The sequence below is a fragment of the Cibotium barometz genome, chromosome 40 (genome assembly GCF_041138505.1).
Source record: "Cibotium barometz isolate CiBa-2024 chromosome 40, ASM4113850v1, whole genome shotgun sequence".
NCBI lineage: Eukaryota > Viridiplantae > Streptophyta > Polypodiopsida > Cyatheales > Cibotiaceae > Cibotium > Cibotium barometz.
This window is the reverse complement of record NC_141085.1, coordinates 20,823,007-20,936,800: the sequence shown is the minus strand read 5'-3', so window position 1 is coordinate 20,936,800 and position 113,794 is coordinate 20,823,007. Positions and strand designations below refer to the sequence as shown.

General features: G+C 41.3%; 1 protein-coding gene across 1 annotated transcript; it reads left to right on the top strand.

The window, feature by feature from the left end:
* The first annotated feature begins 38,159 nt into the window (after nucleotides 1-38,159).
* On the top strand, nucleotides 38,160-80,072 carry LOC147615298 (GMP synthase (glutamine-hydrolyzing), putative / glutamine amidotransferase). The gene is made up of 6 exons (XM_086779375.1): nucleotides 38,160-38,845; nucleotides 39,068-39,318; nucleotides 62,005-62,380; nucleotides 62,473-62,604; nucleotides 79,178-79,353; nucleotides 79,681-80,072. Exons 1-6 carry the CDS (start codon nucleotides 38,294-38,296, stop codon nucleotides 79,802-79,804), a joined length of 1,611 nt encoding a protein of 536 aa, XP_086635501.1. The 5' UTR covers nucleotides 38,160-38,293; the 3' UTR covers nucleotides 79,805-80,072.
* The last annotated feature ends 33,722 nt before the right edge of the window (nucleotides 80,073-113,794 follow it).

Genomic DNA, 113,794 nt, shown 5'->3' with positions numbered 1-113,794 from the left:
TACTCATGTGTTCATGGTTTACTTACTTCAACCTTTCTTTTATGGATTACAATTCCCAAATTATCACTTATAAATACCAAAATCATCATGAATTGAAAAATGCCAAAAACTACAATATTCAATGTCTATAGAACAAAGTCTCCATACAAGTTATAACATGGCATGTTAAAAGAAGTTGAACCACCTTGGATTTTATGGACTGAGCTAAAGCTAAAGTTTTTCATTCAAGACACTTAGTATGAAGAAGTTCATGAATTGTAATTGCAAGGTAATAAAGGTATCCAAAATGCTAGTAGATGCATATTTTCTTTTACATAAAACACATTGAGTATCAAAAAGAAGTGGAAAGATTTAGTATTAAATAATAAGACAATAAAAAGCATTTCATATCTAAAATAACGTACTATTGTAGAGTAGTGTTTGGTGATGCTAACCATATTTTGAGATTTAACTTTAGCCCATGAATCCAACCTTCTTCATGATGGGTTTAAATAATTCAATCATTCATTATTGATAATTGGAGTACATTTTGTCAATTAATATTTTTGTGTTCAGGTCAATATTATTTTGTGTTCAAGGACTTGTTCAATTCTAAATTTTCATGTATTATTTTTACAACAATGGATACAGCAAATGATCAAGTTTGATGGTAGAGCTCTTAAGCATACTTGTTGTTGATGTGGAATTGAACCTTATCTCTACAAGGTCATTTATTGTTGTCACATAAAGCTTCTTGCTAATAGGTGTCGAAGGATGCTTAAAATTCTCTTTATGGTAAACAACACACTTTTCAATGATGTCTCATCAATGAGCAATAGCAGGTAAAATTCAAATGAGTTTGAGAATTCACTTAAGCCTTGTGGATAAAGAGCTATGCACGCTTTTCCTAAAAGTTAGTTTGGTGTGAAATAGAGTATTGTTGAAATGTGTTTAGGAAAGGATCTCATGCTATTGCGATTACTGATGTGCTATCAAGGGCTAGTCATACATGTAATTGAGAGTATCTAGGAGTTATTAGGTAGAGATTTTCAAGGAGATTCAAAATGTACAATCCATGAATTCAGATACTCATTTAATAAGTGAGAATATTAAATAGCTTAAATTTCTACCCAAAACCCAAATTATTAATGTCTTATTACACGTTTATGCACCACATTAATAACTGCACATGTCGTGAGTTGGTAAAATCTATATAGAGGCCTCATCATCTATGAGTGTTTTCCTTTGTTTATATCATCCTTGTTGCACCTCTTCATCCACTATCTCCCAATTATGAGCTTGCTTTTTAGCATAGGAAGGAAAAATGTTGAAAAAGAAACAACAAAGAAGTCATTTGCAAAACCTATCCCTCTACAAAAACAACAAAGAAGGGAACATAATTACTCCCTACATGCATATTTCCATGGGTGTTTTCCTTTGTTCATACCATCCTTGTTGCGCCTCTTCATCTACTTTCTCCTAATTATGAGCTTGCTTTTTAGCATAGGAAGGAAAATGTTGAAAAAGAAACAACAAAGAAGTCATTTGCAAAACCAATCCCTACAAAAGGAATGAAGGGAACATAATTACTCCATACACACTCAAAATTAAGAAAAATGGATCCACAAAAAAAAATGCTAAACTAGTGAACAAATGGTACCTCACTACTTGTCATCATCTTTTGGAGGGAACACACTAGTTGTCATCATATTTGAGAAAGCATATCCTTTCTAGTAGCTCCCCATCCTCCTTTTCAATTGAGCTTTCACTTGAGCAACCACATGTTCTTCCATTTGACATTCTAACCCATTCTTCCATAATCTCTTCACTCTAGTTCATGTGTTTAACTAAGCAACCACCTTTGCATCCATGTCCATGCCAAAGGTGCATCACCCCAACTTCAACGCTCCCTCAACCATGCTTTATTAGATCTAGCACACTACTAGAGAGAGGGGGCATGGTGCATACAAGAGGAGCCCCCATGAACAAATCACTATTTTGAACACTTCCTATATATGTACATAAAGAAAAAAAGGCGTTTTAAACGACCCCTGATAAACAATTATCAAGCTTTATGTATTAAAAAATAGACACAGCATGACATATTATGCCATAATTGTAGAAATGTCTAGAAGATGATGGCAAAAAATGTTGAAGACCATCCCTCGCTAGTTCTACGGACACCCACTCGAATTTGCACTAGATATGTTAAATACCATCCTTGCCAAGTCTAGAAGATAATATTATCACACCAACCTATTAGAGAGTACATGCTATTTGAATCCATCAAATGACCACCATGACAACCTTTAAAGAGTACATGTTGTTTGAATCCATCAATGTCCTCCATGACAACATGATCCATGGCCTAACTTTTAGCATTCTAGACTGTAGTAGTGACCAACTGTAGTAGTGACCAACTCACCCATATATAAGGAATGCTTTATGTCCAATAAATAATTCATATTCTATCAACTATGTTTCAAAGCATGATTGTGTTCAAAATTTAATATATTGCCTAAAAACCACCTCCATTATTGAATTATGAACCTCAATTGCCTATCTCCTTGGTTTACATATCAAGCTTAAATGGCTTTAAAAATCTCTGTCATTCTATCCAAGAGAAAAGTCTAAAATTTCCTACGTACATGTGCCTACAACTCTTGGTTTATTATATATAGACAAAAAAATCCGCTCTAGCTTCCTCTCCTCTTACAAAGCATTCATCCATACATATGTTTGCAACCATGGTGCTTTAAATGCTTTATCTCCATTACAAATACCATGCATGTTTCTCGTAGACACTCGTATTTGTTATGTTATATGAAGACACTTAAATGCATATATGTTACATGTCGTGCTAATTCCACATAGCCATCCCTATTGAAAGAAAATCCCACTTTCATAATTTCCCCTCAACAATCTAAACTTGGGATTAAACTTTATTTACAAAGTGATACAAGTGGTGGTGAATTAGTTTGATGTATTTTCATTTTGTTTAAAATAACCTACAAGATCTCTTTATTGAAAGAGATCCTAACAATATCCTCCTCTTCCTCTTTTCCTTGAAACTTTTAAGTGGCTCTTTTCCTTTCTCATGAAATGTGTCTACGTCATCAGATGGTGTTGCTCCTTTTTTATCACTGAATTAGTTTCTTATTTAGAGCCTAATATCTCTTGGCTCCCCATATTAGTTTAGAGCATATTACCTCTTGTTTAGAACCCACTACTATTAGTTTCTTGTTTAAAGCCTACTAACTCTTGGCTTCTGATATTAGTTTCTTGTTTAGAGCCTACTACCTCTTGGCTTCCCATATTACATCCTTGCTTTACTCAATGTGTATTTCTTGCAATCTCCATGTGTCTTATTGACATGTGCACTTGATAACCTCAATGTGGGGATCTAAAAGCCCTAGTACAAGCATAGAATCTCCTTGTGTAGAAGGCCTTTTCAATATTACTACATAATGTACAAGTGTTTAGCAACTCACAAGCATAAAAATAACCCGCAATATAAAGATGTGGTATGCTCGCTTAGAAAAATTTCACACATAGAAAAAAATATAATGTAAAAAAAATAGTGAAAGTCACACCCAAACAACAAGCATTCTTAAATCTTTGTAAAAATCAACCAGCCTAAATAAGAAGGCAAGGACTATAAATGACAAAGTATTAGAAAAGGAGATATTAATCCTCCAATACATATCTACAACCATAGCTTGAATAATTGACATAAATGAATTATACAACCCAAGACAAAGCATGAAAAAAAGTATAAGATGAAAGCATTAGGTGTAATCCCCCCGGGGCACGAGAGGCTCCTTTTTCTCACGTGGGTATCTCTTTCTTGTATTACAAAAATTATCCCAAGGAGCCAATATAGCTTTCTTTATCAAAATTGGGTTTCCGTTTACCAAAATAACCAAATGTCCATACATATAAGGTTTTTGCATAAAATAAATGACTAAACCATGTAAGCTTATAAATCACTGCCCCAACCATACAAAATGGCAGATTAATAAGAAATTTAAAAATTAGCAAAATAATACTCTATATGATATTGTAGTGGGTGTTTAATTGTAATTCACATAATAAATCTAAACATGACTGCTTGTCATACTTATTGGAATATAGCATCAAAATCTTATATAAAATCATCAGTTTGTTGTTGGGATTCTATAAGAAAGTGTATAGTCAGAATGTGTAAGCCTTCCCATAAATAATCTCAAATGGTGTGCTTGCCCAATAGCTGGAGTGAGGTGTGTTGTAGGTAAATTGTAGAAGGTGAATATTTGAATCCCAAAGTTTTGGTTAGTCGGGAAACATAGGCTTTAAATCGAAAATGGTGCTATTAAACACTTCTATTTTCCCATTGGATTCTGGATGAAATACAATCGGGAGATCTAACTTTTTGCCTAAGTTCTCAAATAATATTGTCCAAAAATGGCTACAAAGCTTTGAGTATTTGTCAGATACAATAACTTAGATAAGCCATGACACACAAAGATTTGCTTGATGAATGAGTGTGTAGCTTGCTGAGATGTCAATGTCTTCTTATAAGGTATAAAATAGGATTATTTACTAAAGTGATCCACTATCATCCAATCCATATCATTTTACGACTTGCTATAGTAGGGAAGCCTATGATGAAGTCTAATGAGATATGTTCCCATGATTCATTAGTTAGGCAATGATATCAATAAAATGTTGGCAATGGCACCAATAAAACTTGTTACTTAACTTTAGATCTTGAGTTTTTGACATATCATGCACTTTGGTAACACAGGTAGCTACATCCTTTTTATAGTTCCACAAAAGTTTTGAGCCAAAAATTACAAAGTAAAGGACACGGCCCTATGTCCCATGTAATTGTCTATCTAAAAGGTTGTGTGATGTATAATCTTTTCTGAAAGAAAAGATAACCCTCATGGTATGAATAGTTATTACCACGAATCTAATTATTATCTTACAGCTGGATCCAAATGTCAAATTAATCTTAGTCTTGCTCATATGATTCTTTCATAGCCTCAAAAGGTGTGCTCTCTATGGTTGAGATGTGATTGATTTTTATGTCTTTTTCTTAGAGCATCAGCGACTACATTTTCTTTTACAAGGTTGATATTGAATCATAGGTTGAAAATTATGAATAAAAGATGCCTACTTGAAATCAATGGGCCGAGACAAGAAGTGCTTAATGCTATGCTGATCAGACTTTATCATAATTATGATCCTATATGATAATGCTTCCATGTTTGCAAAGCATGTACCCTAACAGTTAACTCTTTGTCATAAGTACTACAATTTCTCTCTATTAGTTTTAACTTGTGCCTCTCATAGGCTAGGGTCTTACACAAGAATTTATCCAATCCTATAACCAATAGAAACAATTATGAAGATGAAAAATGGCCTACAAAGTCAATAGTTATAATAATGGGCCATGAGTAAGAGCTTCTTTCAAAGCTTCAAAGGATCTAGCTTGTCTTTTAGTCCAATGAAAATGCTTAACTTTCTTTTAAGAACTTATATTAATGGATATACAATGTAAGAAAATTATTGACAAACTTACTATAATAGACACATAACTCGAGAATGATCGTAACTACTAATGTAAATCATGTGGTCTAGGCCAAGTGATAATGCTCTCGATCTTCTTTGGATCAACTTCTATACTCTTGGCTGAAACAATGTGGCTCAAGTAATCTTATCTTAGAAGAAGCTACTCTTTTAGAGGTTGAGATAACGTTAGTTTTCCTTCAAGAAATTACTCAATCTTGTCTTGGAAGAAACTACTCTTCTCAGGGTTATGATAGAGTTGTTTTTCATTCAAGAGTGAAAATACTAGCTCTAGATGCTTTTCATGTTCTTGAGTGTTTTGATTAAAGGTTGATATATCATTAAAAAATTATACTACAAAGTATATCATTAAAGAATACTACTACTAATATATCATTAAAGAATAATACAAACTTATTGACACTTAAGGAATATTTGATTCATCATACGACTAAAAGTCACAGGAGCATTGGTTAGTTTGAATGGGCATAACCATAAACTTATAATAATGACCAGAATGGGTCTAGAGTGTAGTCTTGTAAATATCCTCTTCATTCACACTCAATGGTATCTAGACTTAAGGTCTTGCTAAATACCTTAGCCCCTCTCAAATAAATCATTAACTCTGAGGGTTGGGTATCTATACTTTACCGTAATGTTGTTTAAGGCTCTATATGAAACACATATATGGTTAGTGTCATTCTTCTTCTTGACCAAAGTATGGCGGCTCCATAAGGTGAGCTACTAGGTTGGATCAATCCCCTCTTTAAAAATCTATATGTGGATCTGTTTTTGCTATATCATGTTGGTGTTAAAGTGGAGACCAACGTGGCAACACACACAGAAAGATGTAGCAAGTAAGGAGAGAGACTGAGAAGCATAACACTTAAAGTGGATTGATGAGAATGAGTGAAGTACAAGTGAAGTGACATGATAAGGTCACTTACACACTCACTTATAAGAGTGTGTACACAAGCTTGAGGGAAAAAAACCCCTTGAGAAGGGAAAAAGTACCTTGCCCATTATTAGCCTACGTCCACACATCACTGCCATGTAAATGGCTACAAATCCCCCCATGCAGTGATGATGTGAACATGTGGCTAATAAAATGACAATAAGTCCGAAGCTTTGCAAAGAGCTTCAAACTTCTCTCGTGAGGGAAAACAAATCTGTTACATTATCATGTGTAGAGTCATAAGCCAAACTAATCTCTCTTGCAATGAGCCTCTCCTTGACATAATGATATTGTACCTTAATGTGTTTTGTGTGAGACTGGGTTCCTCACAAAATGACCTACGCACCCTAGCTATCAATGAAGATGAAGGTGGGCTATTGATGTACAACACCAATACCTTCCAAAAGGCATCTAAGCCATACACACTCCACAGTCGTTTGTAAAAGATACCATGTACTCAGCTTCACAGCTCGAAGTGGCCCCACCACTATAAGTTACTTCTTATTGAGCTATGATATATATGAATCACCAAGATAAAATCAAAAGCCACTACACTCACCTCTCATAACATCTAGCCTAATCAGAGTCACTAAAAGCATGCAACTGAATATCACCCCCTTAGAATAGAATAGCCCTTGTAAGTATCAAAATACTTGCTTGTTGATAGCCTGCCAATGCTTACTTCTGGGACTGGGAGACCCCAAACTGTATGTATGTCAAAGATATATGAGGCAACTAACAACATACTGTTGATAAATTGATGCATCAAATTGTTCGCTTGCATCTTAGAGACTCGGTCTATCACCTGTCTCTACTAGTGTACATGCTTATAGTCTTCAAGACCAAAGTCTATTTATGTACTTTGACTGCAAACATCACAAAACCATCATCACATTGGCATAAATTATATGCTCAAATAATAATACAACAAGCCCAAATCTATCATCTCAAATGACAAATGTAATTCAGACTTGAAGACTAAAACATTCTCCTCATTAGGACCGGTAATGTGAGTAGCATGTCATCAACATTTAAAATGATGATCAATAAACAATATTTAATCTTTACTCCTCTTTACATAGAGGGTACTCTCAGTTGGACTATTACAAAAACCATTTGCATCCAAGTATGCATTTATCTTCTCATACCATGCTTTGGGATCCTACTTAAGACCATATATAAAGCTTTTTTAACTTGCATACTTTAGACTCTTGTCCCTTATGAACAAAACCATGAGATTTAGATACATAAACCTTCTCATGAAAATCGCCATTCAAGAACGTAGTCTTGAACCATATATAAAGCTTTTTTAACTTGCATACTTTAGACTCTTGTCCCTTATGAACAAAACCATGAGATTTAGATACATAAACCTTCTCATGAAAATCGCCATTCAAGAACGTAGTCTTGATATCCAACTGATGTACATTCCATCTATGATGTGCTGCCAATGTAATAATACAACTGATGTGAGACGTCGAGAGACAAAGGTCTCGTCATTATCTATGCCCTTCTCCTAAGCATAAACCTTTATAAATAAGCCCACGACCTTTTTACCATAAGGCAAAATTTGCCAAATACAAAGTGTTATTCTGTACGATTGAGTCGTCATATTCATCCTACATCCAATGATCATTTTTATGTGCTTCCTTAAAGAAAATAGATTCATCTTCATTACATATACTAACAATGAGAGCATATCCACAAAATAATAAGATGCATGATGAGAACCTACACATGTACTAGGAAAAGGAGTAGCAAATTTTCTATCCCGTAATGTCCATGTCAGCCATTCTTTGCATACTCTTCGAGGCGTGTATATGGATGCCCTTTCCTTATCCACAACAAAGAAGTAGCTAATTTACTATCATGCAATGCCTGCACCAACCATTTTGACATAGTCTTAGATACTTGTATATGGATGCCCTTTCCTCATCCACTGCATCATCCACACTTGCCACATTAATAAGCTGATATGTGGTATGAGATCCCTCTGCCCCCTCCGCGCACTGGACTCCCGGTAGTAGCTGACAGCAGCGGAAGCAGCCCCCTCATGCGCGGGGCAGGGTTTCTCACTCGGGGCCTTGCCCATGAATGTCCGGGCACAAGACTAGGCTGGTGGTCACTCCGAAAACCGAAACTGGGAAAATTTCCCATGCCCAGAAAGCGGGATGATTCCACCTTTTTGAATTTTCTTAACGATTTTTTCTAACGAGATCAATTTTAAACTATCCTTCACCTGAATAAACCAGATAGAAGGAAACTATCACTGATATAATTTGATCATCTGAGTGATTTCAACGCTTTTTTCCTAATCAAGATTAGGCACAGCCGTTGATCCACTCAATTGCGAAATTTATCAGGGAATTAACTAACTACTCGAATCCTAGCGTAAGATTTTTCAGTTTGATTATTAAAACTCCACTGATTCCAACCTAACCCCATCCGGCCCATGGGTTAGCCACCTCCCTCCACTGGAATCGGTAGATCCAAACAAGTACTCACCCACCCATAATTGAAATGCCTTTCTTAACTTTAGCTTTAGAAAACAGATATGCACACACTCCTCTTTAAAACTTTAAGATAAAAATAATGCATTGATAAAATAGATACGATCACAGATTTCATAATTCAAAATTTCCATTCAATCCCTTGTTTCACAAAAACAGTACCACTCTGGACTCTCCATTTAGGACTAGCTGGTCAGCAACGAGATCCAATAACAGATTACAATAATCATTTCGTCAACATACATATATATCTTCCTTGACATACATATGGGTGTCCTAAGCACCGCGAGCCCGTGCATCGCCTGGTCAGAACCCTCCAGGATCATCCCCTTACGTGTCCTGGTACTTCACTCAGGGACTGCTTCGTCGGCCCTCGCCCATCGTACCGAAAGCACACCATTTTCACCATACCCAGGCTGGTCAAGACCTGGGCAGGTTTTTGCCGCGTGAGCTGTCCCTCGAACACTCCCCGCCAACTGTTGCAACCGAACTTCCCTCAGATAAACATATATGCCAAATGCTCCCTCCAGCATTTTGGTGTAAGACAGTCCTTTAAACAAACAGGGTTTCTATGCAAGTTTTCAGCTTTGATTTTGTTTGAAAAACCATGAATAATCTTAAATCCGTATCTCAATACTTCTAGATCCAGGTCTGAATTCCAAACAGAATTCTTCGAATTCTGTTAACTTGATCCTCAGATCAAAATCAAAAGTCTTAACTTAGTTTCAGATTCGGTGGGTGTTTTAAGTGCATTTTTCCTGAACTGAGCACATCGTCATTGACGAAGGAATTAGGTCTTGGTCAATAGTCTGAATCAGAGTTTGGGTCTGGAAAGGTTCTTTCTAAAACTATCTTTCTCTCGAAAGGTACTATTTCAATTTCTATTTTTCTAAATTTTGTTCGATGAATATTTGCTTACAGATTTCTAAAAACATGAATTTCTTATGAGGAATAAAATAATCATTTATCTTGATCTCCGACTTTAATAGTTTAATTGAATTTTCTCATTACCATCTTAGTGAATATGAAACGGTAGCATTTCTTCTCATAGATTATCTACTTATTCATTTTTCCAATTTTTACGAAAATTAAACAGAGGATTAAGAGAACCCTTATTTAATTTAAAGATTCTATATGTATCTAATTATGCATAAAATCCAATTCTGATGAAAGTCACACTTTTTTCATCATAAAAATCATTTATGATGAAAATCAATCTTTTAACAAAAAAAAATCTTTTATGCATAAAAATCATTTATGATGAAAATCACACTTTTAATATAAAAAAATATCTTTTATGCACCCATTTATGCATAAAAATCATTTATGATAAAAGTAACACTTTTATAATTAAAAAATATACTTTTATGCATACTTTTATGCATAAAAATCAATATGATGAAAGTAACACTTTTATAATAAAAAAAATTCTTTTATGCATAAAAATCCATAATGGAGAAAGTAACACTTTCATAATAAAAAAATTATCAATAAGTATCTTCAATAGAATTTAATTCTATTGAAAATCATTCTTTTATAAAAATTAATCAATATGCATTTTTCTATGCATGAATGAAAATGACACTTTTAGAATGCTCTAACGATGGGGATTACTCTTTTTGATTAATAAAAGATGAAATTTATTTCACAAAATTTTCAAAAAATTTTGCCATAACCTCCTTTGTATGGCTGACCATTTTTCAATTTTTTACTCACTAAAATTAATTAGAAATTCACCAAGAGTATTTAAATCATTCTAGTGTAAACATTTTCTACTTATTTAAGAGAACATTATGAAAAACTTGATTTCATCCAATAATCAATCATCTAGGATAAAGAATGGTTGGATTTACTTAAGAAGAGAGGGGAATGCCTTTTTTCAATGAGGCATAACATCCATTCAATTTAGAGAAGACAAAATCATAAAAAACCATAAAAGAAATAGAAAAGAGAAGAATCTCCAACTTGCATAGATAATTTGAGAGCTTTCCTTTGGCTTGATGGTTTGAGGGTTCTACTCTTGTTTGAAAACAAGAGTGGCCACCAATCTTTTAGAAGAGGGAAGGTAAAAAACTAATGAATTATGAGTAAAATTCACAGTTTTTGGCACTTAGGAGAAGTAGGGTAGCAGTGCAAAACACTATTGAGTTTCAACAAAGGGGAAGGTTTCTATTTATAGGAAAAAGTGAGCTTCTAACCAAGCCAACTGATTCTAGAATTTTCCAGATCAGTTTGGTTAATTTTTGACCAATTTTGGGTCAATTTTGCTCACTTTTTGGATCTAGTTGAAACAGGAGAGAGGAGAGATAAAAATAACTCATTATTTGGGAGTTTAAAACTCATTCAAGCATGTGAAATAGGCACCTCCTTCATGAGGGGAATTTCCCCATACTGAGGTGTCAAAAATGCATCATTTCATCTAAATATCTCTCTTTTTTAACTATTAACCTTGTCCTTATTCAACTCTTCATCTTATGTGAGTATTTACTCATTTTTGGGAGATTTTCCTTTTATTCTTCTATTTATCTCCTTCCTACATTTGGATGAATCTTATTGGTCCATATGAACCTTAATTTATAAATTTTCAAAAATCTGGATCCCTAGGATAATGCCTCTTGAACAGATTATACTTAATTTCTAATGTACCTTCTAAAAATCTTTTTGAACTTCTGTTTCAGGGGAACTTATTTTAATAAGATGAGATATTTTTCTATCTAAAAATATTTAAAAATTGAATTATCACTCTCTAGAAGATTTTCTCTCTCTAGGCCAAAACTGGTATAGAAACAAGATCTTTTATATTTTTGAAGAGGGATTTGACTACAGGGGAAGATGCATCTTGAGAGGCTGGGGAGGAATCTTACATGTGGACTGAAACTAGAGCTAATTTTTAGCCAGTATGGGCTAATTTGAGCACCTTGTTGTTAAGCCCAAGGAATCACTAGTACGTAGTGAAAAATACAAGGTGATATGGGAAAGAATCCATCACACACATGTCTAGATTTTTAAATTAGGGTTGGGGTAGGTAGATCATGATGTGCATGCAAGCACATATATCTTCTATATTTGCATTGTTGGGTTAGATACAAACTATAACATATTTATACATCAGCCCACTCTAAAAAAGGAGGACCTAATCAGAACGTTAGGCCGAACAATTTGAAGTTAAATAACAGTATTAATGAGAAGATTGTTTTTTAAAATGACACCTGTTTGTGTAGACAAACAAATATATTTATGTTTAATCTTATCTCCATTCATTTAAATGTGAATGTTTGCTTTACATGAGAATGTGTATATAGTGTTGAACTCACATACATATTATAATATGATATTACCAATATATAACGTCCGTGATGTCATGTCACTATCAACTTTCTCTATGAAGGTTTATATAATTTCTCTTTTTTATATCTTTCTAGGACAATAGACATGGTTGTAATGCAATGCTTCAAATGGAAATAACCAAGTACATTTCTTTTTCTATTTATGTTTCAACATTATTATTTTATATACAATTGATGCCATATCACTATCAACTTCCTCTATGAAAGTTTATATACTTTTTGCTTTTTAATATCTTTCTAGGACAATTAACATGGTTGTATTATAATGCTTTAAATGGAAATGACACAAAAAAATGTGTTAATGTCAATGGTTATAATATCATCATTTTATATATTAACATATTTTTTGTTGATGTTGTCATCATCATTTTATATATTATCAATGGTTGGAATACATTGGCACGTTTATTTAAGTATATAATTTATCCATGCAATTACTTTACCTAAATATAGCATTTATCCATGCAATTACTTTAGCTAATTATAGCATTTATCCATGCAATTACTTTAGCTAACTATATCATTTATCCTTGTAATTACTTTAACTAATTATAGCATTTATCCATATAAATCACTCTATGCTTTCAGCATGTTCTATCTATATATATGATCCCTTGACTCTCACTCTCACCCTCACTTCCATCTCTCATTATCTCCCTCTCTCTCACTGGTATTCTCTTCCTCACCATCATACTCTCTCTCTTTATCTTATCCTCATTATCTCCCTCATCTCACCTTAATTCTCTCCCTCTCTTATTCTCCCTCTTTCCTTCCCTCTTTTTGTCTATGAGTCTGTGTAGAGCATCTCCTTTCACACAGTCGCAAAGCCAGACACATTCCACAGTAGCTGTGAATGCTGCCATGTATTCAATTTCATAGATGGATGTGGCTACTGTCGTCTGATCTTGGTATCAAACAACAACCTACTACCACCCTTTACACTGATAATCAGAGCGCATTGGTAGTTCCGCGGAATCTGTATTCCATTGAGGTGCATTAGTGCTATCATCTTTGTAGCTCTTTGAGCTTGTGTGTGTGTTTTGTCTATGAGTCTCTGCAGAGCATCTCCTTTCACATTCAACCTCTCTCTCACCATCATTCTCTACCTCACCCACCCTCATTCTCACCCTCTTTCCTTCCCTCTCATCATCATTCTTACCTCGCCCATCCTCATTCTCTATCTTTCTCTGACTCTCATTTTCCTTACCCTCACTCATCTGCATCCAACAATGCTCCAATATCTATGCTTAAGGATACCCTAAAATCTATGTGTAAGGATTTGTGCAAGAAGTTGGGTAGAGATGTGTGAGAGCATCTCAAAATTACAATAGGGACTTGTAATCTTTGGGAATGGCTTCTAGTAGCAAATGAGCCCATTGAGACTGAGGAGATCTATATATGTGTAACATGAAGATTAGAGCTACCATCGATATGTGGTAGAGTTAGGGCTACATTGGTGAAGATAAGGAGGATTTATGCAAGAAGTCGGGTAGAGATGTGAAAGAGGATCTTAGAATTACAATAGAGGCCCGTAACCTTTGGGACAAGCTTCTAGCGCGATGGATGAGCCCATCAACTAAGAAGATCTATATATGTGGAACATGAAGATTAGAGCTACCATCAGTATGTGGTAGAGTTACTACATTGTTGAAGATAAGGAGGAGCCTCTATATGAGGAGCTGAAGAATAGAGTAGCCCTTAAAAGCACTTAGGTTTAGGGACCCTTAAAAACCCTCTTATGCCAAGCCAACTTACATGTAGTTGTGTAGTCATGTAATGTTGTTTTAGAAAATAGCTTGCGAGATTGGTGTGATACCTTTTTTAGAATAAAAGTAACTTTTACATATAATTTTGTATGTTATTCACCTTGTCAGTTTTACATTTTTTATTGTTTTCAAGAAACAATATGCAAGGCTGATGTAATATATTTTCTAGAATAAAATTATATTTTACTTATAATTTTCTATGTTATTAACTTTGTCAATTTCACATTGTTCATTGTTTTTAGGAAAGTGTATGCAAGGTTGATATATCTTTTATGGAATAAATTTATATTCTACCTTTAATTATGTATATTATTCACCTTGTCAATTGTACATTATTCATCATTTTTAGGAAAGTTGAATCTTTAATGACATGCAAGCATATGCAATGATATGCAAGTGCATACAATGACATACAAGCGCATGCAAGCATATGCAATGATATGCAAGTGCATACAATGACATACAAGCACATGCAATGATATGCAAGTGCATACAAGCGCATGCAAGCATATGCAATGATATGCAAGTGCATACAATGACATACAAGCGCATGCAAACACATACAAAGAGTAAAAAGGATATGCAATTACCTGAAAAGGCATGCAATCACCAGCAGAGCAAGTGCATGTGATCACATGCAATCACATGCAAGTGCATGCAATCACATGCATGTAATCGCATGCAATCACATGCAAGTGCATGCATGTGATTGCATGCAATCACATGCAAGTGCATGCAATCACATGCAATCACATGAAAAGGCATAGAATCACTTGCAAGGGCATGCAATGAGACGACATGCACCAATGTACAAAGGTCATAAAGAGTATTAAATTAGAGTGTGACCTTTTAATCAATATCTCGCAATATTATGTAATCCCAATAGCTTGGAATGAACAAAAAAATGGAGCTAAGCCCTAGGCTAGTCCCCATCGGTGGCGCTAAATATTTTCACATCAAGAACTTAACTTAGCCTTTACCAAATCAAGTGTCATTTGGTCAAGTGTCGTTTGGTCTTACCTTAGAGGAGCTACAACAAATATTACTGCTTGATGTGGGTGTGTAAGCTCATCCGGCATGTCCTCACTCTATTGTCACATTAGAATGCTTCCTTTGGTAAGGGTGTGAAAAACTTAAAAATATTTTATTGGCAGTAGTTCTAGTCTTAAGTAATTGTGTACAAAAAGTTTATCACTTTTTCCATTTTATTATTAAGCTCAGGGTAAGCCATTTATAAAGTCCAGCACCGTCTTACAAAAGAGGGGTTTATGCTATATGCATGTAAGTATATGCAGGTAAGATGGCAAAGTGTCTTTAAGTAGACGTCTTATGGTAGGTCGAGTGCGTGAAACCATGTTATTTTGCATTATAGCTATGCATACGTGTTAACCACTTTATGTTATTTTGCATTATAGCTATGCATACGTGTTAACCACTTTATGGTAGGCATCTTACGATTTATAATAGGTTAGACAGGTGAAACCATGTTAACCTGTAAAGTGGTCAATAACTATGCATGTAGCTCCATGCATAACTATATGTATGGAGCTCTTAGAGCTTCTTGCATAGCTCTGTACATTAGAGCTTATGAGCATTATGCATGGAGCTCCATGAATAGAGATAGCTTCATAAGCTCTATGCATTAGAGCTCTTTGCTCTATGAATAAGCTTTATGGTCTTGTGCATATCTCTATGCTCTTAAACTTGTAATATCTCTCATAAGCTCTATGCATCAGAGCTTATGGGAGTTATACATGGAGCTCCATGAATAGAGATCATGCATAACTCCATAAGCTCCATGAATAGAGATCATGCATAACTCCATAAGCTCTACACATTAGAGTTCTTTACTCCATGTATAAGCTTATGGTCTTGTGCATATCTCAATGAATAAGCTTTATGGTCTTATGCATATCTCTATGGTCTAAAACTTGTAATAGATAGAAATTAAAAACACACAACTATATGCTAGCTCTGTGCTTTTATGCAAAAAAGAGTAATACATAGAGATCTATGCTCTTAAGCTTGTAATAAATAAGACATAAAAATCGTATTAAAAAAACACACAACTCTATGCTTTTATACAAAAGAGCTATACATAGAGCTCTATGCATTTATCAAAAGAGCTATACATAGCTCTTTGCTCTTATGAAAAAGAGCTATACGTAAGCTCTATGCTCTATGCTAGCTCTATGATTTTATGCCATAAAAAAGAGAAATACATAGAGCTCTATGCTCTTAAACTTGTAATAAATAAGACATAAAAAACATATTAAAAATACACAACTCTATGCTTTTATACAAAAGAGCTATACATAGAGGGCTATACTTTTATGGGGAAGAGCTATACATGGAGCTCTTTGCTCTTATGCGAAAGAGCTATATGTAAGCTCTATGATCTCCATGCGTAAGCTCTAAGAACCATGCATCCAACTTTATGCATGGATCTTTGAGCTTATGCATGGAACAAAGAGACTAGAGCTTACATATGGAGTAAAGAGCATAGAGCTTATGCATGGCTCTTTCAGATAAGAGCTTGCATATGGAGCAAAGAGCATAGAGCTTATGTATGGATCTGAGCTTACATATGGAGCAAAGAGCATAGAGCTTATGCATTGCTCTTTCACATAAGAGCGGAGAGCATAGAGCTTATTCATGGCTCTTTCACATAAGAGCAGAGCTAGGAAATTTTGAAATGTGTTTTTCATGTCTATTTATTATAATTTTAAGATCATAGAGCTCTTTCATAAGACCATAGATCTTACCCAGGGTGAACTCTAATGCATAGTGCTTATGGATATATGGATGGAGCTCTATTGCACGACTCTCAAATCCATGCATAAAGCCACGTGCATAGAATTGTCAAGGCCCTCCAATCAAGAAAGAGATCAAGCTACTCCAATGAAGGCCTATGCAAAGAGTCCCTCCTCATAGGTATGAACCAAGGAGGAGGGACTACCACTACAAAGAATTTAGATATATCTAAGGCTACCAGAAACTGACTGATCGCCTAATCTGCTCATGATCCATAGAGCACAATTTGCACGCATAGTCAAGGAGATCCTCTAGTCCTATAACGTGGCATTTTTTGCATGTAGCTCTTTAAGAGGCTATTGAGGTGTACCTCATGAGAATAGTTTTGAAGATACCAACTTGTGTGCTATATCCACGCCAAGCATGTGATTATAATGATTAGGACATGTAGTTACTAGCACATAGGAATGGGATTAGGGAGGGTTGAGATATCGATCTCAACTAGTGTAGATATGGATGACATGCTAGGATGACATCTCTTATCCACTAGCATGGTTGGTGAGTATGCATTAAGCTTAATGCATAAGCCATTGCATTAACCTTATGCATAAAGCTTAATGTTTGTTGAGTACTTTTGCTCATAGTCTGTACTCTTATATTTATGTTATAGTTGTAGAGACGTGAAGAAGATAGAAGAAAACTCGGCTATCCATCTCTCTCTTATGTGCTTATCTACTCTTTATAGAAAAATTAGAGATTTTTGAAGCTTTATTCATTCATTTCCAAGAATTCCTCATGCTCACACACGCGATACAAAGGTAGTTATACCAGTGAATAAGACCCTTCAATTACCTTCCTAACCTTTGACCTTCCACATTCCCACTATGCCTATTGATGTTCTCCTCATGCGCACATGACTAAGAGTGTGTGTACATGTCTAATAGATAAATGGGTTCCCAGAGCAAATCACCACTCCAATAGCAAAGGAAAATCCATGCTATCCTACTGCAACATATAATCCATAAGCACATGCTTGAACATTTATCAATATGAGCATGGAAAGATAAAGAAATCCCATCATGCCAAGAATATGAAGCCATAGCATGGATTTGCAAAGGATCCTCATGCCATCTAGATCATCATCATCATCATCAAGAACTAGAGCATCCATGTGGGAAACATCATCCTATATGAACCGTGAGAGTAGCATCACCATGAAGCATATCACCACGCATCAGTGAAAACTAAACCTTGTGGTGAAATGAACTCCACTTAAAAACCTACGTCTCTTCGTAAGAATATTGGCAAGAGATCCCCCACAAAATCCATGTGATGTCACCTCATCATCATGAGACACATCCTCCCGAATATTAAGAATCATATCATCATTACCACCACGACCAAACTGTATATCATCAAGAGAATCTTGACCATTTGCCATACCATGGGAAACACCTGATGCAAAGATAGGGACATTTGTGAACTCCTCCTCGCACTTATGGCCTTCCTAGTTCTCTCATATTCCCCCCACAATCACCACCATATCCATCCTATCATAATGGCAAGCAAGGTCAATATCATCATTGGTATCATCGCGTGACTCTAACTCACTCTCATTAGTCTCCTTTAGTTCCTCTTACGATTGATTGTAATAAAGATATCCTTGTTTGACTAGAACAACATGACTTGTGTCTACCCCCCTCATGATAGTCATAGGCATCATCTAGAGTGTCTAAAAAAATGTTTCAGCTTATCTTTAGCTTTGTCCAATTTTTTGGATGATGAGGCTCTCTTTAGGGATTTAATCACCATGCAAAAATACTTGCATTTATCCCCCTTTCGTCAAGCTACACACATATAGGAGCATGTAGATGTTTTATGATCCTACTCAAGGCAAAGCACACACCCCCTTCTTCTTTCTGTTCTTCCCCATTACTTTGTCTAGGACACGATGACGAGAAATGTAGGCCCTTGCAGAAAGTGTAGCATGTTAACTCAAGACCAAGCATGCACAACTTGGTGCTATGCCAAGATCCAGGCTATGCACAACACTTGATTGCCTAGACTTCTCAATATTATGATCAAATGATTATGCATTGCACCACACTTTTACTATCAATTATGTCATCCTCCAATTCTTAAAGCAAGGCAAAAATGTCTCTTACTTCTCATCCCATGTAGAAAAGGAATTATGTAAAAGTTTGGGTACCTTGTTCCCTTGTAAATGAGTTACTATATGATATTAGAAAGAGGAAAAATAATATAACCTGAATATCTCTAGTTGTTTGTGAACTTGGCCTAGCTCAAAACTAGGCTCCCAGACTTTGGATTTCTTGGACTCATTACCTTGGTTCAGCTCTCTTTAGATCAGTCTCGACACTCGGAATGTGGCTCGGCTCGGCTTGGATTCTAGTTCAAGATTCGAAGTTGTATTATTCAACTCCAATGAGCTACACGGAGACATAGCCAACATTAAGCTTTGGACAATTTTAAAGATCGGTGGATGTCATTTGAAATATTAGCCTTTAAGATTTTCAAAGACCATTGATAAAGGACTATAGGACTGGTAATTATATAAAACTTAAATAATGGTTTGGAAGTTACTCTATCCTACCATACTCATTTATTTTGGTTGGGGCTATACTTGTCGCGCATGAGATAAGGGTAGGCTACTGTTGTCAAAAACCAATCTCCTCAAGTAGCCGCCTGCCGACGCAACCAAATCACCTCACAAGGAGTCAAACAAGCCGCTCGATACTCTGCCTCCTCAGTTGATGAAAGCACCACCGTAGGCTGCTTTTTACTCATCCATGAAATGGCTATAGATCCAAGAGTAAAGCAATACCCTATAGTGGATCGTTGGGAATCCACATCTCTAGCCCAGTCCACCGTCAGAGTCGCTCTAGCCACGTAAAGTGGCCCCCTCTCCATGGAAAATGCCAAAGTCCTTGGTACCTTTTAAGTATCACAACACGCAGAGTGTTTCTTGCTAATGAGTGTCCAATGGTGCCTGCATGAAAGCATTGAGAGTTCCCACCACAAATGCACAATCAAGCCGTGTGTTGAGCAACCAAATCAAGGAACCAACCAGTTTCCTGTACAGAAGTGTATATGCCAGGATTGGATCCAGAAGAGGAAAGTTTAATGCCGAGGTCCATGGGGGAAGTGATGGGCTTACAATCTGTCATCTTGAAAGCCTCCAGAGCAGCTCTGTAACATACTGCTGTCTTGAGAAATGAATATGCCATCTGAGCATGTAGCACTGAAAAATATCCAATCGAAGAAAGAAGTGAAGCAACCCAAGATTAGTCATCTCAAATTTTTGACTGAGGGTAACATTTGTCTGAGAAATGTGTGCTACATGGCTGCCTATAAATGATCAAGTCATCCACATAGAGAATGATGAGAGTATAAAACCCTTTCTTGGGATAAATGTAGAGATTTGGATCATTCGCCGACTGCTTGAAACTCTTCTATTGAAAGAAAGCATCAATCTTCTCATACCAAGCCCTAGGGACTTGTTTCAAACCATATAAGGCCTTTTTCAGCCTGTAGACCATACCTTTGGAGCCAGGAACCTGAAATTCGGGGGGCTATTCCACATAAATTTCCTACGTTGGCTCCCGTTGAGGAATGTTGACTTGACATCCATCTGAAAGATAGGCCAATGAGAGTGCAGCAAGAGTAGGAACAGTCCAGTATGGTCACCATCCAAGCAGTCGGTCCAAAGGTATCATCAAAATCCATGCCAACTTTCTGAGAATAGTCTTTGGCCACAGGCCTCGCCTTGTGCTTATCTAGAGTCCCATCCAATTTGTACTTGGTCTTATAGAGCCACTTGATACCAATCACCTTTTGCTTTTTACGGGTTTAGGAACCAGCTCCCAAGTCTGATTCCGCTCTCAATAGAGTCAAGCTCCACTTGCAAGTCGGTTTAGAAAGCACCTCCCCAATATTAGTAGTACATTTTGAGTCCTTTTGGATACATGACATTAGTGCATAATTGATGCACAAGTTCTCCTGAGATGATGTCATGGGTGGTATGCAACTGCTCCGATTGATGGGGACCCCTTGCTAGAGGTGAAGGCAATCGTGTTACCCTTGAATCCCTCAAATGTCTGGAACAACCAATTGGGAGTCCGAGATCCCCCCTCAAAAGTCAAACCCTACTCATGAGATGAAGCTTGCTATGGAGCATCCACCAAAATCTCCTCCTCTTGTGATGAATGTCGGATGATTCCTCCACCTGAGGTGCTTGAGGATATGTCGGGTCAAGTTGAGGAAGAGAAACTGGAGGATCTAGTGAGGAACCAAGGAGATTCTGAATCAAATTAGCCCTTGAAGATGAAGAAGCCCCCTCTGAATGGAAGATGAAGTCTCATCAACCACACCACATCTATGTCTTTGAGATTGCAAGATTGTAGGGCTGATAACCTTTAGATTTTGAGCTGTAACCAACCAAAATATGATGCTTGGACTTAGCGTCCAGCCACCATCAGGTAAATGAACAAACACATTAGACCTAAAAACCAAAAAATGAGAAACTATGGGTTTTCTACCAAGGTAGGCCTGAAAGGGGGTCTTTCCTAGAAAAATAGTAGTAGGGGACCGATTAAGAATATAAACAGCAGGAGCAACTATCTTTACCCAAAGCTTTCGAGGAAGACTCCGATGTTCCAACATAGTCTGAGCCATCTCAATCACCATTTGATTCTTCCGCTCCACCATGTTGTTCTTTGAAGGAGTACCTATGTTGGGAGAATGCCATGTAGCTCACAATATTGTTTAAATTGATGAGAAGTAAACTCCACCACACTGTTCTCTGAAGGAGTACCTTTTTGGAAAACTCCCTTTGAATGCCATGTAGCTCACAATATTGGTTAAATTGACAAGAAGTAAACTCACCAACCTTTGTCGGCTCAAAATGTCAAGACAAAGTGTTCCGATTGTTTCTCCACAAAAGTTCTCCATGTTTGGAATTTGTCAAGAGTTTCATCTTTGGACTTGAGAAAATAGGGCCATTTATACCAGCTAAAATCATGAACCAAAAGAAAAACATAATTGGCAGAACCAAGAGACAGAGTGTGCATCGAGCTGCACAAATCCACATGGACTAACTCCAGAGGTGTCGTAGCTTGTCGTGTAGCCTTCTTTGGAAAGGCCTCCCGATTTTGTTTTCCTTTGAGGTAAGAGTGACAAGAGCCCTCACATGTGCCAAAATATGGTAATCTATCCACCAGATGCTCTTGAAAAGCCTTCTGCAATGCCTCCAAATGAAGATGTCCAAATCTAGCATGCCAAAGATTGCTTGCGAGTACCTGTGTGAGAGTAAAGAGCTATGAGTTTGTAGAGGCCATGGTCCTCAATGACTTGCCAAAGGATCTTGTCAGTGAGAGGGTCTCAAATGATCATTGAGTCCTCCATAAATTCCACCTTAGTGCCCAATTTGCAAATCCCATGTACAAAAAGAAGGTGAAATCCTAAATATGGCACATAAAGCACTCTCAAGGTGTACTTCCCTCCATTGCCATCCGGAACGAGGGGCATTGTCCCTTCGCCACATGAATGGGGACAATAGAGTTATCTCCAATGGCAACTCTGCAGTTCATCAAGCCAATCCTTGAGCGACGATAAGTCATGTGCTGTGTGGCACTGCTATCCAAAATCCACTAAGGAGAGTGGGAACAAGAAGGAAGAGCCTGATCAACCACTGGAGGGGAGTCTTATACTCGGGATCAATCAAGGTGACGAAAGTTGACTCCTCTCCATAACTTTTGCGAATGAAATTGCCTGACTTCCCTTCCAAATCTCGCATGTGACTCCAGCATTGTCGCCCCCATAAGTGCCCCTATTTGAAGCAATAATCACAAACCTTTTGGTTGCCAAAAGAATTAGAAGTTGAAGACCCCTTTGGTGGCTTTGCATCCTTGGAGTCCTTAGAATCCTTAGAAGGAGGTGCCCCACCTTTGCCTCTATTAGGCTCTGCCCCCCTCTTTGTCCAATAAAATCCTGGCTACCTTTCTTTGAAGAAAAATTCATGAATTTGCTCTCCTGGTCAAGGACCATAGGCACCAGCTCATCCTAGAGGTAATTGTTTCTATCCTTCCTAAGGTAAGAAGTGAAGAAGAATAGAAACTCTCATATATCAGGGGCAACTAAGCAAGTAGCCGGATGGCCATATCCTTAAAGAAAACCTCCTCCCTGCACCCAAAAATCTCAGATCGCAATGACTCCAGTTTGTTGATGTGATCCCACATAGAAGTAGAATCAGTGGGTGAAAGCTTCAACATTTGAAGCTCCATGGAAACTCTCTTCATGGGTGTTTGTCGATCGTAGATGTCCAAGAGTCTCTTCCAAGTAACATGTGCATGGGTATCCCATTTAATGTGAAGCAATGATTGAGGGTTGAAAGTTCAATAGAATGAATGATTGAGCACATGGGCATTAAGCCGATCCCATAGAGCAGCTTTGTGCATAAGGCCATCCCTTGTATCCTCCTCTGCAGTGTCTAGGTTGGGTTGGAGAGCACTGATCGAGTGTTGAACTCCAAAAGATCATAAGTCTCCAAGACTACTTCCACCATGACTTTCCAAATGTTGTAGTTTGTGCCATCCAATTTGGCATGTGAAGGAATAGTCGAAAGAGTGGGTATCTAAACCACCCGGGGTTGGATGAGAGCTATGATGTACCTCCTCTGAAAAACATAGCCACCAAAATAGCCCAAGATCTGCTCTCTACAATTGTAGGGAGGGTGGTTGGGAAAGAAAGAGAGTGGAGAGGAGAAAAAAATGCAGATCTGCCCCTCCGAAGAAGAAAATGCAGGTATGAACCATTACAAATAGCCACCAAGATTACGTAAAAATGTAGAAAATCAGCTCCAATCAGCAATTCCAACTCTAGACGTCTTTGAGTTCTGATACCATGTCAGAGGGCAGTGGAAAGATGTAGATGAATGACAAAAATGTTGAAGCTCTAAGAGAGAGATGAGAGAAAACAACAAAACGTTGATGCACTAATCTCAAGAAAAGAGTGGATACAACCAACCCGTAGGCGAGGAGTGGACTCTGTAGAGGCAGAGGGCTGAAGGTGCTCACCAAGAATGTCAAGGAATGATGATAAAATGAGGAAGAGGATAGCCCATATATATACACTCATCATGAGCTGGCCGACTGCCTCTTAGTGGCCTACACGACCTGAAAATAGGTGAAATACTCCATAAAATGGGTGGGCAACCCACATCAAAGGCCCATAAAATAGGGAAAAATATGGGGGAAATGGGAAAAAATGTGGGGAATACCTGAGCATAGAAATGCCCCTTATAAACACCAGAAAATCTACCACAACAGGAGATGATGCATGCTAACACGAACGTCTCCACATCAACCCTATAGAACTACATGTCCATCTAGCAGAATTTGATTTTACCTTCAATTTTCCCAATCTCTACCACATCCAACATAGTTGCCTCTTTCAAGCATGTAAGCTACCTTTTCAAAGATTTCATCTTAGCCAAAAAACTATACAGTAGGACAAGAAAGCCCCTTGGGAACTTATCCCTCTTTTTAGACAGGTCTTTTGCCACCCTTGCTAGCTCCAATGCTAAACCTGTCACCCTATCCTTGGTTTGGGTAGCCATGGTCTTCGTGAGTTTGATATACGTAGAGCAAGGTGCCTATCCTACCCCTTTTTATTTCTCTTTTTCCTCATATATGTGCCCCTGACTACCCAAAGCACCCTATAAAGACACTCTTCTCTTAGCTGCTACTTCAACATTACAGGGGCCATTTTCTTTTCTCCAATTGTTCTTCTTCCTCTGAAGGCCTCCTTTGGAGTGCATGCAATTATGCAACACATTTTCCCCAATGTGTGCCCATGCAATCCGGTGCTTGTCCAGATCACTTTGAGCTGCTTTGCATCTCTCATATGCAAAGCAGCATGCAAACTTTATAGTGATTTCACTATTGGGGGGAGTTGCATGGTACACCTTCGGATATAGGAAGTAGCACTCAGACTAAAATTCCTCTCATGGCATGTGGACATAAAGCTTGGAGTTATTTTGGAAGAGCAACTTGAATACTGATACACTCCTCTTCAGGAAGGCCGTAGCCAATGACTGTGATGGTAGCTTCCATTCCAAGTTAAGCCCGTACTCCACCAACACGTCCTCCTTTGTCATACAAAATTATGAGAGCATTGGCATGTCTTTTTTCAAAAATGCTTTTGGACCACTCATTACACACGAAGACCCACATCTTAAACCCATGCACATGCCGCACTAGAAAACACCAATGCATTAACAATAACACCAAAAAAACAATGTAGTGCAGGGTTCACCTTTGAGAGAGCACTTCAACAAGGATTTCGTCGTGGGCAGATCATTCGGAAAAAGCCTCTTTGCAATTTTTTGGAGGCGGGGAGGTGTTTTCATGCATGCACATAAAAAAACACATGAGTATCATGCATATTCACTAAAGAAATGAGTAATGGGCATGTACCATAGAGAGAGAGAGAGAGAGAGAGAGAGAGAGAGAGAGAGAGAGAGAGAGAGAGAGAGAGAGAGATGTAAGTGGGCAAGAGCTACTACGAGAGAGACTTGTGGTACTTGGGTAAGGGCATGAGGTTCTTAAATACACAGAGAGAGAGAGAGAGAGAGAGAGAGAGAGAGAGAGAGAGAGAGAGAGAGAGAGAGAGAGAGAGAGAGAGAGAGAGAGAGAGAGAGAGAGAGAGAGAGTTGTTGTACCTATAGAACTAGGTCAGTGTCCAAAGAGCGCAGGGGTATGGTGTATCATCACCCCTCCAATGAGGTGAAATTTACGAAAATACTTTTTGCACGTTTGGTGAATTTGCACTTAAACATGATTGCACTATTTCCACCACCTTTTAGCCATGCAATTTAAACTTGGAGTTCGTTCCCTCCTATTACAACTAATTCACTCAGAGTAAATCTTTTCCCTCCACAAGAAGTCCACCCACCAAAACCACTTGAGAAAACCCAAAAAAAGGAGAATAGTGGTACCACCAATCCTTGCATTTACTCTTAAGCCCATGGATAAATTGATTATGTTTAAGGAGTAATGGATAGAGCCTAAGACAATGAAAGGAGTCATGGAATTCTTAGGGTTAATAGGATGGTATTGTATTTTTATACCATGGTATACTTAGATAGCCTCTCCGCTACAATAACCGCTTTGCCAAAGAGGAGGACCCTTGTTCAATGGATCCCATGTGTCACAATGCCTTTGACAAGTTGAAAGTTGCTTTGGCAAAAAAGTCCTCAAGTTACTAGATAGGCTCTTCACTACCTGCTCTTCTAAAGAAGAGAATGTAAGAATACATAATAGTAGAGGTAAGATCAACACAATATAAAAAAGCAATGAATTACAGAAAGAAATGGAGAGTAAACAACATTATTGCTTACAAAAACAAATGTACACAATAGTAGTAGAAATAAGATCAACATAATATAAAGCATTGAATTATAGAAAGAAGTGGAGAGTAAACAACATTACTACTTGCAAAACTTGATCACAAAAACTGATGGTGTTCTCCCACCCTCGTGCTCTAGGTAAGGAGATTTGATGGCAATTTAGACAAACTCTGGATGGAGAATGTCTTTGCTTACAAGAGTGCTTGAACATATTGAATTAAATGATCAACTAAGGTTACCAAACTAGTCTATATATAATACCCAAGGTCAACATGGATGTAGGTCGGCCATGTCAGCCAACCTAAATAAAGTCTCATAGGAATAATACGCAGCTCCTTTGGCCATCTGAGATCATTTGGACCCTTAAAACAAGACCTATAACCTAAGAACAATGTGTTCTCCAATTTGTTGACTAGTGCACTCACTAATGTAGTCACATAGCCTGCAAAAGCATGCATCTTAGAAGAGTGCCAAGTTTACATAAGTCATCTTTTAACCATCTAGCCACATGGCCACCATCTAATGTCTAAACTGGGGTGCTCAAGTGCTCACCCCACAGAAACGATTACTCCTCTCATAAGAGGCCCATACAAAATAGAGCACCTCCATCACCCACGCTGCCAGAGAAACAACACGAGGGTGGAGCATTAATCAAATTATTCTCTAGCAGAGAATACACCTTTTCAATGGACCCCTGGGGACATGTCAAAGTGCCTTCGATAACAGCTAAAAGTTACTTTGGTAAAACTAGTTCTATCCTCAAGTTGCTTATATAAACCCTTCATTTATAATGCTCTTTTCAAGAAGAGAATACCCTTTTTTAATGGAGTCACATGTGCCAAAGTGCCTTTGACAAGTTGAAAACTTTTGAAGTGGTCATAACTGTAAATGGTTTTACCATAGGTGGTGTTCTCATGCAGGAAGGTCATTTAGTGGCATATGAGTCCAAAAAAATCAAACCATATAAATGGAATTATGATTTCCATGACTTGGAGCTACTTGTAGCATGTAAGAGAATAATCTGTGGTGTATACAAGTGAACACTCACAAAAAGTAGGACCTTTCACAACACAAAACTTTAAAAACTCAAATTACATAATAATAGCGATAGAGAAGAATACTGCTTTATTGAAGGGAGATAATCCCCACACCCCTATGCTCCTATGAAGCGAGCTTTGATGGCTAATCTTGAATTGCTAAGAGAGAGATTGTATGCTGGTAGAAGCTAGGCAGAAAACTAGTAAAATCTAGGTTGTATGCTTGTAGAAGCTAGGGAGTAAATTTACAATGATGACTAATAAACTATGTGGAGAAGGGGCTAGCCACATATCTATATAGGCCTATATATACGGGGTGGCCCTAACATGACCATGTAGGTCCATGATCATAGTTAGTGCCACCATCTGTGGTGTAGAATCAACCCATAAATATGTACTACATATTTATGGGTCCATGATCATAGGTAGTGCCACCATCTGTGGTGTAGAATCAACCCATAAATATGTACTACATTTGCGTAGCAATTTTCTTACCTCCCATGCCCATCCGGGCTCATCTTGGGCCTTGTTCGGGCCCCATAATGTTAGGATAGGGTATCTAAGTGTAAAGTCTACACACTCCATGTGTAGACCGTTATAATGTTCTAGTGTAGCATGTAGCCTATTTGGTAGTGTGCCAAATCTAATCCAAGAAGCCGTGTGGCCTCATAGGTCACCTTCACATTTGAATATGGGGATGCCCCTTACGCTGCTTAATTATGGCTACTCCTCATGATGGAGCCATATAAACATGAGCTAACCGATGCTTGGACAATACAATATGAGGGTAGGGAATTGATATCCAACACGTGAACTACCTCTGTGGTCCAATGTTGCTTCTTGCAGAAAAGCTCCATCTAATCCTTGCTAGGAGACTTTATGAAGATGTTTAAAGAAAGGCTCCATCTGATCCCTACTAGGACCCTTTGTGAAGATGTCTAAAGAAAGGCTCCATCTTATCCCTGTTATTAAGAGCCTTTATGAGGATATCTCTAGAAAGGCTCCATCTGATCCCTACTAGGAGTCTTTGTGAATGTATAAAGAAAGGCTCCATCTTATCCTTGCTCTAAGAGACTTTGTGAAGATGTCTGCACAATTGTTTGTCATTGGGAAATAGACCATCTTGACCTCCTTGAACATGATGAGCCCACACAAAAAGTGATCATAAATCTCAATGTTTTTGTGTGAGCATGAAATACAGGATTATGAGTAATGGCCATGTAACTCTAGTTATCACATTGCAAAATTGCAGGCTACTTCTATAGAATCCTCCTTAGCTATAATGTCTCACATGATACAAAGCATGTAGCTTTGTACTTAGAGAGTGATTGCAATTGTGGGCTATTTTTTATTAATCCAAGAAATGCATCCAAACTAAGAGAAAAACAATACTCAGTTATTGAGCACTTGGTGTCGGACTCATCCACCCAATTTGAGTCACAAAAGCCACTGAGGGGTCTTGCTCATAGCATAGGTGATGTCGTATTCCTAAGTACCTTGGATGTATCGTAAACAGTGTATATTACTTTCCAATGATTCTCTCGAGGCTTATTGGAGAACTTGCTCAAAACACCAACAATAAAACTAATGTATGGTCTAGAATTACACAAGAAGATAAGACTACCAAACCAATTTCTTATATAAGGTCTCATCCACAAGGTCTAAGGTATCTTCCGATCAACCTCTATTGGGGTACTAACCACCTTACATGTAGTTTCATGCCAAATGCCTTGAGTATCTCACCTGATTATTTTTGATCAGAGATAAAAATGTTATCTAGCTTCTACACCAGACCTCAATCCCCAAACAATAATACATGAGCCCAAGTTTTTTCATCTCAAAATTTGCACTAAGCATTTGTTGTGTTTGTAAGATCGTTTTTTGGTGATCCCCTATCTCAAGATGAGGTCATCTACATAGAGAACAATGACCATATACTTCCCTTCTCACAAAAGACATACAAAATTGCATTTAAAGGGATGCGTAAGAGACTAATACTCACAAAGTAAGCATTAATCCCTTGGTACTGCTCGTGGGGCTTGTTCAACCTAGAGTGCCTTTCGTAACTTGTAAACTTAGCTTTCAAAATTGGGAACCCACAAACCCAGTTGGTTGTTTCACGTATATCTTCTCCTTGTGATTCTCATTGAGGAAATAAAATTTTACATCCATTTGGAGAACAAGCCATCCCCCTTGCCCCTTGCCAATACAAGAATAGTGCGGATTATGGGGTTAATGTGGCTATAGGAGCAAAAGTTTCCTAAAAGTCAAACCTTCAACTTGTGTAAAAACTTTGGTGAGACCACTCATGCCTTGTACTTTTCCAAAGTACCATTAAATCTGTATTTTGTTTTGTAAACCCACTTAGTGCCAATTTCCTTATGCGTTTGAGGATGATGGTCCCAAGTGTGGTTTTTTAGGATGGAGTTAGCTACCATCCACTTCGGATCCCCTTTGTGCTTCAATAAATGTGTCGACTCTTGAATATTTGAGCAAAATTCACAAGATTCTCTCAAGTCTTGTTTTACTCCTCTAGCCTTATCAATCTGTGAATATCTTGAGGTGGATCCTTGATGGCTAGAGGTTTTATTCCATCTAAAAGTTCCTTGTACCACTTAGGGAATGGCTTACCTTTTTGTGACACATCATGCTACTCCATCTTCAAATTCCATGTCTATAGAAAATGGGGCAGTAGGGGCTACCCTCCATCAAAATGTAAGGAATCCTTTGTTGCATGTGGTTATGTTGCTTTGGTGATTTCTTTATTACTACATGATGAAGAAGAAGGAAGCTCTCAATCCGGCGTGGTTGTTCTTGGAATATCATATCATAGCTCACTATGATCTTCTTTGCTTGAGGGTCGTAGACTTGATACCCTTTTCAACTCCATATGATGGTAACCCAAGAAGATGCATTTCTGGCTTTTAGAATCCAATTTGGTTCTTTGAGCATCTGAAACATGTACATAACTTTCACACCTAAAAACCGAGTCATCCCTTTGACGGTCTTTGTTGCACTCCTATTAAGAATGTACATAGTTGTGTTAATTGCCTCAACCCAAAAGGATTTAAGTAGATTCTTGCCATTTACTATACTCTTACCATCTCAATAAAGCACGATTCTTGTGCTCTATAACACCATATGCGGAGTGTTAGTGGTAGTGAGTTGCTACTTTATGCCTCTTTCTTTATAGAAACCCAAGAATTAATCAAACATAAATTTTCCTCCTCTGTTTGTTTTAAACTTATTCAATTTTGTTCATGTCTTAGTTTTAACCAATGCAAGCCATTCCCTAAATTTTCCTAAAGCCTAAGACTATTCCGTAAAAGAATACACCTAAATCTTCCTAATGTAGTCATCTGTCAATGTGAAAAAAATAGGAAGAACCTCCAAGTGCAATTATACGCGTCTTTCCATAGACATCAACACAATGTAGGAGTTGAAGAGGAGACTTGGCCCTAAAATTGGCCTCTTATGGAAAGGGTTTTCTAGTGTTGCTTCCCATCACCCATCATGCAAGATTCACATACATCTAGACTATTAAAAATTGGTGGCAAATATTCAACTAGATTAACTTTCTGCATCTCTAAAAGAGTATGATATTGAGATGCCCCTATCTCTCACACCAAAGTTTGCTGCTACTCAAGTCGGTCTGAAATATAAATGCCAAGCTCATAACGGTTGGTCCTTTGAATGCCCTTTGCTACTATGACCTTAGAATGAATGCACTATTCTTGTCGAAGTGAACCTGCAAGTCATGGTGGGGGGTTCATGATGGCCAAAGACAAAAAGGACGTTTCTCCTCGTATTTAGAGAACACAAAGAACATTTGTACAACCTTCTTTCGACACAAGTAAAATAGCACTGGAAACTTTTATTGGGCACTTTATATCATTGCCCGTGCACCATGATGTCATCTTCTAGAGGCATCAAGGAGGAATACCAATCCTTACTGGTCATTGCCAATGATACAAGAATCATCATATGTTGCAACATTAGCCATCTTACTGCACACTTCTTCAATGGTAATAAATAGCTCTATTTCTATAGCATAACTAGAGTCTTCCTTGGTTTTTAGAGTGCCATTCTTGGCATTTGCTTGCTTTTTCCTACACTCTTTGGCTATTTGCCCTTTCTTGTTACAACATTTAACCTTTTTCTTTTGATTTAAGAGTTAGAATCCTTATTCTTCTTCTTTGTGTCAGCGGAGAATGCATGGTCCCCACATTGTGACTATGCATCCTTATCTCCTCACCTTGAAGTAATGAGCTAAAATCCTTGAATGTGAGAGGAGTAGGCCTTAAACCAACATTCAAAGATGTAACAAAACTATCATACTTAGGTGGCAATACCCTTAGAGACAATGTTGAGCAAGATCCAGAGAGCACACTCATGCTAATTATAGGGCCTACTAAACCTCCCGAGAGAACTCAACACATTCACCAATGGAACAAGCAATAGACAACAACTGTTGTGGGGTACTTACCAAGTTTCGAGCTCACATCCCATGAGGCTCTCCAAGCTCGCTTGAAGCTCCAATCCTCCAATCTCCACCTCCACTCTATCATCGCGGAGTCGCTCACATCACAATGTAAGGCAATCGTCCTCTCACTCTCCCACACTCAAGCATACTCAAGCATAGAAGAAGCACATGTACTAGAGTACTCTCTCTCTCTCTCTCTCTCTCTCTCTCTCTCTCTCTCTCTCTCTCTCTCTCTCTCTCTCTCTCTCTCACACACGCATACACAAGGCAAGACAAGAGCTCTCATAGCACAAAGGGAGATTGTGTGTTTTCATTATGAGAAATTACCTTATATACAACTGGCCCTTATTGAGACTTAGGTGCCCAAAACTTACAAACTAAAGCCTTGGCTGGCCAGCATCTCATAATGTACAACATTTATAGTGCCTTTACATAACACTTATTAATGTCCTCAATGAGAGGAGCATCTATAGTGCCTTTACACAACACTTATTAATGTCCTCAATGAGAGGAGCATCTATAGTGCCTTTACACAACACTTATTAATATCCTCAATGGGAGGAGCATATTTGTTAATCCAAAATGGGATTAACATCCCCCCTTACCTGATGTAGGTTTTGTTCTCAGAACCTCTTACCTAGGTTGAAAGACCTAGTCACCAAAGTCATGTCTGTAGAAGTTACGGTGTGATTGAAGCTTTTTGAGGATTCTTATGAATGCTAAGTGGGATGTCTAGAACCCGGTGTCTACTATGTCTTTAAATGTGACATGCATGTATCCTGGTAGTAGACACCTGAGAGACGACACCTGAGAGGCGACACCTGAGAGGCGGGGGTTATTATTATCTATTTTGATTGTGGTATACCCACCCCTTGTATGCACTAGTAGATGCTGCTTTTGCAACCTACGAAAATAATAACTTATCATAAATGTAACAATTCAGATCTTTAGCAGATCGGCTAAGTGTGGGTTTGCCAACTTGGTGTGTGTGTGGCGCCACATTCTTCCATAAGGTGCCTTCTCCTTCAATTGGTAGTAACTCTTCTAAGTATGACATCGGGGCTTGGAGAGGGTACGGTATAGATGGATGCCACCTTGACCCTATAGTAGAGTAGGCTTCTGGGAGAATTCTCTATGTAGGCTCAAATGGTGTAATCTGCCATTAATACCTTGAACATCAGTTTTGGCTTTAAGAGGGGGTTCCCTGCTCGAATGAGGCCCTCGTATTCGCTGATAAGGACTCCAGGATATTTTCATCAGTGAAAGTTTGTAAATCATCTCGAGGGGGTAGATTACATACCTCATTGAGTTGCCTAGGTGGAGACAGGTGTGTTGCCGTAGTAGCAACTCCTTGGGGTCGAGAGGGTTACTGGGAAATTCAATAGAAGTAATAGCCTTTTTCCTTCTTTAACATTTATATTAGTCATGCATTTTATTGTTGTATAGTAGTAAAAAAACCATGTACAGGGCGCCTACCCCTCTCACTAGTGACAAAGAGACTGCACGTCACAAGAGACCGTCAAGGGTGGTAATTGATATAAATAATCAGGCCACACATTGACGAGAGTACAACACACATGTAAGAGATCGCAAGTATTCTGGGAGGCCACGGAAGATCAATTTCCAAGAACATGATACAAGCAAAACACCAGAAAGAATTGCAGAAATCATAGAGGGCAATGCCATTGAGCACAAGGTGAATGAAGAAATGTGGGCAATCTGAAGGATATGCATTGGCAGCAAGGTCACATGCAGTGGAATGCCTCGTGGGGGTAAGAGGTGTGGGCAACACATAGTCATATGTGCTAAGGGTGTGCCCGCACCTTCCTTTGAAGGCTATCACAAGCACCCTAATGGTCCCATTAGACAACGGATATGGTTCTGACTTGACCACATGCTTCATTGCTATATAGTGGACAATAACATAGACCCAAAGCCCAGTCCACCACCCAAGATATGGCCACTTGCTATAGGAACAAACCGCACAAACGAGGAGGTATATTCATTATGGGAAGGTGGATACCAAGTGGAGTGCAAGAATGCAGAAGGTGTTGTGCCCACCCCATCGCGTAGGAGTGGGGCTTCAAGGTTCTTTACAATTGTAACTTCAAAAGATCCGCCATATGGGTCCACTACTAACATAGAGGTTGGTGGGTCAAGTATGCAAAATGTCATAAGAGTTAAGTACCACACGTCAATATCAGAGGAAGCAGCCAAGAAAATAAAGGCTGCTTTGAAAATGAAAGCTATGGTGGTAGAAGAAGTGCAGAGAGTGGAGCACAAGTATGAAGTTTTCAAGATCGAATCAAACGGGGATAATGCAAACGTGGGAAAATATGATATGCATGTGAAAGACGAACCGTCTTATACATGTCCAGATTTTATAGATAGAGATGCTAAGAAGAAGCCGTACCTTGCATGCAAGCATGTGTACTTCATATATTTATGTGTGCTGACGCCATAGCGAGAATATGTTCATCCACCAACCTATCCTATCTGACCTTGAGCTTTACAATGCCTTGTCTTGTAGGAGAACATATCCTAATTTAGAAATTTGAATGCAAGGATAATCAGTTAAGCTTAACCTTTGTAGATGTCACCTCATTATAGAGGGTTCTATTGTGCAATGTCTATCTCTTTCAAATACATGCTCGCTCTTTCCCAAATAAGTTCAAAATATGTATTTTTTATTATGGTGCTGAAATTCAAGGAAAGAAACCCTTATAAATAACAATAAAAAAACAAATATAGTTTTTTATTTTGAGTGTTGAACCTCTCCTACTACTATAAATATAGGGGTAAGCTCCAAAGCAATTTGTTATACAGCATTGCAACCAAGCCTTGTTAGAAGAGTAAAATAACCGAAACCCTCCTTCTTTTTGTTTGTGATGGCCTCATCAAATGTTAGCATTGAAGTTGTTGCTGCGCGTATCGAGAGGGAGGCCACTGATGTGGAGATCAAGGAGAAGACCATAGATAGTGCACAAGCAGGGAAATGTCTCACATCCTTTCCACTTCTTGAAAATGATGAAAAATTTCTCAAGTTAAGGACAAAGTGGTGGGCTTAATTACAATTTGGCAAGTCCATGGTTTTATTGATGAATCGTCTGAGCGTGTCTTGCTAGAGGAAGTACAGAAGGGTACTAACACCGTTCACTTACTTTGTGCCTACACCCCAGAGAATAAGCGAGTCCCATAGGAGTAAAGATGGTGTACGTGAATGAACTTGGTTTTATTTTCAGTTTGAACCAAAAACCCCAATGTAGAGGATGTGATAATGGTTTTTGCATTTCTATATTTGGAAGGTGTACGTGAATGAACTTGGTTTTATTTTCAGTTTGAACCAATAATCCCAATGTAGAGGATGTGATAATGATTTTCACATTTTTATATTTGGAAGGTGTACGTGAATGAACTTGGTTTTATTTTCAATTTGAACCAATAACCCCAATGTAGAGGATGCGATGTTGACATGTGTTTATATGTTTACTCTTGCCAAAGTAATTATGTCATATTGCTCTCTCTAACTTGCTTCACCCCTCTCCCTATTTTGCTTCGCCAAATTTCAGTAATTGGAAGATGTACATTAAAAAACTAGGTTTTATTCTCATTTCAAACCAATAACCTCATTTGTAGGCCCTCTCTGTCTGGGGGAGGAGGGAATCTTTTTGGAATCCGCTTGCTCGATTCCCAAAAAGCGCTCGCTCGAAAATGCTTACCAAAAAAATGTCCCCATAAATATATACATGTATATACAAAAACGCATACACATAAATATACACGCGCACACACTCACTCACACATGCTTGCATACTCACTCACACATGCTTGCATACACACACAAATGCATAGATGTATACACAAATTCACACTTGCATACATGCATATAAAAAAACGCATACACACAAATATACATGCACACACACTCACTCACATATGCTTGCATACACACACAAATGTATAGATGTATACACACATGCACACTTGCATACACACATACATATGTATGCATATATGCATACAAGCTATGTGCGGCTAAACTATTCGGTATCTATTAAGCAGCAAGGAGAGTAGGGCCCATAGAAAGACTGGGGGAGAGTGCATCCACGTGTAAGCCAAGGAGTGTTTTTTGTGGTGCAGCAATGCTTCACACTAGTTTCCGGCGTATTTTAGTAGAGCTTTACCCATTGTTGGGAGAGATTCGGGAAGTAGGGGGAATAGCTACATTGTTACTTTCAAATGGTCGTATAACACACTCACGTTCCAAAATCCCATTGATTCTCAATGCTTCTAGCACATGTGGTATCAAAGCTAATAGTCCATTGGTCTCGAGGTGTTGAAGCTTACAAAGTTAATCATTTGGGATGAGGCTCCAATGATGCATTGGCACACATATGAAGCATTGGATATGACTTTGAAAGACATTATGCAAAGTAATATAGTGTTTGGTGGGAAAGTTATGCTCTTTGGTGACTTCAGGCAAATCTTACCTGTTGTGGCAAACGGGATCGTGTGAGGATATTGTTGATGCAACATTTTGCTATTCACATATTTGGAGATATGTGAATGTTTTAAAGCTTACCCAAAACATGCGTGTTAGACATAGTGCTTATGATTGTACAAAACTAGAATTTGTCAAATGGACTTTACAAATTGGAGATGGCTCTATAGGCCATCATGACAATCAAGGCATAGTGGTAATTCCATTACGAATGTTGATCCATGGGAACTCCCTTTTGAGTTTGGTAACCCAAAATATGCAGGTTAGACATAGTGCTTATGATTGTACAAAACTAGAATTTGTCAAATAGACTTTACAAATTGGAGATGGCTCTATAGGCCATCATGACAATCAAGGCATAGTAGTAATTATTCCATTACGAATGTTGATCCATGGGAACTCCCTTTCGAGTTTGGTAGAATAGGTATACAAATATCTTCAAAGAGTGGAGGATTATGCATGCTTCTTCAAAGACCATGCTATTCTTACACCACGAAATCTAGAGGTTGATGAGATCAATAAACTAGCCTTGAGTGCATTACTCGGTCTTAAAAGAGAATACCTCAGTGCAGATTCGGTTGTTTCTTTTGAGAATGATAGAATATTGTATCCAATTGATTACTTGAACAATTTGAATTTAGATGGTTGTCACCCTCCTCACTACTTGCTTCTAAAGATTAATGCTCTTATCATGCTGCTCTACAATTTGGACCCTCGACGGGGACTTTGTAACGGTACCATATTGATATGTAAGAAATTTAACTCAAAGGTGATAAAAGCATAAATCATTATAGGTACAAACATTGGAGACATGGTCTTTATTCCCAGGATAACGTTCATACCAACTATGCTTCAATTGCCTTTTGACATAAGAAGGAGATAATTTTCTGTGAGGCTAGCTTTTGGTATGTTAATAAATAAGTCCTAGCAGGGACAAACATTGAGTGTGTTGGGACTTCATTTAGCCACACAAGTATTCACACATGGACAATTGTATGTTGTTATGTCACGTGTTAGATCATCTAATGTAGTGAAAGCATACTGTGGAACATAAAAGCAACATATAAGGTTCAAACGAAGTCTTCACAACCAATGTTGTCTACAAAGAGGTATTGTAAATGGCATGTGGAAGAATGTAAATGTAATCTATGCCTAAAAGGTAGAGAACGAGCTATTGATACAATAGCCTACAAATGCCAGAGACTACATTCATAGATATCTTTGTATCAATGAAGCAAGCATTTGAAAGGAGAATGTTTGTAAAGATGTGACATGTGCAATCTATGTTGTGTTTCAATAAGTGTGCATGCTTTGAAGTTGATTGATGTTCCTTTTAGAATGACAATCATGTGATTGTGATGCAAAGACATGAAGTTAAATAGAAGTTGGATGGAAAATTCCTTCTATTTATCTCTCACATTGATGCTATCCTTGTCGGTAATCTTGAATTGATAATGTATAAATCTACTTTCATTGTGTGGATTATATGAGAGAGGGAGGTTGATCTTAAAGCCTTATGTAAATGATTAGTGTAGTGAGTGTCATATTTGATATCACATGTATATTACTTAGGATAGATGTGGCAAGGAGATCATTTTTATTTATTTATGGTATGATGGATAAGATATTGAAGGTATTTTTCTCAACGGTTGCTATGATATAAGCATCACTGATTTCTATAATCTATTTAATATTCATGGCTCAATTATAGAACCTCCAAGAAAGACAAGAAACAACATATCTAATTATCTAACTATTAAAGGTCCAAAATAGACTTCAAATATAACGCTTATCTCTAAGCAGACCTTTTGCTATTATGTATGCAAGAATACTCTTGTCCATACCACTAGTCACACTAGTTTCCCGCCTATGTGAGCACTGAGGCGAGATTCGGGAAGCGGGGGGTTTAGGGTTAATTATAACCAGCAGAAAGGTGCGCGTCGAGGTTGAGAAGCTACTTTCGAGAGAGAGACGGAGAGAGATGGAGCAGGCGGTGTCGAAGCACAGGGGGAACGTGGTGGTGGTGCTGGACTTCGGTTCTCAGTACACGCACCTCATCACGCGCCGCGTCCGGCAGCTCGCCGTGTGCTCCGTTTGCCTGGCCGGCACCTCCCCGTTGGCCACCATCCAGTCCTACAACCCCTCCCTCCTCATCCTCTCGGGCGGCCCCCACTCCGTCCACGAGGCCGGCTCCCCCTCCCTTCCCGATGGCTTCTTTGACTACACCTGCTCCAACCACATCACCGTCCTGGGCATCTGCTACGGCCTGCAGCTCATCGTTAAGGTCCTGGGCGGACACGTTAAACCCGCTCACAGCCAGGAGTATGGGCGAATGGACATTCTTCCCGAGAAAGGCTCCAGGCTTTTCGGGGATTCTCAGCTTTGCACACGCCAATCGGTCTGGATGAGCCACGGCGACGAAGTGGTTGAGCTGCCGGAAGGCTTTTCTGTGGTTTGTAAGAGTGTCCAGGGAGCCATTGCCGCCATAGAAAACCCCTCCATTGGTGTGTACGGCCTCCAATATCATCCAGAGGCGAGTCTAAGCCATGTTTTGCTAGTTTTTGTCAGAATTTTCTCATTGTTGTGAATGGAATTCTTACCAAATGTGGCACCTTTTGTGTATACGTTAGGCATCATGCACATACGCCTTGTTTTTTCCAAGGAATAGGCTTCTATGAAGTATAAAAGATGGAACTAAGAATCGGATGTCTTGAGTACAGGAGATGACTGCTGATGAGTGATAGCTGTTTTGCAGGTCACACATACAGTACATGGCATTGAAATGTTGAAACGTTTGCTATTTGATGTGAGCGGGGTCCTAGCAGACTGGAAGTTACAGGACGTCCTTAATGAACAAACAGAGCTGATTCATTCAACTATTGGACCCACTGCCCATGCGATTTGTGCTCTGTCAGGGGGTGTTGATTCTACAGTTGCAGCCACAATGGTCCATAGAGCCATTGGGGACAGGCTTCATTGTGTATTTGTGGACAATGGCCTCTTGAGGTATGTGACATGAATCATGCTGGTCCCATTGCCTTTATTTTGTTTCCATTCTAAACCCAAAAGAACTGTATCAACAGGAAGATGTTTAGGCTAAATCTAGAAGTTCATTCCTCCCTTTCTAATAGATCAGAATTGCATGACCTAGCTTGCAACCATATTTTTCAAAGTTGCAGGTGTTATTGATTTGATTTTCCAAACTGTTGTCCCTTGGGTAAGGCTTTCCCTCAATCCAGATCTCCCTACATTTTCAGGCCAACACTTTGGCTTATGATCCAGTCCAGACTTGGCTTCACAAGCATTACAATTTGTTGAGACTAGCCTTTCCCCTATAGTCTCTTTCTTGGAGTGGATACCTGACCTCTTTCAAATGTTTCGAAAAATTAATTAGATTCCTTAGGATACCGAAATTTTATCTTTTTGATGGTTTGACTCACCCCTTTTTCACCACATCAACTCTTTCGTTGCAAGATGCCACGGAGTTGTTGTCTCCCCGGTTATAGAAAAGCGAGCTTGCTTGCACCAGAATGTGCTTATCGAATCAAACAAAAGGATTGAAAGAATGCGATTAAAAAAGTGAACTTAGTCTCAAATTTGATGTTGAAGGTTAGGGCTAGTAACTCTACCAAAGTTTTTGCTGAAGCGTTCCAAAGGATGCTGAGCTCATAAGTAGACTGCATATATATATTGCTTTGTTGCTGCTTTACTGCCCACATGTCTGGTCTTGCCGTGGCTGCTTTATCTTGGTCCAAAGCATATTGGGAAAAAATACGGTGTTGACAAATCTACCAACCTCCCTTTCTCCTATGGACACATTGGAAACATTTACCCTCTTTGACATAATCTTCAAGTTGCTTGCGGGATAGCTTCTTTCGGTAAAGTGGAGGTTGGTAAAGTGGAGGTTTAACATCATTCTTGTGGCTCGTTCCTTGATTGAGATCCTCCTATGAACCTCAATATACGAATTAAATTTCAATGAGACGGCGGAAAAATTATTAATTTATGTTGACACATTCTCGACGGCCTTTTGCTTTACCCCATCCCATTCCTTCCGCACATCTGCTTCAAAGTTTACGGGAAGGAACTTCTTGTTGAACATGGTTTTAAAATTTGTCCATGATGTAGGCTCGGTCCCATTTGTTAGCAGTCATCTCTTGTCTGTATATTTTACACCAGGGCCTTTGTTGTGGGTGTGTCCGCCTGATTTAGGTGTTTTCACATTTTTTCCTATTTTTTTCCCGTTTTATTTTGACGTGGGAGGCTGTCCTGTGGCTCTTGGTTGATCCAGGTGTGGTGGCCGACTACTTTTGCTGCTCCCCGCCTCTCTCTATAGCTAGCCGACTGATGTTGCAGCAGTCGGGTGGCCTACAGAGGGCTGTTGGTTGGTTTTTTACTGGCCGATTGGATCATAGGGGCCATATAAATGGCCCCTAGCCCCCACACACATTGTATTCCAGATTTTGGGATTTCTTGTGTATATAGCAGAGTTTTACGCCTCTCTATTGCTGTGTTTTTCTGTAGTGCACTTGCTCTTGTGTTTTCAAATTTTGTCTTCATCTCCGCTGCATATTCTGACATGGTGTCAGATGTCAAATCCCCACGGATCTCCTCGTGATCGTCCTTGGTTCGAGACTGGAAACCTGCAAACAAACGAACAAACAAACAACAAGGGGGTGCAAGCCTGACTCACCTCCCAACCATGACAGTCGTGGGCAAGCCCATAGTCTTGGTTGTCCCCACCGAGCCACGAGCTCAGCTAACCAGGATGACGTATCGACCAATCTCCTCCTCGCGATGTCCCATACCGCCACGAAGCTGCCCTCGCGAGCCTCGAGATCGTTGCCGGCCTTGGTTGCATAAGGCAGGTGCACGTCTGCACTAGATCCAGACTCCAAGACCATAGAGCTCTCACAAACTCGCGACTCTCTATATCCTAATAACTAACTGTGGCCACTCTTTTATAGGCTCTTGGCCGGTCATCGGGTGTCCACACTTGGGTGCCCGCCCGTCCATACTTGAGTGCCCGCCCGTTAGTATTTCCCTAACTCAGCTTGTCAATCAGCCTGCCTAGTTCCAAGCTTTCCCAAGCCTTGAAACTAGTCTTGCGTGCGTGTAGCACACGGTAGATACACACTGTGCACATGACATACTCCCCTTCCTCTAAGAGCTCACTCTTGAGCTCACTAAAAAGCCAGGGTAATCTCTCTGAAGAGTAGTCAATGTCTCCCATGTAGCGTCCTCAACACGATCCTTCCACTTGATCTTGTATTTCGTGATAAGCGTATTACGCAATCTTCGTTCACGAAATCCAAGAATCTTTTCAGGTTTGTGCGGAACAAATGTCATGTCCTCGACATCTATAATTTCTTGAGGAGTAACTAACTGATTTGCTCCACCCAGTACTTCCTTAAGTCTACTGACATGAAATACAGGATGAACTTTCACATGAGAAGGCAACTCCAGTTCATATGCAACTGAACCAATCCGTCGTGTAATACGAAATGGTCCTCAGTATCTAGGGGATAATTTCGAAGATCTACTTGTTCGTAAAGTCTCGAAATCTTTCGGAACTCGCAAATACACCATCGTTTCTTCAGAGAACTCTCTGGGTGAACGATGTCTATTAGAATAAAACCTGTCTCGGTCTTGAGCCCTCCCTATCACTGACTATGTCATGCGGTAACTCGTACAGTCTAAACAATTGCTCGATAAACTGTCGTGCTAATTGCGTAGCTGTAATAGTCTTTCGGGTCGGTAAAAATCTAGCCATTTTTGTCAAGCGATCTACCACAACCCAAATAGAATCGTGGCCTTGATGTGTTCCTGGCAATCCGGTAATAAAATCCATGGAAATACTTTCCCATTTATTACTTGGGATTTGCAAAGGATGCAACAACCCAGCCTGTCTAAAGCGTTCAACTTTATTTGCCTGACAAATTTGACACTTGAGAACATAATCTTCTATATATCCTTTCATCTTTGGCCAATAAAAAGTGTGTTTCACTAATGATAACGTCTTGTGTACCCCAAGGTGTCCAGCAAAAGGGGCATCGTGACACTCCTTAAGAATCTTGGGCCTAATGTCCGAGATCTGTGGTACACAAATTTTGTCATTACAGAATAGTAAACCATTCCGAATCATCCACTGGCCTCCTGCAGCCTAAATAGTAGACTGCTCAGTCATCGAGTCTTGGTCAATCAATGAGCTCCCGTCTTGGATCTTCTTCCAAAATGGACCAAAATAACTATCAGTCTTGCAAAGCTCTCTCAATGGCTGAAATAAGTCAATAGAAATCTCGGTGAACGACAAAGAATTTACCTCTCTAATCCGACTAAGCGCATCTGCAATACTATTCATGGACCCTTTTCGATAACAGATCTCAAAATCAAAATCTTGCATTAACTCTGCCCAACGAGCTTTCCTTCCTCTCAAATCATCCACATCACACACATACTTGATTGACTGATGATCAGTAAATACCATAAACTTGGAGCCATATAAATAATGTCTCCAAACCTTGAGAGCATGAATCACAGCATAAAGCTTCTTCTCAAGAGGGTTTTACGCTGTGTAAGCACCCAGAGGAGTGCTAGTGATCATCAGTAGATTACTGGGGCACTTTTTACTTCAGTTAGTGGAGGTTTTTTCTCCCAGTTTCACTTATATTCATTTTATAGGTGTTTTGGTCCACCCGGCACATTTTATGGCCGGACATGTGAACACATATCCTTAGGGTCACTATTATGTGGCTATTGTACTTCACTTTTCTTAAGCATAATACTGAAGTCGTGTTCTCTCTCTGTTGGTTTTCCACGCCTGCTTGAAGCTTCTGTAAACCCTAACCCTAACACTTCATTGCCTTCATTTGGTATCAGAGCATTGAAGGCTTGCCTTGTTGTTGCCCGTACAGCTGTGTGCCGTACCCCCTGTGCGCCGTACTGTTGTTGCCCGTACATCTGTGCGCTGTACTGTAGCTTCAGTACCTGCTGCCCGTACACCTGTGCGTCGTACTGCAGCTTTCGTACCTGACAGCGCTACCGTACTGTAGCTTCTGTTCCTGTCAGCGCACGTGTACCAGCCCCGTATACCTATCAGCGCCTTCAGGTATTGTACCTGCCCAGACTGCGCCGCCTTCAGGTACTGTACCTGCCCCGTACACCTATCAGCGCCGACTTCAGTATCTGTCGTGCAGCATTCAGTGTTGCGTACCTTCTGCTGTACCAGTCGACTGTACTTTCTGTACATTCGACTGAAGTTTCAACACTGTACCTGCTTCGACTGTACTTGTTGTGCCCAATACGACTTCCAGACCTGCAGAGTACTTGTTCGCATTGTTCAATACAGTGCTTCGTCGAGTACATCCACTGTACTTCAATTGTACCTGCAGTCTGCTCCGTACAGTAAACTGTACCTGCACAGTACAACAGTCATTCGCATTGAAGTCAACTTGTACATGCTAACATCACACTGTGGTAAGCATTGCAAGTTTTGAATATTGGGCATTTTTATTTTCTTTGTGAAAATCTTCAGGCAAATACAGGCAGACTTTCTAGCAAAGAACTATACAGGTTTTTTGCACAGTTTGGGTGCAGTAAATTTGGGCATTTTTGGGGCATTTTGGCATTGTGTACGCCATTTGCTGCTCTACTCAGACATTGGTGTATTGAGCTGCACATTCAGAGGATTGAGAGTGCAGGCATATTTGGGTGAACTGTATTCAGTGGAGTACAGTTATTTTCAGGGTTTCTGCTATTGGGTTTTTTGATAAACAGGTACAACATTGTGCGTAAGCATAATGGCAAATCAACAGCAAAGTGATGTATTCACATATTTGTCTAAGGAAGACAAATTGGATGGCACGAACTACTCCTTGTGGAGTTTTATGCTGAAAAATGTGCTTGTGGCAAAAGGTCCCAAAGAGAAGGCAAAGGAAGCTAGGATGTCTGTTAATGATGCTTCTAACGCTCCTGCAGAGACTGCTTCTTTTGTTGAGGACATGGATTACTGTTTTTATACATGCAGCTATGATGCCTCTTGGTCTTCACAGGCACTCAGTTTGACAGAGCATGCATGTACTTGGTATTTTGATAGTGGTTCCTCAAAGCATATCACATCTCGCAGGGATTTGTTTAGTCATGTTGGCCCTACCCCTGTTGGCAAAACTGTTCAGTGTGCCAACAATGCTTCATATCCAGTTCGTGGCATTGGGGAGATTCAGCTCACAGCCATTGATGGCTCCATTCTCCGCCTTACAGATGCCGTAGATGTACCAGGGATAAAGAAGAATTTGTTGTCCATTTCTTCTTTAGCACATTGTGGTATGCAAGTCCACTTTGATGATGATAAATGCATGGTCAGAGACAAAGCTAATGCCTTGACCTTGATGCTTACTGGTACATTATGTCATGGACTTTATCAGTTGGATGCATTTCAGCCAGTGGATCAATCTGCTTATCATGCATTCACTCTTACTCCATCTATGGTTGATGCGGAGTTATGGCATGCTCGCATGGGGCATGTAAATTTTGGTAGTCTTATGCTTATGCAACGACATAACATGTTTACAGATCTACCTCTCATGGAGAAGCCTCCAGATCACATTTGTGAAGGATGTATTTTGGGAAAAATGCACAGGTTTTTCTTCCCACGTGATCAGGCTCTAAGAGCAACTGCAAAGTTGCAACTTATACACAGTGATCTTTGTGGTCCCATGCAAACGAAGTCATTAGGTGGTTGCTTCTATTTCGCAACATTTATTGATGACTTCTCTCGTATATGCTGGGTCTATCCTTTGACACAGAAATCACAGGTATATGATGCATTTTTGGCCTTTGTAGCACTTGCTGAGACAGAGTCAGGATGCAAGGTCAAGACTCTCCGTTCTGACCGAGGGGGGGAATATATGTCACATATGCTGAATTCCTTTCTTGGGAGTAGAGGTATAAAACATCAGTATACTACTCCTTACACTCCACAGCAGAATGGGGTTGCAGAAAGGAAGAATCGGTCATGCAGGATGAGCTTGATTCTATTAAAAGGAATCAAACATGGGATTTGGTTGATCTGCCCAAAGGAAAGAAAGCAATTGGTACTAAATGGGTCTATAAGTTGAAAAGACATGCAGATGGATCCATTGACAGGTACAAAGCCCGTCTAGTTGCAAAGGGCTATGCACAGAAGAAGGGCATTGATTATGAGGAGACCTTTGCTCCTACATCCCGTATGTCGACACTTAGGTGTGTCATTGCATTGGCTGCACATCGTGGTTGGGTTGTTCACCAGTTGGACATAAAGACTGCATTCCTACATGGGGACCTCGAGGAGGAAGTTTATGTATTTCAGCCCATGGGATTTGCGGAACATGGTCATGAGGGGAAAGTTTGCAGGCTGAAAAAGGCCTTGTATGGTTTGAAACAAGCTCCACGAGCTTGGTATGCAAAAATAGATGCTTTTCTACTCACTCAGGGATTTGTGAACAGTCCATCAGAAGCCACTCTGTATGTAAAGAAAGAAGAGACAGATCTGCTGGTCATCAGTCTTTATGTGGATGATCTCTTGCTCATGGGATCAAATGATGATAAAATTGCAGCTTTTAAGGAGATACTGCAACAGACATTTGACATGTCTGACTTGGGGCTTGTACATTACTATTTGGGCATACAGTTGTGCAGGATAACAGAGGCATTGGGTTGTTGCAATCACGTTATGTTGCTAAACTTCTGGAGAAGTTTAAATTTCAAGATTGCAAGCCTATTAGTACTCTTATGGAGCCTGGGATGAAACTGTCACTACAAGATGACAGTATTTCCTTTGATGCCACTACATATGCTCAGGCTGTTGGGTGCCTTATTTACTTGTGTAATACAAGGCCAGATATTCAGTATGCAGTCTCTCAGATGAGCAGATTTATGCACAGTCCGCGGTTGTCACATTGGCAAGCTGTGAAGCGTGTATTCCGTTATTTGCAGGGTACCTTGTCTCTTGGATTGCTTTATCCTGAGGGGGGTGACATGCAGTTATACGCTTACAGTGATTCAGATTGGGCTGGTGATTTTGATACCAGACATTCCACTAGTGGAAATTGTTTCTTTCTTGGCTCTTCATGCATTTCTTGGCTAAGCAAGAAACAGACCACAGTGGCCACTTCGTCTTGTGAGGCAGAGTACAGAGCAGCCTACACTACTACTGTTGAGTGTGTTTGGCTGCGTCGTCTCATGACTGATATGGATATTTCAGTGGAGGAGCCTACACCTATCTATACTGATAGTCAGAGTGCCATTGCTGTGGCCAGGAATCCTGTGTTTCATGCTCGCACGGAACACATTGAGATTCACTATCATTTTGTTCGGGAGAGACTCCAGGCAGGAGATATCAGTCTGATCTACTGTCCTACAGATCAGAATGTGGCAGACATCTTCACCAAGGCATTAACACGTCCGAAATTTGAAGCATTCCGCAGTGCTTTGAATTTGTTTCCTTTTGGTGGATGATGTACAGTGATCACATATCACTCCAGGGGGGTTTGTTGGGTTTTACGCTGTGTAAGCACCCAGAGGAGTGCTAGTGATCATCAGTAGATTACTGGGGCACTTTTTACTTCAGTTAGTGGAGGTTTTTTCTCCCAGTTTCACTTATATTCAGTTTATAGGTGTTTTGGTCCACCCGGCACATTTTATGGCCAGACATGTGAACACATATCCTTAGGGTCACTATTATGTGGCTATTGTACTTCACTTTTCTTAAGCATAATACTGAAGTCGTGTTCTCTTTCTGTTGGTTTTCCACGCCTGCTTGAAGCTTCTGTAAACCCTAACCCTAACACTTCATTGCCTTCAAAGGGTTGGCCAACGAGATTGAGTGTCGTCTAGCTTTTTACTTTCAAAAGCAACTGGTCTACCATCTTGAAATAAAGCAGTCCCGATAGCATAGTCACTGGCATTAGTTTCAAGAACATAAGGCCGACTAGGATCAGGTAATGCTAAGATAGGTGCTTCCTTGACTTTATCTTTCAAAAGTCTGAAGGCCATATCCAAATCGTTATTCCAAGTGATAGGTTGATTTGACTTACGTCCACGACCTCTCAATAAGTCGGTCATCGGTAGTGTGAGCTGAGAGTACTCCTGTACAGATTTTCGAAGAAAAACTACAAAACCGAGAAAAGAACGAAGTTGTTTCACTGTTCGCGGTATAGGCCAATCCAGAACCTTTTGAACTCGGTCATAGTCAATGCTCAATCCATCTCTAGTGATCTTGTGTCCCAAGTAAATGATGTCGGTCATAAAGAACTCACATTTACTCAACTTAGCATATAGTTGATTCTGTCTTAAAATAGATAAGACAATCGTGAGGTGTCTAACATGATCCTCAAGAGTACGACTATATATTAAAATATCATCCAAGAACACCACCACAAATTTCTCTAAATGTTCACGAAAAAGATCGTTCATCATTTGCTGGAAAGTCCCTGGAGCATTGGTTAACCCAAAAGGTAATACGAGAAACTCGTAATGACCATACCTAGTCCGAAAGGTGGTTCTTTCGACATGCCTTTCATGAATACGTATCTGGTGATAGCCAGTACGTAAATCGATCTTCGTGAAATATTTCGCTCCTGCTAACCGGTCAATCAAGTCATCTGATCTAGGGAGAGGATAACGGTTCTTAATGGTCAGCTTGTTCAATCTCTTGTAATCTATACACATTCTCCAAGTATCGTCCTTCTTTCTCCTAAGCAACACAGGTGCACCCCAAGGTGATTTACTTGGACCAATCTGGCCCATCCTCAAATAATCTTCGAGTTGTTTAGCCAACTCATCTTCCTTAGCTTGGCTCATCCTATAAGGTGGAATACTGATAGGATGAGCACCAGGGATCAAGTCAATACGATGATCTACTGCTCGTTCAGGTGGTAAATCCGATGGCAGTTCCTTAGGAAATACATCTTAAAACGAATCAAGTATCTTCTATAATTCTTTGCCTTCAAACACACTTAATTCATTTATATCCATGGAAGGGATAAGAAAAGAAGAAAGTGGAATCAATAGTTTGGTAATGGCCACTTAAGTGTGGATACGTTGTAGGTGTAGGCTTTTCCGGACCAGATGGTGGATGGCTTGCCTGTTGAAGGCAGCAGTTGGTAGGAACTTTCGATTATATTGTTGGTAGTTCTTGTATTCGTCAGCCAGAGGATATTTTACAGGTAACCTTTGCTCTGATGTCTCGTAGTATTCGGGACAAAGGAACTCATGTAGATGAGGAAGTTCTTTCCACGGGGACCTATTGGAAAGCCAGGCAGGTGGCAATTGATTACTTGCAGGTGGAGGTGGATGTTGCACATTCTTATCTGATGTCTCGTAGTATTCAGGACAAAGAAACTCATGTAGATGAGGAAGTTCTTTCCACGGGGACCTATTGGAAAGCCAGGCAGGTGGCAATTGATTACTTTTTGGAGGTGGAGGTGGATGTTGCACATTCTCTAGGCTTTGTGGTTCTGGATTAAGAGGGGGTTGGCTATAGGTTTCTGAAGGCCTTGAGTGGTCTTCAACAGGTTTCGAGGACTTGGCATCCCACCGTAATAGGTGTTGATCCTTGTGAGCAGTATGATGCCTCCTTGACACGGAAGCAGATGGTTCATTGATTTGGTTGATGCGTACCAGATTGGATCGGAGCTTCTTGATGAGTCTGTTGAGCTCATGTTTGCAGAGGACTCTTTGGAGGCAGGATTGCATATCTTGTGGTTTCTGTAGCATGCGAAGGATCTTGGACAGGAAGGGGATTGATGGATGGAGTCAGACTCCACGGATGGAGTGACTCAGATTGGGAAGGAGAGCCAGACATGAGGACCTTGACATCAGGCTAGAGTTTTTTCCTTGGCTCAAGAGCAATTTTATGGAGCAGTAAGAGGCAGCCACCTATTGCCTTGTCGACGACAGAGGCAGAGTATCGGGCTGCTTTTGGTGCTACTTGCGAGGTGGTGAGGTTGCAAAGGTTGCTTGGCAGGATTGAGTTTCCACTGGTGGAACCCATGGTCATCCAGAGGCATTTTGTTCGTGAAAAGATCGTTGTTGATGACATCTTGCTAGAGTTCTGTTTGACGGAGGACAGTGCGGTGGACCTCTTCGCGAAGTCTCTATCTCAGGCTTTGCTCCGGCGGCACTCCAGCTCCTTGGGGTTGGTTCCACATCCAGGAGCTGAAAGGGGGTGCTAGCAGTCATCTCATGTCTGTATATTTTACACCAGGGCCTCTGTTGTGGGTGTGCCCGCTCGATTTAGGTGTTTTCTCATTTTTCCCCACTCCATATTTTTCCCTATTTTTTCCCCATTTTATTCTGGTGTGGGAGGCTGTCCTGTGGCTCTTGGCTGATCTAGGTGTGGTGGCCGATTGCTTCTGCTGCTCCCCGCCTCTCTCTGTGGCTGGCCGACTTGGTCTGGAGCTGGTCGACTTGGTCTGATGCTGGCCGACTGATGTTGCAGCAGTCGGGTGTCCTACAGAGGGCTGTCGGCTGGTTTTCTACTCGCCGACTGGATCATAGGGGCCATATAAAATGGCCCCTACCCCCCCCACACATTGTATTCCAGATTTCGGGATTTGTTGTGTATATAGCAGAGTTGCACGCCTCTCTCTCTCTCTCTCTCTCTCTCTCCCTCTCTATTGCTGTGTTTTTCTGCAGTGCACTTGCTCTTGTGTTTTCAGATTTTGTCTTCATCTGCGTTGCATATTTTGACACCATCTTGTACTAGTTTTAGCCACCAATTCAAAGCGGCATCTTTTAAATGCATACGAACTGAAACTCCCGAGAAGTGTAGGAGTGTGCGTGCATCGCTTGACCATGAGCACAATTAAACATTTCAGGATTTAATCAAACAATCCACAAAGCTGAAAATAAAAGTTGGACATAACATCCACAAATGCTGAAAGTGGCGCTTGCACATGTGACACCGCAAAGGCCAGAATGCCCCCCCCCACCCCCCCGCCCCTGGAGTATTTTATTACCCAAGGAGAATAATATCATGTACAAGCTTTGAGGGCCTTACTCTCCCCACGGGAGATGCCGGATTATCCATATACAAATGCCATAACACAGCCCAACAATAGGCAACCAAGCCGGAACACAGGCTGTAGAAATGCCAAGCCAACAATATAATCCATATACCTCCGTGTGGGTACTGATTCTTCCCCAAAAACCACGGGTCTTCATGTAATAGAGCTGGTACAGTAAGTACAACTGTCCATTCAATTGGTACAAGTACAATGGTTGGTACAACAAGTACAAGGGTTGGTATAGTGGTTGGTACAACAGGTACATTAAGTACAAGGACTGGTACAACAAGTACAATGGCTAGAAATCATAATAAAATGATTAAATACCCTTGCCTTCAGTATTTCTTCGCGATGGAAGCCTCCAAAATAGTCCCCAACAACCGGTATTCTTCATGGGCAGCCTTAAAGAGAGAGAGAGGGAGTAGCCATCATTAGGGCAGCTTGTAACGGTGGTAGAGGCTAGTGTGCAGCAAGAGAGCCTCTTTTAATGAAGAGAGAGGGCTCCAATTTATAGATTTGGGCCTCCCATGAGCTAAAATGGCAAGAGAAGGCTACAATGACAAGTGGAGAGGCACACAATAGCTTAAGTGACAAGTGTGAGGCCACTTGTCTCACTTTGATCCACTTTCTAACAAGTGTCAAGTCACTTGTCTCACTTTGGTCCTATTCAAGGATAATCCCCCATTCCCAAAGCTTGTACTTTCCAAATATTTAGACGTCTTGGAGTCCACCAGATCGCTTTCATACTGGAAAATGTCGAGGTTGGTGACATGAACCATGCAGAATGTAGACTTTTCGAAGAAGTTTTCATCTCCAAAGGTGGCATTAAACTGTTTGATGAAAGATAAGGCTTTTTGGGTGTCCCGCTTTCCATAAAAAGTATCGAACTTGACACTTTCTCTCCTGGCTTAAAGTCCACTTTGTCGGTTGAAGGCTCCTTTACCTTCTTCTCCCTTGCCAGACTTGAGGAAGCTAGTTCTAGGGGCAACTTCTCTATGTCCTCCATGGGTAACGGATCGGGTAGCTTTAGATCCCTCTCCGATATGGTAACCCCTTTGGCTCGTAGGTAGGCTTTGGTGGTTTCCACTCCTTCGGCCTCAGTGGCTTCTTTTTTGATAAAGTCTTCAAACATTTGAGCTCTTCTGTAATCTTGTTTCTTCTTGGCTCTCCAAGCTAGGAACTCTTCATCTTGGAGAAACTGTCTGAATTTTTGAAAGTCTTGATATTTTGCTGATGTCATGGCCGCGGTCTCATGAGAGATAGATTGACGGCCTTGGTTCCCTCCTAGAAGTTCATTGTTGGCCTCATAGTTGTTCCCTTCTTGAGGCCCTTGATCTCCCTTTGTTCTTGACATGGTGCTGTCACCCCAAGAAAGATTTCTTCAAGAAAAATCCTTGCTCTGATACACCACTGTAAGTCCAACAGAGCGTGCAGTGACAGATTCAACCACTCGTTCAAGAGATATAGATAGAGAGAGAAAGGGAAGAGAGAGAGAGAGGGGTATAGGGATTTTACACCACAATGAGCGGGGAACAGTCCCTCCCTCCCCCCTTTTTAGGAATTTATTTCAGGAGCAATCCACGAGCTATTCCAAGCGAGGACCAATACAACAAATGAATACAATATCAAACGAAGATATGCCGATGACGAGTTCAGGCCGGTGTCGGTGTTGAGGCACAAGATCTCTGATGCCGAGCACATCACGGGGATGACCCACAAGAGTCTTAGACCGGGCTAGTACCAATGTCCAAGGTTTGAACCAAATTTTGATGCTCACAGATACCCACAAGAACTCAACATCCAATCTGGAAGGGATCTCGAAAAGACAAGCACCAAGGTGGTGATGCTGGCACGACAGGAGACAGTTCAAGGTGGTAGCGGGCGCTATGAAGACGGCGGCGTAGGCTGAGTAGTGCAAGGCGCTGTTGGGCAGAGTTTTTTGGGTGTAGGCGGTGGTCACAAGAGACACAAGCTAACAAGGTGGTGCAACAAGGCGCAAGGTGGTGCAAACAGGTGGTGATCTCAGGCGGTGGCTGGCGGCGATGGTACGGATGCTGGTCGTGTAGAGGCACAAGGTGGCGGAGGAGATGATGATGATGCACTTCCACAAGATTTCTCTCCGCCGGGGTTGATCTCCACCAAGTTGTTATATCTCTTCAAGAGGGTACAAGATTCTTTTATACTTTAAGGGGGCTCCCCGCTTTTTGCCATGCTTTGCTTTTGCTTTGCCTTTTTCTTTGCTTTTGTCTTTTAAATATTTTAATAATATTCAAATATAGCTTTTGTAGCTTTAGGGCCTTGCTTTTGGCCCTGAAGTTGCTTTTTGGATAAGTGGCTGTTAGCTTTTTGATCCAGTTCAGTGTCCTTTCCAATGGTGCCCTCAGCTCGCGGTCAACACAGCTTGACTTTTTGCTTTTCTTGCTTGTTGACCAAGATTGGTGCTTTTTTCTGTGCCAGCTTTATGAACCCTGTTCCCATGTGTTCATCAACCTTTCCATGTGTTTGGGCATGAGTTCCATCATGTGAAAAGAGCTTGGAGGGCCAAATAGTTAAAGGTGCTCAAGTAAAGGAGCATTCTTTCGAATGCTCAAAAGTAGAGGAGCAAGTTGCTATTTTGGCAAGATATCAATCCCCACCTGACATCCCAAATATATGACCAAGAGGCCATTGGGTATCCATTGGAAAGACTCAACTGGACGCCAAGCCGGGATGGATGAGGATCCAACCCAATAGCCACACGACTTGTGCTTGTTGATCTTTGTGCTTGAGGCCAAGCAGAAGTGCTCGATCACCTGCACAAACCTTGTAGTTTCCTTCCTTTCCTAAGAGGTAAGTGAAACTGTTATGTCCCAAGGCTAACTAGATTTAAGACCTTCATGTTAGGTTAACCATAGCCTATGGGAAAGGCATCTTAAGTGGGGGTAAGTAGCTATTATGAGACATGTGCTATATTTGGCTCCTAGTTTATAGGAAGCCTATATTAGTGCCTTTATGAGTTAGTTTGAGGGAGAGCTCCTCAGACTTGGACCTTTAAAGCAAGGCCCTACGACACATGATTCAGAAAGGGTAAGGTAAGATCTTGACAACTACCTAATTTTGAAGGGTCCTAGTTATTTCCACTAGAGAAGGGAGCTTTAAAGCAAGGCCCAACGACACATGATTGGGAAAGGCTAAGGTAAGATCTTGACAACTACCTAATTTTGAAGGGTCGTGGTGATTTCCACAAGAGAAGGAGACCTCGCATGAAAAACTTCTACATCTCCTAGACCTACTTGGATTAGGCTTGGAAAAATCAGAATGGAGGAGAGGAGAAAATCTATCACCTGGATCTTCCAGAGCTCAAGTTTTCATGTTCCTTTGCTTTCCAAGGCCTGAGGGAGTAGGTCGGTGTGGTTGTATGTGTGGGAGTTTTGCAAAGAACTCCATATCCATAAGAAAAAAGCAGAGGGAAAAGCATTATGCTTCTTGTTGCTTTTTTAAGTTTTGTGCCGGGAATTTGTTTACCCTAAACCCTTATGTCTGCACCTGTTGTTTATATGCTTTTAGGTTTCTACTTATGCTGTGATTTTTTTTTAAAAATTCCCTAGATGGACTGTTAGGATTGAGCAAAAGCTGGGTGCCATGTTCGTATGCATCTATGAAGATATACATGGATGTGGGGCGGGAGCCCTTTTGGTTGCCAAGAAGAGGGGATGAAGGAGAGCATAGAGCAAAGCATGTGTGCTGGTGGGCCGTGTGGGTACTGTTCAGAGCACAGAGAGAAGGGGAAAAGCGCACTGCTGTGGCCGATTCAGGCTGCCCAGGTGGCCACCTATGTGTAGAGTGGTAGTCCTCGAAGGCTGGCATACTGTAGTGTGAGGGGGATGCCTCTCTACGTGACTGGGAGACCTGAGTCAGGGCAGCCTGTTCCATGAATAGTATGGCCATGGTGGTGGTGATTATTGAAATACACATGGTTGTATGGCCTGACTATGGGTGCATATGAGAAGATGCTAGAATTTTGCTTATATAGCATGAAAAGTTTTTGTCATGTGCAAGACGTGTGCAGGCTGATCCTAGGGCTGACCCTTGAGGGGCAACAGATAAAAGATAGGATTAGAACCAGATTTTGGAGCATATGTTGCTGTTGTGGGCAGGGAAGGACTGGTGGAGGACAAAGGAGGCTGTCGCCCAGCGCATGATATGGTTAATGACTAGTCGGCTGCAGCAATTTGGCCTACATCAGGTCGGCGAGTCCACTAGGCAATTCCAAGGCCTATTTAACGCATGTGTGCTCATCGTTTTGTTTATTCAGTCCTTCCGTGGGTTGAGTTCTAGATGGAGGATTAGATTAGGTATTTCTACCTTTTGAAGAGGCAGCCTATGGCTGCAAGACTTGTACACCTTTTTGTACATTATGAATATACTGAATACTCAGCTATCTCTCTCTCTCTCTCTCTCTCTCTCTCTCTCTCTCTCTCTTCTATCTTTTGTATGCGTTTTGCATCAAGCATGTTCTAGGATGGTGTTTAGGGCTGAAAGAAGACTCTTAGAGCTTCCGCATGTGACATTGGTATCAAAGCCTTAGGCTGGTTCAGAGATATTGGCAGTGCCCATGTCCCACCCACCCTTATGGCATCGTGCATGGATGAAACCATTGTCCGTGTCTTGATCTTTTGGTGGTGTGGGGACCATGGAACATTGGTTCAGCAAGGCGAAACACTGATTCAGTCCTAGATGAAGGTGCACAATCCCAGGAAAGGGACACAAGACATGGAAGAAGTTCCCTGGAGGTTGGTTGGTGGTCTTCCACAAGACCCAAGGGGAATGGAAGTCCTGTGAGTCGGGTGCCACTTGGGGCTCGCCAGGAAAGGCTTTCAGGCAACGGTTCCAAGGGAGGATGATCCTCCAAGGGGTGGAGTGAGAGTGCGAGACTCAATACTTAGGAAAAGAAGACCAGAGAAAGTGTTTAGGGATAGGGCATGAAGGGATAGGGGACAGGATGGAACAGATGCAGAGATCTTCATCAGATTTGGAGTGGATTTGGAGGCCAGGTTGGTTCAGAGATATAGGCACTACCCATGTTCCACCCACCCTTACTGCATCGTGCATGGATGAAACCGTTGCCCGTGTCTTGATCTTTTGGTGGTGGGGGGACCAAGCAACATTGTTTTAGGCTTTAGCATCAAGCTCAGCAAGGCGAAACACTGATTCAGTCCCAAATGAAGGTGCACTGTCCAAGGAAAGGAACACGAGACATGGAAGAAGTTCCCAGGAGGTTGGTTGGTGGTGTTCCACAAGAGCCAAGGGGAATGGAAGTCTTGTGAGTCGGGTGCCACTTGGGGCACGCCTTGAAAGGCTTTCAGGCAATGGTTCCAAGGGAGGATGATCCTCCAAGGGGCGGAGTGAGAGTGCGAGACTCAATACTTAGGAAAAGAAGACCAGAGAAAGTGTTCAAGGATAGGGCATGAAGGGATAGGGGACAAGATGGAACATATGCACAGTTCTTCATCAGATTTAGAGTGGATTTGGAGACCAAGCAAGGTTTTCAATGAAAAGGTTGCCAAGAAGGAAAGGATGACATGTTTGGGGCTCCAGAAATGGACAATGGGATAATGACAGTCATCCAAGAATAGAAGTTGTAATCCCGTCATCAAGTTTAGCATAGGGGGATGTAATGTGCAAGACGTGTGCAGGTTGCTGACCCTCGAGGGGCAACATATAAAAGATAAGATTAGAACCAGATTTTGGAGCATGTGTTGCTGTTGTGGGCAGGGAAGGACTAGTGGAGGACAAAGGAGGTTGTCGGCCAGCACATGATGTGGTTAATGAGGAGTGCGCTACAGCAATTTATGGAATATTTGTCCAGGACCTAGCCGGCAGCAAGTTGGCCAGTCCACTAGGCAATTCCAAGGCCTATTCAAGGCATGTGTGCTCATTGTTTTGTTTATTCAGTCCTTACACAGGCTTAGTGCTAGATGTAGGATTAGATTAGCTATTTCTACATTTTGAATAGGCAGCCTATGATTGCAAGACTTGTACACCTTTTTGTACATTATGAATATATTGAATACTCAGCTCTCTCTCTTTCTCTCTCTCTCTCTCTCTTCTTTATCTTAAGCACGTTCCAAGACGGTGCTTAGGGCTGAAAGAAGACTCCTAGAGCCTCCTCATGTGATGGTGTTGGCGTTGCCTAGTAAATGACACGTGGTACTTTCTTGCTGAGAGACAAGCTGACTTGGAGCTTTTTGAGGAGTGTTCATCTTAGATGCCCTTTTGGGACCAAGTATGCCTTTTTGGGAGCGTTTGATTACTCTATGCATAGAAATCTATGTGGTCAACTAGGCATAATACTTTTTGACATCCCGAATTGCATGCTGTTGTGCTTCCTTCTTGTGCACCCTTCCCTCATCAACTCTCACGTGTCATGACTCATAAGTATTCATCCTGCTATCTATCGCCCATACACTCTCTACATGTGCTCTTTTTTTTGAATTGATCTATGGCTGAGAATATGGACACCTCAATTTCTTCTGTGGAGATACGTGGAACCTTGAAAATTTGTGTCGCATACTAAGGAACTGGTGGCGAAGGCACGGAAGGATAACTTGTGCTTCGAGTGCAACTAGCTTGGCCATCACTATAGGGATTGTTCGAAGAAGAAGTCTTCAAGGGGTAAGACATCGGTACATATTACAGAACTACAAGGTTAACTCTTTGATCTCTTCTATTTAAATTTAACATTTGGGTAGTAGTTGTTACCAGCCTGGACATTTCCCAGTCTGAAAGGGGTCTGGTGGACTCCACGATGTTTAAATATTTGGAAAGTACAAGCTTTGGGAATGGGGGATTATCCTAGAATACAAAGGACCACACTCCTAGAATTTAGGAGAGTTGCTATTTTTGGCCCGACTCTGATGGAAATTCTGTTTGCATCATTATATCTGGAATTGAGCAGATACCAAGAGTTGGCAAAGTGCCTATGACAGAATGTCTACCAGTTGGGATATTTTTAGAGATAAAGTTTATGGAAGAACCCATCTCTTAGATTGGGACATGTGGCAAGGAGGTGGACCAAAGTGAGACAAGTGGCCTGACATTTGTTAGAAAGTGGATCAAAGTGAGACAAGTGGCCTCACACTTGTCACTTCAGCTATTGTGTGGCTCTCCACTTGTCATTGTAGCCTTCTCTTGCCATTTTAGCTCATGGGAGGCCCGAATCTATAAATTGGAGCCCTCTAACTTCATTAATGGAGGCTCTCTTGCTGCACACTAGCCTCTACCACCATTACAGGCTGTCCTAATGATGGCTACTCTCTTTCTCTCTCTCTTGAAGGCTACCCATGAAGAATACCGGCTGTTGGGGATTGTTTTGGAGGCTTCCATCGCGAAGAAATATTGAAGGCAAGGGTATTTAATCATTTATTATGATTTCTAGCCATTGTACTTGTTGTACCAGCATTTGTACTTGTACTTGCTATACCAGCCCTCGTACTAGTTGTACCAGCTTTTGTACTTGCTATACCATCCATTGTACCAGTTGTACCAACTTTTGTACTAGTTGTATCAGCCACCGTACCGGATGTACCAACCACTGTACTTGCTGTACCAACCCTTGTACTGACTGTACCAACTTCTATACTTGCTGTACCACCCATTGTATCGGTTGTACTAGCTTTTGTACTTGCTATACTTGTTGTACCAGCCATCGTACTGGCTGTACCAGCCATTGTATTGCATGAAGACCCGTGGTTTTTGGGGAAGAATCAGTACCCACACGGAGGTATATGGATTATATTGTTGGCTCGGCCTTTCTACAGCCTATGTTTCGGCTTGGTTACCTCGTGTTGGGCTGTGTTATGGCATTTGTATATGGATAATCCGGCATCTCCCGTGGGGAGAGTAAGGCCCTCAAAGCTTGTACATGATATTATTCTCCTTGGGTAATAAAATACTCCAAGGGGGGGGGGTCGGCCCATTCCGGCCTCTATGCGGTGTCACACGTGCAAGCTCCATTTTCAGCATTTGTGGATGTTTTGTCCAGCTTTATGTTTTATGCAAAGTGATGATGGATATGTGTTAAGGCTGTGGCCATGTTTAAATGTTTTAATATGCATTGATGGTATCAACAAGTGTGTCAAAGGTCCTAGTCTCCCGAGCACCCGTCACGAGTTACAGTAGTAGTTGCCAGGAATGTCAAATTAGTGAGTCTGCCTTTGGTTCGCATGATCTCTACTGAGCTGAGGGATTTATAGGCGGCATCGGGTGCGGATTCTATTTGACAACGGTTCTACTCACAATTTTATTTCTTCATGTTTGGTGTAGATACTCCGGCTACGCATAGTGGCAAGTGATCACTGTTATGTGATCAATCTTGCTAGGAGTATAGACGTGGAAGTGTGGGATCGATTGGTTCCTAGGTTGAGAGTACAAATTCAAGACTATCGGGAGGCTTTGGACTTCCACATCATGAACCTTGACAGGGTGGAGGTGATATTGGGAATGTCCTAGTTTTTCGATAAGAGCGAGATGATGATGTTGAATTATTGGTCTCATTGGCTCTCATTAGTTCATGACAGTGAACTGTAAATAATCTGAGGTGATGCTCCCCGTGGATTTTGTGTTGTAAACTCGACTCAGGCTTCGGTTGAGGATATATATAAAACTCTTTTTGATCCAAATTGTGAATCATATTGTTGTTTTCAGGATCTTTTCAATTCTGAAATTTTGTTAAGATCATCTGCTTGTGAATGTAATTCTATCTCAAGCAGTGAAGTTTCTAAAGAACAACAAATTTTGGATGATATTCTAAAAGAGTTTCGTGATGTATTTTTGAGTGAGTTACCAGATGATTTGCCACTGGAGAGGGGTGTTGGTTATGCGATTGAGCTATTGCGTGGTAGTAATCCTGTCTCTCGACAATCTTATCGGTTTAGCCAGAAGGAGGAGGACGAGATTGCTCGGCAATTGTAAGATTATCTTAATAAAGGATTTGTTAAGTCTAGTAAGTCTCCATGGGGGACGCTCCCATTCTACTGTGGTGGAAGAAAGATGGTAGCATGCGCTTCGGTGTAGATTACAAAGGCTTGAATGAACTCATTGTCAAGAACATGTATCCTTTGTCGAGGATGGATGACTTGGTAGATCGTCTTGTGGGTGCTAAGTATTTCACCAACATTGATCTACGGTTAGGCTATCATCAAATAAGGATTAAACTTGAGGACGTGCCTAAGACAACGTTTTGGATATGCATTATGGCCACTATGAGTTTTGATCCTATCTATTGGGTTTACCAATGCTCTTGCTACTTTTCAGCAGATGATGAATAATTTGTTTCGTCCATATTTAGGAAAGTGGATTGTTGTCTTCTTATATGACATACTGATTCACAGTAGCTCATTGGAAGAGCACATACAACTTCTCAGAGTCGTCTTAGAGATACTCACACGAGAGAAGGAGTCGAAGTGTGAATTTTTCAAGCAGGAACTCTTCTACCTAGGTCAGATCATCTCTGTTGATGGTGTGAGGATTGATCCAAATAAGGTTTGAAAGGTCCTGGAATGGTTGATTCCCTAGACGATTAGGCAGGTTAAATCATTTCTTGGGTTCATTGGCTTTTTCAAGGTCATTGAGGGTTATGCCAAACTTGCAGTAATTATGGAATAGGTGCTGCCTTGTTCTATGACGGGAGACTCATAGCCTTTGAAAGCAAAAAGCTTCCAGATGCACTGATGAGCTATCCTACCCAGGAAAAGGAGCTTTTGGTTGTTATCCATGCAATGAAAATCTGGAGACACTATTTGTATGGCTCTTTTGTTTCTTGGACGGTTCACCACTTGTTGAATTATATTTGTGATCAAATTGACCTCAAAAGGGTCGGAAAGCCAGATGGGTTGACCTCATGCAAGGCTCGACTTTGAGATCCGTTACTGCAAGGGAGCAGCTAATCAGGTTGCTGATGCTGTTAATAGGATGCTTGAGGACAATGTTATGTCTTTTACTGAGTTAACAACTGACTTCTATCTATCTTGAAAAGGGCGTTGCCAACATGATTCCCATTTCCCGTTACTGCAAGGGAGCAGCTAATCGGGTTGCTAATGCTCTTAATAGGATCCTTGAGGACAATGTTATGTCTTTTACTGAGATAACAACTGACTTCTATCTATCTGCAAAGAGCGTTGCCAACATGATTCCCATTTTGGGCGAGTTTAGCAATTGGTTGAGGTCAGTTGTAGCCCTCGAAATCTGAGTGTTCCAGACATTCTGATGAGTATTCCATTAAAGGTAGATTACTATTCAAGGATGACAAGGTTTGTGTACCCAGTGAACTGGACGTCCAAAAATGGACGTCCAAACTTTGATATTGCATGAGTGCCATGATGCACCTAGTGTGGAGCACCTGGGCATACATAGAACCTTGGCCTTGGTTGGCTGGCATTTCCATTGGCCACGCATGAGATCCTTTGTTGAGGATTATGTGCAAAATGTAGCCAATGCCAGCTCAATATGGTTTCAAGGCTTAGAGTTGGAGGGTTATTGCATCCATTGCGAATTCTTGATTAGATTATGATGATGTTGTAAATCCTTCACCAACTACAAACATATAAACTAGAGTTATCTTTTTCAAAGTGTATAACTACTGACTTTATTTGAGTGTGTTTAAAAATGGGTAAGGTAGGCCGAATATGGGAAAGGAGTCTTGTGTATGGTGAGTCATACATATTACCAGGTCTTCATTGAATCTTCTTGTATGTTACTGGGCTTGAAACCAAGGTGTTCTAGAGTGTCATTACCTTTTGGGTCAGCTTGTGTAGACAGTTGGGGGGGCTTGCACTGTTTAGCTTTAAACCCTGATTTTGCAAGTTTAGCATGATGTTTGTGTGTGCCCAATTTAGCGTTCTCATTCTATGTCACGTGCACACCTTTCAATGGTCATGATTATTTCTTGCAGCTGCCTAAAGAGAAAGGTTAGAGACCGTATTTGGGCAATTTGGAGTAGTTTTGGGAGCCTAAATGGTGCCCGGAGGTGCCCAAGACATGGACCAATAGTTGGGTAACCTTTTGGGTATAGTTTGGAAGCTAAATATGACATTTTGGACATTATTATGTAGGTCAAAAAGGCTATTAAGATCCTTATAAAAGGGCAAGTCATAAGTCATTTGTAGGCATTCAAAGACAGAGGTTGCAGAGCCAAGACCAAGGGAATGTTGCAACAACATTTGGATCAGCCAAGTACACCTCCACACCAACATTTTCCACCAACACACAGAGGAGGGCAATAAGCATTTAGTTTATGCATAGAATTCAAGAGAGAGATTTGTAATATGCAATCATTGTAATTACTCATACATTCAGTAATATACATTAGGAGTAGGTTAAATAAAGAGTCTCTCTCTTCTCCTTATCTCTACTCGTCATTGCACATGTGATTAGCATTAATATTTGTTGCTTGGTGTTAATTGTCATTAGTCACACTTCTGCATAGTTAGCTTGTTACATTCTATGCCAAGCTACTTGTGGGATATTGACTACTATGGATTAGCCATGGATTCCTTTAAGTTTTCTTGCTGCTGGTTGTATATCAGTTTACTTTTTATAACATTGGTGTGATGAGGGGGTGTGAAGGGCATGCAATTGTCAAAGTGATGGTGCTTGGTCTTGTAAACAGATTCAAGGAAAGAGAGCGAGTTATGTCAACCTTCGAGAACGACCTTCATCTACCAGTTACTTGTATTGACGCCTCAGAAAAGTTCCTTGGCAAGTTAAAAGGTGTCACAGACCCTGAGGAGAAGCGAAAAATTATTGGAAAGGAGTTCATAAATGCTTTTGATGAGTTCTCTTTGGATATGGAGAAAAGACTGGGCATCAAACCGAGTTTCTTAGTTCAAGGCACATTGTATCCGGATGTAATTGAATCATGCCCACCTCCTGGTAGTGGCAAAGGGCATTCACATACAATCAAAAGTCACCATAATGTTGGAGGTCTGCCAAAGGAGATGCAATTGAAACTTGTTGAGCCACTTAGGTGGCTTTTTAAGGATGAGGTATTGGCTTGACATTGAGGGATCTTTCATCATTCAAGAGGTCATGTTTAATACACAAATTTTTATTTGGGAGAGTTGATTGTCATTGGCAGGTACGGAAATTGGGAGAGCTCCTAAATGTTCCTCAAGCCTTCTTGAAGCGTCATCCATTTCCTGGTCCCGGATTAGCTGTCAGGATTCTAGGTGATGTCACTCAAGGGGATGCGTTGGAAACAATACGGCAGGTATCCTCTCCCTTTATTTGGTCCTAACCTTGTTTTCTTCTACTACGAATACAGTTCATCTTATGCATTCAGCAATAAAATCAATTCAGGAGAATGATAGGTTGGCATGAATTTGAAAAATCTTTATTCACTTCAAAGACTTTTTGCCACAGAGAAACAAACACTACCATTTAAAGTTTTTTGGGCTACGTTATATAAGTATTCTCAGGTTTGTAAATGGACCCGTGGATTGAAGAAAATAAACATAATTATGATGAATACATCGTTGTTTAGAGGGGATTCTGCTTTCCTCTGAATCTATTCATTAGCTACATAGTAGGAAGTTAATTATTGGATGCTAGCTGTGTTTGGTCTTGGGTAAAATTTCCTTTTGCATTGCTGTCGGAACATGTTACTGGGATCCCAGAAAAGCTTTACCCTCTTGAAGCCTCATTTATCACTTGCTCATTGTTTTTGCCTTTGCTCAATTGGGCCTGTCACATCAGCGGCTGCCTTCAATGATTCAAGGATTGCCTTTTATTGTAGTATTCACTGCCTGGTTCTGCACATCTATCTGCAAACCGTGTGTATTCCCTGCTTGCTAACCTGCACTCAAAATTGAGTGGAAACCTCTGTGTGTATATTCTCTTATATATGTACGTAGTTACATACATACAACACAACATGTTTGCATGTATTTATATTTGGAAGCTTTTGTAAAAATAGCAAAGTTGCTTGTAAAAGTTGTTTGCTATTGTTGTCTCTTACATGGATATTTGGAACAAAGGTCCTGACATGAATGAGGCTTTTGGACAAAATTGTAGATGTAGTCTAGACTGTGAATCTGTACACAAGTTTAGTTGAGTTGGTTACCTTAAAATTGTTTAATCTATGGTGGCTTTTACTCCTAAGGAGAAGGGGAGTCCATGCTGTAGCAATGCTAAGAGTTGAGAGCTTGATACTAATAACATAGTTAGGGTGGATCATAGCATAGAGCTCTAGAGCATCATTAAGAAATGAGATTAACACTCAAGATGGCAATTAAGAGAAAAGAGCCCACTAATGTAACACGAGTTTGATTAGAGCATTCTTCATTACTTTTATTCATGATTTGAGCCATGACGTGTCTGAGGATCTTTGTGAATGCGTTGATTCGTGTTCATGGAAGTGCCAAGAGGGTATTGGCTAGACTAGTTTGCATGCATACCAACACTCATAGTATCCCATCCTTCAATAGCCCCCGAAAAATGACGTCGAGAATCCCGCACACGAGTACCCAGTGTGCGTGAACACACTTAGAAAAAAGGTCGTCGTTGCAGACTTGAAACTCAGAAAAAACCAATCCCCTCATGGGAGGATTTCCTAAAATTCCGAAAGATGGGCAAGGCTTTGGGTTTTTTTAAAGCTTTTTGAAAAAATAATGCTTTTTAATGCGATTTTTAACAAATCGATCGTGCGGATGTCAGCTAGGGCCCGGCCAAGGCCAAGAGAGTTGACATAGTACGCTGCACAAAAACAGCCACCAGAACCTACCATGAGCCGTCGGAAAGTGACCATGGAAGCAACCAACCAAGCCACACCAATGAGAGCCGACAACCACCACAGTATGATCACCACACCACAAAAGCATGACAGTGGGTGATTCGAACCGGGTCAAGGCACAAGAGCTCTAAGCTCTCTCACAACGCCAAGACACCACACTTGCATTGCGTGTCAAAGGAAGGCGGCCGCAACGGTGATATAGCGCTTCCTCTCCTGCTATCACTTCTGTTGCTGATTGGCTATCATTTCTGTCGCTGATTGAAGTTCTCTCTCTCTTTCTCTCTCATAAGCACATGTGCATACATGCCCTCGTTGAAGAGAACACAAAAGCTTTTCAAAGCTTGTGGAAAAAAAACAAAACTCTTGAGTACTTCAATGCTTCTTTTTTCAAACTGATCCTCTTCTCTTTTTAAATTGAAGCACAAGGCTTAAATAGCCTTTGCTTCCACACTTAGCTTTCTAAAAAGCTCAAAACTCTTCCAAAGCTTGTTCGCCAAGTATGGCTAAAAAAAAAACTAACCTTAGCCTTCTTTTAGACTAATAAGATATTTACAAAAGAAAACAATGATGGTATCCAATGTAGAGACCGAGAAAAAAATCGCTCGACAAGAATCTCTCAAGATCCCAAAAAACTCGACACATTCCTTTAAGTACGACACCATTCATGAACATCCTTATGCATAGTAGGCCAATAGTAACTTGAAGTAAGAATCTTTGTGATCATTGCATCATAGACATAGTGCCCTCCACATACATGTCCATGACATGCTTCCAAAACTCGATGAGCTTCTTGAGCATCTAGAACTCGTCTCAAAACTTGGTCGAGGCCCACATAGTAAAGCACATAATTATGAATATTAACTGTGAAGCCTTCTTGAGAAGATTCTTCTTCTCACGTGATGGGGTGATTGGTGGTATAACACCCGTCAAAAGATACTTATGTACGCCTTTGAAGAACTCTAAACCATCACCAATGTACATAAAGACACCTCAACGTAGAGAAGCCTCTTGGCCAACTCATCGGCTTTAGAATTCTCTAGGTGGGCCACATGAATGAAACGATACTTTTGAAAGGAACCAACCAAAACAAATACTTCATCCGAAAGAACTCGTAGACGATCATTGTGTACCTTTCATATACCTTGAAGTTAACGTATCAGAAGAAGTGAATCACCTTTGATGTTGAGCCGTATGATCCCAAGGTCCTTGCACATCCTTAATGCATGAATCAAAGCATAGTAATCGGCCTCATTGTTTGTATGAGCGTCTTCCAAAATAGAGGAGGAAGAAAAGACCTTATGGCCATCACTATCAAGTGGCACCATACCTCCACTACCTTTGGCAAGAGCTTGCCGATAAGTCTCATCAAAATAAAGAACACTTGCATGCTCAACAGGAGCCAAATCATAAGAAACCTTAAGAAGTATCCATGGGAAAGAAACCACCTCCTCCTCGCTCTCATATTCCTTCCTTGTTTGTAAGGCTCTCAACCGGCCCAAACCTCGTACGAAAAGCTTGTACCAATGTGTCCCAATCTTGATGGATGGCTTGTGGCAAAGAAAAGCACCAATCCCGAGCATTGTCCTCAAGCCAATGTTTTGTATGCGTTCTTGAATACTCCATTTGTCTTTGACACTCATACGCATATACTTTGTGAGAAACATATCCACGGACAATGTATGAAACCACATGGGTTAGGTGTGAACATCCTTGGGCATCGTCCCGCACATCACACTTAATATGTAAAAGCCACATTGCACATAAAAATTGAATGATACATCATTGCCCTATATAATTTGCAAAAGAGACAAGCACTGCACAATACACCATCATTGGGGTTACGAACGGGGTGACCGTCCCTCAATACTGAAGTATATTATTGGAGTATTTAAATCTGTACAAAGTTCCAAGGACTTGCTAGCAATAATTCAATGCAAGTGTAAAGAGAAGGTTCCCAAACAGAAGTGTGTCGGAATAGTTTGTCGATACCAGACTCGTCGAATGAGTCTAAATAGCTTGGCCACTAGTCTCATACACCTGGAGGGAAGTGAACGTGAAACTATTGTTTGGAGACCATGCACAAACAGGAGCTCTCTTACTTGAGCTTGGTTCTGGTGTCTTTTGGCGGAAGGGACAGACAGGTTCGAGGAGACCGTAGCCCCCTATTCGGGTATGTGTGGTCTTCGACCACTCCAGACCCTCTACGCCACAGAATGGGGTGATGATCTTCTCTTTTCCCTTGGGCACAGTCTCGAAGACAGAGTGGGATCCAGAGTCGGTGGTTGCTACCATTCAGGATCAGGCAGTTGAGCTATCGCATCATCTGCAGCAGGATCTCCGCATCACAGACATTCTTACTCATCTATGGCCTTTGGCCAGGATGGAGCTTGGTGGATCAGGCCATAAGACCAAGGAGGGGAGATGGTGACCTCCAACCTGGAGGTGCTGCATTTTACTCTCTCAGAGTACCTCTCTCGCAGTACCTCCCCCTTTTCTTACAGATACCTCCATTGTGATCGATGGAGCACTGAGTATGCATACTCTCGCGCTCGGGCAGAGTGGCAGTACATGGAGGGTAGGATCCACGCCCACTTGGCACAACTCTGCTCCAGGACAGATTGTGACTATTCTCCGTCTAAGCTTGCGCCCAGGACTCTTCTAGTGGAGGGCAGTTCTGGTAGTTCCGCCTCACACAGAGATTGATATGAGGATTATCTCATGGAACATTTAGGGCTTGGGGGGGCCTCAGTGCTTTTAGAGACGAGGCGTCCTTAGAGGAGAGTTGCATCGAGCTATGGTGGGGGGACCTATCGACATTCTTTTCCTCCAAGAGCACCATCTTATTGAGGGGCGTACCCGCCGCTGTGGGAAGATTTTACGAGGTAGGCTTCATACTTTTGGTCTCCCTCCTTCGACCGTTCAAGGACGTAGGGAGGAGAGTGTCTCTCTGTTAGTGAGCAGCTTCTTCTGACAGGATCAGGGGTCATAGTTCCAAGACGTGCTCAGTGGGTTATCATTCTGACCGGAGAGGATAGCGTTGGCTTCCTTAACATTTAGGTAGAGCTATCTTTTGGAGCACTGTCCGACAGGCCCTGCCCTAGGCTGATTTTTGGTGCATGGGTGGTGACTTCAACATGATAGAGGCAGTAGAGGACAGACTTGGAGGTGGCATGACCACGGTCTCAGGAGTGGAGTACTCTGCATGGGAGGAGATGATACTGATTCTCAGGAGTGGAGTAGTCTGCATGGGAGGAGATGATACTGATTCGTAGGGGATAGGACCCTTGGCATCTTCCAGAGTTTGGGCGTAGCCCTGGGAGTCTTAGCTTCCCTCGATCGGAAAGGCGGAGCACTGGCCCCAACCTCTCTCGGTTGGATAGGTTTTATGTTGACGAGTGGGCTTGCAGTCGTGGAGGCATGGTTGGTATTCTAGCAAGCACTACATTTTCAGATCATGCTCTAGTTATTTTGTTCCTTGAGGATCCATGGAGGCATGACAGACATGCGAGCTCCAAGATTCTAGACAGCCTTATTTAGGACTCCGAGATTTGTAGCCGGATTGAGCAGATATGGGCGGGATTGGCCTTTTCCTCAGGATCTGCAAGGTGCACTTTGGATGATGGCATTGGGGAGGTCAGTACTTTCTTACAGGAGACAGCCCAAAGTAGATTGGAGGGATTTCGGGAGCAAGAGAGGAGTCTGAGGAGGGGCCTAGCCTCTTTACACAGGAGGGGATCTCTTCTGACTGGTGCTCCATTATCCCCCCAGATGATGGATGTGCGCGAGAGAGACTGGACGCACACAAGAAAGGTGGTTTCCCCCTCTCTCGGTCTTTCTTATTGACCCCTTTCACTGAAGAGGAGTTGGCGGAGGCGGTGAACACATTATCCAGGGGCAAATGCTCGGGGGCGGATGGGCTTCTTGTTTCTTTCTTTCTTCGCCATTGGGACCTCATGGAAGATGGCCTTCGCATTGCCTTCAATGAGATTATGCTCACAGGTGCCATGCCAGAGACTCGAGAGGCTCACAGAGGGCTTGATACATTTGATTCCCAAGGAGGGTGGTGATAGATTGGAGATTTGGCAATGGAGACCCATCACCCTTCTAGGGACGGCCTACAAGATTTTGGCCAAGGCCATCAATCATAGTTGCATCCAAACTACGTTTGGATGTAATCCAAGTGTTTGCAACGTTCTCTAACGTAGTGAATGTGCACTTTTGATTTTATAGGTTAAAAAATGAACACAAGTCAACGCCGTTTTTTTTTCCACTTTTTCTTACGTGTGTGTGGCAGCCTCTGTGCGGCGCTCAAGTCTTCTCCTGCGGGCGTCTCTATGCAGCGCTCAACTCTCTCTCTCTCTCTCTCTCTCTCTCTCTCCTGCACACGCTCAAGTCTCTCTCTCTCTCTCTCTCTCTCCCACAAGATTAAAACTAAAGGTTGTATAGTATTAGTAAGTGCTTTAATGTTCATTGATGAATCTTCAAACTTCATATTTCAAAATTTTATAAGTAAACTATAAATTTTGTATGGAGTGCCGACCTCTCACGTGGTTGCAGTGGGACCCTAGAGAGTGGACTTGGCATGATCCCACAGATCGGGTGGAGACTCTGGATGTCCCTTTCTTTGCATATATAGCGTGGCTTGGCCGTAGGATCCAGATGTCGGAGATAGATGGCACACCGGCAGCAGCAGCAGCACACTGGCAATCTTAGGGCCTTTCACAACGCTTCCTTTCAGATTTTTGGAGGAGGCTTTGGGACGGCTTTTGGCCGAGGAAGATCACTCTCTTCCTTTGTTGATGGCACACGAGTTTTGCGGTGGGTACTTGGCTGGTAGTTGGAGGTCGATCAGTAGCTTGCTCGAGGCGCGGCCACCCCCAAGAGTCTTAGCGACATTGCCTTTGGGATTGCCCGAAGACTCAACAAATTCTCCGCATCTTCGCTATGGATAGGGCATTGACCCGGATCATCACTTGGGGTGCTGTCGCTTGGGCCATCGAGGCTAGAGTGGTCACGACTTACGAGGAGGATGGGGGAGGCCTCGCCCTTCAGGTCTCCCACCATCGTATTGCAGTAGTACCAGTCAGCCCCACCTGCAGGTGTCTGGTGACCAGGCTCATGCTAGCAATGGGAGATTTGCAGTAGCATAGCAGCCTGACACATTTGGCGTGCTAGATGTAGCGAGGCCATCGAGGGTACCCACACTCCGTCGGCTGAGACCATCAGGAACTTATGACTCGACATCATTCACACCCTTCGCGGTGGCGTGCTAGATGTAGCAAGGCCATCGAGGGTACCCACACTCCGTCGGCTGAGACCATCAGGAACATATGACTCGACATCATTCACACCCTTCGCGGTCAGTGGGGGAAGTTGCATGGAGGTTTTGACCGCATGCGGAAGCGACGGGAATCCTTCTTGAGACTTTGGAAGCCTGGCCCTTTCCTCACAGATAGAGGCGGTGACCCCATTCGGCATTACGGACCAACTGTGGTTGTTCCCGCACCCCCCCCTCCCCCTCCCCCTCCCTCTGTATGAGATAGCCTTCTCCTCAGAGCGGCCAATGAGAGGAGAAGCATCTCTTCCCCTTATGATCACTTGTTTTCTCGCCCTTATATGATGCGAGTTTGTATTTGGCTCTCTGTGGTTGTACTTAGCCCTTTGTGGCTGTTTTTTCTTAAACTAATTGAAGGATCTTTTGCCCGGGAAAAAAAAAGCTTGGCTATAGTCCCTTGCTGGTGGAGTTTCCGTTGCCTAACTTCCTGCGAATTCCCAACGTTGTCCGTTCGGCGCTCTGCGCTTTCATGCGTCACCCCTGATTTCTGTCCGAGCTACTGCCGCCCGTTCCTCGCGTGCTTGGCCCTCTTGCTTCCCGTTTCAGCCTCCAAAAGGGACGGAGCTAGTGGGGAGGGCTCCACCTTTGCCCCGCCCATTGGCGGAGCTCGCACCTCATGAGGCAGCCTACGGCGGAGCTCAGCCCCACCTTGACCTTATGTGGCAAAGGCCACTTTTGGTGGAAAATTTTAGTCTTCTTTCCGTTGATGTGACAAATCCGGCGCCCCATGCCCATCCGCGACGTCCGTCCAGTCGCGCGTCCACCGACCAGCTTCACCGCCTTGCTTGTCGCGGTCGCCTGCACACCCGACTGTTAAGGTCAGCTGGCTGCGTGGTCTTCTGCTCGCCTTCAGCAGTAGTTGCTCTTGCTTGTTGCAGCAGCAGCAGCAACCCACCTGTTGCAGCAGCAGCGTTTGCTCCTGCCACGGCAACCCAACAGCAACACTCTAGCTGACTACAACATTAAGGAGCCTACTGCAAAAATCAGGGTTTCACAAGGTAATCGATATTTTTTTCTTCAGTTCAAGGTGCTTTTGTGAATTTATTGCTTCATTGTGAAATTCAAGTGCAGGCAGCAAGGGCATCATTAGGGTACAGGATTTTTTCAGATTTTGGGGATTTTGAGGAAATCTGAGCTTAATTGCACAATTGCAGTTGCAAGACACACATAATTTTGGGGCTTTCTTAAAATCAATGCTTAATTGCTCAATTAAAGCTCATTGGTACACAGATTTTTGGGGCTTTTGTCAATTATGTGCAACTGACACAAAACAGTCCATTGGTGCTCAAAAATTTGGGGGTTTTCAGTGCGTTTGGGATTTTCATTGCACTCTAGTGCATTTGGGATTTTACCTGTAGGTGCTTTTTTACAGTATATTTGGTTGCACGTGCATCTCTCTTGCAAGAGATTTCAACACATGGCTGGAAATACGACCGATATATTTGGGGTTTTGTCCCAAGAGGACAAATTGGATGGCAGTAATTGCTCCCTATGGAGTTTCATGGTCCGAAATCTACTTGTGGCCAAAGGATTATGGGGTTATGTGTCAGGTGAAGATGTACGCCCTGTTGACATAGCACCTAACACGCCTGGTCGTGGTGCTCAACAAGCCGCAGTACCCACTTTTCCCTTACAGGAGCAGAAGAGATGGGATACTCGAGATGCCCAAGCGATGGCTTTGATTGCTTTGTCAGTAAAGCGATCAATCGTACCGCATATTCGGTCTTGTAGGACCACACGGTGAGCTTAGGATGTACCTGAAACCATGTATCAGGCAAAGATTGAGGCCATGGTTGCATTTCTCAAGAAAGAGCTTGAGAACTTGGACATGAATGAAGGTGATAGTATGGCTGATCATCTTACGAAGATGAAGGATCTTCGAGAGCTGCTACTCAACATTGATGAGGTCATTTCCGAGAAGGAGTTGGTTTCCAAAACACTATCATCTTTGCGAGAAACCTAGTTGAATCTCCACACGTCGCTCACTATCTATGCGGGGTAAGCCTGAACCAATCTTGTTTGAAGAGTTGGTTGGTTTGTTGCTATAGGAGGAGCAGTATCGGCAGAACAAATCTTCTAGCATGCGTGGTGATGGGGCTTTTGCTGTCCAAGACAAGGGCAAAGGAAAAACCAAACACAGTTTTCAGCCAAAGGCTGATTCGGGACAGCCTTCACAAAAGGCTAAAAATGATGCAAGCAAGCCCAAGAAAAAGGGCAAATGTCACTATTGCAAGATGCGCGGTCATTACTTGAGTGCAAAAAAAGGCTTGCAAAGGAGAAGAAAAAGGAAAGCGGCATGGTTGTAGATTCTTCTTCATCACCTGCAGGGAAAGATGATGCATCAGTAAATCTTGTGCAGGGTGAGTGGACTTTCATTACTTGCAGTTATGATGTATCATTGGAGGAGATGTCTCTCAGTGTCAATGAAAGACACGACACATGGTCTTTTGACAGTGGTGCTTCTAAACACATTACCTCACGAAGGGATTTGTTTAAGCTTATGGCTGCCCTTGAAGGCAAGCGGGTAACATGTGCGAACAATTCTTCTTATCCAGTTTAGGGTGTTGGTGAGGTGATCCTCACAACAGTTGATGGTGCACACTTATGTCCTCCAGATGTATTGTATGTGCCAAGGATTAAGAAGAACTTGCTGTCCGTCTCCTCTTTTGGTACTAAAAGAGGATATGTAGTCAGCTTTGAGGACGACAAATGTACAGTGAATGACCGTGAAGGTGGCTATGCATTGGTCACTTCTAGCACATTGCACCATGGGTTATATCAGCTTGACAAGTTTGGTAGGAGAGAGCATGATGCTCATGTGGTTACAACTCTTGCATATGCCATGCACGAGGCAGAATTGTGGCATGCCAGGTTTGGGCACGTGAATTATGGTAGTGTGATGCTATTGCAAAGGCATAATATGGTACAGGATATGCCTCATGTAGAGCTGCCACCAAAACATGTATGTGAAGGGTGCATATTGGGTAAGATGCATAGAAATGCCTTCCCAAAAGATGGAACAAGGGCTGTCCGGAAATTACAGCTTGTGCACAATGATGTGTGTGGTTCTATGTGGACACCATCTTTTGGAAAGCATCTATACTTTGTAACCTTTATTGATGACTACTCTAGATTTGCTTGGGTGTATCCCTTGAAGGCCAAAGCTGATGTTTTTGCAAGTTTTCAGCATTTTGTGGCACAAGCTGAAAATCAAACAAGTTGCATAGTGTAGACCCTCCATACAGATTGAGGAGGGGAATACATGTCCATTGCTTTCAAAGCATTTATGGCAAGCATAAAGCATCAATGCACGATGCCATATTCTCCTTAGCAAAATGGTGTTGTTGAGAGAAAGAACAGGTCTTTGATGGAAATGGCTAGATGCATGGTTAAAGGCAAAGGATTGCCTCACAAATTTTGGATGGAGGCAATAATGTGTGCTACACATGTGTTGAATAGATGTCCTAGTACCTACCAAAGCATTGAAAACCATCACGCCGTATGAGGCTTGGCTCAAAAGAAAACCTAAAGTTGATCACTTTAGAGTTTTTGGATATATAGCATATGCACATGTATCTCAGTAGTTGAGAGGCAAGTTTGATGACAAAGCAGCTAAGTGCATATTTGTGGGTTATAGCAATGGCAATAAAGGCTACCGTCTCTTTAGTCCTTCCCCACAAAGGATTTTGGACAACCAGAGATGTATTTGCTGAAAATTCAGACCAGCCATTGGCTGAATTTTTTGCACAGTCACCTTTGGGCCCACATAACATGTTTGAAGGACTTCTTCCGTTGGAATTGATGGCTCAACAGATCAGCCATCAACTTTGCCCAATGGACAGCATTTGAGTGTTCAAAATCAGCCCATGAATGAGCTTATTACATGTCAAAATGTGGAGGAAACAGTGGAGCAAGAGCGGACAGCAACGGAGGAGGCTAGAGTTGTGCCTCGTTGGTTGCTTCGTACTTTGAAGGAAAGCAAACTTTCAACTCCACTTGGTAGCAGGACACGGGTTGGTTCAAGTAATGCAAGAGAACACACAGATGTTGCTTGCATGAGTACACTTTGTGATGCAGATGAGCCAGATTCATTTGAAGAGGCTCGTGAGAATGAGCATTGGATGCAAGCCATGCAAAATGAGATGGATTCTATCCATAAAAACAGCACTTAGGATTAGGTAGACTTGCTTGTTGGCAAGAAGCCCATTGGCACAAAGTGGGTTTACAAGTTAAAAAGAAAGTTTGATGGTACCATTGATAGGTACAAGGCCAGGTTAGTGGCCAAAGGATATGTCCAACAAAAAGGCATTGATTATGATGAGACTTTCACACCTACTTTTCATATGGCCACGATTAGATGTGTTGTTGCATTGGTTGTCCATCATGGATGAAAAGTGTGTGAGTTGGACATAAAATCAGCTTTTCTCAATGGGGATTCGCAGGAAGAAGTGTATATAAATCAGCCCGTTGGTTTTGTGATGCATGGTCTTGAAAACAAAGTGTGCAAGCTTTGAAAAGCACTTTATGGTCTCAAACAAGCTCCTCGAGCTTGGTATGAGAAGATACATACTTATTTGACCACGCATAAATTTTGCAATAGTCCAATGGAGAGTACTCTCTATGTGAAGGAGGATCATGGTACTTCGATTATGCTCATTCTTTATATGGATGACATGTTGCTAACTGGGAATGATATGGATAAAATTTCAGCATTCAAAGCTGAATTGCAATCGTCATTTGAAATGACAGATTTGGGATTGTTGCATTATTATTTGAGCATACAATTTGTGAAGACAGATGTTGGCATTTATGTACACCAATCAAAGTACATTCAAAAGCTGTTTTACAAATTTGGGTTTCAAGATTGTAAGCCCATCTCTACTTCGATGGAGCCAAGGTTGAAATTGAGCATGTATGATGTTGGAGAGCCTTTTGATATTAGTGTTTACAGCCAAGCAGTGGGTTGCCTCATATATTTATGCAACACACGTCCAGATATTTAGTTTGGGGTTTTCCATCGTAGCAAATTTTTGCACAGTCCAAGTACAAAGCATTGGCAAGCAGTGAAGCAGATCTCCATTATCTTTAGGGCTCCCTGGATCTTGCGTTGGTATATCGCAGGGGGAGCAGCTTGCAGCTACATGCTTACAGTGGTTCCGACTCGGCTCGTGACTATGATACACGGCAATCCACCAATGGAATTGTTTCTTTTTGGGGCATTCATGCATATCATGGCTGAGCAAAAAGCAGCCCACTGTTGCCACATCTACTTGTGAGACTGAGTACAGGGCAGCCTTTACAGCCACAGTAGATTGTGTATGTCTGAGGAGATTGATGATTGATCTTCGTGAGTGTTAGCAGACACCCACCACCATACTCACTCACAGTCAGAGTGCTATAGCCGTGGCAGGAAACCCAGTGTTTCATGCACGTACTAAGCACATAGAGGTTCATTATCACTATGTCAGGGAGAGGATTCATGCAGGGGAGATCTCATTATCTTACTACTCTACACAGGACAATGTTGCAGATCTATTCACGAAGGCGTTGCCTCGAGAGAAGTTTGAAGCTTTCCGCAAAGCTTTAGGCTTACTCTCTTACAAAGAGTGATCTACTGTCGACCTTGTACAGGTTCACATTACCACTACAGGGGGGATTTATTGGCAGCATATATGCTACGACTTATGCCACTTATGATACGAGTAGTGCCACATGTGAACATGGGCTAACCAAGGGCACTTTTCTCCCTTTGGGTTTTTTGCTAGAAATGCAGTGTCAGTTACCTTTTGTTGTTTTGTTCTTTCCTCTTCTTGGAGAGCATTGATGATACCTTCAAGAGTAGGATTATTGTGATACTTGAAGGTAGTGACAAGTGTAGCATAGGTGTCAGGTAAGCTTTTGAGAAGCACAGCAATAGCAATATCTTCGGAGATGGGGGGCTTCACTGATGCAAGCTGAACCATAAGACTACGAAAATAATTGACATGAGAGGCTATAGTAGCTCCCTCCTGCATATATAGATCAAAGAATGAGATCATGAGTGCAATCTTAGAGTTTTTAGAGCGGGGTCCAAAAAGGGTATCCAAAGTAATCCATGCTCGAGAAGCAGACTGTATGTCGGAGATGTGATGAATGTAATCATCTCCAAGACCAAGCAAGATGATAGCATAGGCTTTGTCATTCTTGGCAGTGGGAGCATAAGTGATAACTTGCGATATTAGGTGTGAAAGGACACCGCACTTATTATGTGTATTTTGATATTGTGGAGTTAACTCACTTGCTCTATCCTATCTTCTTTGAGCATCTGTGGATCACCATCACTCTCTCCCACTCTTGAGAGAGCTTGCTGCTGTGTACTTGTTTATGTCTCTGTTTTTCTGAAACACTACTCCAATAGAGTTGCCCAAATCAAAAAACTGATTTGGGGCATTCTCTAATTGAATGCCCGGTGAGGAAGATTTGGACCCACCCCGACTTGGTGCCCAGTTGAGGCTTTCCAGTGGATCTTGGGGGGCACTCTAGTTCGCTATCTTGGTTGCCAGGTGGGCATTGATATCTCTCTTGAGCAATAGCTCGTCCCTCTTCTTCCGAGTATTTGGAAGAAGCTTTTGTATTGGAGTTCTGCGAGACTCTTTCCCTTGCAAGTAGAGTGGTGGTGGCAAACCAGGTTCTTCTTGGCACCATGTGGTCCATCACTTCGTGTTGGGCCTTCTCTCGAGAGCATGTTTTGGCCAGGTACATCAGTTGATCCGGATCTTCTCCTGTAGGCGGAATATGGGAGTTGTGGGCGGAGATGGCAGCACTGGCAGCTTGTTGGGTGGTGGCTGCCCTAACTAGGGAAAGCTTCTAGATGGATCTTAAACTCCCTTTGTGGGGGCCTAGCAAAGCTTTGTTGGGCCCTTTTGGTGGGGCTTCCCAAATAGAAGCACGATCTGCAAGCTATTCGATGAATTGTTGTTTGCCCACGACTTGTTGAAGAGTGCCTTGAACCCCAATAGCTATAGCCTCAGCTCTGATACCAAATGTTGGGTGGACAGGGGAGTAGTAGTAACACTTACACATGCATACAAAGAAGCAAGCACACAATCGTGTTAGCTTGTGATAAAGAAAGCACGTAACACAATGAATATTGGGTGTACCAAAAATAAAGTACAAATGAAATGATCAGGTAACACACTAATGGCTTAGGGTGTGTCCTTGTGCACATGAAAAAACCCCTCCTAAGGAGAGTAAAAAGTGCCCTGGCCTACGGTGTTCACACACCACATAGATGTTAACAGATATTAGCCTAGATCCTTAATGACCTTAGGACTTAATGGTTTTCAGATTTTTGCAGCTAGAGATTTCTTGGCTGACATCCATGAAATGCTAGTTTGTGCTGAAGATGCTATCCGGAGTATTTAGGATAGGACAGTGTTTTGTAAAAGCATTCACCGACAGAGTTTTTCTAGGAAATGCTGTGTGTATTTGAGAGTACATAAGGGTTCTGAGATTGTGCGTACGGAAAAGGTTGTGAAATTATTCCTAGGTATTGTGGACTGTATAGGATTCTGGAAAAGATTGGTGAGGTTGCTTATAAACTAGAATTTCCCCCAAATTATCCCTAGGTATTGTTTACCTTATATTACCTTATAGGATTTTGAAAATATTGGTGAGGTTGCTTATAAACTAGAATTGGCTCTGGAGTATGAAGGGCTTTGTGTGAATATATGCTCTTATGTGTGTGTGTGTGTGTGAGAGCATATCTTGATACCGAGTTCTACACCCACTATTGGGCACTGATGACGTTAGTGGGGATGTCGTAGTATCTAGTCTATGCTATGCATAATGGAGTCGATAGTTATATAGTCTTTTGGGTTGACTACCATGAGTATATAACATGCACGTTCCTAGAAGGTGAATTTGGGCATGTTCCTGGATTCATCTAGGTATATATAGAATTGCCTCTGAATATACGAGTTCATCGAGTTTTCCTCGTGAGCGGACTCAAGAAGAAATTGGGCGACGAGGTTGACATTGTGTCACCTCAAGTTCATGTTGAGGACTTGGTTCTTTGTTCCACATGAGCTGGAGCTCATTGTTGACTTCATAGGGAGAGGAATCTTGGGAATAAGTTGATCCTTCATATAAAATTAAGTTGAAAGATAGAGTTGAGGAGGACTCAACTTGGGATTTTTCCACATTCATTTATGAGGATGTAAATGTCCGAGGTGGGGAAGTATGTGATGCTAACCTTGGGTTAGTTGACCTAATTTGGGGTCGTAGAACCTTGGGATTAGGGATGCAGGCGGATTCTAGAGGTTAATGATCATAGATTAATAACCTGATAAGTTATGGCTGTTTATAGCTATAGAGTCCATTTATATAAGTGGCGGGTTGGTAGAGGAGTGGGATTGTGTATGGTGGTCAATACCTGGGCCACAACTGAGAGCCACTCTTGGCAGTCCATAGCGTGATGCAGATAGCTTGCCGAAGGCCTTAGCAGCCCTGGTGGTGTGGGATGCCAAGGTTGACTTGCATGGATGTGTGAGGAATCTGGCCTTGGCCCCTAGGCTTGGGGGTGGCTTACCAATGTAGGCATACAGCTGCTTGATGAAGCTTTTGCCTGCCACACGTAGTTAGGATTAATCATGGATTTTCCTCGTGTTTAGGACATCTTGGGTGGTGTTGGACCAGGCAGACCCTTGATAGTACTGGTGGTATTGCTCAAATTGTTGATTGTACTGACTGCTGTTTTAACCCTCTGAATTGCTTGGATTTAGGTCTGGCTTGCATCGACGAGATTTCGGATTGTATTTATGTACATGAATTTGCGGGTATAAATACTCTGTATTTTGGTTTTATTGATTCAGATGTGTTCTATGCTGTTGATAAGGCTTGTGAATACGGGGAAGATCAGTACCCACACAGGTATTGGAATATCTGCGATAGGATATGGTATTTTGTGCATATGTCAGAGATCCAGATGTTGTTGTAAGAGTGAAGGAGAAGAGGAGGCCCCTAGGCTTGTACATATGAAAATACAATACTCCAAGGGGAGGGTCGGCCCATTCTGGCCGAGTGGGGTGTCGCTAACTTTCTTTTACAGATTGAAGTTCAAGTTTTTACTGTGAATGTGGTTGTGGTCATCCAGAAGTGTTTGTTTGCATTAATAGTTGAGTGTGAAAGTCCTCTAACCCCCTACTTGAGAGTGTTACACCACATGACCATAAATGATCTCAAAATTTGTCTTTTCTGTGGAAGACTGTATTGTCCTTGTATGCAAACTCCAATGGCCGTAAATACTTTCTTCATACTGATTGTTGATTGGAGTATATAGCCCTTCAACATGTTAAAAATCTTGGAATTCGCAATTTTTCTCTGCCCTTGTGTGTGGCTACCCACATTGATAGAATGTGGGCAAGCATCACCTGGGTCCTGCTACAATGGGTGCTCAGCAGCAATGCAGATTGGGCCAGCAGCTGTGGAGCTGACTAAAAACGTGCAACCTGCTGTGTAGCTGCAGAAATGCTTCCAGAGCCCTAGCAACCTGCCATGTAACACTTTCAAGCTAGCAGTTCAATCGCTCAACCGGCTACATGTGTGCATGTGCATGCATGTTCTCTTTGGTGCTAGCCTTGATCCTAAGTGTCATTTTTTCTCATTTGGAGTCCTTTTCTGGATTTGCCCAAACAAGTTCGGTCATTTGATTTCTGTCTTACCAAATTATGTGTGCAGGTTGATGAAATTTTTATCAACTCACTGAAAGAGGCGGGCCTTTACGATTCCATTTGGCAAGCCTTTGCTGTATTTTTACCGATTAAGACAGTTGGAGTGCAAGGAGATCGTAGAAGTCACTCCCATGCTGTGGCATTGAGAGCTATAACAAGTGAAGACGGAATGACTGCTGACTGGTAAGATAACTATCAAAAGTGTTCTTTATTAAATGCTTGTTTCTTTTTCCATTTTCAGCTATTGAAAATACAGGTCAAGGTGATGACTCTGTTTCTTATGCTCTTAGTGTGGTACAATTGAGCTGTGATTGAGTTGTTCTAGGGATCCCTTTTCAAGTGGCACATTGCATAATTAACGATTTTTGCATTTGAGAAAGAAAATGCATCCAGCTAAATATCCCAATGTTCCGTAGTCGGGGCTTGTTGGCATGATTTTGTTGAAGAGCATGTCTGGATCGCCAATCAGACTCCCAGTTGCTGTAAGTAACATTTGGATTTTTAATGCAGGTACCAGTTTGATCCAAAATTTCTTGCAGAAGTTTCTGCAAAGATATGCAATAGTGTCCGAGGTGTCAATAGGATTGTCTATGACATAACATCAAAACCTCCTGCTACAGTTGAATGGGAATGAAGGATATTTTTGAAATTTGGAAGTCAAAAAGTGTAATTTTGAAATTACCCTTTTCAATGAGAACATTCTTTCCTTTGATGCGCAAGGGTCTTTGAATGACCACTCTGGAAAGTTCTGGTGCAAGTTTTGAGACCCGATGAAATTTCTCGAGTTTGTCTGAATAATGAGTTCAATTCAAATTGAGGCCTACTGAAAGTCAGAACGACTGTTCTTGTGCTGATGATCAAGAAGGGAAGTTTTTTCATTAAGCTGTGGTGTTTGATGGAATACTGAACTGCTTACACTGTCCATCCTCATGTGCGTGTCTATGGGTTGGGGGTCACACTCTTAATGGTTTAACAAGATTGATGGACAGCCGGTTCAAGGACTTTTCGAGAATGGTTTGCAAGACATCACTCTCCAGTGGCAAGGGTTGTAGTAGCTGTCTCCAGGAACTGTTAGGGTAACAGGAGGAGCTGACACTAGCCTGGGCCCTGAAGTCGCCATTTTGTTGGGCTAAAGCTTATGCCATGGTTCATCACACCTCAATAAACGCACAGTCAATAAATGAAGTAGAGCGTCTTCTAGCCCACATTGAAGTAGCCGAAACCCAATGTTATAGCTGGTTGAAGCACTGCCCTCCCAAGCTGCATGGAGGTACCTGTGAGTGAAAAACGAAATAAAAACAACCAAGAGTTGAAACCTTACTGAAGAGATGCAACTGAACGGTCAAGAGACACTAGGGTCACAACCCTACATCATATATTAATACACCCCTTTGGGGTTCATCTGATATACTCAAGTTACTCTCTGTGTGTATGCTGTGTTAAGTGATCAGGAGTTAATATTGGGTAAGTGCTGATTAGTTAGGATATGGCAATTTTCTGACATGGTTTCAATTGAGAGAATGCATAGGATATTAAACATTTCCTAGCTAATTAGTTGCTCTCTGATCCGAAAAGCAGCAGAGTGTAGATGGCTTTCGTTGCGGACAAAATCCACAAAATGCGGCCGCAGTTGTCAATGCCCCGCCATCAGTGCCTGATCCCATGAGTTGGTCAAACTGACGGGTTCAAATTACCGTGCTTGGAGAGTCAAAATGGAGATGTGCCTCAAATGCCTCGACCTTTGGGGTGTTGTGTTAGGCACCAAAGCTGACCTTGGCCCAGCATCAATCCAATGCAGCCGTACGAACCGCATGGGTTCAGGAAGATCTCTGTTCCCAAACAAAAATTGTCTTACATATCAGTGACAAACAGATCCGGTCAGTTTGTCTCCTACAAATTGCTCAGGCGATGTGGGATGCTCTCAAAGATCAATACGAACACAAAGACGTACACTCTCAAGTCAACCTCCTGATAAGACTCATCAATCGTGAGATGAAGGACGTACAATCTGCAGATACTTTTGCAGATGACTACCAATCGTTGTTTGATCAAGTAATTATTTTGGGATTGGCCATCCTGGATATCTTGCAAGTAATGCTGCTCTTAGTAGCCCTTTCCTCTACATGGATATCGTTTACGTGGTCCACTGTTGCAAATCAAACAGTACCCCTATTAGTTAGCAAAATCAGGCAAGGACAGACCTTGTAGGATATAACTCTGGAAATCACACCACATCTGTGAAAAAGCCACCATGGAGTACATCATACAGGGTGATTTCGTATGGCAATCCACCAAGGACAGCTTTTAACCTCGACACCTCATGGATGACACCATACCAAGGAAATCGTCCATCTGCAAATCCTGGAAGTAAGGCTTGGAGATGACAGCCTCAAATTTGGTAAGAGGATTTGGGCAACTTATAATGCAATTACCAAACGGGCAAAAAAATTCCCATAGGACTAGTTTGCTAAGTACCAGGACACTGATGAAGTACTTAATCTTTGTGAGTGATACAACCAAAAATGGGTCTACCATTATGAGTTTCATCACGAGCATTGTGTTTTCAAAGTAGCTCTTGTGTTTTCAAAGTAGCTCTTACTTTTGGACAGCAGGTACGCTTGACATGTCATCAGTGTGGAGCGCTTTATCGACTCGGGGTGACGGCTGGCCTTGCTCATCCAAACGTTGCGGTCACTCAATCCACCTCACAGCTTGAAACCCTCAGATGGCATCATAGATTGGGCCACCCGAACATCAATGTCCTAAAGAATATGCAAAGGCATCACATGTTTGATGGCCTCACCTTCCAACTCAATGCACCTCTTGCTGTGTGTCCTGGCTGTATCTTTAGTAAGTTTTGACAAGAAAAGCTCCCAAGGTCGAGTTCGCGATGATCTCAACCCCTTCAACTTATCCACTGAGATCTATGGGGCTCCATGTCCACAAAATCCCTCAAAGGCTCCCATTACATCCTTACCTTTATTGACAACTTCATAAAATTCACAATCGTCACATTTCTTAAGGAAAAATCAGAGGTTCTGTCACATCAAAAGACTTTATTGCATACTGTCAAATCCATAGGATTCAACGTCAAATCACTATTCCATGTCACCCTCAACAAAATGGTGTAGCTGAGTGGAAGATGTGATTGCTCCCTACAAGAGGCCTACAGATCGGAAGACAATATACACATATTTAGAACACTTAATTTGACTGGTATTAAACAATAGAAACAACATCAGCAACAAAAATATTGAAAATACTGAAAATGCAAATGACACCAGCATTGGGACTGGAAAGGGCCGCCCTCTCCCCTCCCTCAATACTTACTGTATTTCTTGGAGTATTTATATTTGTACAAGTGTCACGGGCCTTATAGGCCAGATTTCTCCATCAAGGAATGAAAACAACCAAACAAATTGGTTCAAGTTGATGAAGACGTGTTGGTCGGAGTAGCCTCAAGGCACAGGCTCATTTCCATCTTCACTGGGTGCACACCTGCCTTTCACTGGTCTTCCGGGACCGTGCACAAACAAGCACGCATGTACTAACGCAGGACAGTGGTACGTTGCGGAGGGAACGTTTTCCGGTTCTCCCAGTTAAGCTTTGTACTCGATTTTTTCCCTAGGTTTTTGGCTAACCTTCACTGGCCCTCTCATCTTGAGGGCGCGGTTAGCACGCACATATAGAGGAATAACAAACCAACAAGAAAACTTCCAAGGAATGGAAATTAAAAAAAAAATCCATGTTCTTGTACTACACAAACTTGTAGAACTTGAAATTTGAATTTTACATAAATTTAAACATAGCACTTGGAGTAGCTTGTTGCAAATAAAACAATGGAAGAGTCCTTTCTCTATTTTGGAGCCTTGTACTTTGGTTTCATTAGCAGCAGTTTGTACAATTGAAAGGCTGTAGATAAGTCCATTTGTATCACCATGTGCAAGTAGATCAACATCACTAGGTGTACGGTACAATAGAGGTAGCAGTAGGTTCAGTTTGTAGGTACAATACAGCAACGAGTTCAGTTTGCAGGTACAATAGGACAACCAGTTCAGTTTGCAAGTGTTGTAGATACCATAGGGGCAGCCGGCGTGTACCAAAGGAGGAGGAAGAGAACCAGATGATGAAGGCAAGAGGGTAGCCAATAGGCGATGGAGATAAGAGAACCCACCAGCCACAACACACGTGGAAAATAACTAAAGATGTTCCATGCAAAGTCTTTTTTCAAAGGTTATAAAACCTTAAAATCAATTTAATACTTTGGGCACTCTCAAAAGCAAATGTCCAGTCTCTTTTTAAAATGGGTGCGAACACATTACCTTATAAATATTAAGGTTTACCATTGTTTATGGATTTTACCTTTTAGAAGGGCAAAAATGAAAATACTTACCACCTGTTCACATGCCACACCATCGAGTCAGCAAACAGCACTCCACGAAACACTGGGGGCGTCCCTGTCTAGTGTACTTGCACGACATAGCAGGAAGACACACGCAAACAAGTCATGCAAAAACAAATTTATGCATGCAGGTATAAATGCATGTGCACATATAATGGACGAAATCTCCTTTTCATGAAACTTGTACAAGAAGTTTCTGTCAGGCACAAAATTGGTGCGACAGAAATATAAAGATATGTCCTGGTCTTCTAACGGAGTGACAGTCCCATAGGTAAGACGCCATCCTGGCCATACACGGGTGGCACCCACAGGCTCCCGTCCATACAACACGAAGCAGGTCACACACGGAAGGCATGAAACTGGTTCCCGTCCATGTGAGGCAGCATTGATCACACGGGTGGCACTAATCTGGCTCCCGTCCATGTGCCACCAAAAGACTGGCCCTTTCACATGGGACACTGGTCCGGCCCCATGTGAACATGGCACAAATCTGGCCGACAGTCCCATAGAAGTGGCTCCACAAATCGAGATAGACCAAATGGTGACATCCCCCCAGGCTTCTAAACAGTTGTCCTCAACTGAAAAGCCTCAAGATATGCCTGCAAAAGCTGAGGGTAGTCAGCAAAATAATCCTCATTCATTAGGAATTTTTTGGACCCAAAAAGGGCCTCCTAAGGATTCCTAATTTTAAGGGATTAGAGCTTAAAAAGTTCGGCTTAAGGGAGACAAAGGCTATGATGAACTTTATTTTTTGCCTTGCCACATCAGCCATACTCCCTTAGTTTCACTTTTTAACGGGAATATTCTCATACTCTCTCTCTCTCTCTCTCTCTCTCTCTCTTACTTTTTGACTTTTCTCGTATTTTTTGAATTTTTTATCTTCACTCTCTACAAATTGAATCTTTCCTGTTAGTTTGAAATCTCCTTTCTCATTAACTCCCACCATATCTCCCTTCCATATTAGCAAAACATTCTTGTATTTAGGTGGGCCCCAAAAAGTAGAAATTTTTATTTTATTTTTACATATTGAGGTGGAAAAAACACCTCCCAACCAATATGTATGAATTTTTTATCTTCACTCTCTACAAATTGAATCTTTCTTGTCAATTTGAAATCTCCTTTCTCATTAACTTCCACCATATCTTTCTTTCACATCAACAAAACATTCACGTATTTAGGTGGGTCCCAAAAAGTAATTTTTTTTTATTTTTTTAATATTTTGAGGTAAAAAAACACCACCCAACCAATATGTATGATGAAAATATTTTTTTTCCTCCAAAAAGCTTGTAATTCAAGGGTCACGTCAGAAGCCTGTCAGGAGCCAGTACATCCATAACTAAATGTCAGGTCCCCACAATCCCATAGACATAACTAACTGTCAGGGAACCACTACATCCATGAGATCCCGAAATTGTGGGGATCCCAAGAATTATTATTTTTTAAATTATCTCATAAATGTAATTTATTGATGAGAAACTCTATGTTAGTATATTTGTATATCAAAAATATCATTTTCTACTTAGAAAAACGAATTTGTGTTAAACTTCCAATAACAAAGTTTTAACAGTCTCTCTCTCTCTCTCTCCCTCCCTCTGAGGATCTCTCTGCTTTAGCTTCTTCCTCTGCTTACCTATGGAGCCTTTGCAAGCTATGTGTAGCCCCTTGTGAAGCTAGGGAAACGGAAGGTTGATTTACACATTCATATTCCTAAAGAGTATGGCAGCTCTAAAAAAACCCATCCTACTGATGCACAATCTGTCCAAGCTCCTAGGATAGCTAAGGAGAAAAATGTAGATCTTTGGGTTGATGTGCATCTCTATCCAATTGACCCTCCATTAAGAGCAAACTCTCCTTTTCGTGATTTATCATCTTTTATGCAATTTGTTGGTGAAGGAGAGCTTGGCTTGTTAGGATACTGCAGAAGATTGACTACAAGTGGAGCTTGGCAAACCCATATTCTCCAATCTCAATTGCAAGCATCACAATAAATCAAGAAATCAAGTTTTATCAGAGGAACACTGAGTTACTGATAAGAAGAGCCCCTTTCGCTCGCACAGTGAAGGAGATTCTCTAACGATATAGAACAAAGTTCTGTGTGCAGGGGATTGCCCTTGAAGCATTGCAAGAAGCCTTCGAGGCTTACCTTGTTGGGCTTTTTGAAGACACCAACCTCCTTGCAATACATGCAAAGAGGATTACCATATCTGCCAAGGACATGTAACTAGCTCAGCGCATTCGAGGTGAGCGAGACACGATCTAGAGATCTTAGATGTTAACCTTCTTTTTGAAGCAACTCTTTTGTTTCAAATCCCCCTTTGTAACAAGCCTATCTGGCTTTCATTTGTAACCTTCTAATAATTAAAATTTTAAGTTTCTCTTACAATGTCTCGGTGTCATGTTTGTTTAACATGGAGTGTCTATCATGTGCCGGTTTGTCACCCAAGACATAAAAAATGCTCCTGGAGGACAATTGAGGAAGCTGTGCCAGAATAGTGCGAATTTGACATCTGCAACGACGATGTAGGCTCAAAATTTGCACTGTTCTGGCACTTAGCCACTCAGGATCATTTCTGATGCATTTATAATGAAGTTGAGCACACTAATTGTGAGAAACAGTAGTTTACAAGATAAAAACACCTTTAATTACATTATTTGTCACTAATGCATCAAAATTGCTCCTGGAGAGCTGGGGAAGCTATGCCAGAGCAGTACGAATTTGGGCTCTACAGCAGCGGTACAGGCTCAAAATTCGCACTGTTCCCCCAGCCACTCAGAATCATTTCTGATGCATTGAGTACATTGATTATGAAAAATAGTAATTTACAAGATAAAAATACCTTTAATCACGTGTAAAAATATTTGTCATCCAATGCATCAGAATTGCTCCTCCTGAAGGGCTGAGGAAGCTGTGTCAAAACAGTGCGAATTTGGACTCTACAGCAACAGTGCAGGCTCAAAATTCGCATTGTTCTGGCACTCTCCCCTAGGCTCCCAGGGTCATTTCTGATGCATTCACAAAAACATTGATGGTATGAAATAGAAAAAACAATGATATACTTGATGAAAATAAGTTTGCAAAAACTGTATTGTATTCATAATAAGAAGTGATACATCATCTTTACAAAAGCTTTCTTACAATATTGAGCTTCCTTCTCTTATTATTGGACAGAGTGTGCTCAAGGAGTGATTGGGCTATTTCTTGAGGATCCTCTATGCCTATGCTTTTGGCTGTACCTATACGAGTAAGAAGCTTACCCCTAAATCCAGAACCAAAAACATCGAAGGCAAGGGATTTTTTAATCAGAACTATACATTTGGTGCTCTGTGCCATAGAGGCTACACAGAGCACCTTAGAGAGGGCTTTCAAAAAGAAGAGAGTGAAGGCAAATTGAGGGGTGTATTCCCTATGGATAATGGTGATGCCATCCACAAGAAGCTGACCAAGATAGTGTGCCAACGCAGCATCATGTCCATGGACCTTGGCCTGGTCTCCTGCTGCCATCGCCTCTCCCTACAAATGTGTCAATTTCAACCACCCTTTGCAATCAAAGGAAAAATCAAAATATTTTCCTATACATAATTTCCATGGTTGTCCCCTCCTTACGCTTCCCAATCTGTAAAAATATAGAAAGTGGCACAATAACCAGAAAGTGTAAGGGTTAATTCTAGACATGTAGTGGAATCATATATACCTTTTTTCTCATCAACTTGAAACTTGACTATTCCACATTTTCAAAGCCCATGATGTTAAAGCGTTGACGTAGGTCTGTTAGGTTCCAATGCTTGCTTGCTGTGCCACTCGCTCAATCCATCCATTTTGCATCATCACAGCTACCTCAATAAGCATAATTTCTTCTTCTAAGGTTTGAAGTGGGATCGTGGTGCTTTTGCATCCATCTTTGGTAGTGCACACGCATGTACAAAATAGAGCGTGCCTTCAAGAACTTGCAAGACACTGTAGAATCTACTAAATTGCACTTGTACACATTACCTTGATGTGACCCCTCATTAACCTCCCAACCCTCTCTTAGTAATCTACTAAATTGCACTTGTACACATTACCTTGATGTGACCCCTCATTAACCTCCCAACCCTCTCCTAGTAATCCTTGAATTTGGTTAGACCGTACCTCCTTACAAATATACTTTGTTTTTGTTTGGTGCATTGGCATGGAATTGAACATGTGCACAAAAACATGTAAAGGACAAAACCAATTTAGCCCTACTAACCTAGATGCTTTTGAAAACTTGAGTGATGTCTTGATATCACTTACCATCTTAAACTTTAAGCATAAGATGGTCTAAGCATCTGGTTTGGGCCATTCGGGATTGTTAAGAGGGGGGTTGGGGATCTCTTCTAGCTTGCCAAATAAACCTGGTTTTTTATCTACAAAATATGAGTGAGAAAAGAAAAAGATATTGTTCTGTACAAGATCACTTGGGCTTTGAGATACAAACATTACTTCTCTAATGGATGCATACATAGCATAGAAAACTTCAGTGAGACTTTGGAGTGGTTGTTCCTCAACATAATTAGAGGAAAAAGTATCTGCAAAGAGACATAAGAAAATGGAGGATCATAAGAAAATTTGAAACAAAAAATCCAATATTAGCATGTTAAAGTTGTGTTTATGTTACACTGACAATTTGAAGGAAACCTTGGTCGTTGGCCTTGAATGTACAGGTCTCCACGGGTATACACATGTTGCACTATGGCAACTAGTCCTTCCTTCTTAGTATGCTTGAAGCCTTGTAGCTGCCCCTTCCAATGATGTAGCATATTCCCCAGTTGATGCACTCGATAGGGTCCCTTAGATCTTGGCTGCATGTAGACCCAAGCCCCAACCCTGAATCTTGTTGGAGCCCAAACTCCATTCTCATCTCTTGTGTTATGCAACACAAGCTCTTCCACCTTCTCCCTAGGTCTTCTCACATTACTGGAAGAGGCCATGGTGGTAAGAAAAGAGAAGAAGGGAAAAGAAAAGCTTGTTTTACAACAGAGGAGTGGAGAGGAGAGAAAGTTCAGGGTTTTCAGTGCAGCAATGAAAAGCTTAAAAGAGGGTAAGAGTTTGAGAATAGGCTTCCTGAACCTAGAGTAAACTAAAGAGGGATAGAGTTTCTGCGCAGCAATGGAGAGGGAGGAAGCTCGAGAGAGAGAGAGAGGGAGATTGAGAGGGAGGGAGCTTGAGAAGGAGAGAGAGCTTCAGAGGGATGGAGTTTCTGCAGCAATGGAGAGCTTAGAAAAGGAAGAAAGAGGGAGAGGGAGCTTGAGACTGAGGGAGCTTGACAAGGAGGAAGAGCTTAAGTCCCCATGAGAGGCCACTAAAATTGTAGCCACATAAGGCCTCCTGGATAATGCATCTACCACTACATTCTTCTTTCCCGGAGTATGTACAATCTGAAAATGAAACATGGAAAGAAAGTTTGCCATTCTCATCTGCTTCTCCGAAAGCTTTGTTTGAGATAGAAAATATCTCAAACTTTGATGATATGTCTTGACTACAAATTCAGCCCCAAGAAGATAATGTTTCCATATCTTTAAGGCATGAATTACAGCCAAGAGCTCTTTTTCATAGATGTCCATATGAAGCTCGACATCATGCAATCGACAGCTCTCATATGCAACTGCATGACCTTCTTGATTTAGGACATCATGCAATCGACAGCTCTCATATGCAACTGCATGACCTTCTTGATTTAGGACAGCCCCTATACAATTCCCACATGCATCACATTCCATTGTGAATGGCTTTTGCAAGTCGGGAACAATCAAGACGGGTCCACATATGATAGCATTCTTGAGTTGCAAAAAGGCATCTTGTTCCTTTGAGGTCCATTTAAAAGTGGCTTTCTTCTTCGTGAGATCATGTAAAGGTGTGGCAATCATAGCAAAATGCCTTATGAATCGCCTGTAATACGAACATAACCCTAGAAAGCTACGTACGTCATGTACAATTTGCAACTTTGGCCAATTTCGAATGGTTTCAATCTTGGCAGGATCCATTCTTACACCATCCTTGGATACAATGTGGCCCAAATAGTGTATATCTGAAAGAAAGAACTCACTTTTCTTGGCATTAATGAAGAGTTTATGCTTCCGTAGCTCTTCAAACACTGTGGCCAAATGAGTTGTTTGTGATTGGGGCATCATGCGAGATTTGTATCATTTGGATGCTGATTTTTGCCATATATGGACTGATTTGATTAGCTGGTCCCTCATGCCTCTTATGTGATCAAAGAGGGTTATCTTATGAAGGATAACTGCTTATGTGTGGTGAAAGATATGCGTCCAAAGGTTATGGAGGAATGTCACGCTCCACCTTATGCTGGTCATAGAGGTATCATGTCTACTACACGCATGATTGAGAGATATTTCTTTTGGCCAATCATGTGAGCGTAAAGACATTGAGGCATACGTACAAGCATGTCTTACTTGCCAAAAGGTGAAATTTGATAGGCACAAGCCTCCAGGTTTTCTTCAGCCATTGCCTATTCCCTCTCGCAACCATGGGAAACCATTAATATGGACTTCATTATGGATTTGCCTAGATCCCAACATGGGAATGATGCTATTTGGACCATTGTGGACAAGTTTAGCAAGCAAGCTCACTTCTTTCTTGTCAAGAAAACCATTAAAGTTGATCATATGGTGAAGCTTTTTCTTGTTCACATATTCAAGCATCATGGTATGCCAAAATCCATCATTGGGGAAAGAGATCCCATGACTACGAGCCTCTTCTGGAGGGATTTATTTGATAACATGGGCACTAAACTTGAGTTTTCATCAGCTTATCACTCCCAAAGTGCTAGCCAAAGTGAAGCTGCAAATTTAGCCGTGTTGGATTTGTTGAAGTGTTACGTAACAGATCAAAAGACTGCGTGGAAGAAGTATCTTCCACTTGTAGAGTTTGCCTACAACAACACAGTTCATGCCTCCAAGGGGAAGACCCCGTTTGAGATTATTTATGGAAGAGTGGTCTTGCCACCCATCCTTCGTACAAAGGATGAGATTTTTGTAGCTGATGAGTATGTGCGTGACTTGGATGTAGCCTTTGCTCAGGTGCGGACAGCCATTGCAAGGTCACAAGACACGCATAAAAGGGTTGCTCACAAGACAAGCATAAAAGGACTGCTCACAAGCATAGAAGGGACATGCAAGTCAAGAAAGGTGATTGGGTATTGCTGAAATTTGAGAAAGCTAGGCTTCGGAAGAGGCCAGGACGAGAGGGATCATATCCAAAGCTTTCTGCTCAATATTATGGACCCTTCAAAGTGGTTGACAAGATCAATGAAGTGTCATTCTGGCTTGTTTTACCCAATCATTGGAAGATTCACAATGCTTTTCATGTGAGTCTTTTGCAGAAGTATGTGGGGCCAAATCCAGAGGAGCCTATTCACAGAAGATCCGCCAAAAGTTGATGAGCTTGAGGAGATCCCTCAGCCAGAGCAGATTGTATTTCACAATGAGAGAAAGTTACCACATGGGAAACTTTCCAGGAGATACCTTGTGAAATTTAAAAATTATTTGCCAATTGATGCGAAGTGGGTAGCATTAGGAATTTTTTGGATCCAAAGAGGGCCTCTTGGATCAACTTTTGATGAGGAATGGACCAATAGGAGGAGGGCTGGGTGCACATTTTTCACTTCTTTGACCCTAGGGGGCCTAGGCTTTGGTTTGCTAATGGGACCTAATTACTACTCTTGTCCTCCTACCTCCTGGGCCCAAACTTAGAGGTCCCTCCACCTAGAATCGCGCAGATAAAAAACCCTTAAAAATTAAAAGATTTTAATTTTTTCCCAAAAGTGTGTTTTCCCTCTCAACTTCCCGCCAACATACTCTAGGTTTAGAAAGCTCATTTTGAACCTCTTTCTTCCTCTTCTAAGCTCTCCATTGCTGCAGAAACTCCATACCCCATTGCTCTCTTTGCTCAAGAGTCAAGCCAAATTTGTTCTTCTTTGGTCCATGATCCTTGGATGTGGTATTTTCAGCTTTACCTCCCTTCTGGACTTCTCGAAAGCTCTTTTTAGGTGGCTGTCCACCTTTTTGCAGGTTTGGGACACCCTTCTCTTTGCCCTTGGAACCACCTTGATCTTGCTTGATTTTGAGTACCAATTGCTCCGTAGCAAGAGCAGATGCTATAAGCTATTGTAAAGTGTGTTTCGGGTGCAAGTCGATGTCCGAATGATAGGCTGGTTGCAACCCGAAACAAAACTTTCTTTTCTTTTCATCCTCGGAGAGTTGCGTGAAAGGAGTAACCTCGAGCAAAACTTTCCAAAATTTTCTCACATACCACTGCACACTCTCATTATCCTTTTGATCAAGTCTATCCCACTTTAGGGTAAGTGTATGCTCTACATTTGGTGGCAAGAATTAAGCATAAAATCCATCCTTAAACTCTTTCCAAGTGCAAATGGGGTCTTTGGTGGTCTTTTCAGTGATCAACCAATGGGCAGCTGTCTCCTTCAAAAACATGTTTGCATGACATATCTTGGACTTCTCAGTGAAGTCCTCTTCACTAAATGCAATATCAAACTGGGCCACAAAAGCAAGCACCTTAGAAGCATCAAACTTCCCATGATAGGCACAAACTTCACTGACTTGTCCCCTGCCCCTTGAACTCCTTGAGCTTTTTGGCATGAGGCTCAAATTCTTGCCTCTTTCTCTTACCCTTGTCCAAAGGGACCTCTCTCTCTACATGAGCTTCATGGGCAATCTTAGATGTTCCACTAGCCAAAGTGACATGGGTCTTTGGTTCTTGTGACCCCACTACATGTGACCTTGCTGAAAGATGCCTTGTCTCACCACACGAGACAACTTAATAGGTAAGGTCTTTTGGCTTGCATGCCGACCATTGTCCCCATGATGTACATACTTGGAATCCATATGGCCTTTAGCATGCATGAATCTGTTCCGTCTTGTGCCATGAGGAGTGGATGCATGGCGAGAACTGACCGATACTTCTTCTTTATGCAAATATAATCTCAACCTTTGAGAGGCTTGGTCTCCATGCTACAAACGGGGTGGATTCTTGAACATAAGCTGTCTATCCTCTCTCTCTTTTAGGTCACCCTTTCGGATGAGATAAGAGAGTGCCAACTCCCTTGGCTTCTTGCCCCTTTCTCGAGCCATAGACTCAAAAGGCATGTCCACCATAGCATCAGCTTTCTTGGATTCTATGACACTTTGTACATGGGGGTCCTCATGCAAGAATTTCAGCTCTTGCTCTTTTGCCTACAAGAGCCTTTTCATGTGCTCCAACTCAGCCCTCAATGCATTGGGCTCTTCCTCATGCATGGGTTCTTTACCACATGATGGCTGTCCCATGAATGCACTGTCATAGACTCTCTCAAGAGGCTTATGCCTTCCATGCAATGCATCGGAATCCCGTGAAGCACTTGATTGGTCCCTCGAATTCGGCACTTCCAATGGGTTGCCCTCGCTGTCCATTGAGTCAAGTGTTCGTACTTGCTTCCGATCTCAAAACTCCGTGTCTCCTCTTGAGAAAGAGAGACGACCGTGCTTTGATACCAATGTGACTGCTCCCTACAGGAGGTCTACAAATCGAAAGACAATATACACATATTTAGAACACTTAATTTAACTGATATTAAACAATGAAAATAACATCAACAACAAAAATACCGAAAATACCGAAAATATAAATGACACCAGCACTGGGGCGCTGGAAAGGCCCCCCCTCCCCCCTCAATACTTATTGTATTTCTTGGAGTATTTATATTTGTACAAGTGTCACGAGCCTGATATAGGCCAGATTTCTCCACCAGGGAGTGAAAACAACCAAACAAACTGCTTCAAGTCGATGAAGACATGTTGATCGGAGTAGCCTCAAGTCACAAGCTCATTCCCACCTTCACTGGCCTTTCATTGGTCTTCCGAGACCGTGCGCACAAACAAGCACGCCCGTACTAACGCAAGCACAGTGGTACACCACAAGGGAACATTTCCCGATTCTACCAGTTAAGCTTTGTACCCGATTTTTTCCCTAGGTTTTTGGCTAACCTTCACTGGTCATTTGATCCTGAGGGCGCGGTTAGCACGCACACATAGAGGAATAACAAACCAACAAGAAAACTTCCAAGGAATGGCAATGAAAAAAGAAATTTCCTGTTTCTGTACTACATAAACTTGTAAAACTTGAAATTTAAATTTAAAAAGTTATATTTTACATAAATTTAAACATAGCACTTGGAGTAGCTTATTGCAGATAAAACAATGGAAGAGTCTCTCTCTATTTTGTAGCCTCGTACTTTGGTTTCATTAGCAGCAGTTTGTACAACGAAAAGGTTATAGATAAGTCCATTTGCATCACTATGTGCAAGTAGATTAACATCACCAGGTGTACACAAGCTAGGAGCAGTAGGACTCATACGAAAAATGCATGGATATTAGGTACAGTTGATGTCAGGCAACAAGTACTATACAATCAGCACAATGGGTACTGTTGGTATAGCCAGTACAACAAGTATAGTAGGCAAGTACTATTGGTACATGTCTATGTGTAGTTCTCTAGGCAGGTACAAATGCAAGCGGGTGCTACCTTGCAGACAAGTACAACTGTAGGTACAATAGAGGCAACAGTAGGTTCAATTTCAAGTACAATAAGACAACCGATTCAGTTTACAAGTACAATAGGACAACCCGTTCAGTTTACAAGTGCTGTAGGTACCGTATAGAGATAGTCGGCATGTCCCAAGAAGGAGGAAGAGAACCAGGCGATAAAGGCAAGAGGACAACCAGCAAGGCGATGGAGAGAAGAGAACCCACCAACCACACACACGTGGAAAATTACTAAAGATATTCCATGCAAAGCCTTTTTTTAAAGATTATAAAAAAACCTTAAAATCAATTTAATACTTTGGACACTCTCAAAAGCCTTTTTATAACCTTTTTTAAAAGGTTATAAAATAACCTTTTTTTAATGGTTATAAAAAAACCTTTTTTAAAGATTATAAAACCTTAAAATCAATTTAATACTTTGGGCACTCTCAAAAGCAAATATCCAATCTCTTTTTAAAATGGGTGTGAACACATTACCTTATAAATATTAAGGTTTACCATAGTTTATAGATTTTACATTTTAAAAGGATCAAAATGAAAATACTTACCACCTGTTCACATGGCACACCACCGAGTCAGCAAACAACACTCCACGGTATACTGGGGACATCATGGTCCAATATACTGGCATGACATAACAACTAGACACACACAAGTAAGTCATGTAAAAACAAATTTTATGCATGCATGTACACATATAATCGACGAAATCTCCCTTTCATGAAACTTGTACAAGAAGTTCCTGTCGAGCACAAAACTAGCGCGACAAAAATATAAAGATATATCATGGTATTCATGTATGGAGTGACAGTCCCATAGGTAAGACGGCATCCTGACCATACAGGAGTGGCACGCACAGGCTTCCGTCCATACAGCACAAAGTAGGTTACACACAGGTGACATGAAACTAGTTCTCGTCCATATGACGCAGCACTGATCACACACGGATGGCACTAATCTGGCTCCCGTCCATGTGACACCAAAAGACTAGCTCTTTCACATGGGACACTAGCCTTGCCCCACGTGAACATGACACAAATCTGACCACTCTATGGAGTGACAGTCCCATATAGAAGTGGCTCCAAAAATGAAAATGGACCAAATGGTGAGACAGAAGAATAGAACCTTGATGGAGGCGGTTAGATCCATGATGAAAGTCATAGAGAAGCAGCTATCTCAATTGCATGTTACACACAAAATCGCTCGTCGACCACAATCTTGGGTCAAATCACACCATACGAGGCATGGACATGAAAATCTTTGGATCCATTGCTTATGCACATGTACCCACTGAGAAAAGAAACAAATTAGACGAGAGATTGGAGAAATTTATCTTAGTTGGATACGGGGATCGTTTTAGTCTAAAGGCATATCGTCTGACAAACCTCAGACAAGGCTATTCTCCTTTAGTCGAAGCGTAGTCTTTGATGAGGAATGCCTCCTTGCAGCAGCAACTCCACGTGCACCCGAAGTTGAGCCGGCCATTGACTGTCAACACGACCCGGAATGCTGTCCAACCTCTCCAATGATCGGTGGTGTCAACAGGGTAGCCTCCCTTGCAAACCCCTCAACCTCTACAGGGCGCCTCAGGCATTGGAAGGCGCATTTACTTTAAAAGGGGAAAGGGGGAGGGCAGGGGCGGTAGGGGCGGTAGGTGTGAAACGAAATAAATAAATAAACTAAATAAAACAACCAAGAATGTAACCTTACTGATGACGAGACACAAGTGAAAGGTCAAGAGACACTCAAAGGGTCACAACACTACATCATGTATAAATACACCCCTTTGGGGTTCATCTAATATATTGAAGTTACTATTTCTGTGTATGTTGTGTTAAGTGATTAGGAGTTAATATTGGTTAAGTGGTGGCTAGTTAGGTTGTGCCAATTTTCTCACAGTACCTAGGGTTTCAGCACAAGCTAGTGACTTTGTCCTTTGCATTAGGTCAACTCTGGTGGCATATCTTTTGCTGTTGCGGAGGAGCATCAAGGGAACTTTCCTTGGAGGAGAGGGAGCCTCGCAGAGGGGAGCGCCTCTCCTCCAGTGAAAGGCCGAGTTGCTAGCTTTTCCTAGCCGTCAAGGTGAAGGGGATGCCTTTTCCCTAGAGGAAAATGGGGAGCAAGCATTAGCCAGTGACCCATTTTCCTAGTACAATCCTTGCCTATCTTGTATTGATTACCGAGTGACCTATATAGGTCATCATATAGAGAGACTGAAGCTACATTTAGCTTTTCTAAAAAAGCTCACATTAAAAAAACCTATGTGCTTTCCTAGCGAGCAAGATAAGGAAACAAATAATTGTCTTACTCTAATAAAAAATTCCCCCCTTTATACAACAAAGGGACGAGCACCTAGAATGAAATGACATTCTATACACTTTAAGGGACAACCAAAGGTAAATAAGCCTAGCAATAACTGAGTCCACAAATATCTTAACATTTACCCCCAATTTGTCAGCTTAGCAAGGCCTTCTCACACACCTTGTCCTTTGGGATCATTGAGGAAACATCAGCGTCGTACAATGTTCTTGCCTTCAAACATAATGTTGTTAGTTACTCCATTTGTCAAACACGAGCCATATGAAACACTTGATCTATACCTCTTGGTACAATCAAAAGGTAGCCATATGGTGTCTTCAAGTCTTCTTAGACCTTCATGCCATAATTCAAAACCTCGAATCCTCCATGTGAAGTGAAACGTGAATGCACGACCACGATTGAAAAGCATCGAACTAGAAGATTGCCCATGCAAAGTAAAATTATGTGCAACCACGATAAAAAAACATCAAACTAGAAGATTTCCCATGCAAAGTGAAACTTGAATGTGTGACCATGATCGAAAAGCATCGAACTCGAAGATTGCCCAAGATCAAACCTCTTGTTGCTTTGAGTAGAATCCACCATATATCACTTTCGTCGTGTTAATATGAAACCATGGCAAAGCTTCAAAACCCTCCATATATTCTTTTGGAGTAGGACAAAGTTCCTCCCTTGTATCCCCATTGGCACAAGGCACTCTAATGGGAAGGTCTCTTCCACATACTCCATCTTGATATTAGTTTCTAGACTTACGTCCACACATGACATTGTCTCTTCATCCATTGCTTTGTCTTCATAGGTAGTGCTCATTGCTCACATAATGAGGAAAAATCTCTCGAGACCTCATCTAGGAGATTATGATCATCATCAATTGATTGGTATATTTAAAGCTAAAATGGAGTCTAAGTCAGAAGTTTCTTCTCTAGACTCTGACACCAAAGATTCCTCTTCCTTCTCTTTTCCTTTATCATATTTCTTCTTCTTCTTCTTAGGCTTTTTATTGGTTTTCCTTAGGATTCTTTTTGCTCATTGCTCCTGCCACCACCACTTGCTTAAATGCGAGAATTTCTAGGTCAGACGAGGCCATAATTGTCTAGAGCATCATTTGTAATCCTCCCATAAAACATTGGCTCAAAGTAGTTGTTGCTGGACTATTGGCTTGATCCAACTTCATTAGTAGTGCTCTGAACACAACAACATAGTCTTCAATGAGCCTCTTCTTCTGGGTCCTAGGTCAGACGAGGCCATAATTGTCTAGAGCATCATTTGTAATCCTCCCATAAAACATTGGCTCAATGCGAGAGTTTCTAGGTCAGACGAGGCCATAATTGTCTAGAGCATCATTTGTAATCCTCCCATAAAACATTGGCTCAAAAGGACTATTGGCTTGATCCAACTTCATTAGTAGTGCTCTGAACACAACAACATAGTCTTCAATGAGCCTCTTCTTCTGGGTCAGTTTTTGCAACATCTCTCCATTACTTCTGTTGTTATCATGTCCTTCTAGAATCTCTTCAGGAATGTACTCTTGGGTTCATAAAATATTTAGAAATGGTCCAATCCATACTATGCATACCAACTAGTTACTTTACAACCGAGTGTGTCTTCTAGTGGCCAAGAATGTGGTTGCAAAGATGGCAACCCAAAATTAATTAATGAAAGCACAAAGCTCCTAGATAATATAACCAATCCTATGAACAAGTACTAAACTTGGTTAGCTACTTAAGAGACCAAGCATAAGTAAGCTTGTCTCTAACATAGTTGGGTGGCTACTTAATCACTAAGTATACCATAATATTATCTCTAACATAGTTGGCTACTTAACACTAGGTATAACATATGCTTGATAATCATACACAACACTCACTGAAGATAATACAAGAGCTTATCTTCCACAAGGGATCACTAAGCATGTATTATCACAAAAGGTACAACTAGCCGAATGGCATCCAATACAATGAGTGTGTGCTCACAACAAGAGCTAGGTGATGGTGGTTATATAGGGGGAGAAGAAGGGGGTGCCTAGATGATGCTAAACCAAGCTTCACCACAAGTGCATTTATCTCCTCATCCAGATAAACCAACCCTAGGTTATATGCATAAACCAAGGTTAGCTATTCCTTGAGCTATACCCACCTAAGTTTGTAACCTTTTACACTAAGGCTCTCCACACAACACATGATGGAGATCAACATATTCTTAATGCCCTCCCTTAATCTCAACATGGTGTGAGGATCAGAGAGAGATGTCAAAATAAAAACAAATTGCCCACACTGGCTATAAGAGTTATAACAAAAAATGTTGAAAAGCATTGTTGTCTGTGTAGTGTGTCTGCTCAAAAAACTCCACTCTTTCTTTACCTTTATCTTTATTTTTCTCCTCTTTAGTTTTATCTTCTTCATCCTTCTTCTTTTTGAAATAGTCTTTAAAATAATGTGCCCCTTGTTGTTGTAGTAATAGCATGATCGAAGGTTTTTCTTCTTTTTCTCGTCTTTAGTTTTCTCTTTTTCATCCTTCTTCTTGCTTCTTTTTCTCTATCAAGAAAGCCTGCTTCTCTACTCCTAGTTGAGTTGTTGTTTGTGATGAAGATGAACTAGCCTCTAACCTTGTTTCTTCCAAGATCAAGGAGGATGCTACTGAGACAAGACCTAAGTTAGGTTGATTTGTAATAATTAACACACATTGCTCATATGAAGGAGGTTTACTATATAATAGCACAAAGGCTTCCTCTTCCTCATCAATATTGACCCTTGCTCCAGTAAGTTGGTCCTTCTAATGTTACTAATATGAGTAGAAACATTAGTCTTGTCATCTTTTTCTACTCAATAAAGTTTTTTTGATGAGAAAAAGCCTTGTTGTAGCACTTGTCTGCCCAAATATTTCCTTGAGTCTAGTTCATGATTCATTTGAACTTTTTAAAGAGCTCACTTATGAAATTCAACTATCATTTAACCCACTAATAATGAAAGAGAGGGCTTTCCTATCAAGGAAGGTCCATTTTAATACTATCTTAGTATCCCAAAGCAGTTGGTTTCCTCTCTATTCCATTGACAATTCCCCATATATCTCTATCAATTCAATTAATTTCCATATATCTCTATCAATTCCCCATATATCTCTATCAATTCAATTAATTTCCATCTATCAATTCCCCATATATCTCTATCAATTCAATTAATTTCCATCTTAATGTTCCAAGTGTGAAACTTGGATCCATTAGATTTTCATACTTATCAAAATACCCTCCCATACCGATAATCGTGGTGTATACATAGTACAAGGAAACTCTTTACATTTGGAGGGTTGTACAAAGAGATGAGATAGTGTCCTCTCACCATCCACCCTAAGAGCACTCTTCACTCTGTGAAGCAGCTTATTTGCAAGGCTCATCAAAACATCCTTCTCCATAGAGATGTAGATGGTTGCTTAAATAATCAGACAATTTAAGTGACGTTGCCCAGTTTGAGTAGTTGGATTAATGTTTTTTATTTTTATTTTATTTTTGGTCTTTTTATATTTTTGATTGGATGACTCTGTTGAGTCTACTGATCTTGGCATAACACAGCTTTGTCACACCACATAGGATTACCCTTAGGGCATATGATGGAGCTTTGGATTTTACAAAGAGAGTAGCTCAATAGTTGATCACAAAGGCCTTGTCTTGAAAGGTCGATACTCACATAAAGGGGATGTTCTCCAAACTCAAAGGTTAAGATCCCTTTATACCAACAAAGAGGGATTACAAGAGTTTGTCACAAAGGTTGAAGACCCCACTGATGCTAGTTGGCTTGCTTACACTCGATATACAGGCCAGTAGGGTTATGGCCTTACTCAATGTGGTGCAGCTATGGTGCTTAGCCACCTTGAGGTAAGTAGCGCATAGAGGTGCTACACCGGATGCACTGGGTTACTACTGCTTATTGCTCACACAGAACTCAAAGATGAAATGGTCACCTTTCTTCTGTTGTGCAGAGGCCTTGTTGCCCACTCCTTCTCTTCTTCTATGACTAATACATAGATCTTGAGCTTTTCTCTCCCTCTCTTTCATATAGAAATGATGAAAGGCTCCATCTCACTTAGATTTATAGAAATGCAACGTCTGTATCTCTCAAGCAATTAGCAATGTGCTAACACTCTTTCTCTCACAAAGAATGGAAGAAGAAACTCTCACAAACTTTCCTCTCTCCCAATGATGCCTTCCTCTCTCCAATAATGTAGAGGAATCTCTCACATAGAGAATGTTGCTTCTCTCTAGCTCGATATCCTTGCCACTATAATGGAGATGGACACACCTCTAATGCAAACTCAAATGCCACTTTGAAAAATGAAAAAGTTAAGAGATTATCACCAATCACCAATGATAATGACTCATTAGCAATGCACAAGAGTATTGAAAAAATTATAATGCCTAGAAAGTTAAGCACTCCCACTTTCACAAACATTCCCTCTCTCAACTAATGAATGAAAAGCGTTCCCATGGAAGGAAGCTCCGATACCATATTGGAGTTTGGTAGCTTAGCACTAGGCTTAAGGCAACCCAAACTTAATCAAATAAAGAATAAAGCTCATAGAAAATAGAACCAATCCTATGAACAAGTACTAAAATTGGTTAGCCACTTAAAGAGACCAAGTATTAAGCAAGCTTGTCCCTAACATAGTTGGCTACTTAATCAATCCTATGAACAAGTACTAAAATTGGTTAGCCACTTAAAGAGACCAAGTATTAAGCAAGCTTGTCCCTAACATAGTTGGCTACTTAATCACTAATTATAGCATAAGCTTGAGAAACATAAACAACACTCACTTTAGACAATACAAGAGCGTATCTTTCATAAAGGATCACTAGGCATGTATTACAACAAGAGGTGCAACTAGCAATGTGGATATACAATACAGTGTGTGTGCTCACAAAGATCTAGGTGATGGTTATATAGGGGGAGCAGAAGGGGGTGCCTACATGCTGCCAAATCAAGTTTTGCCATAAGTTCCTTTATCTCCTTATCCACATAAACCAACCCTAGGTTATATGCATAAACCATTAGCTATTCCTTGACCTATACCTATCTAAACTTTACTCCAAGGTTCTCTGGACAACACATGGGGATAAACATATTCTTAACAATAGCTTTATCTTCTAGTGGCCAAGAATATGTGGTTGCATGCCAATTGGTTGCTTTACCACCTAGTATTATTTGTAAGGAACTCTATCTTCCAAGCTACTGCTAGAGCTCTAACGTGATCAAGAACGTGGTTTCAAATGAGAAAAAATGGGCATCCAACTCTTCATCACTCTTCCCTTTTAATTTTAGGTACTTCAGTGCCATTACTACTGGTTAAGGTTGTCCAACTTCTCTTTGAACTTTTGGTACTTCAGTGCCATTGCTCTACTATGATTGTTGAGGCTACCAAGCTTCTCTTTGGTCTTCCTATGTTTTGTCTTGTAACTTTAGTTGCTCTCCACCATCGCCTTGTCCTTCTTGGAATTCTTGAACTTCTTAAACTTCTTAAACTTGATCTTGATCCTCTTGATCTTGGAGTGTGACTTCCCTCATAACTTCTTGTTGTTTGTTGCTTCTCCACCTCTTTTGATAGGTTAATTTGTGTGCTCCAGCTCACCACCATTTTTGTCTAGTCATGGCTACCTTGTAACAGTATAACACATTGCTCTAGATGAGTGTCTAGTCTTGGCTACCTTGCATCGCTAACACATTGATCCTCTTCTCTTCTTCCACTTCTTCTCTTCTCCTCTTCCTTTCTCGTATAATACAATCTAGTTTACTTATAACTTTTTTTGTGTAGAGAACTAATAAAATGTTGATTAATTGATTTATTTTGGTTTGATTTTGTAGTCTCTTCTTCTACATCTTCAAGTCAACATAAACAAGCCTCTTGAAGTAAGAGCTCAACACTTACACCTCTTTTGATGTTTTTCATTCTTAGGGTGCACCAGACAATAGGTGATTTATAGAATTTGTACATGGAAGGTCCATAAAAAATGATGGGACACTCATCCCCAACAAGATCGCCAAAAGTGCCATTATCCAATCAAGACCCAATACTTTAGTGGTTTTAGACCACCTAGCTAGCACTTCAAGTTGAGCTATATGTATGTGCCCAACACGATAAGTGGGCAAAACATGCCCACTAGATTGCATGAGCTAGGGAAATATGGAGGTTGGTCCAAGCAAGTTATAGTACTATCCAAAATCAGCCCGAACGAAGTCATGAGTGCCTAATATTGTTTATTGCATAAGTGAGACTTAGTTACATGGACCACATTCCACATGCCTACAACTATTCATTACAAAAAGAGAGACTTAGCTACATGGACTACAATACTCATCCACATGCCTACAATTGTTTATTACAAAAAGAGAGACTTAGTTATGTATAAATCACACATGATATGTACACTTGGATTTCAGACAATCACACAAAGAAAACATAATGCATAGAGATAGACATAATCCATTAAATCAAGACAACAATACATTCCAAGATATGGTTTAACCTCTACTTCCTACTTCTTTAGTTAATTATAGCCATAAGTTATGAACTTCTCCTTGCAAGACCCTTCTCATCATAGGCAACATGGCAGTATGCCCACTATTCAGTATAGTACTCTCTATGTGATTCCTCTCTAAAGTCATCCCCTCTTCTCTCTCTTTAATTGCCATAACCAGCCCCCCTTTTATACTATGAACTAGAATTTTAACCCCCAGGATACACAACCTAATCTCTAATTCCTACTTTAGATAGTTATAGCCATAAGACATGATCTTCTCCTTGTAAGACCCTTCTTATTAGCAACATGGCAATATGCCCACTATTCAATATAGTACTCTCTCTCTCTCTCTCTCTCTCTCTCTCTCTCTCTCTCTCTCTCTCTCTCTCTCTCTCTCTCTCATTCCTCTAAATTCAGTCTCTTCTCTTTCATGAACTTCCATAGCTACGCCCCCTTCTATCCTGTGAACTAGCTTTTTATCCCTTTCCACTCATCCAGGTACTTCCTGTGAACTAGCTTTTCATTCCTTTCCACTTAACCAGTGCCATTGCTCGTTTATAAAAGGGTGAGGCCAGTACTCTTATTCCACATTGGCAGTGGAACAATGGGGATGTTCACCAGTCAAGATCAACCCACTGGCTTGGAACTTCTCCCTCAAGTTTTAACCACCTCATCAACAACTTCACCCATGAGCGGGGTCCCCATCATTAAAATATTTTGTAAGGGGATGTACCTTAATGAGGACCCATCGCCAACCACTCAAGAAGAAGCCAGTGTGAAGATAATGGGAAGGAATCAAGGGTGTCCTTGCCTAACCATGAACATCATCTCACATACCCACCACCTACTAATGTGTGAGACCTCACATTCCCCACCATGGAAAACCTCTATAATAGCCTTAATACACCCTTTGACATGGCTGAAATCCATTTGGTGAATCAATACACAGATCAGATGTTTGCCCATTAGAAGATCAACCACCCCTCCTATGCCACACAAGAGGAGAAGGCTGGCACTTTCTTAAGGGATTACATAGGAGTCCAACCTGAGTGGCGCATGCCATATCTCTTCAAAGACCATGAAATGTGGTGAGAGTATGTGGTCGTAAACTAGAGAAGTCCACATTTACCCTAGGTTCATGCCAATCTAAAAAAGGTGGTCCTCATGCAAGTTCTTACACACACGGAAGGAAAAGGGCCCGTATACAACTTCCAATACATTAAGATATCCACACCACTAATCACCATGAAGATGCGGCTCCGAATGAAGAATTTTAATGACCTTTACTACACCAAGGTCCCAAGCCCTGTTATAGTGGCAACATGCCTTCCAAGCTGTCATCCTCATCTTGAGGAGGTGCCCAAGAACAAATGGAAGCAGTGTGTTAAAATTTTCACCGTTAGGGGCTTTTACACAGGCACACCTTTAGCCCCATTCCCATGCATGACACACCTATAATATGATACCTATAATATATACACATGGGATCTATATTTAATAGACACATCTAGTAGGAATAGGTACCATTATCTTAAGCACATTCACTACACCTCATTATCGAGAGTCGTCCAAGTATATGTTTGGATGGGGGACCATGGGGGGTGTAAGCATGGCCCATGGTATGACCCATCACCTAGATCCTCCTTAAATTAGTATATACCTAGGTCCCTTGGCCTGTTCTTTGACCACACCACCACACATTGATACAAATGGCTTCCATCCCATGAGCTTAATCATGCCAAATCAACTAAGCAAGAGAGGTTGCCAGCTCCATTGTAGCTTTTGGCAAAGTCCACTATTGCGCATCAACATCTAACAATCTTGACTCCCCAAGATAAGGGATATCGAGTAAATTTCAAGAAAAATGGTAAAGAGAGTCAAAGAAAGCAGTTGAGCTGGAGAAATCTTTAAGTTTGGAGGAATACACACATAGGGCAACACACCTTCTACCCATTACTATAGATGTTATTGGCGTATTTTACTAAGGGCATCACCATTTTTTCACATTGTGCACCTCATGACATGCACTTGCCAACTAACCTTGTGAACGACTATCCTCCATAAGTAGTACTGCACCTTTAGATGGGAGAACCATGGTGGGTTTGAGCCTAGCCCATGGTATGTACCATCGTTTGGATAACCATCAATCTTGTAGGTACCTACAAAGGGCTTCAATGAATGCAACCCCTACTTCAACTCTAGCTCAACAAAACCATACCTTGTCTTAATCGACTTGGTGCCAATTTCTCCGATAAAAGAGCACATAGGTTGCTTCTACCAACAACCACTTGTTTTGTAGGGCCCAAGCCACTTCTATAGTAGAAGAGGACTTGTATAAGGAACTTTTACTTTGCATCTACCTTTCATGTTACCTCCACAAGCTGACTAACCACCAAGGCTATCCAAAGATTATCACAACATGCCCTTAATCCTGCATCCGATTATGAATTGATCTCGAATCTACCACTTAACCTCACATGCCAACTTCACCATATGTATCTTGGACCATCTACACCTCATTTTCCTAGTAGGAGATTTACCACCCCAAGACCTAGGTGATGCGATGATATTCTCATCGTTTAGCAAGGGCGTATGTTAACCACACCATTTTTTCACCTACCCAATCTATCGATAAGGTGCTTTGTCATCTTACCCTTAATCCCACATCTTTGATTGTGAATTGATCTCAAATCTTCCACTTAACCTCACATGCCAACTTCACCATGTATCTTGGACCATCTACATCTCATTTTCCTAGTAGGAGATTCACCACCAAGACCTAGGTGATGCAAGGATATTGTCATCCTTTAGCAAGGGGGTATGTTAACCACACCATTGTTTCACCTTCCCAACCTATTGGGTGGTAAGGTGCTTTGTCATCTTACCCATTCAAATAGGTACCTATCTTTTGTAAGACAATACTGAAACATATAAAGAAGACTTTACCCCATGAGCTTATTAAGACTAGTAATTTTTGGCAGGGCTAGTGTGAACAGTATTCACTTGTATATAAGTTAGTTTTGACAATAAGCAAGGCACATTCATTCCCTTGCTTAGAATATTTGTGAGCCCTTCTTTCCTCCACTCTTGGTTTTATGTGTGCTATTAATTTTTTTCCTTACCGGATGCATGCTAGAGGTTTGGTTATAGGTTTCCTTCTTCCATTAGCTTCTTCCTTATCCACCTTTTGTGAGAGAGAACCACCACAAAGATTACCTCCTTTCTTACCTCCACTTATGCAAGGGAAGTATGCTAGAGGGTTGGTTATAGGTTTTCTTCTTCCATTAGCTTATTCCTTTATCCACCTTTTGTGAGAGAGAACCACCACAAAGACTATCTCCTTTCTTTCCTCCACATAGGCAAGGGAGGCTCTACCTTCACCCTCTTAGAAAATGAGCATTCTAGTGTGACAAAACAGAGTGAGGATGCAATAGACCAGCTAGTGCACCCATATCAAGGAGTTACATTATGGTTCAAAGGCAAGACCCAATGATTCAACAAGGCTAAGGATATGCGATATCTTAAAATTCTACTTTAAGAAAAATTGCCATATAGTTTAAAAAAATGGTTCTTCTAGCTTTTGTATAGTTTTCATAACTTCTTAGCTATCATGTACAAATATAATGACACTATCATGGCATTCGGGTGTTTGTTCTCCATTTCTTTTGTCCCATTCTTGGTCCTTCTTATTTCTTCACAATTATGTAGAACCTAACCTTCCTTTCTTATGTTACCCACCATACATGCTCATATATTTTATAACTTTTATCTTTACTAATGTGTTACTTTGTATATGGGCTCAAAAAAAATATTCCACCTAAGTGATATGGCACAAAATTATACTATAGAAGAAGTCCAATAGTATGTTTTAAAAAAATCCTCAAATATCATTCATTAAAGAAATAAAGGAAGAATTTTTTTCTTGTTTCTTTTTAAGATATCACATAGTTGTTTAAAGACACTCAACATTGGGTGCTGCTATTCAAGAATATGATGTATAATTTATTTGTTGCATGCATTCTTAGGGATTTTGTGGGTGAGTGATGGTGTTGATGTATGTTCTCTACTCCTTCTCTCCTTCTCTTGTCTACTCTGTCATGCTCTTACTCACCACCATGCATTGAAGTAGAGGTTGAGCTTTCCATATCTCTCTCTCTCTTTGAATCCGACCCATTTATAAAGCTTCTTTTTGGGGGGTGACAGTGAAGGAGGCAAGATTGAGGACCCTAAATATCCAAAAGAGAGAGTTACTCTACCAAGAGTGGCTAAAGGTGCAAGCTCCTTTTGTGCTGACAATGAAGGAGGCAAGGTTGAGGACCCTAGCTCTCAAGAGAGAGATACTCTACAAAGGGTGGCTAGAGGTGCAAGCTGGTAAGACCCTTGCGTTCTCCTCTCCTCTTTATCTTGTAAGGCTCAAGTGTTCTCAAAATCAGTGAACATCGAGCTGGCTCAAGTGTTCTCAATCAACCGATGTACCGCCATCAAGTAGGAGGCTGAGCTATGCCATGCCAACGATTCAAGTGAGCACAATAGAGGAGAGGGCATATCCACTCGTGTGGCACCTGATATCCAAAGCAAGAGAAGAAGATCCTAGCAGATCCTTCACGCACTTTGAAAAGAGAGAGAGAGAGAGAGAGAGAGAGAGAGAGAGAGAGAGAGAGAGAGAGAGAGAGAGAGAGAGAGAGAGAGAGAGAGAGAGAGAGAGAGAGAGAGAGAGAGAGAGAGAGAGGAAACAATATCCCCCTACATTCAAGCTAGTCAAGAAAACACGCGCCCCCGAGAAGCTGGCCCTTTAACCCACCCTCCATCAATAAGAAGAAAATACACCACTAGCCAAGGTGCAACCCAAGTCGGCACTCCACAATGACCAAGCTGACCATGCATCCACACCAACTCGAATATGCATCAGTCAAGTCTATACAAACATCGATAAGAAACTAGAACACGAGGTGAAGTATCTAGAAAGCCTTGACATTCCATAGACTCGCTCAATGTAATGCTAACATCCCACTCTCTTCTTGACAACTAATAAGTGAGGTAAAAATTTTCTCAACCCTCCTCTTCTTGCTTATTTTGGATCTCGAGTGAGTGGATAGGTTCTCCTCATGATGAAGGATAGAGCCTATATAGCAGGGTTTGCCGCCAGGTACTTACCCATATAGTCCAGCAGGTACCCGAGTGAGTTTAAGGGTGTTTCTCATGAAGGATATAGCTTATATAGCTGGGGTTGCCACCAGTAGTAGGTACCTACCCATATAGTCCAATGCACACTCATATAGTCCAATAGCACACTCAAAAGTCTAAGATCTTCCACCCAACAAGTCAAAAAACCCCATTCTTTTGAACCTAACCAAGCCACAAAATCCATTTCACAAATGACTCCAGTACTTCCCAAACAATGAGATTGGGCACACACTCAAACTAAGGATTTAATCCCCACACAAGGAACATTAACATGGAAACCATGGCTGATAGAGCCACCTCCACATCATCGCCATTATATATAGATCCTAGAAAGTGGCCTTTGAATTCCCTTGATTCATTCACCGAAATGAAACTCCCCTTTGGGCACAATTCATGTCCCCTAGACCCCGACATGCTCCACAAAGTTCAGGAACCCGCTCTTTCACACCCAAGTCAAAACCCCCCTGGCAACCTCTTTAGGGTCACATATGTGTCGTGGTATAGTGTGATGCTATTTTCCACCTGCTGAAGTAGCTCCTTACCTCAACAAGGTCAACCTCATGACCTTTCAAAACTACTCACCATGGGGCCTGGATATCTTTCACCGTGCACTACATTGAGTCCTACCATATTATGGATAATTCAGGGGAGGTTGAGATGCAAGACAGGTCACAATTCCATGGAGCTCAAATATCTCACTTTGCACTACATTGAGTCCTACCATGAATAATACGTACAAATCACAAGGGGTCAAGATGCTAGCAGATGGGTGGCATCGCCAGATACTTCTCATCGAGAATCTTGTTAGAAGAGCCCTACACCTGCTAGTCACTGCATCAAAATTCCATAGCAAGAAGGGAGCCATGGCTGAGATTGAACACTTGATCACCAAAGATGGTTTCAATTCTAATGGTGCTAAATTTGAGGACATCATCATCCCCGAATGCCACTAGCCCACATGCTCACTTTCCTCACTCATCAGAGGGCTTGGGGCCAATACAATAGGGCATCCCTCACCATCTTAGCCAAGATGCTTTCTAGCCAACTGGCAAATTAGGTTGAAGCCTTTACCAATGATCTCCAAAGCTCATGCAAGGACCCAATGGGAATATTAGGTTCAAGGCTTTACCAATGAACTCCAAAGCTCCAAACCAATGGGCAAATTAGGTTCAAGGATTTATATGACCTCCAAAGCTCATGTATAGGCAAGGCACATTGTGTCCACATGCTCCCAAATTTCCTGTCATGTGATTGGCACAAGGAGATTCCAACCCCTATGCCTCGTCCACCCCTTTTATAGATTATGTTGCACAAAGACTCTTCAAAAACCACAGAGTGGTGTAACCTCCCCTAAATGGGCACAAGCTAGAGACATCTAAAAACTCATCTGCACCAAGCCCACCACCGATTAACATGGAGGAACCTTCAACTGGCCACATGCCTTTTTGGCACTAGCCCACCATAGTCGCTGCCTCCAATAACCACAATCCCCATTTTCCAATCAACTCAAGCAACCACCATAATCCCCATTCCTCTAATGAGGATTATGGTTGGAGGAACGAGGATTGACTAGCATAACCACAATCCCCATTCCCCAATCGACTAAAGAGGAATCGCTTCTATTGGCTTCACCAATGATATGTTTGAACCACATGACTTCTTTACATAGGACTCATAGCCAAGAGAGTTGCTTAGGCTTTCTCATATGAGTTCTTCACACAGGACCCATATGAAAAGATGTAGGGGGAAAGAGAGCTTGAGCTCTTGCATGCACACACACACTCATACAAACCCTAGAAGAGAACACACTAAGTGAGAGGCTGAAAATTCTTCTTCACCACACAAGGTGAGAGGCTGAAATTCTTCTTCTTCTTCACACAACAAAAGAGGTCTACAAAGAAGATAAAGTTACTAACACACAAAATAGAGTATATACAAGCGGTCCATAATGTGAACACGCTAATAAGTGGAGTGGGTAGGTGTGGACTAGTCAGTGTAGTCTAGCTATAGAATCTCTAGCGAAGATATGTTGGTGCGAGCTACCAAACCCGCCAGTGATGTAAATGTCGAACGGTCATGCAGGCACCTCGTATTGTTAGCTCATGTTGAGCTTGACATCTCAACACTCCCTCTCAAGCTCAACTCCATCTCATGAACTCCAAGCATATCTCTAAATCTACGGAGCTTCTTAGCTCTCCCAAGGCCTTTGTGAAGATGTCAGCGACCTGATCCTGTGTGTTGACGTAGGCCAAGTCGATGTTGCTTGCCACGACTCTCTCCCTGATGACATGGTAACATGCCTCGATGTGTTTTGTCCATGCATGGAAAACTAGGTTCCTAGCCAACTGTATACTGCTAAGATTGTCACAATATATGACAATCTTTCTCTCCACATGCAACCCAAATCAGTAAAGTAGCTTGCGTAGCCAAGCTACCTCACATGCTGCCACCGCAGCTCCTCTATACTCTGCCTCTGTACTCGATAAGGTAACTGTGGGCTGCTTCTTGCTGCTCCATGTCACAGCAGCACTCCCCAATGAAAACATAAATCCACTAGTAGATCTCTTGTCTGAGATGCTACCTGCCCAATCTGCATCTATGTACCCATATAGCTCTAATGGTACACCTGCCCAATCTGCATCTGTGTACCCATATAGCTCTATAATGGTACACCTGCTATATAAAAAAATGCATAATCAACAGTGGCCTTCAAATACCGAAGTGTGCGGCGTACACTATCATGATGTGGTTTGTGCGGAACCTGCATAAACTAGCTCTCTAAGCCAATAGTGTAACTTGAATCTGGCCTGCTGATCGTGACATAGATCAAACTCCCCATAATCTTCATGTACAAAGTGGGATCCTCTAACACATAACTTGTATCTGCCAATAAGCTTGCCATTTCGATCTAATGGCACCAAGATTGGCTTACAATCAGCCATCCCATACTTGGATAACATGTCCAATACATATTGTCTCTGCGACCACAGCCAAATACCTTCAGGTGTGCGAATGACTTCAATTCCCAAAAAGTAGCGCAAATCTCCCAAATCCTTCATCTCAAACTTCCTTTTGAGAAGACTTTTCAGATGCTCAATCTCATCCAAGTTGTCACCCCCAACAATAAGATCATCTACATATATGGTGATGATCACAATACCCTTATCACTCTTGCGCACATATAAAGAGTGATCTGCATCTGCCATATGAAAACCAATAGTGACAAGATCCTCAATAATCTTGCCATGCCATGCTCGTGGAGCTTGCTTCAGCCCCCATACAAAGCCTTACGGAGCTTACATACATACTTTGGGTGACCTGTATCTTGAAAACCTGGTGGATGATCCATATACACCTCTTCTTGCAAGTCATGTCCAATACATATTGTCTCTGCGACCACAGCCAAATACCTTCAGGTGTGCGAATGACTTCAATTCCCAAAAAGTAGCGCAAATCTCCCAAATCCTTCATCTCAAACTTCCTTTTGAGAAGACTTTTCAGATGCTCAATCTCATCCAAGTTGTCACCCCCAACAATAAGATCATCTACATAAATGGTGATGATCACAATACCCTTATCACTCTTGCGCACATATACAGAGTGATCTGCATCTGCCATATGAAAACCAATAGTGACAAGATACTCAATAATCTTGCCATGCCATGCTCGTGGAGCTTGCTTGAGCCCCCATACAAAGCCTTACGGAGCTTACATACATACTTTGGGTGACCTGTATCTTGTAAACCTGGTGGATGATCCATATACACCTCTTCTTGCAAGTCATGTCCAATACATATTGTCTCTGCGACCACAGCCAAATACCTTCAGGTGTGCGAATGACTTCAATTCCCAAAAAGTAGCGCAAATCTCCCAAATCCTTCATCTCAAACTTCCTTTTGAGAAGACTTTTCAGATGCTCAATCTCATCCAAGTTGTCACCCCCAACAATAAGATCATCTACATATATGGTGATGATCACAATACCCTTATCACTCTTGCGCACATATAAAGAGTGATCTGCATCTGCCATATGAAAACCAATAGTGACAAGATACTCAATAATCTTGCCATGCCATGCTCGTGGAGCTTGCTTCAGCCCCCATACAAAGCCTTACGGAGCTTACATACATACTTTGGGTGACCTGTATCTTGAAAACCTGGTGGATGATCCATATACACCTCTTCTTGCAAGTCATGTCCAATACATATTGTCTCTGCGACCACAGCCAAATACCTTCAGGTGTGCGAATGACTTCAATTCCCAAAAAGTAGCGCAAATCTCCCAAATCCTTCATCTCAAACTTCCTTTTGAGAAGACTTTTCAGATGCTCAATCTCATCCAAGTTGTCACCCCCAACAATAAGATCATCTTCATATATGGTGATGATCACAATACCCTTATCACTCTTGCGCACATATAAAGAGTGATCACAATAAGATCATCTTCATATATGGTGATGATCACAATACCCTTATCACTCTTGCGCACATATAAAGAGTGATCTGCATCTACCATATGAAAACCAATAGTGACAAGATACTCAATAATCTTGCCATGCCATGCTCGTGGAGCTTGCTTTAGCCCCCATACAAAGCCTTACGGAGCTTACATACATACTTTGGGTGACCTGTCTCTTGAAAACCTGGTGGATGATCCATATACACCTCTTCTTGCAAGTCATGTCCAATACATATTGTCTCTGCGACCACAGCCAAATACCTTCAGGTGTGCGAATGACTTCAATTCCCAAAAAGTAGCACAAATCTCCCAAATCCTTCATCTCAAACTTCCTTTTGAGAAGACTTTTCAGATGCTCAATCTCATCCAAGTTGTCACCCCCCAACAATAAGATCATCTACATATATGGTGATGATCACAATGCTCAATCTCATCTAAGTTGTCACCCCCAACAATAAGATCATCTACATATATGGTGATGATCACAATACCCTTATCACTCTTGCACACATATAAAGAGTGATCTGCATCTGCCATATGAAAACCAATAGTGACAAGATACTAAATAATCTTGCCATGCCATGCTCGTGGAGCTTGCTTCAGCCCCCATACAAAGCCTTACGGAGCTTACATACATACTTTGGGTGACCTGTATCTTGAAAACCTGGTGGATGATCCATATAAACCTCTTCTTGCAAGTCACCATGCAAGAACGCATTTTACATCCATTTGATGTAAAAACTAGCCTTTAGCTGCTGCAACCATCGAAATCACAACTCTCACAGTTGTCACCTTTCAACTGGGGTAAATGTCTCCTCATAATCAATCCCATGTGTCTGCACATATCCTTTGGCTACCAATCTAGCCTTGTACCTGCTTATGCTACCATCACTGTTATGTTTCACCTTATACACCCACTAATAGCCAATAGATTTCTTACCTTTAGGCAATGGCACCAAATCCCAAGTCTCATTTCTATACAATGCATCCATCTCTTCATTCATAGCTTTCTCCCAACACACATTTCCAATAGCCTCATCAAAACATGTGGGTTCTACAACTGCACAACTTTTGCCATATAAGCATAGTGACATGCCACATTGTTAATCCCATTTTGGATTAACAAGTATGCTCCTCCAATGGAGGACATTAATAAGTGTCATGTAAAGGCACTATA

Excerpts from the sequence above, each read along its gene's own strand:
- LOC147615298 (XM_086779375.1), top strand. The coding sequence starts at position 38,294 with ATGGAGCAGGCGGTGTCGAAGCACAGGGGGAACGTGGTGGTGGTGCTG. Across the intron at positions 62,381-62,472 it reads GGTGGCTTTTTAAGGATGAG|GTACGGAAATTGGGAGAGCT; the intron begins GTATTGGCTTGA and ends TGTCATTGGCAG. Across the intron at positions 79,354-79,680 it reads GACGGAATGACTGCTGACTG|GTACCAGTTTGATCCAAAAT; the intron begins GTAAGATAACTA and ends TTTTTAATGCAG.